This window comes from Heptranchias perlo, chromosome 29 (assembly GCF_035084215.1).
Source record: "Heptranchias perlo isolate sHepPer1 chromosome 29, sHepPer1.hap1, whole genome shotgun sequence".
Classification (NCBI taxonomy): domain Eukaryota; kingdom Metazoa; phylum Chordata; class Chondrichthyes; order Hexanchiformes; family Hexanchidae; genus Heptranchias; species Heptranchias perlo.
Genome location: NC_090353.1, coordinates 4,864,994 through 5,006,081, shown reverse-complemented (window position 1 = coordinate 5,006,081; position 141,088 = coordinate 4,864,994). Strand labels below are relative to the sequence as shown.

General features: G+C 47.0%; 1 protein-coding gene across 4 annotated transcripts; it reads right to left on the bottom strand.

Annotated features, from left to right (window-relative positions):
* Window positions 1–54,815: 54,815 nt before the first annotated feature.
* Window positions 54,816–137,147, bottom strand: LOC137299337 (tropomyosin alpha-1 chain). 4 transcript variants are annotated; one of them, XM_067968001.1, is made up of 9 exons: window positions 136,891–137,145; window positions 114,353–114,478; window positions 86,139–86,272; window positions 84,345–84,462; window positions 82,736–82,806; window positions 80,554–80,629; window positions 79,040–79,102; window positions 78,074–78,143; window positions 54,816–57,055 (listed from the first exon to the last, which is right to left on the bottom strand). In XM_067968001.1, the coding sequence occupies exons 1-9, from the start codon at window positions 137,002–137,004 to the stop codon at window positions 56,973–56,975; spliced, it is 855 nt and encodes a 284-aa protein (XP_067824102.1). In that variant the 5' UTR covers window positions 137,005–137,145; the 3' UTR covers window positions 54,816–56,972. The 4 variants fall into 4 exon arrangements, with proteins under 4 accessions (XP_067824102.1, XP_067824104.1, XP_067824103.1 ...); XM_067968002.1 differs by lacking the exon at window positions 54,816–57,055 and adding an exon at window positions 75,609–75,899 and having other exon boundaries at window positions 136,891–137,147; XM_067968003.1 differs by lacking the exons at window positions 114,353–114,478; window positions 136,891–137,145 and adding an exon at window positions 110,680–110,980.
* Between the last annotated feature and the right edge of the window lie 3,941 nt (window positions 137,148–141,088).

Sequence of the window (141,088 nt, the reverse complement as noted above, 5' to 3'; positions counted from 1 at the left end):
CCGTGGCCTAGAGTGACTCTGATGTGGAGATGCCGGTGATGGACTGGGGTTGACAAATGTAAGGAATCTTAGAACACCAGGTTATAGCCCAATAGTTTTATTTGAAAATCACAAGCTTTCGGAGGCTTTCTCCTTCGTCAGGTGAAGTGTGGGATTCCTTGAAGGTTACTGCATTTATAATCAGAGAACAATGCCTGGTGATTACAGATAATCTTTCCAACTGCCCGTTGTCAAGGCAATCAAAGTGTTCAGACAGAGAGACATTACATACAGGACCACCGAATATACAAACGGCCAGAACAAAAGATAGACAGACAGACAGAGAGAGAGAGAGAAACATCTGAAAGGAAGAGAAAGAGAGAGAATGACCCGTTGTATTAAAAACAGCTAACTTTTTTTTTTGCTGGTGGGGTTACGTGTAGCGTGACATGAACCCAAGATCCCGGTTGAGGCCGTCCTCATGGGTGCGGAACTTGGCTATCAATTTCTGCTCGACGATTTTGCGTTGTGTGTCTCGAAGGCCGCCTTGGAGAACGCTTACCCGAAGATCGGTGGCTGAATGTCCTTGACTGCTGAAGTGTTCCCCGACTGGGAGGGAACCCTCCTGTCTGGCGATTGTTGCGCGGTGTCCGTTCATCCGTTGTCGCAGTGTCTGCATGGTCTCGCCAATGTACCATGCTCTGGGGCATCCTTTCCTGCAACGTATGAGGTAGACAATGTTGGCCGAGTCACAGGAGTAGGAACCATGTACCTGGTGGGTGGTGTCCTCTCGTGTGATGGTGGTATCTGTGTCGATGATCTGGCATGTCTTGCAGAGGTTGACGTGGCAGGGTTGTGTGGTGTCGTGGACGCTGTTCTCCTGAAAGCTGGGTAACTTGCTGCGAACGATGGTCTGTTTGAGGTTGGGTGGCTGTTTGAAGGCGAGTAGTGGAGGTGTGGGGATGGCCTCAGCGAGGTGTTCGTCGTCATCGATGACATGTTGAAGGCTGCGAAGAACATGGCGTAGTTTCTCCGCTCCGGGGAAGTACTGGACGACGAAGGGTACTCTGTTGGTTGCGTCCCGTGTTTGTCTTCTGAGGAGGTCTATGCGATTTTTCGCTGTGACCTGTCGGAACTGTCAATCGACGAGTCGAGCGTCATATCACGTTCTTACGAGGGCGTCTTTCAGCGTCTGTAGGTGTCTATCGCGTTTCTCCTCGTTTGAGCAGATCCTGTGTATTCGCAGGGTCTGACCAGAGGGGATGGCCTCTTTGACGTGGTTAGGGTGGAAGCTGGAAAAGTGGAGCTTTGTGAGGTTGTCCGTGGGCTTGCGGTAGAGTGAGGTGCTGAGGTGCCCGTCTTTGATCGAGATTCGTGTGTCCAAGAAAGAAACCGATTCTGAGGAGTAGTCCATGGTGAGTTTGATGGTGGGATGGAACTTGTTGATGTTATCGTGTAGTCTCTTCAGTGATTCTTCGCCGTGGGTCCATAGGAAGAAAATGTCGTTGCTGTATCTGGTGTATAGCGTTGGTTGGAGGTCCTGTGCAGTGAAGAAGTCGTGCTCGAACTTGTGCATGAAAATGTTGGCGTATTGGGGTGTGAATTTGGTCCCCATGGCTGTTCCGTGTGTTTGGGTAAAGAACTGGTTATCGAAGGTGAAGACATTGTGATCCAGGATGAAGCGGATGAGTTGTAGGATGGCGTCTGGAGATTGGCTGTTGTTGGTGTTGAGTATTGGTGCAGCGATGCCGTCATCGTGGGGGATACTGGTGTCGAGTGCCGAGACGTCCATCGTGGTGACTCATAACCTTTGAAATCTTTGTGAAAAATGCTATTTCGTTATCCCGCTCCCAGGCCTGGGAGCGGGATAACGAAATAGCATTTTTCACAAAGATTTCTGGGTGTCCGTTGTTTCCTGAGTTGACAGCCCCCATTAGCAGGTAATGGGTTTCGATCTCAAACCGATCTTGCTTAACTGGCTTTTCTCCTGGAAGACAATGGCCCGGGCATCTCTTGCCTTCCACCAGTTTCATTTGGGACTGAGTGTCTCTGAGTTACCTCTCGGGGTATTGTTCCCAGTAATTATGTTAAATGGTGATAACATCAATCGGCTTGGGTTCTCTTCCACCCAGCTGTCAGTGTGAAATGTCCGTTTGCATATGAATGCACCTTAGTCAGGTTAGCCTGGCTCGAAACTCCTGCCAGTCAATCCTATTCCTAAGCCACTCCCACAAGCTTGCCAAACAATACAGTTCTTTCTTGGGGGTATTGGATTTAAAATATGATTCATAAAAATGGCCAGAACGCTGGTGCAACATTGATAAACCATGTCAACAACAACTTGCATTTATATAACTTGCTGCTGCAAAGAGTTTGTGTTTTTAAGTACAGTTCTGCTTTTAATTTCTCTCCCACTCTTTGTACTTTTCAATGCCATGCCTAATGTTCCTATTTTTTAGCATTGAGAATCACGATGAATACTTCATCTTATATTAATTGACAAAGTCTAGATCATCATGGGTACAGCTGTAACTCAAGTGTATCACAGCATCTTCTTCCTTGGTAAAGACGGATGCAAAGTATTCATTTAGTACCTTGGCCATGCCCTCTGCCTCCATGAGTAGATCTCCTTTATGGTCCCTAATTGGCCCCACCCCTCCTCTTACTGCCTGTTTACTGTATACATGCCTGTAGAAGACTTTTGGATTCCCTTTTATGTTGGCTGCCAGTCTATTCTCATACTTTCTCTTTGCCCCTCTTATTTCCTTTATCACTTGCCCTCTGAACTTTCTATATTCTGCCTGTGTTGTGTTATCAACCTGACAAGAGTCATACGCCCCTTTTTTCCGTTTCATCTTACTCCCTATCTCTTTTGTCATCCAGGGAACTCTGGCTTTGGTTGCCCTACTTTTCTGCCTCGTGGGAATGATTCTAGACTGTGCCCGAACCATCTTCTCTTTAAAGGCCACCCACTGTTCAATTACAGTTTTGCCTTCCAATCTTTGATTCCAATTTATCCTGGCCATATCTGTTCTCATCCCATTGAAATTGGCCCTCATCCAATTGAGTATTTTTACTTTAGAGTGGTCCGTGTCCTTTTCCATAGCTATTCTAGGTTTTTTGATACTATGATCGCTGCTCCCTAAATGCTCCCCCACTGAAATTTGCTCCACTTGGCCCACCTCATTCCCTAGAACCAAGTCATGCAATACCTCCTTCCTCGTTGAGCCGGAAACGTATTGGTTGAGAAAGTTATCCTGAACACATTTCAAAAATTCCTCCCCCTCTTATTGTTATCCCAGTCTATATTAGGAAAGTTGAAGTTCCCAGTTAACACTACTCTGTGGCTTTTGCACCTCTCTGTAATTTCCCTGCAAATTTGCTCCTCTATATCCTTCCCACTAGTTGGTCCCTATAGAATACACCCAGTAGTGTAATGGCACCTCTTTTATTTCTTAACTTCTTTAGTTAGCCACGGATGGATCATTTTTCCCCTGGAGTTTTTATTTCTCAATAGAATATATATTCATTGACAATTATGAAATATTTCTTTAAATGTTTGCCATTGCTTATCTACTGTCATACCTTTTAATCTAATTTCCCAATCTACCGTAGCCAACTCGCACCTCATACCTATGTAATTGGCTTTATTTAAGTTTAAGACTCTAGTTTCCCCAGAGGATCCCTCACTATGAGATTACTAATTAACCGTTTCATTACACATGACAAGATCTAAAATAGCCTGGTCCCTGGTTGGTTCCACGATGTATTGTTCTAAGAAACTATCTCGAATGCATTCCATTAACTCGTCCTCCAAACTTCCATTGCCAATTTGATTTGTCCAGTCTCTATGAAGGTTAAAGTCTCCCATGGTCATTGCATTACCACTGTTACAAGCTCCTGTTATTTCTTGATTAATACTCTGTCCAACTGTATAGCTACTGTTCGGGGGCCTATAAACTACTTCCACCAGTGTTTTCTGCCTCTTGTTATTTCTCATCTCCACCCATACTGATTCTACTTCCTGATCTTCCGAGCCAAGATCCTTTCTCACTTTTGTCCTTTATATCGTTCTTTATTATCAGAGCAACGCCCCCTCCTTTTCAATTTTGTCTATCTTTTCGAAATGTCAAGTACCCTGGGATATTTAGTTCCCAACCTTGGTTACCTTGCTACCACATATCTGTAATGGCTATTAGATCAAACCCATTTATCTCTATTTGTGCCATTAATTCGTCTAGTTACGAATGCATCGTGCTTTCAGATAAAGCGCCTTTAATTATAACTTTTTACCATTTTTCCCTAATTTGACCTTATTCTCTGATGCATTATTACCGTTACACTCTCTGGCCCTTCCTGTCACGCACCACTTATCTTTACTCAGATCGCTACACTACTCTATTGCCTTGACTTTTCTGTTTAGATTTCTAAATTTCCCCTCGTCTGAACCCTCCCCCCCTGCCTTTTTAGCTTGAAGTCCTGTCCACAGCTCTAGTTAGTCGATTCGCCAGGACACTGGTCCCAGCCTGGTTCAAGTGGAGCCCGTCTCTTCGGAACAGCTCCCTCTTTCTCCAGTACTGGTGCCAGTGCTCCATGAATTGAACCCCCTGTCTCCCACACCATTCTTTGCGCCACGCATTTAACTCTGATCTGTTTGACCCTGTGCCAATTTGTGCACGGCTCAGGCAATAATCCAGAGATTATTACCTTTGAGGTTCTGCTTATTAATTTAGACCCTAGCTCCTCAAACTCTCTCTGCAGAACTTCATACCAAATTCTGCCTATGTGGTTGGTTCCTAGGTGGACCATGACAACTGGATCCTCCCCCTCATGCTCCAGGTTCTTTTCCAGCCATGAGGAGATATCCTTAACCCTGGCACTGGGCAGGTAACACAGCCTTCGGGACTCCCGGCTGCAGAGAACAGTGTCTATCCCCCTGACTAAACTATCCCTCACCACTACCGCATTCCTTTTTACTCCCCCCACTTGAATGGACTGCTGTACCACGGTGCTGTGGTCAGTTTGCCCATCCTCCCTGTTCTCATCCACACAGGTAGCAAGTATCTCGTATCTGTTGGACAAGTTCAAAGGCTGAGGCTCCTCCATCACTGCATCCTGGATCCTCAAACCTGCCTGACTTGCAGCCACATTCTCCTGTCCCTGACCACTGAATGAATCTAAACTACTACCGAACCTAAGGGGTGTGACTGCCTCCTGGATCAAAGTGTCCAGCTAACTCCTCCCCCCCCCCCCCCCCCCCCGACGCATCACAATGTCTGCAGCTCGGACTCCAGCTCAACCATTCTGAGCCGAAGTTCCTTGAGTTGCAGACACTTGCTGCAGATGTGGTTGCCTGGGATCATGCTGCTCTCCACTAATTCCCACATACTGCAGTTACGGCACCACCTGCCGTGCCATCCTAATCTAACCTTGTTTTATTTATTCAATTAGTTAAAGTTTTTATTCACTCAATTATTTTTAGTTTTATTAACTAATTAGTTTATCTAGTTTAAGTTGTTAATTTAATAAAGTAACAGCAAGTTAAAGTTTCGCAGCTCTTAGTTTAAACCCTGCCCTAACTTAGAGAGCAAAAATAACAGTAATACTCACTAACCAATCACCCACCTGTTGTCTGGTAACGTCACTCCTTGATTATTTTTTGTTTTTGATTTACCCGCTCCTCCTCGAGCCTCTGCTCCTCCTCGAGCCTCTGCTCCTCCTCGAGCCTCTGCTCCTCCTCGGGCCTCTGCTCCTCCTCGGGCCTCTGCTCCTCCTCGGGCCTCTGCTCCTCCTCGAGCCTCTGCTCCTTTTACCCTCTCCTCCTCGAGCCTCTGCTCCTTTTACCCGCTCCTCCTCGAGCCTCTGCTCCTTTTACCTGCTCCTCCTCGAGCCTCTGCTCCTTTTTCCCGCTCCTCCTCGAGCCTCTGCTCCTTTTTCCCGCTCCTCCTCGAGCCTCTGCTCCTTTTACCCTCTCCTCCTCGAGCCTCTGCTCCTTTTTCCCGCTCCTCCTCGAGCCTCTGCTCCTTTTACCCGCTCCTCCTCGAGCCTCTGCTCCTTTTTCCCGCTCCTCCTCGAGCCTCTGCTCCTTTTACCCGCTCCTCCTCGAGCCTCTGCTCCTTTTACCCTCTCCTCCTCGAGCCTCTGCTCCTTTTTCCCGCTCCTCCTCGAGCCTCTGCTCCTTTTACCCGCTCCTCCTCGAGCCTCTGCTCCTTTTACCTGCACCTTCTTGGGTCTCCTCCTTGAGCCTCCGCTCCTTTTTCCCGCTCCTCCTCAAGCCTCTGCTCCTTTTACCTGCTCCTCCTCGAGCCTCTGCTCCTTTTACCTGCTCCTCCTCGAGCCTCTGCTCCTTTTACCTGCTCCTCCTCGAGCCTCTGCTCCTTTTTCCCGCTCCTTCTCAAGTACCTGCTCCTCCTCGAGCCTCTGCTCCTTTTACCCGCTCCTCTTCGAGCCTCTGCTCCTTTTACCCGCTCCTCCTCGAGCCTCTGCTCCTTTTACCCTCTCCTCCTCGAGCCTCTGCTCCTTTTACCCGCTCCTCCTCGAGCCTCTGCTCCTTTTACCCGCTCCTCCTCGAGCCTCTGCTCCTTTTACCCGCTCCTCCTCGAGCCTCTGCTCCTTTTACCCGCTCCTCCTCGAGCCTCTGCTCCTTTTACCCGCTCCTCCTCGAGCCTCTGCTCCTTTTACCCTCTCCTCCTCGAGCCTCTGCTCCTTTTACCCGCTCCTCCTCGAGCCTCTGCTCCTTTTTCCCGCTCCTCCTCGAGCCTCTGCTCCTTTTACCCGCTCCTCCTCGAGCCTCTGCTCCTTTTTCCCGCTCCTCCTCGAGCCTCTGCTCCTTTTACCCGCACCTCCTCGAGCCTCTGCTCCTTTTTCCCGCTCCTCCTCGAGCCTCTGCTCCTTTTTCCCGCTCCTCCTCGAGCCTCTGCTCCTTTTACCCGCTCCTCCTCGAGCCTCTGCTCCTTTTTCCCGCTCCTCCTCGAGCCTCTGCTCCTTTTACCCGCTCCTCCTCGAGCCTCTGCTCCTTTTACCCTCTCCTCCTCGAGCCTCTGCTCCTTTTACCCGCTCCTCTTCGAGCCTCTGCTCCTTTTACCTGCTCCTCCTCGAGCCTCTGCTCCTTTTACCTGCTCCTCCTCGAGCCTCTGCTCCTTTTACCCGCACCTCCTCGAGCCTCTGCTCCTTTTTCCCGCTCCTCCTCGGGCCTCTGCTCCTTTTACCCGCTCCTCCTCGAGCCTCTGCTCCTTTTACCTGCTCCTCCTCGAGCCTCTGCTCCTTTTACCCTCTCCTCCTCGAGCCTCTGCTCCTTTTACCCGCTTCTCCTCGGGCCTCTGCTCCTTTTACCCGCTCCTCCTCGAGCCTCTGCTCCTTTTACCCGCTTCTCCTCGGGCCTCTGCTCCTTTTACCCGCTCCTCCTCGAGCCCCTGCTCCTTTTACCCGCTCCTCCTCGAGCCCCTGCTCCTTTTACCCTCTCCTCCTCGGGCCTCTGCTCCTTTTACCCGCTCCTCCTCGAGCCTCTGCTCCTTTTACCCGCTCCTCCTCGAGCCCCTGCTCCTTTTACCCGCTCCTCCTCGAGCCCCTGCTCCTTTTACCCGCTCCTCCTCGAGCCCCTGCTCCTTTTACCCGCTCCTCCTCGGGCCTCTGCTCCTTTTATCTGCTCCTCCTCGGTTCTCCACCTCCGGTCACTGCTCCTTTTACCTGCACCTTCTTGGGTCTCCTCCTTGGGCCTCTGCTCCTTTTACCTGCTCCTTCTCGGGCCTCCGACTACTCCTTTTACCCGCTCCTCCTCGGGCCTCCTCCTCGAGCCTCTGCTCCTTTTACCTGCTCCTCCTCGGGCCTCCTGCTTGGGCCTCTGCTCCTTTTACCCGCTCCTCCTCGGACCTCCGACTGCTCCTTTTACCCGCTTCTCCTCAAGCCTCCGACTGCTCCTTTTACCTGCTCCTCCTCGGGCCTCCGACTGTTCCTTTTACCTGCTCCTCCTCGGGCCTCCGACTGTTCCTTTTACCTGCTTCTCCTCGGGCCTCCGACTGCTCCTTTTACCCACTCCTCCTCGGGCCTCCGACTGCTCCTTTTACCCACTCCTCGGGCCTCTGCTCCTTTTACCTGCTCCTCCTCGGGCCTCTGCTCCTTTTACCTGCTCCTCCTCGGGCCTCTGCTCCTTTTACCTGCTCCTCCTCGGGCCTCCGACTGTTCCTTTTACCCGCTCCTCCTCCTTGAGTGCAGAAGAGATTTACTAGGGATGAGGGACTTCAGTTATGTGGAGAGACTGGAGAAACTGGGGTTGTTCTTCTTAGAACAGAGAAAGTTAAGGGGAGATTTGATAGAGGTGTTCAAAATCGTGAATGGTTTTGATAGAGCAAATAAGGAGAAATTTTTCCAGTGGCAGAAGGATCGGTAACCAGAGGGCACAGATTTAAGGTGATCGGCAAAACAGCCAGAGGCGACATGAGGAAACATTTTTTTATGCAGCGAGTTGTTATGATCTGGAATGCACTGCCTGAAAGGGTGTTGGAATTTTTCAGTAGTAACTTTCAAAAGGGAATTGGATAAATACTTGAAGGGAAAAAATTTACAGGGGAAAGAGCAGGGGAATGCAACTAATTGGATAGCTCTTTCAAAGAGCCGGCACAGGCACGGTGGGCCAAATGGCCTCCTCCTGTGCTGTACCTACTATGATACCTTCACTCACCTATAACCTATTCTTACATGATGACATGGAGCTCGATTTTCGAATCCAAGTGCGGGTGTGTCGAGGGCGGAGGGCTCCGATATCGGGGAAGTCCCGAGCGGGTTCGGAACCCGGCTCCAACCCACAGAATTCCGGGTTCCCCACTGACGCGTCTGGGTGCACGCGCACCTCCCGAATGTGGAAGTCCCACCAGCAATTAAAGCCGCTGGGATGATGGTTAAGAGACTTAGTTAGACACTTGAAGTACTTAATTTTGTGCACATTGAGCCAAGGGTCTGATTTTTAAGCATCTTCAACTTGTTACCCGTGCTGTGGGAAACACTCCATGTTCTACCAGTCGTGTTTCAGCCAGCAGCCAGTTGGACATTCAAATGCATGTTTGACAGATGGAGATAAAAGGTGAGTTATTGCAACAGGGCACTCTGTTCTTTCACACAAACTTTTGGCTGCAAAATTTGTGTTTACACTGAAAATTCTTACTTTCTGCTCACAATTCTTCTGTTCGCACATACGTAACAACATTGCGGACCCCTCAATCTCACACCGTCAGGATGGCGGGGGGGGGGCATGGGGGGCGCCATGGCTGCATTAACCACTACATCCAAGGACGAGCAACATCACCAGCCTTGCCAGGCACGGCGTCCACCTCCGCCACTTGCACCCCCACAACACAGCGCTGCGCGACAGGCACCTGCACAGAGGGCAACAACAGAGAGAGCGACGTCACAGGAAGCACCATCCTCGCCACAGGGTCTACAGACCAAGGCTCAGATTCCTGGACTTCTCTGAGGAGCAGTGCATACAGATGCTCAGAGTGAGTCGCCAGGTGGTCGCAGACCTCTGCAGTTTCCTTCATGCCGAGCTGCTCCCAGCTGGGCTGAGCGGCATCTCATTACCTGTCGCTGTCAAAGTCACCATTGCCCTCAACTTCTTCACCTCCGGATCATTCCAGGTGCATAAGGCAGGTCACCGACGGCTTTTTTCACAGATCCTTGCAGTACGTCAACTTCCCATGGACGACCTTAGCCAGAAAGAGAGGGCAGTGGGATTCCACTCTGTGGCTGACTTCCCATGGGTTCAGGGTGTAATCGATTGCACCCATATAGCAATACAAGCACCTCTACACAAGCCAGGACTGTTCATCAACAGAAAGGGGTATCACTGCATCAACGCTCAGCTCGTTTGCGACCACCGCAAAAGATTCCTTCATGTATGCATCAGATTCTCTGGTAGCTGCCATGATTCCTTCATTCTGAGGGAATCCAACATCCCGCCCCTCTTCCACGCACCGAACGCCCTTAAGGGCTGGCTCCTCGGGGACAAGGGATACCCCCTGCGCAAGTGGCTCTGACACCTCTGAGGAACCCCATCACCGAACAACAGCGTCGATATAACGACAGCCACATCGCCACCAGGTCTACAATTGAGCATGCTATAGGGCTGCTCAAGATGCGATTTAGGTGCCTTGATCGTTCTGATATGCATCAGACAGTGTGGGATGCATTATAGTAATATGTTGTGCCCTGTACAACATGGCACAACAGAGAGGGGTGCCGCTTGAGAAGGCCCCATCCACATTGAGGAGGAGGCGGAGGAGGAGGAACCCATGGGCAGAGCAGCGGCTCACCTGGCTGCTTGTGAGGCCGTGGAGTCACTGATATGTGAACGGTTCTCCTAACATCAGAAAGTGTGAAGAGTCCAGTCCTCAGACCACCTGGAAAGAGCAGCGCCAGCACCAGCCCGCCCATCCCTCCCTGCACAAAACTGCCCTGCAACTACACATACACCCACTGTAAAGTAACCCTCTGGGTGGCATCAAGTGTCACCGTTCATGGTGAAGCTCATGAAAGGGCCCTATCACAAAAGCCAGTCAAGAATGGGCAAGATGTGGCAGTAGTGGTGATAATCATAACATTTAATGTGACTTTAACAAAAAAAAATATAAATGAAAAACATGACCATCTGTCAAACACCCTTGTGCATCCCCTTCGTGCTCACAAAACTTTCGCCTTTCTCTTATGACTACTTCTACATGGTGCATCCCCTGTGGCTACAGCAGAGGTAGTGGCAGGTTGCTCATGTTCATGCCCTGACTGCTTAGGTGCTTTGGGCCTACGCCCTCTGGGTTTTGGTGCCCATGAGGGCTCCTCCAAAGACTGCTCCACCTGTACCTGTGCAGGGGTAGACTCGGCCACCTGGAGAGGAGGCAGCATTGCGGGTACTGGTTGAGAGGGGGGCAACGGGTGAGACGTGGGAGTGCTTTGAGTTGCATCCCCACTTCCATGTCCCCTTTCGCCATCATCCCTCCCCTGGGCCAGGCCCACATCACTCCTGCTGGAGAACTGTGTGGTGGACATGTGTGATGCGTTGGAAGGCCACTTCTAAAGTATCTGTCAGTCTCTTTAAGGCGGCAGAATGTTGTTCACCCTGAGTCCGAATGACCGTTGTTAGGGCCTGAATGGACTCATTTGTGAGCCAGGCTTGAAGCTCAACGGAGGCTAGCCTTCCCTGTATCGCAGACATTCCCTCACTTACCTCCGACACTATCTCAGACATTCCCGCAGTTACCTGCGACACTATCTCAGGCAGTTGCTCACGTCCCTGTGACAGTATCTCAGAGATTCCCTCCTGTACCGGTGCCCCCATTCCACTCATGCAGGAGTTGGACTCCTCCATCCTCTGTGCTATTGTGGAGAATGCACGTGGCACCTGTTCCAGCACCTTGCAAATGTGCTGCTGTCCCTCAATCATTCTCCTTTTAAAGGATGGCCCCTGGGGTTCAGCATCTGTATCCAGCTGAGCAGAGCCTGGAGAGGAGTCCTCCCACTGACGCGGACTCTCCACAGCTGCCCCCGCCACCAGTGTCTGCTCGCGCTCACGTGTGGTGACTCACCAGGTGCCAACCCAACTAACTCACTACTAGGACCCACCAAGGTATGAGTATCTGTGCTGGTGGATGGCTCACTCAGATGTGATGGTGCCCCCTCAGAGGCCAGCAGGTCTTCTGAAGAATCGCCCTCTGCCATCACTGCAGTCACTGAAGGCCCTGTAGGAGAACAGAAGACAATATTAAACATCATCACAGATGTGTCATGTTGCAATGAGCATACTGAGGTGTTGAAGATGACAAGCATTCTTAACATCAATTCATATTGTTCCTGATGAATGTTAAAGTTGTGTTACCAGACGTTTATGGGGTGCCAGTCTCGCCGTCCCCAACAGTCAGGCACTCGAGGGTGCGGCTGATCTCCAGGGCCTCCTGCTCCGTGTCTTGTTGTGGCCTCCCTACAGTCCTCGCCCTCTCGTGTGCATTTTGCACTCTCTTCTAGAAGGGGAGAAAGAACAGACGTGAGTGAGTGAGTGATGGTGACGTGGCCAATTGATGAATGCATTGCTTTGGGTGCAGCTAACCATGAAAGAGATGCATCAAAAGGTGAGTATGAGATGGTGCCATCACATTGGATGAGGATTGGGGTGAGTGGTAGTGGTGGGGTGAGTAATGGGGAGGTGAGGAAGTGCTCAGGAAGTGCAGGTAAGTTGAGGATGAGCCTTGAGTGGGTGTGAGGAGTGATGTGATGTGATGGAGTAGTCTTGGCAGTGCAGAATGAGTTGGGAGGGGGACCAGTGATGTGGAACACGGAATGTAGGAGAATCAGTAAGTGTACTCACTTTTGCTGACCTAGTTGGTCACGGAAGCACTTCCTGCACTGGATCCAGGTGTGGGATATGTTGCTGCTGCTGGTGACCTCCTCTGCCACCTCGAGTCAGGCCTTCTTGGTGGCAGAGGCAGGGCACTTCCTCCTGTCCACTGGGCAAAACACTTCCCTGTTCCTCCTCACCCTGTCCAGTAGCACCTGGAGTGAGACATTGCTGAACCTTGGCGCAGCCTTGCCCCTGTGCTGCTTCACTGTGGTTTCTGGGTCTTTGCTCCAGCAAAAGCCTTTGGAGCAATGGCCCTTTAAATAGACCTCCTCCAGCTGACAGCCTGTGTGATGTGGGTGGGCAGTCCGCCCGCTGCGCAGCTTTCCGGCGGCACCAATTCAATTGTGATTGCGTGGGAAATGGACATATTTTGTTGGTCGGGTTACTCGTGCCCATTCATCTCCCACCCCCCCGCTGCTATCCTGCCTCCATTCTAAAATCGGGGCCATAGTCTCGGCTTTAATTGAAGTAGTGCATTCCACAGCTTCACAACCCTCTGTGTACCAAAATTTTCTCCTGCTCACTATCTGAAATCTCTTGGATATTTAATATTATATCTATGTCCCTTCTTCCTTGACCCCTCGGTCACATCCAACAGTCTATTTCTAGCCACACTATTCCATCCCTTCATAATTTTAAACACCTCTATCAAATTACCCTTTAATCCCCCCTGTTCTAATGGAAATAGTCCCAGTTTTTCAAGTCTTTGTTTGTATTTGTATGTTCTCATACCAGGCAGCATCCCAGGGAATCTACGCTGTCCCCTCTTTATTCCTTTAATGGGAAGAAGAACACTCCCTGCTGGATTTCTCTTACTCGCCCAATCAAACACCATTGGAAACTGGGCGATAAGTGCTCAGAAAATCCAAACCTATAACTCTGATGCAGGAATTTGCTAGTCCAGTAGGGGTCATCATTGCTCAGAGAAAGGTTGGCTTTGTGTAATAAGTATTGACTAAGAAATACCCAGGGCTATAAATTGGGCCATGTAGCACCCGTTGTGTAGGTGCTACGTGGACTCCTAAGGACCCAAAATGGCGTCCGGAATGCGCGTGCACACTTCTGCCGTGACATGCGGCTGATGCCATATTGGTAAAGGCACGCTCAGATAACGAACGCCGGCACCATGTAAAGTAGGGAGAATATGCGATAGATCAGTGTGCAATGCTGAGTTAAAGGGACAGATGCGATTTTGGAACTCAGCACTCCGGCCAGCACACTGTCTTAACCTCGCATAACTGAACAGGTCGTAGACGGCCTGGAGAACCCCCAACCCCGACCAGCGCTATTTAAGGGGATCATGCAGGTGTTGCAGGCTCGTTGCTGGATTATTGCTTCTGGCTGCTGATGCATTTGTATGTGCTTTTGGTGGTCTCCTAGACTTGGTGAAAGTTGCAATATTATATAGAGAGTGGTCTGGCAGTTCCTGCATTACTGTTGGTGGCATTTAAAACAGTGTGCTGAACAAGGTTGCTGCCCACCATGGGTGGCTTGCTAGGGCTCCCAATGGGCATTGAACATGGCTGGGAGCATGCAGAATGGCCACGCACAGCAGGTCAGGCTGTGAGAAGAGGGAGGAGGAGGCGCAGGGCACTGAATAGGAGACCATATCCAATGAGGACCTTCAGGGACCAATTCTCTTACCTCCAACCTGAGCAAGGATCAGTGCATCCGACGGCTGCAGTTCACGAAAGAGGTCGTGACGGAGATCTGTCAACTGCTGCAGCCTCAGAGCAAGGCAATGACAGCATTGCCTGTGGCTGTGAAGATAACCGTGGCGCTGAACTTTTACGGCTCTGGATCTTTTCAGGCTGCTGCTGGCGATGTGTGCAACACCTCGCAGATTGCAGTGCACTGCTGCATAAAGGAGGTCACTGAGGCACTGTACGAGCTGCGCATCAGATTCATCATGTTCCTCCTGATAGAGAAGCAGAATGAGCGAGCACGAGGGTTTCCTCGCATTGCAGGCTTCCCCATGGTGCAGGGTAACATTGACTGCACACGTATCGCCATATGTGCTCCACATCTCAACTCGAGCATTTTCATGAACAGAAAGGGACCACATGCAGCGCATCATGCAGGTCAGTGCCCGCTACCCTGGCAGCAGTCATGATTCCTTCACTATGTGGCAATCCAACGTCCCACCTATCTTTCAACCGGCATGGCAAGTCAAAAGCTGGCTACTGGGCGACAAGGCTATCCCCTCATGAGGTGGCTCATGACTCCAATCAGGAACGCACACACGTATGCAGAGCAGGCTTACAATGAGAGCCATATGGCCTCACGAAACGGCATCAAGCACACCACAGCCATACTAAAGCAACGCTTCACCTGCCAGGACCATTCTGGAGGAGCCCTGCAGTACTCAGCTGAGCAGATGTCAAGATTCGTTGTTGTATGCTGCATGCTGCACAAACTCGCCCTTATAAGAGGACAGCCCTTGCCACCCCCTATCTGGCAAGACCCTGAACCGGAGGCGGAGGAGGAAGTGGAGGAAGAGGCAAGGAGGCAACAAGGTGCACAGGCCCCGTCTGCCAGGGCTCTGCGTGTCCACCTTATCAATGAACGATATCAGTAACCTCAACGACACCTCCCAAGTCACCAACAGTGCTACATTCCTCACCTTTCCTCTCCCACATGACCATCAAATTGTCTTCCTTTTGATGACACATTGCTTCCTCCGCAGCTCATCACAGAAATAAAAACCACCACCAACTGCGACTTCAAATACAAATTTATAAATTAATACATGAAATCATGTATACAACATTACACTATTCGCTCTTGTGCATTCCCTTAGTGCCTGTCGTTCATGTGCCTGTGCCTTTTCCTTTCCTAGTGCTCCTATGAGGTGCATCCCCAGTGGCTGGAGCATGGGTGGTGGGAGGCTGCTGGCCTTCAATGGAGGAGACTGCAGATGGCCTTGGAGGACGACCTCGAGCAGCTCTGGGACGGGAGGGCCCGGCTTCAGACTGCACCATCTCAGCATGGGCTGCAGCAGTCTGGCCTGGCTGGCTGACAGGCTGCAGCAGTCTGGCCTGGCTGGCTGACAGGCAACAGCAGGGGCACTGGCGGAGCGGCAGGGTTGGGAGCAGGAATGCTGTCATCCTGAGAGAGGACAGCAGGTTTGTCTCCCATGGCGCCTCTGCCACTCGCCCGGGCGGCGCCTCAGCAATCCTGGTGATCTGTTGGAGAAGAGATCCTTGGAGTGCAGTGATGCCCTGGAATCCCCTTTCAACAGTGGTACCCAGTGCCATGATAGCAGCAGTCTGAGCTTCCAAGGCAACAGTCTGAGCTCCAAATGCAGCAGTCAGACCTTTGATGGCAGATGTTTGTGCTGCAATGGAAGCTGTGACATCGATCATCAGACGCTGCATCATGGTGGGTTCCACAGGTGTGCTGATGGAGGTGACTATCCCTTCCACATGGGAAAGAATGGGCTCCAAACTCTGCACAAAGCCCAGTGCTAAGTTGGAGCTGGACTCCTCCATGCTTCTTGACGTCGTACGCAGGCTTTCTAACAGGCTTTCCATTGCACCAAGCATTTGGCTGTGTATGCCCATCAGCCTTCTTCTGTAGCCTGGCCCATCAAAGTCATCATCTGACTCCTCTGCAGCAGAACTAGTGAGCGACCTCGCCCTCCGGTGAGCTGACACCTTTGGTATCCGTTCCCCCCACCTCGAGTCCTGCGCACTTGTGCCCGGTGTCTCACCACATGCAGATCCCTCCTCTAACCTAACCTCTACACTAGGCGTAGAGTCAGTATCTGAGCTTTGTGGCTGCGAGTGTCAGATCGAGTGACGGTGTGTCTTTATTATCACTGTCTTCCTCCTCCTCCTCCTCCTCGACGGTGCCGGTTCCAGTTCTTGGGTATCTGCAATGACAAAGGGAGGCGGATTGGGTTGTGGAGCGAGGAGAGGAGAAAGTAAGATGTGCGTGCTGACACCATCTGCAGCACGTGAGTCAGAAAAGATTGTGGGATAAGGGAGATGTGGGAAACGAGAAGGAGGATTAGGTATGCAGTGACCCTCATCATTGATACCTCCAGCACCGCCAATGGCTATGGCCGCAACGACAGTCCGCCAATGATCCCCATCACTGTCTCCTCCAGGAGGGTGAGGAGGTGTAGCCGTGCCTGTCCTCCCCCAGGTCTTTGCTGCTGCTAGCTGTTATGCGCTACCTTCTCCTGCAAGACAGGGAAGTGTGTCAGTGAGTATCTTGCAAGGTGTTTGGGTGATGTGGCTGTCATGGTTGAATAGCTGCCAGTGTCTGTGACCTGTGAGTGGTGGGTGTGTGGCTTGCAAGAGTGATACTAAGTGAGGGTGAGATGTAGCATCCGAAGTGCAGCGTTGCGTACGGATGGAAAGCGTTTGTTGGTGGGTGGGTGACAAGGGATGTCGTGCGTGAAGCAGTTGGTAGGATATGCCACTTGACATTTGAATTCACTCACCTTGACCACTCATGTCAAATCATTGAACTTTTTCCTTTTTCCTGCACTGGATCCACATGCGTAGTGCAATACTCCTGGCATTCACCTCCAGAGCCACTTCCTCCCACTCTGCAGCATGTGTCTGGAGGGCCTCCTGTCACCCTGTGGATACAGGATGGCCCTCCCTGCGTCCACCTCGTCCACCAAGGCCTCTAGTGTGTCATCCGAGAACCTTGGTGCACGCTCTCTTGCAGGTCCAGCCATTACTACTTTTCTTCTTGAATTGATAATGCACCTCCTACAGCCGCAGTGCACCTACCCTTTAAGAGGTGCAGGCTGCCTTTAAGTAGTGCGGGCCATGCCCTATATCGGGTCCCCTGCTGGTGCGTGCAGCCACTCAGCAGCATAGGCAGCGCTGGCTGCCTGCAGAAATCATGGAGATTATCAGGCAGCACGAATCTCACGTGCTGCCTGCATCTCAACGACCGGGCGTGGGTTAATTGGCCATCGCGACCCCTGCGCCCGGATTGGGGTTATCCAGTTTAATCCCCCCCAGTGTCTTGTTTTGGTGGTTTTTTTGGTAAAGAAACAAAGCCTCTTCTTCAGAATTATTATTTACCCGTTTAGTTTAGGTTGGCTCAGTGGTAACACTCATGCTTCTGGGTCAGAAGGCCATGGGTTCTGTTCCCATTCCAGAGACTTGAGCACATAATCCAGGCTGGCACTACAGTACGGTACTGAGGGAGCGATACACTGTCGGAAGTGTCGTCTTTTGGATGAGACGTTTAACCGAGGCCCCGTCTGCCCATTCAGGTGGATGTAAAAGATCCCATGGCACTATCTGAAGACCTGCAGAGTTCTCCTGGTGTCCCGGCCAATATTTATCCCTCAACCAACATCACCAAGCAGATTAACTGCTAATTTATCTCATTGCTGTTTGTGGGACCTTACTGTGTGCAAATTGGCTGCAGTGTTTTCCTACATTACAACAATGACTATACTTCTAAAGTACTTCCTTGACTGTCCTGAGGTTGTGAAAGGAACTATATAAATGCAAGTCCTTTCATTGCAAAACAAAACAAGCTGCTGCTGTTTCCTCACCAATCAGGCTGGAACAGGCAAGCAATTCCCATTAGGGATGTTTTTGCAATGCAGGCTGCTGACCTGATTCCTCCTCCTCCCAACCTGTCACAGAGCCGGAAAGACTTTCAAAACTCTGTTGTAATTACTATGATTCCCTGTTCAACTAGGGGTCACAAATATTAGATAGTAACCAATAAATTTATTAGGCAATTCAGGAGAAACTTCTTTATCCAAAGAGGGGAAAGAATGTGGAACTTTCTACCACAAGGAGTAGTTGAGGCGAATAGCATAGATACATTTAAAGGGGAAGCTAGATAAGCACATGAGGGAGAAAAGAATAGAAGCTTATACTGATAGGGTTAGATGAAGAGGGGTGGGAGGAGGCTCGTGTGGAGCATAAACACCGGCATAGACCTGTTGGGCCGAATGGCCTATCTCTATGTTGTAAGTTCTATGTAAGTACAGTTCTTTTCATGATGAGCCAGTGATCTTGGCTTGGATTTCTGGGAGGGAGCAAGCAGAGGCCAAGTGCTAACCCACTGAGAGGATGAGAAGGCGAGTCACCTCTGGGACCACTGCTGTATCTCCTCCAGGCTGGGATTGACACCTGTCTTGCTTCAGACTGGACAGTCCTGGCATTTGAGTGGACTATTTGGAAATTTTTAAAACATAAAAGGAGCACCAAACGTCTGTGTGTATTTTAAAGAAAAATAGCAGTCCATTCTTGCATCTCCCGATGTTAGTTATTAAGGTTTTCCATCATCAGCAAAAGCAAGCCCGAGAACCCAAACCATAGCCACACTCCATGCTGCCATGTGTCCTTATGTGGACGCGGCTAAAAGTGGCAACCTGAATCCATAGGTAGAGGCCTGTGAAAGGGGTGGGAGCCCTGCTCTCTCCCCTCAGTCTGTCAGAGAATGGTTCCTGGCACTGAATGACACAAGGAAAAGGTAGGAAATAACTACAGCAAACGTTTAAAATAGAGAAACGAATTCCTTAAATTAAACACAGCAACTATATTCTTAACCTCCTGCTCAACAACACTTCAAAAAATATTTTTATGTCCTGAGTATTTTACTCTTCACGTCTCCCCTACATTTTGTTATTTTTTTCACCTTCTCAGGTCCTTTTCGACCATTTCCAGTTCATAGAGGCCTGGAATGCATGAGAACAGTGTGGGTTGATTCTCCCCTCCCTCTGATACTCCCTGATGACAGAAGCTTCTTGTATCTACTCGGGGCCTCCCCGGATGGCTAGAGTGAGATCAGCAGCTCACTGTGGATCGTTCGAAAGGGGGGAGGGCCGAATCTGTGTGTTCCCACTGACTAAAATGCTTCACCACTCTTTAGTTTTAGTGAATTATTTCAGTGGTTGCTGGCACGGAATGTGTCCGGAAGCTTGTAAAGTGTTGGATATTACTATCTGTTTTAAACGTTCAGCCGCTTCTTGGTCAAGTATAGGTATCTGGCAATTGGTCAGTATCCACATCGTGATTTAGACTTTTTTGTTTTAAGAATTTCATTCTTGTTTCTTTGTCCTGAATACTGTGTCACAAACAAGGTCAGGGGCCACTTCACATAAGTTTAAATAAAGGAAAGGAATGTTGCCTTTGTAATGAAAATATTTACAGCTTTTTACTGAAAGTGCACCGCAGGACAATGAGCTCTTTCATTCTCTGCAACACGTGTTTCAGACTGGCAGTTTCCGAAAGCACAGAAGAATGGTCCCAAAATTCTAAAAATAACTTTCCATAAAATAAATGTAAAAAAATCCCACAAGTGAAACACTCTCCATGTATCTGCTGCAAATGGTGGGACGGCAGCCCAGAGTTTAGTTGGTGTATTAGGTTTGCTGTGAGTCACTGAGCCATGTCTAGGGTTTTGGTTTCTTTCTTGCTGCATGTACCTCGTGCTGTGGGACGAATGATACAGAACACTCTGTCCAGTACATATCTTCTCGACATTGTGGAAGGTCCACAGCTAGGGTTGCCATCTCTGGTTGGACATATTCTGGAGGTGTCATCACATGACCTCTTGCTTCCAACCGCCCCGCCCCGTCCCCACACTCCCGCCATTGGTCACCTGACATGTCCATTCTCGTTGCGCACCACCTTCCCACGCCAATGGGAAAGTGAATAGACTCTTTATTACCCAATTGGATGGTTCTTGACTGTCAGCCTATCAGCTTTTTTTCCGATATAACTAATAAACAAAAGTATTCAAAGAAAATTTTTTGAAACTGTTTTTTATTACCCGCATGATTTTTCTCCCTGGTTGCTCGCAGCAGTGTCCTGGAGATTAATCTTTAATTCCTGGAGACTCCAGGGAAATTCCGGAGGGTTGGGAACCCTATCCACGGCCAGACTGGCAAGTGATGAATGTGCCTTTAGTCCCTGAACCTCCCTCCAATAAAACGTCAGAACACAGGCATCTGCATCACACTGCCGCACTGCAAAGGCTCTGGGAAAGCTTGGGTCACTTGTGTATTTTATTGTTCATTTTCTCATCAGTTTTTCTCCTCTCCTGAAGGTGTTGGCTCCTTTATGCCGCAATCCTTGTGTTGAATTGCGAGCTTGCCCTTAAGTAGTGATAATGGTCGGGCCTTTGGTTCGTATCTAGAATTTTTGTATGTGATGCACAATGCTCAAGTCATCCTACAATGATTCCATTGAAAGCATCCATGTAAAGCTCATCAGCAGCAGGAACCAGGCACAGCACTGGTTAAACCCATGCAATGCTAGACTCACCAAAAAGATATCCGAGACTGAACAGGACACGGGCTGATGAACAGCTAGTTTATTACATTATTTCCATGTACTCAAATACAAAATGATTGTCAACTTAATGATCATTAACAGAAAATAACTTGGGTTTCGGAATTGCGTTAACACAGCATTAACTGTATGCAATTTAACATGCCAAAACTCAGTTCTGAATTACAGTATAACAACATTAGCTGTGTTCAACTTAAGACTGCATAGCAGTAATATTCAGCTTTGACAATTGCAGCTGTGCTTAGCAAAGTTAACCCTTCATTTAGTGAAATGATGGGTAACAGTCTCGTGAAAATCTATGCTGTATTTTAGGTGACCTTAATAATAAACCACATGATTTTTTTGATTAAGTAGCAGGTTAACTGTTGTATCAGAATAGTTCTGTCATCCTTTGGGAAGCGCTGGTTCTGGCCTCAGCAAACTCCTATAATCTTATCTTCTGTTTCATTAGCAGTCTTTGTCTTCTAAATTCATGCTAAGCCCTTGTACAGGTACATAGGAGGGTATGGGTACATAGGGGGGTACGGATACATAGGTAGGTATGGATACATAGGAGGGCATAGGTACATAGGTAGGTATGGGTACATAGGAGGGTATAGGTACATAGGAGGATAAAAATAAAATAATTGGTTCTTTCAGTCAACTGACTCAGGGTTTTGTGACCCTGGTCCAGCTGTGATTTCGGTGGGAATCTTCAGAGAAAAGGCATAAACATCTGCCTTCTGCCGATCTCCTGCCAAAGTTATGGTGGGACACCAAGAGAATCACTCATAATTTCAGGGCTATGATCTCTTAACATGAGTTGATGAGCTTCACCGTGACACAACGGGGGTGAATTTCCTCAGGGCTTCTCCTGCACCACCACCATTACTTAAGCACATAAACAGGGTTTCTGCTGAAGTTATGGTGGAGGAACAGGAAAAACCCAGAGGAAATTTCACCCCAGTATATTTCAACAACAACATCAACAACTTGCATTTATATAGTGCCTTTAACATAGTAAAATGTCCCAAGGCGCTTCACAGGAGCATAATCAAACAAAATTTGACACCGAGCCACACAAGGAGATATTAGGAAGCTTGATCAAAGAGGTAGGTTTTAAGAAGAATCTTAAAGGAGGAGAGAGAGGCAGAGAGATTCAGGGAGGGAATCCAGAGCTTAGGGCCTAGGCAGCTGAAGGTGGAGCGATGAAAATCGGGAATGCGCAAGAGGCCAGAATTGAAGGAGCACAGAGATCTCAGAGGGTTGTAGGGCTGGAGGAGGTTACAGAGATAGGGAGGGGTGAGGCTGTGGAAGGATTTGAAAACAAGGATGAGAATTTTAAAATCAAGGCGTTGCCAAACCGGGAGCCGATGTGGGTCAGCGAGCACAGGGGTGATGGGTGAACGGGAGTTAGGGTATGGACAGCAGAGTTTTGGATGAGCTCAAGTTTTCGTCCTCTAACTACAACTTCAATCTAACCTTCAATTCTATTGCTAATTCTCTAACTATGGTCCTGAACTTCTTGTAACATTTTAAGTTTCTGACTATTCACTTCTGGAACCACTCTTTGTTCTCCTCTCCAAAACAAACCACCTCCTTCAACCCCTACCCCTTCCATCCTCACCTCTGGCGCCAAGTACAAAGAATGCAACGGAGTTCCTACCCCATAAATTAGCTCATTTACATATTGATTGGCGTTGGCTGAGTGCACCTCACCCGTAAGAAGGGATTACTATGCGGGGGGGGGGATAGTCATTTGGAGTGTTTAAGAAGCCAGGAGTGACTTAAGATTGCATGAACAGCTGGGGGAGCAGGAGGTAAGTATAAGAGTGCTTGCAAAGTGAGCAGACTGTCAGGTAGCTGTAATAGGTGGTTCATGTGAAATTCTGTGGCACTTTTAATGAATGTTTTCAAGTGGAAGGAGGCAGAAAAGAAGAGCACAAAATTTTAATGAGACCAATCTACAAACTGAATGACATCAAAGGGGAGAAAGACCGCTGGATGCCCATAGAAGGAAACCTCAGAAAAGTGTCTCGAGTGCCATGTGGAGTGAGGCGGCAGTGCCACTGAGTACCATTTCTCTCAGCTGCAGAAGACCAATGCTAGAACAAGTTCAATGACCTGACGAGGGCAGGGAAGGTAACACACCAGCCCCTCTCCCTTTTCCTTGTTGTGCACCATCAAAACACTGTTCACCCTCTAAAGTTAATAGTTGCAGAAGTTACCCCTCACACTTCACTGTGCTTTAAGGGCAGCACTAACTCTGTTTCTTACAAAATATGTCACCATCTCCCCCTAACTGGAATTACTTGCGTATGGAAGCTTTAACCCCTTCCTCCACTTTGATCAGCTGCCTGATACCACTTGGGAGATATGGAAAAGAAGGGTGGTCTTTTTGGGGGCTGAGGACCACCCTGCAGTCAAGAGCAGCCTGGCTAGAGATGGCAGGAATAGTCAATACTGTCGCTTGTGCACCGCGCCTGGAAGCAAAAGAGGAAAAGGCTTGATGGTCTCAGGAGGGTTGAGAAGATAAGTACTGGTCACATTTTACTTCATTTTAAAAACCATCTTACACTTCTGTGAAGCTCCTTGGGACGTTTTATTATATTAAAGGGTCTATATAAATGCAATTTGTAATTAACAGTGCTTCATTGTAATCTTGATGCAGCATCACAGAGGGAGAATACCCAGCACACTGGCAGTGTGTTTTTATTTAATTGTTTTATTTTCGGGTTGTGGACAAGACCACAATTATTGCTCATCCCTAGTTGCCCTCAAAAGGTGCTGGTGGGCCTTTTCAGCAATTGTTTTTATAACTGAATGCTTTGCTAGGCCACTTCAGAGGCTTTTCAGAGTCAACCACATGGTGTGGGACTGGATTCCCATGCAGGCCAGATCAGGTAGGGGTGACAAGTTCACTTCCCTGAAGGACGTTATGTTAGTGAACCAGTTGGGTTTTGAAGGCTTCGGTGCCTCTCACTAAGGACTACTGTACCCAATGCACAGAGGTGCTATGAGTGTCAAACATTACACTTTCGGCCCATGTGAAAGATAACTGTACTATTCAAAGAACAAATGCTGTCCCACAGAGCACAGCAAAATGTATAAACGCTCTCTATTTGTATTGGGAAATTAAAATCCAGCTTCTCGTGCCCACTGTATCACAGTCATGAACTGGTTAAAGGAATTGATGAAATGTCTCACTCAGTGGCTTTTTCTGGAGCGAATCCAGACATATTCTGATTTCCACAAAAGATTAAAACGTGGCTTGATGCTACATTTTTCCCTACCCGCCTCTCAGTTGCAGTCAACATGTCTTTATAAGGTCACTGCTCAGACAGCGAATAGTGCACACTCATCAGATGGGATCGACAAGAGCCTGTGAATAAGCCATTTTATTTAGTTGGCTGTAATTTGACATCTCGGAGCAGCATACTGCAGAGCTTCAGTGAAAAGATAAAAATGGCCACATGCAGCAAAGGAAAGGAATTCTGGAAAACCAAACCATTCAGCATGTGCAGCAATATTCATTCCTGACAGCTGATTAACTCATGTAAAGCACACATCACTTTGGCCCAATGCAATACAACCACACACACACACACGCACACATATATTGACACAAGATACTGACACACAAGCAGCATTTAGACACACACACAAAGAGTTGCACAATCACTGACATTGGCACACTCACACCTCAACACACATAGACACTAGCACAATCATACACACCAGCATGCACACACCAGCACACTTGTATATAACACACACACCAGCACACTCACACCCCAGCACACACTCACATACACACCAGCATGCTCACATACACACCAGCACACTCATACACAACAGCACACAATCATACCCCAGCACCCTCACATACACACCAGCACACTGTCACCCTAGCACATACAAACTCCAGCATATTCACACACACCACCAGCACACTCACGCACAAACCAGCACACTCACGCACAAACCAGCACACTCACGCACAAACCAGCACACTCACACACAAACCAGCACATTCACAAACAAACCAGCACACTCACGCACAAACCAGCACACTCACGCACAAACCAGCACACTCACGCACAAACCAGCACACTCACGCACAAACCAGCACACTCACGCACAAACCAGCACACTCACGCACAAACCAGCACACTCACGCACAAACCAGCACACTCACGCACAAACCAGCACACTCACGCACAAACCAGCACACTCACGCACAAACCAGCACATTCACAAACAAACCAACACACTCATGCACAAACCAGCACACTCCCACACAAACCAGCACACTCATACACAACAGCACAATCACACATAATGGAACATGCACACACAAACCAGCACACTCATACACAACGATATGCAGTCACACCCCAGCATACTCACATTCACCATCACACTGCCACACAGGCACCATTGTATAGATGTGTCCACAAATAGGCACATACACGACACCAGTAGCAAACTAAACTATACATTCAAATAAATGATCATGCAATTGAAATTATGTTTTCCTGCCTTTATTGCAAATACATATAACAAACCTATTATAGAATCATAGAATCATAGAATCATAGAAGTTACAACATGGAAACAGGCCCTTCGGCCCAACATGTCCATGTCGCCCAGTTTATACCACTAAGCTAGTCCCAATTGCCTGCACTTGGCCCATATCCCTCGATACCCATCTTCCCCATGTAACTGTCCAAATGCTTTTTAAAAGACAAAATTGTACCCGCCTCTACTACTGCCTCTGGCAGCTCGTTCCAGACACTCACCACCCTTTGAGTGAAAAAATTGCCCCTCTGGATCCTTTTGTATCTCTCCCCTCTCACCTTAAATCTGTGCCCCCTCGTTATAGACTCCCCTACCTTTGGGAAAAGATTTTGACTATCGACCTTATCTATGCCCCTCATTATTTTATAGACTTCTATAAGATCACCCCTTAACCTCCTACTCTCCAGGGAATAAAGTCCCAGTCTGTCTAACCTCTCCCTGTAAGTCAAACCATCAAGTCCCGGTAGCATCCTAGTAAATCTTTTCTGCACTCTTTCTAGTTTAATAATATCCTTTCTATAATAGGGTGACCAGAACTGTACACAGTACTCCAAGTGTGGCCTCACCAATGCCCTGTACAACTTCAACAAGACATCCCAACTCCTGCATTCAATGTTCTGACCAATGAAACCAAGCATGCTGAATGCCTTCTTCACCACCCTATCCACCTGTGACTCCACTTTCAAGGAGCTATGAACCTGTACTCCTAGATCTCTTTGTTCTATAACTCTCCCCAACGCCCTACCATTAACGGAGTAGGTCCTGGCCCGATTCGATCTACCAAAATGCATCACCTCACATTTATCTAAATTAAACTCCATCTGCCATTCATCGGCCCACTGGCCCAATTTATCAAGATCCCGTTGCAATCCTAGATAACCTTCTTCACTGTCCACAATGCCACCAATCTTGGTGTCATCTGCAAACTTACTAACCATGCCTCCTAAATTCTCATCCAAATCATTAATATAAATAACAAATAACAGCGGACCCAGCACCGATCCCTGAGGCACACCGCTGGACACAGGCATCCAGTTTGAAAAACAACCCTCGACAACCACCCTCTGTCTTCTGTCGTCAAGCCAATTTTGTATCCAATTGGCTACCTCACCTTGGATCCCATGAGATTTAACCTTATGTAACAACCTACCATGCGGTACCTTGTCAAATGCTTTGCTGAAGTCCATGTAGACCACGTCTACTGCACAGCCCTCATCTATCTTCTTGGTTACCCCTTCAAAAAACTCAATCAAATTCGTGAGACATGATTTTCCTCTCACAAAACCATGCTGACTGTTCCTAATTAGTCCCTGCCTCTCCAAATGCCTGTAGATTCTGTCCCTCAGAATACCCTCTAACAACTTACCCACTACAGATGTCAGGCTCACTGGTCTGTAGTTCCCAGGCTTTTCCCTGCCGCCCTTCTTAAACAAAGGCACAACATTTGCTACCCTCCAATCTTCAGGCACCTCACCTGTAGCGGTGGATGATTCAAATATCTCTGCTAGGGGACCCGCAATTTCCTCCCTAACCTCCCATAACGTCCTGGGATACATTTCATCAGGTCCCGGAGATTTATCTACCTTGATGCGCGTTAAGACTTCCAGCACCTCCCTCTCTGTAATATGTACACTCCTCAAGACATCACTATTTATTTCCCCAAGTTCCCTAACATCCATGCCTTTCTCAACCGTAAATACCGATGTGAAATATTCATTCAGGATCTCACCCATCTCTTGTGGTTCCGCACATAGATGACCTTGTTGATCCTTAAGAGGCCCTACTCTCTCCCTTGTTACCCTTTTGCCCTATTACTGTTAGATTATTGAAAATTTACCATAAAACACTTATATTTACTTCAAATAACATAAGACAAGGCACCTTCTACACAGATATATTAATTAAAAGAGGACCTGAGGACAAAGAGTACCACATGTAATAGGAGACCCTAGACAGCTCAGTGAATTTATCAGTGAGAATCAAGGCCATCCAGAGCAGAAGGCCCCAGGTTTTCTTCCACCCTGTGCAGAGTTAGCTGCTCACACTAATGGAAGGGAGGGCACAGGGTATCGAGGTGATTAAAAATAACCCATTAGTTAAATAGTATAAATTTCTTAGGTAAACATTCTGCCTTCATATTGAACACAATGAAAGTGTAGTTATAACCATGACATTACTTCAATAATTTTAATATCTGAGAATTACATGGGTCTCCATACAGTTTGTGAATATTAGCAGTGTTACACCCATTGATGTATAATTACATACAATAATCAATCTATACAATGCAATGGAGTTTTTTTGTGATGGAATACATTTTAACAGCAAAGTAAAAAAAAATGATTTACCTATTTACAGAATTTATGAAGGAATTGTCCCATTAGCTTTAGGAGCACCAGTCACCTGGAAAGTTGTATCACACTTTGGATGAAGTAACTTCACTCAGAATGGAACTGGATGATTCTCCTGATAAACTTCATGGACTAGCATTCATATAATGGTCAAAGTCAGGAGTAAGGAGGCGGTTGGGTGGTTTGTAACCAGTGTAGTCAGCAAGTTAATCACAGAGGCTGCCTGCTTCACCAACTGTGCCCAGCCAGCTTTCATAATGTACTGCAGTATTGTCATGTCATGCTGAATGTCATGTCAGGCTGAATCTTCCCAGGTATTGGGGAAATCCTTGCCTCTTGTCTGCAGTGGGTAAGCTTGGGGGGGTGATGGGAAGTTTGAAGGGACTGTTCCTATCATCACTGGGCTATTGCTATTTCTTATTGCAGATTCTGCACTTTCCCTGGCACTAATCTGATGTACGGCCGCAGAGGATATCTCTGAATGTGCAAAGTCCTTCTGCCACTCAATAGCAAGGTTCAGATTCACCTCTTGATCTTGGTTCTACAGGGGCTGTAGTTTGGTCCCATTTTTTCCTTCATTGTGACTTCCTGCTCATAAAAATGCAATAGGGACTCCAGTGATGTGGATGCGAAAGAATCACACGTGGGGGTATAAAGCAAAGGTACGTTGATGTAATGCAGTGCACTGATCACGTAATGAGGATGAATTTATGCCTAGACATTGAAGCTATGAGCTCTGCATTATTTGCTACATTGCAAACATAACATAATTTGCCATGATCTGCAGCTGTCTCGTACACCACTACTGTGAATTGACTGTGGACAGTGAAATTCCTATGAATGTTTTATTTGTGTGCATATTATAACATTTCACCATTGGTTAAATAATATGTTGCCGGTTATTGCCATCTTTAAAATTTAATTTATCAGAATCTTGAGATTCCGAATACTTGCCTTCACCTTGCCGATGGTTTAATTCACCACCGGTTGTAAATTACATAGAATCATGGAAGGAGGCCATTTACACTGAGACAGCTGATAGCACTTTCTCATGCCAAGGAAATCCTCTGGTAATCACACGGAAACCTTGTTGGAAGTTGTTCAAATCCAGCACGTAATCCCATGTGAATGTTGTGGCAATCCTCTGGTGATTGGGAAGGCTGGAGCATGGGGTTAATGCACATTACAGAGGCAAAGTGAGAGATATAAAAGCAGCTGTGCTACACTCAGCAGGGATCACTGAATGTTTACATGGGTTGGATAAAGTGACTCCAGTCCCCAACACTGATATCTCTCACCTTTGGGAACATCAAATTCACCACTTAGTGAAATGGCGGGGCCCACTCCGTAGAATCATACAGCACAGAAGGAGGCCACTCGGCCCATCGTGCTTGTGTCGGCTCTTAAAAAGAGCTATCCAATTAGTCCCACTCCCCCGCTCTTTCCACATAGCCCTGCAAATTTATCCAATTCCCTTTTGAAAGTTACTATTGAATCTGCTTCCACCACCCTTTCAGGCAGTGCGAACCAAATCATAACAACTCGCTGCATTAAAAAAATTCTCCTCATCTCCGCCCTGGTTCTTATGCCAGTTATCTTAAATCTGTGCCTCTTGTTACCAACCCTCCTGCCAGTGGATACAATTTCTCCCTATATACTCTATCTAAACTCTTCACAATTTTGAACCCTTCTATTAAATCTCCCCTTTACCATCTCTGCTGTAAGGAGGACAATCCTAGCTTCTCTAGTCTCTCCACATAACTGAAGTCTTTCATCCCTGGTACCATTCTAGTAAATCTCCTCTGCACCCTTTCTAAGGTGTGGCCTTCTTAAAGCGTGGTGCCCAGAAATGGACACAATACTCCAGCTGAGACCTAACCAGTGATTTATAAAGGTTAAGAATAACTTCCTTGCTTTTGTACTCTATGCTTCTGTTTGTGAAGCCAAGGATCCAGTATGCTTTTTTAACAGTTTATAGGAACATAGGATCAGGAGTAGGCCATTAGCCCCTTGAGCCTGTTCCGCCATTCAGTGAGATCATAGCTGTGATCTAATTCCATATACCTGCCTTAGCCCCATCCCTTAATACCTTTGGTTAACAAAAATTTATCAATCTCAGATTCAAAATTAACAATTGAGTTTGTGGAACAGGCTCAAGGGGCTAAATGGCCTACTCCTGTTCTTATGTTCCGAGCATCAACCGCCGTTTGAGGAAGAGAGTTCCAAACTTCTGCCACTCTTTGCGTGTAGAAGTGTTTCCTAACTTCATTCCTGAAAGTCCTGACTCTAATTTTTAGGCTATGTCCCCTAGTCCTAGACTCCCCAACCAGCGGAAATAGTTTCTCTCTATCTATCCTATCAGTTCCCCATAATATCTTGAAAACTTTGATCAAATCACCCCTTAATCTTCTAAATTCTAGGGAATACAACCCTAGTTTGTGTAATCTCTCCTCGTAATTTAACCCTTGGAGTCCAGGTATCATTCTAGTAAATCTACACTGCACTCCCCCCTAGACCAATATATCCTTTCTAAGGTACGGTGCCCAGAACTGAACACAGTACTCCAGGTGTGGTCTAACCACTGCTTTGTATAGCTGTAGCATAACTTCTATCCCCTTGTATTCTAGTCCACTAGATATAAAAGCCAGCATTCCATTAGCCTTTTTGATTATTTTCTGAACCTGTCCATGACATTTTAATAATCTATGTACATGGACCCCTGAATCTCTTTGGACCTCCACTGTTTCAAGCTTTTTACCATTTAGAAAGTACTCTGATCTATCCTTTTTGGGTCCAAAGTGGATGACCTCACAATTGCCTACACTGAAATCAATTTGCCACAGTTTTGCCCAATCACTTAATCTTATGCTTCCATCTACACTGCTTACAATGCTGCCTATCTTTGTGTCATCGGCAAACTTGGATATGTGGCTCTCTATCCCGTCATCTAAGTCGTTAATAAATACAATGAATAGTTGAGGCCCCAACACAGATCCCTGTGAGAAACCACTAGTCACATCCCACCAATTTGAGTACCTGCCCATTATCCCTACTCTCTGTTTCCTGCCACTTAGCCAGTTTCCTAACTAGGTCAGTAATTTGCCCTCAATTCCATGAGCTTCAACTTTAGCCAACAGTCTCTTATGAAGGACTTTATTGAATGCCTTCTGGAAGTCCATATAAACAACATCCATAGACATTCCCCTGTCCACTACTTTAGTCACCTCTTCAAAAATTGAATCAGGTTTGTCAGGCACGACATACCCTTTACAAATCCATGCTGGGTCTCTCTGATCAGCTGAAAATTTTCAAGGTGTTCAGTCACTCTATCCCTAATTATAGACTCTAGAAATTTCCCGACAACAGGTGTTAGGCTAACTGGTCTATAATTCCCTGGTTTTCCTCTCTCACCTTTCTTAAATCGCGGAGTGACGTGCAATTTTCCAATCTAAAGGAATGGTTCCTGAATCAAGAGAACTTTGGAAGATTATGGTTTATAGGATCATAGAAAGTTACGGCACAGAAGGAGGCCGTTCAGCTCATTGTGTCCGTGCCAGCTGAAAAAGAGCTATCCAGCTTAATCCAACTTTCCAGCACTTGGTCCGTAGCTCTGTAGGTTATGACATTTCAAGTGCACATCCAAGTACTTTTTAAATGAGTTGAGGGTTTCTGCCTCTACCACCCTTTCAGGCAGTGAGTTCCAGACCCCCACCACCCTCTGGGTGAAAAAAATTCTCCTCAGCTCCCCTCTAATCCTTCTACCAATTACTTTAAATCTATGCCCCCTGGTCACTGACCCCTCTACTAAGGGAAATAGGTCCTCCCTATCCACTCTATCTAGTCCTGTCATAATTTTATGTACCTCAATTAAATCTCCCTTCACCCTCTGTTCCAAAGAAAAGAACCCCAGCCTATCCAATCTTTTCTCTTAGCTAAAATCCTCCAGCCCTGCCGACATCCTCGTAAATCTCATAGAGTCATAGAGTTATACAGCACGGATAGAGGCCCTTCGGCCCATCGTGTCCGCGCCGGCCATCAGCCCTGTCTACTCTAATCCCATATTCTAGCATTTGGTCCGTAGCCTTGTATGCTATGGCATTTCAAGTGCTCATCCAAATGCTTCTTGAATGTTGTGAGGGTTCCTGCCTCCACAACCCTTTCAGGCAGTGAGTTCCAGACTCCAACCACCCTCTGGGTGAAAAAGTTCTTTCTCAAATCCCCTCTAAACCTCCCGCCTTTTACCTTGAATCTATGTCCCCTTGTTATAGAACCCTCAACGAAGGGAAAAAGCTCCTTAGTATCCATCCTATCTGTGCCCCTCATAATTTTGTACACCTCAATCATGTCCCCCCTCAGCCTCCTCTGCTCCAAGGAAAACAAACCCAATCTTCCCAGTCTCTCTTCATAGCTGAAGCGCTCCAGCCCTGGTAACATCCTGGTGAATCTCCTCTGCACCCTCTCCAAAGCGATCACATCCTTCCTGTAGTGTGGCGACCAGAACTGCACACAGTACTCCAGCTGTGGCCTAACTAGTGTTTTATACAGCTCCATCATAACCTCCTTGCTCTTATATTCTATGCCTCGGCTAATAAAGGCAAGTATGCCATATGCCTTCTTTACCACCTTGTCTACCTGTTCCGCCGCCTTCAGGGATCTGTGAACTTGCACACCAAGATCCCTCTGACCCTCTGTCTTGCCTAGGGTCCTCCCATTCATTGTGTATTCCCTTGCCTTGTTAGTCCCTCCAAAGTGCATCACCTCACACTTTTCCGGGTTAAATTCCATTTGCCACTGTTCCGCCCATCTGACCAACCCATCTATATCGTCCTGCAGACTGAGGCTATCCTCCTCGCTATTTACCACCCTACCAATCTTTGTATCATCAGCGAACTTACTGATCATACCTTTTACATTCATATCCAAGTCATTAATGTAGACCACAAACAGCAAGGGACCCAGCACCGATCCCTGTGGTACCCCACTGGCCACAGGCTTCCAGTCACAAAAACAACCTTCGACCATCACCCTCTGCCTTCTGCCACTAAGCCAGTTTTGTATCCAAAGTGCCAAGGCACCCTGGATTCCATGGGCTCGTACCTTCTTGACCAGTCTCCTGTGGGGGACTTTATCGAAGTGCAATCTCCTCTCTAATGCAATCACATCTTTCCTGTAGTGTGGAGACCAGAACTGTACGCAGTACTCAAGCTGTGGCCTAACCAATGTTTATACAGTTCTAGCATAACCTCCCTGCTCTTATATTCTGTGCCTTGGCTAATAAAGGAAAGTATCCCATATGCCTTTTTAACCACCTTATCTACCTGTCCTGCTACCTTCAGGGATCTGTGGACATGCACTCCAAGGTCCCTTTGTTCCTCTACACCTCTCAGTATCCTCCCATTTATTGTGTATTCCCTTGCCTCGTTTGCCCTCCCCAAATGCATTACCTCATCCTTCTCTGGATTGAATTTCGTTTGCCACTTTTCTGCCCACCTGACCAGTCCATTGATATCTTCCTGCAGTCTACAGCTTTCCTCCTCACTATCAACCACACGGCCAATGTTTGTATCATATGCAAAATTCTTGATCAAGCCCCCCACAGTAAAGTCCAAATCATTAGTATATACCACAAAAAGCAAGGGACCTAGTACTGAGCCTTGCGAGATTCCGCTGGAAACAGCCTTCTATTCGCAAAAACACCTGTCAACCATTGCCCTTTGCTTACTGCCACTGAGCCAATTTTGGATCCAACTAGCCACTTTCCTTTGGATCCCATGGGCTTTTACTTTTTTGACTAGTCTGCCATGTGGGACCTTGTCAGAAGCCTTGCTAAAGTCCATGTACACTTCATGAAACACGTTACCCTCTTCGACCCTCCTTGTTACCTGCTCACAAAATTCAATTAAGTTAGTCAGACACGACAAATCCATGCTGACTGTCCTTGATTAACCTGTGCCTTTCTATGCGATGCTTAATGCTGTCCCTCAGAATCGATTCCAATAATTTGCCCACCACCGAGGTTAGACTGATTGGCCTATAATTACTCGGTGTATCTCTTTTTCTCTTTTTAATCAACGGTACAACATTAGTAGTCCTCCAATCCTCCGGCACCACACCTGTAGCCAGGGAGCATTGGAAAATGATGGTCAGAGCCTCCGCTATTTCCTCTCTTGCTTCTCTTAGCAGCCTGGGATACATTTCATCTGGGCCTGGCGATTCATCTACTTTCAAAGATGCTAAGCCCGTTAATACTTCCTCTTTCACTATGTTTATCCCTCCTTAACTAATTATAGTTAGTTGTAAACAATTTTACAACACCAAGTTATAGTCCAGCAATTTTATTTTAAATTCACAAGCTTTCGGAGATTTTCTCCTTCCTCAGGTAAATGTTTCAAGATCTCCTTGAAGCCTACGCATTTATACATATTGAATAATACATGGTGTTTACAGACTGCCCCTGCAACTGCCCGTTGCCAAGGCAATCACCGTGTTCAGACAGAGAGGTGTCATCTGCAGAACCCCCGAATACACATTCAACAAAAAAACAAACAGGGAAAAAAAACAGAGAAAAAAAAACACAGAGAGAGGCAGAAACATCCGGAAGGCAGAGAGAGCCAGCAAATGACCCATTATATTAAAAACAGATAACATTTGTTCGCTGGTGGGGTAACGTGTAGCGTGACATGAACCCAAGATCCCGGTTGAGGCCGTCCTCATGGGTGCGGAACTTGGCTATCAATTTCTGCTCGACGATTTTGCGTTGTCGTGTGTCTCGAAGGCCGCCTTGGAGTACGCTTACCCGAAGGTCGGTGGATGAATGTCCATGACTGCTGAAGTGTTCCCCGACTGGGAGGGAACCCTCCTGTTTGGCGATTGTTGCGCGGTGTCCGTTCATCCGTTGTCGCAGCGTCTGCATGGTCTCGCCAATGTACCATGCTCTGGGGCATCCTTTCCTGCAACGTATGAGGTAGACAACGTTGGCCGAGTCACAGGAGTATGAACCATGCACCTGGTGGGTGGTGTCATCTCGTGTGATGGTGGTATCTGTGTCGATGATCTGGCATGTCTTGCAGAGGTTACCGTGGCAGGGTTGTGTGGCGTCGTGGACGCTGTTCTCTTGAAAGCTGGGTAGTTTGCTGCGAACAATGGTCTGTTTGAGGTTGGGTGGCTGTTTAAAGGCGAGTAGTGGAGGTGTGGGGATGGCCATAGCGAGGTGTTTGTCCTCATTGATGACATGTTGAAGGCTGCGGAGAACATGGCGTAGTTTCTCCGCTCCGGGGAAGTACTGGACGACAAAGGGTACTCTGTTGGTTGCGTCCCGTGTTAGTCTCCTGAGGAGGTCTATGCGATTTTTTGCTGTGGCCCGTCGGAACTGTCGATCGATGAGTCGAGCGTCATATCCCGTTCTTACTAGGGCGTCTTTCAGCGTCTGTAGGTGTCCATCGCGTTCCTCCTCGTCTGAGCAGACCCTGTGTATTCGCAGGGCCTGTCCATAGGGGATGGCCTCTTTGACGTGGTTAGGGTGGAAGCTGGAAAAGTGGAGCATCGTGAGGTTGTCCGTGGGCTTGCGGTAGAGTGAGGTGCTGAGGTGCCCGTCTTTGATGGAGATTCGTGTGTCCAAGAAAGAAACTGATTCTGAGGAGTAGTCCATGGTGAGCTTGATGGTGGGATGGAACTTGTTGATGTTATCGTGTAGTCTCTTTAGTGATTCCTTGCCGTGGGTCCATAGAAAGAAAATGTCGTCGATGTATCTGGTGTATAGTGTTGGTTGGAGGTCTTGTGCAGTGAAGAAGTCCTGCTCGAACTTGTGCATGAAAATGTTGGCGTATTGGGGTGCGAATTTGGTCCCCATGGCTGTTCCGTGTGTTTGGGTAAAGAACTGGTTATCGAAGGTGAAGACATTGTGATCCAGGATGAAGCGGATGAGTTGTAGGATGGCTTCCGGAGATTGGCTGTTGTTGGTGTTGAGTATTGATGCTGTCGCAGCGATGCCGTCATCGTGGGGGATACTGGTGTATAGTGCCGAGACGTCCATCGTGGTGAGAAGTGTTCCTGGTTCAACTGGTCCGTGGGTACTGAGTTTTTGTAGGAAGTCTGTAGTGTCGCGACAGAAGCTGGGGGTTCCCTGTACGATGGGTTTCAGGATGCCCTCGATGTATCCAGAGAGGTTCTCACACAGGGTTCCGTTGCCTGATACGATGGGACGTCCGGGTGTGTTGGCTTTGTGTATCTTTGGGAGGCAGTAGAAGTCTCCCACACGGGGATTACGTGGGATGAGAATGCGTAGGATGCTTTGAAGGTCTGGATCGAAGGTCTTGATCAGTTTGTTGAGCTGGTGGGTGTGTTCTTTGGTCGGATCTGCGGGTAACCGTCTGTAGTGTTCCTGGTTGTCCAGTTGTCGGTATGCTTCTTTGCAATAGTCTGTTCTGTTCTGTATGACTATGGCTCCTCCTTTGTCCGCTGGTTTGATGACGATGTTGCGGTTGGTCTTGAGAGCGTTGATGGCGTTGCGTTGTGCTCGGGTGACATTCTGGACTGTCTTCTGAGTGCGGCTGATGAATCTGGCATTGACGCATTTCCTGACAGCTTGAGCATACATGTCCAGCTGAGGGCAGCGACCCTCCGGAGGAGTCCAGTTTGACTCTTTCCTCTTCGGTTGCTGTACCGCGGATCCCTCTGTCTGCTGTTCCGGATCGTCGATTGTCTCATTGGGTTCGCTGCTGAAATCTTGGGGTTTGTGGTAGAATTCCCGGAGCCTCATTCTCCTGATGAATTCCTCTGTGTCCGCCGCGAGACTAGTGGGGTCCATTTTGGTAGTGGGGCAGAAATTGAGCCCTCGGCTGAGAACTTCGATTTCGTCTGGTTGAAGGGTGTGGTCGGATAAATTGACAATAGACTTCCCTGTGGTTGCAACCGTGGTACCAGGGGAAGCTTGGTCGTTGCTGGTGGTGATGCCGAGTTTCTCAAGCTTCCTGCTCTTGGTTTTCATGTAGGCAGCGTAGTTCCGTTGCCTCGTCTGTTTGGCGGTATAACGTAGCTGGTCTGCTGTGTCCTGAGTACAGGTTGAGAGTATGGACTCTATCTTGGTTTCGAGGTTGTGGCGTCTGCTGTAGAGTTGGTGTATGAGATGGTTGCGGAGTGTGCGAGAGGTACGGCGGCAGAGTCTCTCAGCGTAATCCGAGTTGTATGTGGACTTGAGTGGGTTCGTGATCTGGAGTCCTTTCGGGATCTTGTCTGCTTTCTTGCAGCTCTGTAAAAACTTGATGTCTGTGTCTAAATGCGCGATCTTCTTGGATATCCTTTCCACTGTGAGCCGGCAGTTTGTGGTGTCGATGGTAGTCATGATGTGGAGATGCCGGTGATGGACTGGGGTTGACAATTGTAAACAATTTTACAACACCAAGTTATAGTCCAGCAATTTTATTTTAAATTCACAAGCTTTCGGAGATTTTCTCCTTCCTCAGGTAAATGTTTCAAGATCTCCTTGAAGCCTACGCATTTATACATATTGAATAATACATGGTGTTTACAGACTGCCCCTGCAACTGCCCGTTGCCAAGGCAATCACCGTGTTCAGACAGAGAGGTGTCATCTGCAGAACCCCCGAATACACATTCAACAAAAAAACAAACAGGGAAAAAAAACAGAGAAAAAAAAACACAGAGAGAGGCAGAAACATCCGGAAGGCAGAGAGAGCCAGCAAATGACCCATTATATTAAAAACAGATAACATTTGTTCGCTGGTGGGGTAACGTGTAGCGTGACATGAACCCAAGATCCCGGTTGAGGCCGTCCTCATGGGTGCGGAACTTGGCTATCAATTTCTGCTCGACGATTTTGCGTTGTCGTGTGTCTCGAAGGCCGCCTTGGAGTACGCTTACCCGAAGGTCGGTGGATGAATGTCCATGACTGCTGAAGTGTTCCCCGACTGGGAGGGAACCCTCCTGTTTGGCGATTGTTGCGCGGTGTCCGTTCATCCGTTGTCGCAGCGTCTGCATGGTCTCGCCAATGTACCATGCTCTGGGGCATCCTTTCCTGCAACGTATGAGGTAGACAACGTTGGCCGAGTCACAGGAGTATGAACCATGCACCTGGTGGGTGGTGTCATCTCGTGTGATGGTGGTATCTGTGTCGATGATCTGGCATGTCTTGCAGAGGTTACCGTGGCAGGGTTGTGTGGCGTCGTGGACGCTGTTCTCTTGAAAGCTGGGTAGTTTGCTGCGAACAATGGTCTGTTTGAGGTTGGGTGGCTGTTTAAAGGCGAGTAGTGGAGGTGTGGGGATGGCCATAGCGAGGTGTTTGTCCTCATTGATGACATGTTGAAGGCTGCGGAGAACATGGCGTAGTTTCTCCGCTCCGGGGAAGTACTGGACGACAAAGGGTACTCTGTTGGTTGCGTCCCGTGTTAGTCTCCTGAGGAGGTCTATGCGATTTTTTGCTGTGGCCCGTCGGAACTGTCGATCGATGAGTCGAGCGTCATATCCCGTTCTTACTAGGGCGTCTTTCAGCGTCTGTAGGTGTCCATCGCGTTCCTCCTCGTCTGAGCAGACCCTGTGTATTCGCAGGGCCTGTCCATAGGGGATGGCCTCTTTGACGTGGTTAGGGTGGAAGCTGGAAAAGTGGAGCATCGTGAGGTTGTCCGTGGGCTTCAAACCAGCGGACAAAGGAGGAGCCATAGTCATACAGAACAGAACAGACTATTGCAAAGAAGCATACCGACAACTGGACAACCAGGAACACTACAGACGGTTACCCGCAGATCCGACCAAAGAACACACCCACCAGCTCAACAAACTGATCAAGACCTTCGATCCAGACCTTCAAAGCATCCTACGCATTCTCATCCCACGTAATCCCCGTGTGGGAGACTTCTACTGCCTCCCAAAGATACACAAAGCCAACACACCCGGACGTCCCATCGTATCAGGCAACGGAACCCTGTGTGAGAACCTCTCTGGATACATCGAGGGCATCCTGAAACCCATCGTACAGGGAACCCCCAGCTTCTGTCGCGACACTACAGACTTCCTACAAAAACTCAGTACCCACGGACCAGTTGAACCAGGAACACTTCTCACCACGATGGACGTCTCGGCACTATACACCAGTATCCCCCACGATGACGGCATCGCTGCGACAGCATCAATACTCAACACCAACAACAGCCAATCTCCGGAAGCCATCCTACAACTCATCCGCTTCATCCTGGATCACAATGTCTTCACCTTCGATAACCAGTTCTTTACCCAAACACACGGAACAGCCATGGGGACCAAATTCGCACCCCAATACGCCAACATTTTCATGCACAAGTTCGAGCAGGACTTCTTCACTGCACAAGACCTCCAACCAACACTATACACCAGATACATCGACGACATTTTCTTTCTATGGACCCACGGCAAGGAATCACTAAAGAGACTACACGATAACATCAACAAGTTCCATCCCACCATCAAGCTCACCATGGACTACTCCTCAGAATCAGTTTCTTTCTTGGACACACGAATCTCCATCAAAGACGGGCACCTCAGCACCTCACTCTACCGCAAGCCCACGGACAACCTCACGATGCTCCACTTTTCCAGCTTCCACCCTAACCACGTCAAAGAGGCCATCCCCTATGGACAGGCCCTGCGAATACACAGGGTCTGCTCAGACGAGGAGGAACGCGATGGACACCTACAGACGCTGAAAGACGCCCTAGTAAGAACGGGATATGACGCTCGACTCATCGATCGACAGTTCCGACGGGCCACAGCAAAAAATCGCATAGACCTCCTCAGGAGACTAACACGGGACGCAACCAACAGAGTACCCTTTGTCGTCCAGTACTTCCCCGGAGCGGAGAAACTACGCCATGTTCTCCGCAGCCTTCAACATGTCATCAATGAGGACAAACACCTCGCTATGGCCATCCCCACACCTCCACTACTCGCCTTTAAACAGCCACCCAACCTCAAACAGACCATTGTTCGCAGCAAACTACCCAGCTTTCAAGAGAACAGCGTCCACGACGCCACACAACCCTGCCACGGTAACCTCTGCAAGACATGCCAGATCATCGACACAGATACCACCATCACACGAGATGACACCACCCACCAGGTGCATGGTTCATACTCCTGTGACTCGGCCAACGTTGTCTACCTCATACGTTGCAGGAAAGGATGCCCCAGAGCATGGTACATTGGCGAGACCATGCAGACGCTGCGACAACGGATGAACGGACACCGCGCAACAATCGCCAAACAGGAGGGTTCCCTCCCAGTCGGGGAACACTTCAGCAGTCATGGACATTCATCCACCGACCTTCGGGTAAGCGTACTCCAAGGCGGCCTTCGAGACACACGACAACGCAAAATCGTCGAGCAGAAATTGATAGCCAAGTTCCGCACCCATGAGGACGGCCTCAACCGGGATCTTGGGTTCATGTCACGCTACACGTTACCCCACCAGCGAACAAATGTTATCTGTTTTTAATATAATGGGTCATTTGCTGGCTCTCTCTGCCTTCCGGATGTTTCTGCCTCTCTCTGTGTTTTTTTTTCTCTGTTTTTTTTCCCTGTTTGTTTTTTTGTTGAATGTGTATTCGGGGGTTCTGCAGATGACACCTCTCTGTCTGAACACGGTGATTGCCTTGGCAACGGGCAGTTGCAGGGGCAGTCTGTAAACACCATGTATTATTCAATATGTATAAATGCGTAGGCTTCAAGGAGATCTTGAAACATTTACCTGAGGAAGGAGAAAATCTCCGAAAGCTTGTGAATTTAAAATACAATTATAGTTAGGGTATCTGCAATGTTCTCACCTTTATCAACTTGTCCTGCCACATACCAGACTCGCTGCTGAAACGTTTCTCTCCTAGTGATGCTTCTTATCCCCCTTGTTCATCTTGAACTTGCGTCGTTCCTTCTCTTGCAACCTGTGTCGCTCTTCTTCCTGCTTGGTGTCAGCCATGGCTCAGTAATAGCACTCTCGCCTCTGAGTCAGTAGGTTGTGGGTTCAAGTCCCACTCCAGCGACTTGAGCACATAATCCAGGCTGACACTCCCAGTGCAGCACTGAGGTCAGACATGCCATCTTTCGGTTGAGACCTTAAACTGGGGCCCCGTCTGCCCTCTCAGGTGGATGTAAAAGATCCCATGGCACTATTCGAAGAAAAGCAGGAGAGTTCTCCCCAGTGTGCTGGCCAATATTTATCCCTCAACTAACATAATTAAAACAGATTATCTGGTCATTATCACATTGCTGTTTACGCTGTGCACACATTGGCTGCCGCGATTCCTACATTACAACAGTGGCTACACTTTAAAAGTACTTCACTGGCTGTATAGCGAATCACAACGTCTTACTGCTTCAATCCCTCTGAAATTGGCTGCGTTATCACTAGGTGAGGCGAAGTTTGGTTCAGTTTGTAAGCTGCTTTATTCCACAGTAGTTAAAACATACAGAACATAGAGTACGATGAGAGACACTTGGTACAATCAGTATAATTTCTGTTCACATACTGGTACAAAAATGAGGTGCCAACCTGGTGAAGCTACAACTCAAGACTACATGCATGCTAAACAGCGGAAGCAACATGCTATAGACAGAGCTAAGCGATTCCACAACCAACGAATCAGATTAAAGCTCTGCAGTCCTGCCACATCCAGTCATGAATGCTGGTGGACAATTAAACAACTAACGGGAGGAGGAGGCTCTGTAAACATCCCCATCCTCAATGATGGCGGAGTCCAGCAGGTGAGTGCAAAAGACAAGGCTGAAGCGTTTGCAACCATCTTCATGATCCATCTCGGCCTCCTCCCGATATCCCCACCATCACAGAAGCCAGTCTTCAGCCAATTCGATTCACTCCACATGATATCAAGAAATGGCTGAGTGCACTGGATACAGCAAAGGCTATGGGCCCCGACAACATCCCAGCTGTAGTGCTGAAGACTTGTGCTCCAGAACTAGCTGCGCCTCTAGCCAAGCTGTTCCAGTACAGCTACAACACTGGCATCTACCAGACAATGTGGAAAATTGCCCAGGTATGTCCAGTCCACAAAAGCGGGACAAATCCAATCTGGCCAATTACCGCCCCATCAGTCTACTCTCAATCATCAGCAAAGTGATGGAAGGTGTCGTCGACAGTGCTACTCACCAATAACCTGCTCACCGATGCTCAGTTTGGGTTCCGCCAGGACCACTCAGCTCCAGACCTCATTACAGCCTTGGTCCAAACATGGAGAAAAGACATGAATTCCAGAGGTGAGGTGAGAGTGACTGCCCTTGACATCAAGGCAGCATTTGACTGAGTGTGGCACCAAGGAGCCCTACTAAAATTGAAGTCAATGGGAATCAGGGGGAAAACTCTCCTATGGCTGGAGTCATACCTGGCACAAAGGAAGATGGTAGTGGTTGTTGGAGGCCAATCATCTCAGCCCCAGAACATTGCTGCAGGAGTTCCTCAGGGCAGTGTACTAGGCCCAACCATCTTCAGCTGCTTCATCAATGACCTTCCCTCCATCATAAGGTCAGAAATAGGGATGTTCGCTAATGGTTGCACAGTGTTCAGTTCCATTCGCAACCCCTCAAATAATGAAGCAGTCCGAGCCCGCATGCAGCAAGACCTGGACAACACCCAGGCTTGGGCTCATGAGTGGCAAGTAACATTCGCGCCAGGCAATGACCATCTCCAACAAGAGAGAGTCTAACCTCCTCCTCTTGACATTCAATGGCATTACCATCGCCGAATCCCCCACCATCAACATCCTGGGGGTCATCATTGACCAGAAACTTAACTGGCCCAGCCATATAAATACTGTGGCTACAAGATCAGGTCAGAGGCTGGGTATTCTGCGGCGAGTGACTCACCTCCTGATTCCCCAAAGCCTTTCCATCATCTACAAGGCACAAGTAAGGAGTGTGATGGAATACTCTCCACTTGCCTGCATGAGTGCAGCTCCAACAACACTCAAGAAGCTCGACACCATCCAGGACAAAGCAGCCCACTTGATTGGCACCCCATCCACCACCCTAAACATTCACTCCCTTCACCACTGGCGCACAGTGGCTGCAGTGTGTACCATCTACAGGATGCACTGCAGCAACTCGCCAAGGCTTCTTCGACAGCACCTCCCAAACCCACGACCTCTACCACCTAGAAGGACAAGGGCAGCAGGCACATTGGAACAACACCACCTGCACGTTCCCCTCCAAGTCACACACCATCCCGACTTGGAAATATATCGCTGTTCCTTCATCGTCGCTGAGTCAAAATCCTGGAACTCCCTTCCTAACAGCACTGTGGGAGAACCGTCACCACACGGACTGCAGCGGTTCAAGAAGGCAGCTCACCACCACCTTCTCAAGGGCAATTAGGGATGGGCAATAAATGCTGGCCTCGCCAGCGACGCCCAAATCCCATGAACGAATAAAAAAAAACCACACACATGCTAGCCTGTTTTGATGGATTGTCTAACTCAACATAAAAGCACATTCTCTCCATACGGCCCAGGACAGCAGCTCACTCCCTTCGGAACCATCTCCTGCTTAATTCCCACTCCACGTCATTGTTCTGACTTTTAAAAGCCTGTTTCACAGCCCCCACAGAGATTACAAAAGGTTTCCAACACCAAAGGAGGAAGCGTCCTTCTGAATAACCACAGATGGCCAAAGAATTGTCCATTGTTTGGGGATCTCTGAGAGAACGACCCATCTCACATTGTAATTACTGTTCATCTGCCAACCGTCTTGGGAAACTAACCTATTTTCGGCAAATTTTCATTATAAAACACATCTTAAAATAGGACATGTTATTTTTGATAGAAAAACGGTCAAAGATACTGAAATGCGACAGTAACTCATCTCTATCTAATAAAGACACTATATTAAACTCTCTGTATAACATTGCTCTTTCTGATAGAAACACTGTATTAAACTTTCTGTGTAACATAGGTCTATCTAATAGAGACACTGGGGGTTAAATTTGATAGCCCCCGAGTCCGGGCGCGTGGGTCATGGTGCGAGACGCAGGAAGCATGTGAGATTCGTGCTGCCTGGTCATTTACCTGATATCTGCGAGCAGCCAGGCCCAGCTGCGCTGTTGAGTGGCTGCTCACCAGCAGGGGGACCCCAATATCGCGCGAATGGCTAGCACCACCTAAAGGCAGCCTGCACATCTTATTTGCAAAATATAAGATAGGGGTCTGCATGGAGTCTGAACGGAGATCAGACATCGCACACATAAAATGCAGATGCAGGTCCTGTCCCTATGTTTACAAACTGTTGAGTTATGTTAAAACATTGAATAAAGGTTGTAAGCTACTAAATCCCACATCTTCCAATCTGCACGTCAGACCTCACCCATCTGCCAATCTGAGCTTGTACCAGGCCTGCGAGAGAGCCAAGGTGCAAGAGGTGGACAGACGGAGCGGGATCCTATATCCTCAGGGGGGCAAGAAGCCCTCCAAACATATGCTCAAGAGGCAGTGGGAGACAATAGGGGACAAAGTCAATGTGAGGCACATAACACTACAAACATGGATGCAGTGCAGAAAGAAGTTCAGTGCTCTGACACAAGTGGTCAAGGTGAATGAGGTCAACTGTCAAGTGGCATCTCCTACCAACTGCACCAGTAGCCTCATCCACTGCTGCAAGCACCACACCCCCCATCACCCACCTACCAACAAATTCTTTCAATCAGTACTCAACCCTTCCAATCAGATGCTTCCTCTCACCCTCACACATCACCAATGTTGCAAGCCGCAACAGGCCATATACGCTGGCAGCTATTCAACCATGACAGGCACATCAGCCAAACATCCTGCAGGACACTCACCGCTTTCTTGCTGCTTAACAGGAGGCAGCAAGTGACAGTGGCTCCATGGAACATGAACCTGCTTTCCTCCCTCAGGATGACAGCATTCCTGTCCCACACCTGCCACACTGCCAGTAGCCTTGCAGTTGCCTGTCAGCTAGCCAGCTCATTCCCAGTAGAGTATTGAAACTTTATTATATGAACATAGGAAGATAGGAACAGGAGTAGGCCATTTAGCCCCTCGAGCCTGTTCCACCATTCATTGAGATCATGGTTAATCTGTGACGTAACTCCATATACCTGCTTTGCCCCATATGCCTTAATACCTTTGGTTAACAAAAATTTCAGATTTAAAATTAAAAATTGAGTTAGCATCAACTGCTGATGGCAGAAGTGCGTTTCAAATTTCTACCACCCTTTGCGTGTAGAAGCATTTCCTAATTTCTCTCCTGCGAGTCCTGGCTCTAAGTTTTAGGCTAGGTTCCCTAGCCCCTGTATTCAAGTATAGGAGACCTCCGAAAACAGGTACAAAATCATCAGCAGCCAGAAACAATAATTCAGCAACGAACCTGTAAATCCTGCATGATCCCTTTAAATAGCATTGGTAGGGGGGGATCCTCCATGCTGTTTATGACATGTTCAGCTGTGCGAGGTTGGCTAGAGCGTTGAATTCCAAAATTGTGTCTGTCCCTTTAAATCAGCATTGCACACTGATCTAAGGCATATTCTCCTCACTTTACATGCTGCCGGCATTCGTTATCTGCACGTGCGCAAACGCCTTTACCAACATGGCGTCAGGCACACATGGCGTGCATTTTGGATCCTTAGGAGGCTGTGCAGCGCCTACAAAACGGGTGCTATGCGGCCCAATTTATAGCCTGTATTAAACTCTGTGTAACACAGCTCTGAGAGAGACACTGTATTAAACTCTCTGTGTAACACAGCTCTGTATAATAGAAACACTGTATTAAACTCTCTGTGTAATATCTTTGGGTTACACCGAATGCCTTGGGCATATTCTAGGCCTCAGGCCTCTGCATTGGATTTACTCGGGAACAGAAACTCAATGTGCTCACCATATCCAATCACATTATTGGTCCCCATGTCTATTTGCTCAGTCACAATGCTCCTGACTCACTTCAATGGTAATGCACCTCCTATTAACAGAGCTCAGCTTTGAGTACAGAATGGTTCACTAATTTATTTCCTATGGCTCGTTTCCAAAGGATTAGAATTGCATATACGGAGTAGCCAAAAAGACCAAAGTTTATCCAGCTGAGATATTAAAGCATTTTCAGGCACTGGGTGAACTTACCATTAAGAATGTTTCAGCTGTTTTGTTGCTGGTTTCCATCCAGCACCATAAGCAAAATGCAAGGAGCTTGATGCATTGCCAGGGAGAACCTTTCACTGCTGGGAGTTGCCAGGAAAAACCTAAAGAAGCACTGACAGCTCGTTCAGCCCTCAGTCACCAAAACGAAGCACCGCACAATGCTACTGGACTGCCCTCAGTGTGTAGTGGGGGGAGGGGTTCGCGGCCACAAGACAAAGGCATCCTGTCCCTTGGGCATTAAAGGCCCAATGCCTAAATGCATGCATAGTGTCATGCTGAGTTTTCCAGGCCATTAGCATTGATTCTATGTCTGTATACAGGCCAATCTGGAAAACTAGTAAAAGCTGACCAGCAGCTTCAAAACAAAGAATGATACCATCCCCCAAAAAGCTGATAACTCTGAATCAATCGAGAATATTGGTCTTATGACATGCGAAAACAAAGTGTTGGACTGAAAGTGCAGAGGGACACAGGTCTGTCTTAACTTAAATTGCAGGTGTATCTAACATTCCATTGCTATAACTGCAGGGAAAAGCCTAAAGCAGACAGTTTGTAGTGGTGTTTTCAGAAATTACTAAAGGGGAATCTGAGCACTGAAGTTGTGATGTTTATTCTCTAGTAGGTTTCTGCTTGTAGCCCCAGAAAATATTGATTTTGACATTTTTTATGCGTTTCCCAGCTTTTCACACCATGTTGTAATTGTACCTTTCAAGCCAAAAATAACTTCTCCTGGAGGGGATTACAGATACCTTAAATATGAAAGTAAAAGAATTTCTAAGGAATTTAAATCCAACTTTCCAGGACTCCATTGGAAATCTAACCCCAGAGACATCTCATCATTTTGTGAATTGAAATATTTTATAACATTCTTTGATGAAATAACAGAAATGGTTGATGAAGGTAGTGCAGTAGATATATATATGTGGACTTTCAAAAGACATTTGATAAAGTACCACGTAATAGACTTATTCAGAAAGCACAAGTATTAAAGAGATGGTGGTAACTTGGGTATGTAATTGGCTAAGGGATATGAGGCAGAAAGTAGTGGTGAACGGATGTTTTTCTGACTGGAGAGAAGTACGCAGTACGGTCCCCCAGAGGTCGGTATTAGGACCATTGCTTTTGTTATAGATAAATGACCTGGACTTTGGTATAGGGAGTGCAATTTTGAAGTTTGCAGATGATACAAAAGTTGGCAACGTAGTAAATAGTGAGGAGGATAGTAGCAGACTTCAGGAGGACATAGACAGGCGAAATGGGCAGACACATGACAGATGCAATTTAATGTGGAATAATGTGATGCACTTTGGGAGGGACAACATGGAGAGGCAGTATAATCTAAATGGTACTATTTTGAGGTGGGTGCAAGAGCAGAGGGACCTGGGGGTGCACATTCACCATTCTTTGAAGGTGGCAGGACAAGTTGATAAGGCGGTTAAGAAAGCGTACAGGATACTTGGCTTTGTAAATAGGGGGCATTGAATACAAAAACAAGGAAGCCATGCTAAATCTTTACAGATCACTGGTTAGGCCTCAGCTGGAGTATTGTGTACAATTCCGGGCACCACACTTTAGGAAGAATGTCACGGCCTTGGGAAAAGGTACAGAGATGGTTTACTAGGATGATACCAGGGATGAGGGACTTCAGTTACATGGAGAGATTGGAGAAGCTGGGATTGTTCTCCTTAGAGCAGAGACGGTTAAGGGGAGACCTAATGGAGGTATTCAAAATTATGAAGGGTTTTGATAGGACAGGCTGTTTCCTCTGGCAAGCGGGTCAGTAACCAGAGGTCATAGTTTTAAAATAATTGGTGAAAGAACCAGAGGGGAAATGAGGCGAATTTTTTTCACACACATAAACATATAAATAGTAAAAACGTAGCCAAAGGAACAGTGGGACCAATTAGGGACATAAAAGGAGCTCTTCTTGTGGAGGCAAGAGGGGCATGGCTGAGGTACTAAATGAATATTTTGTATCCGTCTTCACTGGAGAAGAGGATGCTGCCATTGTAGCAGTAAAGGAGGAGGTAGTAGCGATATTGGATAGGATAAAAATAGAGGAGGTACTTAAAAGATTGGCAGTACTCAAAGTAGAAAAGTCACCTGGTCCAGATTACTGAGCGAAGTAAGGATGGAAATTGCAGAGGCTCTGGCCATAATCTTTCAATCCTCCTTAGATATGGGGACGGTGCTGGAGGACTGGAGGATTGCAAATGTTAAAAAAGGGGAGAGGGATAAACCCGGCAATTACAGGCCAGTCAGCCTAACCTTGGTGGTAGAGACAATAATCTGGGACAAAATTAATTGGCACTTGGAAAAATATGGGCTAATTTGTTAAAGGAAAATCATGTTTGACTAACTTGATTGAGTTCTTTGGTGAAATAATGGAGAGGGTTGATGAGGGTAGTGCGGTTGATGTGTATATGGACTTTCAAAAGGCATTTGATAAAGTACCACGTAATAGACTTGTTAGCAAAGTTAAAGCCCATGGGATTAAAGGGACAGTGGCAGTGTGGATACAAATTTGGCTAAGGGACAGAAAGCAGAGAGTAGTGGTAAACGGTTGTTTTTCAGACTGGAGGGAAGTATTCAGTGGTGTTCCCCAGAGGTCTGTATTAGGACCACTGCTCTTTTTGATATATATTAATGACCTGGACATGGGTATAGAGGGTATAATTTCAAAGTTTGCAGATGACATGAAACTCGGAAATGTAGTAAACAATGTGGAGGATAGTAACATACTTCAGGAGGACAAAAACAGACTGGTGAAATGGGCAGACACATAGCAGATGAAATTTAACGCAGTGAAACGTGAAGTGTTGGATTTTGGTAGGAAGAATGAGGAGAGGCAAAATAAACTAGATGGTACAATTTTAAAGGGGATGCAGGAACAGAGAGACCTGGGGGTGCACATACACAAATCTTTGAAGGTGGCAGGACAAGTTGAGAAAGCTGCTAAAAAAGCATATGGGATTCTGGGCTTTATTTAGAGGCATAGAGTACGAAAGCAAGGATGTTATGCCAAAACTTTCTAAAACACTGGTTAGGCCTCACTGGAGTATTGTGTTCAATTCTGGGCACCACACTTTAGGAAGGATGTCAAGGCCTTAGAGAGGGAGCAGAAGAGATTTACGAGAATGGTACCAGGAATGAGGGACTTTAGTTATGTGGAGAGACTGGAGAAGCTGGGGTTGTTCTCCTTAGAACAGAGAAGGTTAAGGGGAGATTTGATAGAGGTATTCAAATTCATGAATGGTTTTGACAGAGTAAATAAGGAGAAACTGTTTCTAATGGCAGAAGAGTTGGTAACCAGAGGTCACAGATTTAAGGTGATCGGCAAAAGAGCCAGAGGCAACATGAGGAAACATTTTTTTTCGCAGCGAGTTGTTATGATCTGGAATGCACTGCCTGAAAGGGTGGTGGAAATAGATTCAATAGTAACTTTCAAAAGGGAATTGGATAAATACTTTAAGGGAAAAAACTTACAGGGCTATGGGGAAAGAGCAGGGGAATGGGACTAATTGGATAGCTCTTTCAAAGAGCCGGCACAGGCACGATGGGTCGAATGGCCTCCTCCTGTGCTGTCAGATTCTATGATTCTGTGAGCACACAAGTACAAGAATCCCAACCAACAGAACATACTACACTCACAAGGCAAAGCTGGCTCATTGTCATATCAATCCTTACCCACACCCCATGGCAGCCCAGAGGCAGGCGAGGGATTATCTGGGTGGAGGGGATATGATTAAAATATTTTAGATAAACAATTTTTTATTTTAGTAAGCAAAACCATTATAATCGAACTTTAGAAATTAGTTCTGATGATGAGTCGAACCCAAACATTCATCGGTCTTTTTCCTTTGTTAAATGCTAATCAACCTGCTGTGTATTTCAAACATTTTGTGTTGCTAAACCCTTAAACAGGTGAAGGAGGGATTGACTGTTGGTGTTAATAGTGGACGAACACTCCATGTGCTCGTGTGCCTGTTATTCCAATGGAGGTGCTGCCGGTCCAAAACATATGGGTTAGTGCCTCCATCAGAATAGCAGACAGAGGAATGTCAAACCAGTGCACTAAGTCCTTGCCCACTATTATCCCCTGCCTTACTCTCTGTCAAAAAGGTTTCTATTTGGACTGGGAATAAAAATCACCATCTTCTTCCCATCTAATCTAGTTTAAACAGTAACTCCTCTTCCTCCTTTGCCCCCTGCCTCTTCTCATCACTTAATGCTCCTCTCCCACAACCCCACCCCAAAGAACCACTCCTGACTTCTTCACTTCTCCTTTTCCTCCCCCAAAGTACTACTCAGAGTTTCTGAATTCTCCTTCCATCCTACTGAAGTATAACTCCGAGCTTCTGCCTCTTCCCCCTGATCTCATGGGCATTTCCACTCATAGTATTCAGCAGCTGGAATAGCTTATAGGAGCAGCAAATACGTATGCAGTATAGAAATAAAGAGCTTGCATTTATATAGTGCCTTTCACAACCCCATGAGTTGCTTTACAGCCAATGAGGTACTTTCTTGGAAAAGAAGTCACTGTTGTAATGTATATTTTTCAATTGCTACATATTTCATGGAGTGCTCACCATTACAATAGAAACTTTGCTTTGTCTTCCTGTTGTGTACATACGAACAAGGATGGACAGAAAAAGACTCTCTGGTCCATGCAGCCTGTCCTACACAACTGCGATGCCGTGTGCATCACAATGAGGCATAGAATATAAGAGCAAGGAGGTTATGATGAAGCTGTATAAAACACTGGTTAGGCCACAGCTGGAGTACTGTGTGCAGTTCTGGTCGCCACACTACAGGAAGGATGTGATCGCTTTGGAGAGGGTGCAGAGGAGATTCACCAGGATGTTACCAGGGCTGGAGCGCTTCAGCTATGAAGAGAGACTGGGAAGATTGGGTTTGTTTTCCTTGGAGCAGAGGAGGCTGAGGGGGGACATGATTGAGGTGTACAAAATTATGAGGGGCACAGATAGGATGGATACTAAGGAGCTTTTTCCCTTCGTTGAGGGTTCTATAACAAGGGGACATAGATTCAAGGTAAAAGGCGGGAGGTTTAGAGGGGATTTTAGAAAGAACTTTTTCACCCAGAGGGTGGTTGGAGTCTGGAACTCACTGTCTGAAAGGGTTGTGGAGGCAGGAACCCTCACAACATTCAAGAAGCATTTGGATGAGCACTTGAAATGCCATAGCATACAAGGCTACGGACCAAATGCTGGAATATGGGATTAGAGTAGACAGGGCTTGATGGCCGGCGCGGACACGATGGGCCGAAGGGCCTCTATCCGTGCTGTATAACTCTATGACTCTAATATATACACTCCCACCTCACATGAAACCATGTGATCTCCTGGGAGAGGCGAAGAAACAGATAAAAACCTAGGCAAATTAGGGGGAAAAAAAAATCAACAAATTCCTCTCTGATCCCCTTAGGCCATCAAAAGTAGTCCAGGAGATTAGTCTTACATTGAGTTATATAGTCTACAACATAGAAACAGGCAATTGGGACCAACTGGTCTATGGCGGCGTTTATGCTCTACACGAGCCTCCTCCTACCCCTCGTCATCCAACCCTATCAGCATATCCTTCTATTCCTTTTTCTTTCATGTGCTTATCTAGCTTCCCTTTCAATGCTATTCGACTCAACTACTCCTTGTGGTAGCATGTTCCACATTCTTACCACCCTTTGGATAAAGAAGTTTCTCCTGAACTGCGCATTGGATTTATTAGTGACTATCTTATATTTATGAGATAGTTTTGGACTCCCCACAAGTGGAAACATTTTCTCTACGTCTACCCTATCAAACTCTTTCAGAACCTTAGAGACCTCTATCAGGTCACCCCTCATCCTTTTCTTTTCTGGAGAAAAGAGTCCCAGCCTGTGCAGCATTTTGTGATCAGTATATCCTCTCAGTTCTGGTATCTGTATCTGAAGAACAGACTAAAGCTTCAGATGTTGACCGTGGGATTTTCACCAGTGGTTATTTATCTCCCTCCCCAGATCAAACAAATAAGGGAAATTCTCTGATAGGGTCACTGTACACTAACTGTTGCAAATGTGGGGCCAGTGCATTTATCATTTTGTAATTTTTCAGTGTATATTCTCCATATTGATCCATCCTGGCTACAGATCTCATGCAGCCGATAGGGTGGGATGGACAACCTAAGGCAAGAAGGGCAGATAATGTGGGGAAATGTGAGGTTATTCACTTTGGTAGGAAGAATAGAAAAACAGAATATTTTTTAAATGGTGAGAGACTATTAAATGTTGTTGTTCAAAGAGACTTGGGTGTCCTCGTATAAGAAACACAAAAAGTTAGTATGCAGGTACAGCAGGCAATTAGGAAAGCAAATGGCATGTTGGCTTTTATTGCAAGGGGTTTGGAGTACAAGAGTAAAGACTACGGTTGTACAAGGCTTTAGTGAGACTTCACCTGGCGTACTGCATACAGTTTTGGTCTCCTTATCTAAGGAAGGATATATTTGCCTTAGAGGCGGTGCAACCAAGGTTCACTAGATTATTTCCTGGGATGAGAGGGTTGTCCTATGAATAGAATGGGCTTATACTCTGGAGTTTAGAAGAATGAGAGGTGATCTCATTGAAACATATAAGATTATGAGGGGGCTTGCCTCGGAGATAAGGTCTTCAGTAGACCCTCTCTCAGCCCTGGCTCAGTGGGGAGCACTCTTGCCTCTGAGTTAGAAGGTCATGAATTTAAACCCCTCTCCAGAGACTTAAGCACAAGATCCAGGCTGACACTTCACTGCAGTACTGAGGGAGTGCTGACATCTTTTAGATGAGATGTTTAACCGAGGCCCCGTCTGCCCTCTCAGGTGGATGTAAAAGATCCCATGGCACTATTTTGAAGAGCAGAGGAGTTCTCCCCAGTATCCTGGCTAATATTTATCCCTCAACCAACATCACTAAAATAGATTATCTGGTTATTATCTCATTGCTGTTTGTGGGACTTTGATGTGAACAAATTGGCTGCCGCGTTTCCTACATTACAACAGTGACTACACTTCAGTAAGTACTTCATGGGTTGTAAAGCGCTTTGGGACATCCTGGGATTGTGAAAGATGCTATATTAATGCAAGTTCTTCCTTTCTTTATGGAATATCATGGTGTTCGTGGTCATGTAGCACAAACCGTCCCATTGTATATTGGGTGTGATCACTTAACAGGGCACTTTCACGCAACCTCGATTATCCAGATCAGCTGCTCTGAAAGCTCGGCTCCAGCCTAAGCTCCCATGTCCACCACAGGGAAAATTCAAGTCGCAACTAAACTAGGCCACGAGGCTTTTAATAAAATATGTTTAAGTAGCAGATTTGATGATTGAGGTCACTGATTTACAGTCTTCACAAAGTGAAATGCATCTTGAAACAGGATCTCAAAACACAAGGATAAACCCTTGAATTCTCATAATAGGAAACTACATTTGATTTATTAAGTCAATGTAAATCAGTGGCTCTGGAGATGCCTTAAGTTCACTGTTCAGCCAACTTGGGGTCTCCTATGCTTGCTAGCCCTTCTACGACCCTAATCTCACCCCATGTCGCCATCGACAGCCCTGAAACATCAGGGTGGAGACACAAATGTGCCACTTATTCAGGATCCATGGAACAACCCTTGGGAAGATCCAAAGATTTACAAAGAACTGGAAACTTGTATTGAGAGATGCAGCAGTTGTACATTTGGGGGTCATAGGCCTGCTTTGTAAGAGATCCTTCCAGTACAAATATTCCTTTAATAAATCAGTGCAGCCATCAGTTGAAGGAAAAATTTGCCTCAGATTTGAATGGTCTTTAGCCGACAGACATTCGAGTGTTTGGTAAGGAATAGTGAGGAACATAGAGAGCTGGAAGTCTAGTTGTCCTGACCTCGCCATCAACCTAACAATGCTTATTGTCTACATAGCCCACACTTGCAGGTTTGACTTTGACACGTTGATTAGATTGAAGGGTGATCTGGTCGAGGTGTTTAAAATGTTAAAAGGATTCAATAGGGTAGATACAGGGAAACTATTTCCTCTGGTAGGAGAATCCAGAGTGAAGGGACCTAATCTTAAAATTAGAGCTAGGCCATTCAGGAGTGAAATTAAGAAGCATGTTTTCACACAAGGGATAGCAGAAATCTGGAATTCTCTGCCCCAAAAGTTGTGGATGCAGGGGGACAATTGCAGCTTTCAAGACTGAGATCGAAAGATTTTGGTTGTGTAGGGGTACCAGTGCAAATGTAGATCAAGTCATAATTCCCCAGGTTTAGGCATCAGCCTTGGCTCAGTTGGTAGCACTCTCACCCACGACTCTGATGGTCATGGGTTCAAGCCCCACTCCAGAGACATCAGCACAGAATCCAGGCCAATATTTCAGTACTGAGGGAGTGCTGCACTGTCAGAGGTGCAGTCTTGCACATGAGATATTAAACCATTAAAGGTGGACGTTAACGATTCCATAGCACTATTTCGGAGTTGTGTCCTGGCCAATATTTATATTTCAACCAACATTGTACAGTGCCTTGGTCAGACCCCATCTGGAGTACCACCATCCTTAGAGGGGATGCAGCGCAGATTCATCAGAATGATACCGGGGCTTAGAGCATTAAATTATGAGGGCAGGTTGCATAAACTTGGTTTGTATTCCCTTGAGTATAGAAAAATGGAGGGGTGACCTAATTGAGGTGTTTAAAATGTTAAAACTATTCGATAGGGCTGATACTGAGAAACTATTTCCTCTGAAATAGGGGGCATAATCTTAAAATTAGAGCCAGGCCATTCAGGAGCGAAATCAGGAAGAACAAAGGGTAGTAAAAATCTGGAACACACTCCCCAAAAGGCTGTGGAGCTTTCAAGAATGAGATCAATAGATTTTTTATTAGGTAAAAGTATCAAGGGAAATGGAGCTAAGTTGGGTAAACGGGGTGAGGTACAGGTCAGCTGTGATTTAATTGAATGGCGGAGCTGGCTCGTGGGGCTGAATAGCCTCTTCCTGTTCCTAGGTAAACAGAACAGCCACCTCAGTGCTGTGGTTGGACATTCTTACTGTGCAGGATATGCATCACCATGTGTTAGCCACATAAATATCGAAACAAATAATTCGCAGCTCCAAAGTTTCTTCAGCAGTGAGTCATTTTATTTGCTAATCGGTCAACATCACCAGTGCAAATGTAGATCAAGTCATAATTCCCCAAGTCAATTGTTTTGGAATGTGCAGAGATCAAAAACATACAATCCCTTTTAATCCAGCACCTGTGCTATTTTGATGCAAATAGTGTCTTAGTTTTAGATTCAACATCCAGCACTATTGCGTGCGACTTGTGTAAAATAGTACAAATCAGTGTAAATTGCAGTTTCCGTGCTGGGTGATGGGGCACTTTTGCACCTTTCTAAAAGGGGAAAAGTAGTTTCTGATTTTTTTTTGGCCGCAGTTGATCACAAACATTTTGATTTGCTTGGAGCAGAAAAAAAACTCAAGATGGTCCAATTAAACAGAGTGGAACCAGAATGGAACCAAGGTACATTAAACAAGGCGATACAACGGTCACTACGGTAACCGTGGGCAGTAATGTGCCAGTGGGATGCTCAGCATGGCCGCAAGCAATGGAGCAACAACTCTCAAACACGGAGAACTGCTTCATCCATTTATAACGTAAAATTCACCAAGACACAAACATTTAGAACAAATATACTTGTGCAATACAACTCCTGGGTGAACAGACTCGAACGGAGACTCTGTGGGCAAGACTTTGGGGTTTCGGCACACTCACTATGCGCTGAAGTGAGATTTCCCTTTTGTAAAGGAGACTTGCCCATGTGAGTAAAGCATTGACCTGCGCACATTTTAAAGTGATTCCCTTATTACGCACTGGATGTTGTACTGGGTATGTACCACAGGTCTCCACCCCTGGTGGTTTCAGCGCCCCCACACCTGCAGCGGATGTGTCTGCACGCAGATCGGAAGTTTAAAAAAAATAGAAACGGGGATTTTTAAAAAATCAATGAATTGTAGCCCAGCCCAGGCCATGGTGATAAGACGTCAGAGCCCTTTTAACTGACCAGCGGGGTTTAGAGAAAGTGTGTTTTTATGGTCCCGTGGGCTAGTTAAGGGAAGTGGAATCACCTACTTGACAGCATGGGGCTCAATCCAAATCAGCTGCCAGCTTCCCCATTCCTGATGGACATATACTTCTACCCACTGAGCACAAGGGCCCAGTGTGTGACAGTATGATAACACACAGAAGGTAAATGGTCGAAAGGGGTGGCACCCACCCACCTATATAATCATGGTGCATCTCAAGGTACAAAGCTTCAAAACTGCCGTAGAGCAGTTCTGCTCACTCAAGTGGAGGTCACACTTGATTGGGGCAGGAATGCAGGACTAAGTGAAAACAAGGGGTTGTGACACTAAGGCATTGCTCCAATCTGCTTAACAGTGCCTCAAAGGAGCTTGGATTTCCCCAGTCGGGTAGTTAGAGCCTAATACCTTTTAAAAGTCCAGGAGTTTTTATAAAGAATCTTATAGAATCACATCACACACCCCCATTAGGGGCTCCCTATCTCAGGACACATGCAATGGGTACATTGTACAAACTGCTCTGTAGAATAGCTCAGACAACAGTAGCTTTGGGACTGGAGGCTTTTCTCTTGTCGCTGGGCTGGGGGCGGGGGAACATTAGTGCCTCGACCTGCACAACAAAACCGGTGCTCGCATTACGAAGGAGCTGAAAAGACAAGATCTGATGGAGTGATCGGCTGAGAGACCAGTATCACCTGTCGCACCCAGGATCTACTAAATGACCACACACTGAATGAAGAACAAAGCTTGCGAGTACAATAGCACAATAAACATATAAAGAGAGCAGTAATTAGCCCAATAATCAGACCACATTTCAACAGGAGCAGGCTCCACTTCAAGAATTTAAAACAAAACAAAAACGGGGCAGCTAGTAGCCTGAAGCTGGCAGCTTGCGATGAAGCTGCTCCCGCCTCTCTCACAGCTTTGGGTTTACATATAGAGCCGTGCTTATTCTAATAGGAGAGAGTGTGCGCGCGTGGGTCAGGGAGGGGGAAGTAAAGAATCGACTATTGCAATGAAAATCCTACAAGGTACAAAATAAAAACTTTGGTCCGCATTCGGTATTGAAAATCGGGCTGAATGAGTCGATGCTCGGTCTGAGAGAGAGAGAATACCACATGGAATGTTCAATCACGAGCAGGCGGTTGGCAATGGATGCTGGGAGTTGTGTTCCTCCAAGGCTCCTTTTGTTTTTATAAGTTGTGCAGTTCCTGTAGAGTTTGGTCGAGGACCTGGTGCATGCCCATGTTCTCTTCTTTCGCACGAGTAACTTGTTCTATGAAAAACAGAGAGGAGAAAAAACACACACACACACGTCAGCAAGGGATGAGGAAGATGTGGCATTTACTCATCAACTCTCTTCAGGGGCGAATGGAGCAGGAGGGGGAGACCAGACAGAACAAGTTGGGGTGAGCAACCTCAGTGCTCCTCCTCACAGGCATTTTAAGACCCCCTCATTCATGGTGGTCTCCACCAATATCTTCAGTTGGAGTGGGGGTAGGGAAGGAAGAGCAGCCACCATCCCAAAATAACTTGGATGTTAATCTAAAGTTTGGAATCATAATTCAGATAGAAGCCGAAAGATTTGGCCGACTCAAATCAATCCAGATTTAGAAAAGGAACTCTCATTAATGAGGTGGCTCCAATGGCCCATAGGAGTTAATATTAAATTTCAGAGAATAATAGGCGATTAGTAAACATGACGACTTGCAGGCTGTCCTGAATCTTCAGCATTATGGATGGAGATGTTGAGGGGCAAGAACATTTGCACAGAGCCTCAGGAATTAGCTGCACCGCACAGCCATCAGCTGAAAGCCCATGGTCACTGCACTGTATCCATCATGTGTGTGCGGTTGTATCAAGTTGGACATCTCTTTGTCTAACAGGTCCTGCCATTCAGACTACCTCAAGCAAATGTGCTCCTATCAACCCAAGGGCCCTCATTTCAAAAGAATTTGATATACAGGGGGAATTGTGTACACATTACAGATAGTGTGTGCATTGGGATCCTAACACCTGGGATGTCATCTGCACCTTGATCCAATTGCAGCCTGGAACTCACTCCTGGTGATTCGTTACTCTAAATGTAAGCTACTCACACCTCAGTTAGATTCACAGTGCTAGTGGGACTCCGCACGTTTTGGGTTTTGAATTTAAGATTACAGTTTCAATGGATGTATAACCATCAGGGCATCGCCTTTCCTCCCCCGCATTTAATTCCAGAAGCCTCTACCATCCATTGAAGTGAATATAACTGAAGTAAGTGGATGTCCAAGCCACTGATGTGTGTACGGTGTCGGCCGAGAGATGGGAGATGGGTTCAGTACTTGCAGCCTGCAGTGTGGAGTCCTGATCTCATCACACCCAAGACCATGACAGCTCTGGAAGCAGCACACAAGAGAGAACTAAAATGCTTCAGTGAATGTCTTTAAAACTCAACAGGCACAAAAATATCTGCCCCCAAGCCAGTGATGTGGGCCTGATCATCCGTTCATTGAAGTGGGCTGTCGATCGCACAAGTGTCTCTAGTTCTGACTTTGAGGTCAAAGGGCAGACACCGTATTTAAAAAGAGGAAGAAAAGTTTGCTTCAGGATCTGTCTGGGCTGGGAGAGGTTAACAGCTTTCTGTTGGCTGCAGGAAGAGCTGGTATCCCGCAGGAAATAGTTTGGGGTTATTACTGAAGTATGTTCACTGGCAATTGTACCCTGCAATTTTCAGCAGGAAAATAAAAAGCTGACGCAGAATCTGTACACATTTCCCCAAGGAGCACAGCGGCAGAGAAATACACTGAAACCCCTCTCCCCAGCACAAAGGGCCCCTTAATTAGACACGATATTGACAATGCCAGTCAGGCTGTAGGGTGGGTGGTATGGAAAGTTTCACATTGGTGCCCATGGGGGTTAGGAACGTTGTTGGAAATGAGGAATTCTCCCAGACTACATAATCCAGTGTCTGCCCTTGCTGTTGTCCCATTATTAACGGACAGGACATTTTAGCTAGAAAACCTCAATATTTTCTCCCAGTATGTTTTAATAATACTTTTTGAATTAGCCCGTTAAATACTAGGCAGCTCTTCCAGTTTTCTACCACTCAGCATCTACAAGCAAAATTTGAACATCTTTATGGGTGCAGATGTGTAGTGGTTATGTTACTGGACTAATAATCCAGAGAACGAGAGTTCAAATCCCACCACGGTAGTTTGAAAATTCAAATTCAGTTAAAAAAAGATCCTGAAATTAAAGGCTGATATCAGTAAAAGTGACTATGAAACTGCTGGATTGCCATAAAAACCCAACTGGTTCATTAATGTCCTTTAGGGAAGCAAACCTGTCACCCTTACCTAGTCTGTCCTATATGTGACTCCAGTCCCACACCAACATGGTTGACTCTTAACTGCCCTCTGAAGTGGCCCAGCAAGCCACTCAGTTGTATCAAACTGCTACCAGCAGTTCAAGGCGGCCCACCACCACCACTTTCTGAGGGCAACTAAGGATGGGCAATAAATGCCGGCCTTGCCAGCGACGCCCATATCCTGAGAATTAATTTTAAAAATCCATTATACATTGGAGGTGGAGGCAATTGAGTTTTGAATGTAGATTAGTGTGCAGTTTTGTAGTGCTCAGCTATGATATATGACTGCCCAACTCCATCAATCTGCAGAAAGTGTGGCTGCTCTTAAGTGAATGTTTTTGCGCTCACTGAGGGGAAGGACATTGGTGCTAAGGAATGGAACACAATCCCACTTCATGCACCGAATATCAAGACTCACTCATTCCCAAGTCAGGTGTAGCATAGGTCAGATGCTGAGTAAACTTCTCCCAACAATATACATCCAGCTCCAATCTCATAACCCCCCAAGCATCAAGCATCAATGTAACCAACCTGCGGCCTGAGTGATAACGTCAACGTAGAGTCCATTTAAGTGACGTTCGTGCTGTGGGTCCATGCCCAATAAGGATTGGGCAGAGGCTGCCTAAACTCATTTCACGTACAACACAACCAACACATGAAAAAGGCTTACCTTCCCTTCACAATTGGCTGGATTTGAACGATGGGCCACTGTCTAACTCACTGTGCTGCCCAGTCCCCCAAACTTTCTGTATATTAAATGGGCGCAAAGGCAGCAGCTAGAAGCTGGGAGTAATCTCACAATTTTAGTCCATGATTGTTGAGAGCACAGCAAGACTAATGGTTTGTACTGGGCACTAGCGAGTTCTCCAACAGCGCCAGTTCAGCGAGGGAGTCTATTCTAGATTGAAATTTAAAAAAAAAAATCAGAACTACAGGCAGTAACATTGTCCCAAGCTAAATTAGATGGGATTTGGAGGGGAGGAGAAGAAATGAAAGCCCAAAGGGTATAAATTCAGAGAATGTCAACCCTTAGGACATGGGTAAAAATTAAAGAAGTTCCAATTAATGAAAGTTTATATTCTTAAATATGAGGCATTTAAAATCTAGTTGGGAGATTGGGCATAGTTATGTCTAGGGAATCTAGAGCACCATTTCCAATGCTGCAACAGTCTCGTCCCTGATCAAGCCAGAAATTCAGACTCCAACCATTTGTCCACAATGCCTTATGTGGTGTTGGAGGTCAGGCCAGGAGCTGAACCCACAGCCCACCGTCTCCTATTACTTGAAATTCTAATTAGACTTGTACATGGACCAGTGCCTCATCTTTAAATGAGAAATCCAGAGATTGTATTAAACACCGACTGTGGCAGGGGAAGAAATCCTGCACAGGATTGCTATGTGTGTTAATGGAATTAACGGCGGGCAAAATAAATGGTGCAAATCACCATTTCTCCACTCCACCAAACGCTGTGCAGAGAGGCAAGCGAGTAGACATTGGGACCGGTCAGATCTAATGGAAAGCGGGACAGTGCTGTGACATACTGACAGGGACCAACCAAAGCCCACTGCCCCTCCTACACTTCCACTCGAGTTCCTCGTCTCGGCCATGCTGCAAAGAGGTCCCCATGGGAGAAAGAGAGCCTGGCCCAGGCTGCCGGTAACCATCAGTACAGCACTAGCAAGGTCTGTGGGGGGAGCAGGTCACCATTATGTTTAAGGAGCAGCTGGAGGGAAAGGACATTAGTTTCCAAACTACAGACAACTTACCCCAAAAACCAAATTTAAAAGAAGAGGCCTAATCCAGTAAGAGCTGACAGAGATCTCTCGCTCCAGCAGAGTGCTGTACTGTTGTTCGACCAGGAACAGAGAGGGGGAGGGTGAAAAAGAGAGAGAAACACGTAGAGTTGTAGAGCAGGAAGAATTCTAGATGGTGGCAGAGAGTTCTAGAGCAGAATTCAGCAGCAGTTCTAGAAAGTGGAGTGTGCTGAGACTATCACTCATGTGATCTGAAACTCCCTTCTTTTCCAATATCTTCACACAAAGTTCATCTGGTAGCAAAAAGAAGGAATGTGAAAGTAGAGTTCAAACACACCCACAGGATCTCAACTTCAAAGCAGCAAATCTATGAAACAGTTAAAATGATGTCAAAATGTCACCACTCGCACATCCACCATTGATCTCAGGCTAGACCTTGATCAGTACCATTTATCGTTAACTTAAGAACACTGGACGAATGGCGCACAAGCAGAGACCAGCAGTCGAGGAGTCTCACCAACTATTCCCTTAATGTCAGCCGTGACTCAGTGGGTTGCACTCTCGCCTCTGAGTCAGTAGGTTGTGGGTTCAAGTCCCACTCCAGAGGTTTGAGCACATAATCCAGGCTGACATTTCAGTGCAGTACAGAGGGAGTGCTGCACTGTTGGAAGTGCTGTCTTTCACATGAGACGTTATAATCGAGGTCCCATCTGCCCTCTCAGGCGGATGGAAAAATCCCACGGCTCTATTTCAAAGAGGAGCAAGGGATTTCTCACCCAGTGTCCTGGCCAATATTTATCCCTCAACTAACATCACAAATGGATTATCTGGTCATTATCTCATTGCTGTTTGTGGAATCTTGCTGCCGTGTTTCCTACATTACAACAGTGACTACACTTCAAAAGGACTTCATTAGCTGTAAAGCACTTTGGGACGTCCTAAGGTGCTATATAAATGCAAGTCTTTCTATCTTTTTTCAGGTGGCTGAAGCAATTTTTTAAAATCAGGTTTACTGTAACTATCTGAAATTGCATAACACAAAGACAAATCTGCCTATTTGTCACAAACTGAAGGTCATGAGTATCATCACTGTGAAAGCTAGTCCACTTTACTGATAGTTGAGTTTACTCATGCAAGTCCCTATGGCTTCCCCATTGATCTTCCACACGTGGCTCAATGCTGCATTCTGATTCTATGGTAGCAGGCAGTGCTATTTGAGCGTGCTGCTTAAGAGGCACTGGAGAAGGTGCAAAAAAAGATTTACTAGGATTATACCTATCAGGAAAGATTGAACAGACTGGGCTCTTTCTCTAGAAAAGAGAAGACTGAGGGATGACCCGATAGAGGTCTTTAAGATTATGAAATGGTTTGACAGGGTAGATGCTGAGAGGCATCCTCTGGCTGGAGTGTGTAGAACTGGGGTCACAGTCTCAAGATAATGGGTCGGCCATTGAGGACCAAGATGAGGAAAAATTTCTTCACTCAAGAGGATTTTGGAATTCACTACCCCAGAGGGCTGTGGATGCTCAGTTGTTAAGTATATTCAAAACTGAGATCAATAGATTTTGGGTCACTAAGGGAATCAAGGGATATGGGGATAGGGCAGGAAAGTGGAGTTGAGGTAGAAGATCAGCCATGATCTTATTGAATGGCAGAGAAGGCTCGGGGGGCATATGGCCTACTCCTGCTCCTATTTCTTATGTTCTTATGTTTGATGGGGTAGATGTAGAGTAGATGTTTCCACTTGCTGGGGAGACCAGAACTAGGGGCCATAAATATAAGATGGTCATAGGAACAGGAGTAGGCCATTCAGCCCCTCGTGCCTGCTCCGCCATTTGATAAGATCATGGCTGATCTGTGATCTAACTCCATATACCTGCCTTTGGCCCATATCTCTTAATACCTTTGGTTGCCAAAAAGCTATCTATCTCACATTTAAATTTAGCAATTGAGCTAGTATCAATTGCCGTTTGCGGAAGAGAGTTCCAAACTTCTACAACCCTTTGTGTGTAGAAATGTTTTCTAATCTCGCTCCTGAAAGGTCTGGCTCTAATTTTTAGACTGTGCCCCCCACTCCTAGAATCCCCAACCAGCGGAAATAGTTTCTCTCTATCCACCCTATCTGTTCCCCTTAATATCTTATAAACTTCGATCAGATCACCCCTTAACCTTCGAAGCTCTAGAGAATACAACCCCAATTTGTGTAATCTCTCCTCGTAACTTAACCCTTGAAGTCCGGGTATCATTCTAGTAAACCTACGCTGCACTCCCTCCAAGGCCAATATGTCCTTCCGAAGGTGCGGTGCCCAGAACTGCTCACAGTACTCCAGGTGCGGTCTAACCAGGGTTTTGTATAGCTGCAGCATAACTTCTGCCCCCTTGTATTCTAGTCCTCTAGATATAAAGGCCAGCATTCCATTAGCCTTCTTGATTATTTTCTGCACCTGTTCATGACACTTCAATGATCTATGTAACTGAACCCCTAAGTCCCTTTGGACAGCCACTGTTTTTAACTTTTTACCATTTAGAAAGATGGTCACTAATAAATCCAATAGGGAATTCAGGAGAAACTTCTTTACCCAAAAAGAGTGGTTAGAATGTGGAACTCGCTACCACAAGGAGTAGTTGAGGTGAACAGCATAGATGAATTTAAGGGGAAGCTAGATAAGTACATGAGGGAGAAAGGAATAGAAGGATATGCTGATAGGGTGAGATGAAGTAGGGAAGAAGGGGCTCGTGAAGTAGGGAAGGAGGGGCTCGTGTAAAGCATAAACACCAGCATGGTCCTGTTGGGCCAAATGCCTGTTTCTGTGCTGTACATTCTATTTAATTCTATGTAAAAACCGAGGCCATGTCTGCATTCAGGTGAACGTAAAAGATCCCATGGCACTATTTTGAAGAAGAGCAGGAGAGTTCACTCCAGTGTCCTGGCCAATATTTATCCCTCAACCAACATCACTAAAAACAGATTATCAGGTCATTATCTCATTGCTGTTTGTGGGACCTTGCTGTGCGCAAATTGGCTGCCATGTTTCCTACATTACAACAGTGATTACATGTCAAAAGTATTTCATTGGTTGTAAAACGCTTTGGGACATCCTGAGGGTGTGAAAGGCGCTATATAAATGCAAGTCTTTCTTTCTGCTTCCTTTATCGCTAATCGTGTGCTACTGATCTCCATTGGGCCCAGGCTCTTTTCTCCCCCCCAACAGTCTCTTGACAACCCACCACTTACGGCAAGGCACAAAACATCAGACGCTGGTTGCAGTTAGATTCTCAGAGCTCGCTCCTTCATACTGCCGAGTGCCATCAGTGGAGCTACCAATACAAACACACCTTTAGGTACCAATCCATTTTACAGGTTGGCAACTCAGTGTGAAACAGTTACTTCAAGTTCCATTTCATTTGTGGTTTCTCTCACTAGACCGAGCTCTCCCAACAAAAGATTGATATCCGCCCAAGAATTCCCTTCTCCGTCTTAAACTTAGGCCCAGTCTCCCATTTCTCTGCCCCCGAGTAAATTTCCAACGAACAGATCAGGGTCCCCCAGCCTCTCCCACAGCTCACTGAATAAGCAGGTTCCCCTATTTAAACTGTTCCCAATGCCATACATGCTGCTGCGACTATAACTGAATTTAATGGTCTGAACACAACACCTTGTAATGACCCTAACTGGCAATGCACAGGACAGATACAAAGCCAGGCTCCCTGTTGTTATGAGCTCCATGTTATAGTCCCAACATGGTCCAAATCTCTACTGTCGAGACTCTCCTCTCCCCCCCACCTTTAATGGGGGAGCAGGAACAGAGAGACCTGGGAGCGTATGTACTAAATCTTTGAAGGTGGCAGGACAAGTTGATAAAGCTGTTAAAAAAGTATACGGGATCCATGGCTTTGTAAATAGAGGCATAGAGTACAAAAGCAAGGAAGTTATGCTAAACCTTTATAAATCACTGGTTAGACCTCAGCTGGAATAGTGTGTTCAATTCTGGGCACCGAAGGCCTTAGAGAGGGTGCAGAAGAGATTTACTAGAATGGTTCCAGGGATGAGGGACTTCAGATATGTGGAGAGACTGGAGAAGCTGGGGTTATTCTCCTTCGAGCAGAGAAGGTTAAGGGGATATTTAATAGAGGTGTTCAAAATTATGAGGATTTTGATAGAGTAGAAAGGGAGAACCTGTTTTCACAGGCAGGAGGGTCGGTAACCAGAGGACACAGATTTAAGATAATTGGCAAAAATCTAGGGAGGTATTGAGGAGAACATTTTTTATGCATCGAGTTATGATGATCTGGAACGTACTGCCTGAAAGGGCGGTGGAAGCAGATTCAACAGTATTTTCAAAAGGGAACAGGATAAATACTTGAAAAGGAGAAATTTGCAGGTCTTTGGGGAAAGAGCAAGGGATTGGGACGAAAGAGCAAGGGATTGGGACTAACTAGCTAGCTCTTTCAAAGAGCCAGCACAGGCACATTGGGCCGAATGGCCTCCTTCTGTGCTGTATCATTCTATGATTCTATCAATTAACGAATAGCTTTCCGTTGGGAACAGAACTGAGCCGCACCCAATCTATTTTGCTTTCAGGACGCTCGTCATCGACAGATGGGCAACAGCCATCTTCACTCAGCCGCCTCTGGGCTGCAGGACGTTTGCTTTCAAACAGCAGCAGCACTTACGGCAAGTCAGTGCAATCACGTGACGCTGCATTTCTCTTGTAATAAAGGAGATAAACATCGTTGCTCTGGATGTGGGAGTTGCACGTTTCCTGGCAAGAGTTTGAACAAACATTAAAGTACATTTCCCCTAATGGCCTGGGCTAGTGTAAATACAAATAACAGCAACCAGCTGGGGAACTGGTGACCATCTCCTTAACCCCTTCACCACAGCAGAGATACCACAGATTTAACGCAGCGCACACGGACCCGCCCTACCGACCCCCCCACACGGACCCGCCCTACCGACCCCCCCACACGGACCCTCCCTACCGACCCCCCCACACGGACCCGCCCTACCGACCCCCCCACACGGACCCTCCCTACCGACCCCCCCACACGGACCCGCGCTACCGACCCCACCCACACGGACCCGCGCTACCGACCCCCCCACACGGACCCGCCCTACCGACCCCACCCACACGGACCCGCGCTACCGACCCCCCCGCACGGACCCGCCCTACCGACCCCCCCGCACGGACCCGCCCTACCGACCCCCCCGCACGGACCCGCCCTACCGACCCCCCCGCACGGACCCGCCCTACCGACCCCCCCGCACGGACCCGCCCTACCGACCCCCCCGCACGGACCCGCCCTACCGACCCCCCCGCACGGACCCGCCCTACCGACCCCCCCGCACGGACCCGCCCTACCGACCCCCCCGCACGGACCCGCCCTACCGACCCCCCCGCACGGACCCGCCCTACCGACCCCCCCACACGGACCCGCCCGACCGACCCCCCCCGCACGGACCCGCCCTACCGACCCCCCCACACGGACCCGCCCTACCGACCCCCCCACACGGACCCGCCCTACCGACCCCCCCACACGGACCCGCCCTACCGACCCCCCCACACGGACCCGCCCTACCGACCCCCCCACACGCACCCGCCCTACCGACCCCCCCACACGCACCCGCCCTACCGACCCCCCCACACGGACCCGCCCTACCGACCCCCCCACACGGACCCGCCCTACCGACCCCCCCACACGGACCCGCCCTACCGACCCCCCCACACGGACCCGCCCTACCGACCCCCCCCACACGGACCCGCCCTACCGACCCCCCCCACACGGACCCGCCCTACCGACCCCCCCACACGGACCCGCCCTACCGACCCCCCCACACGGACCCGCCCTACCGACCCCCCCACACGGACCCGCACTACCGACCCCCCCCACACGGACCCGCACTACCGACCCCCCCACACGGACCCGCACTACCGACCCCCCCACACGGACCCGCACTACCGACCCCCCCACACGGACCCGCACTACCGACCCCCCCACACGGACCCGCACTACCGACCCCCCCACACGGACCCGCACTACCGACCCCCCCTAACGGACCCGCACTACCGACCCCCACGCACGGACCCGCCCACAGACAGACCGACCCCCACGCACGGACCCGCCCACAGACAGACCGACCCACGCAACCGGACCCGACACGGACCCACGCTACCGGCGGCATGTTTGGATCAGCTGTTCTCCGTAACATCGCCCGCCTCCGACCCTCCCTCCGCCCATCTGCTGCTGAAACCCTCATCCATTCTTTCGTTACCTCTGGACTCAACTATTCCAATGTTCTCCTGGCCGGCCTCCTAACCTTGCATCCTCCGTAAACTTGAGCTCATCCAAACCTCTGCTGCCCGTATCCTAACTCGCACCAAGTCCCGTTCACCCGTCACCCCTGTGCTCGCTGACCTACATCGGCTCCCGGTCTGGCAATGCCTTGATTTTAAAATTCTCATCCTTGTTTTCAAATCCCTCCATGGCCTCACCCCTCCAGCTCTACAACCCTCTGAGATCTCTGCACTCCTCCAATTCTGGCCTCTTGCACATCCCCGATTTTAATCGCTCCATCACTGGCGGCCGTGCCTTCAGCTGCCTGGGCCCTAAGCTCTGGAGTTCCCTCCCTAAACCTCTCCGTCTCTCTCCTCCTTAAAACCCACCAGCTTTTAGTCACCTGTCCTAATATCTCCTTCTTTGGCTCTGTCAAATTTTGTTTGATAATGTTCCTGTGAAGCATTTTTCTGTGTTAAAGGAGCTATATATAAATGCAAGTTGTTGATGTTCTGTATAACAGTTTATGTCTCACTGATTGAAGTCAGCATCAGGGAAAGCGGCTGTCTGACGTTACACTGCATGGTCTGGTCAGGTGTATGCGAGTGGAATGAAGCGGTTTCTAGTCCACTCTGTGCTGTTTTAATGCAGCTCAATGTGGAGAATGACCACATCTGCCCTGTAGAATGTGTCTGGAGTTGGTTTGTGTACAGCCTATTTCATCACCGTCTCCTCCCTAGTCGGCCCTGCTGCTCACTGGGTGGAGGATGGCACATATTAACAGGAGTAGGCCATTCAGCCCCTCGAGCCTATTCCTCCATTCAACTAGATCATGGCTGATCTGTATCTTACCTCCATTTACCCGCCTTAGTTCCATATCCCTCGATATCCTCACTAACAAAAATCTATCGATCTCAATCTTGAAAATTTTTAATTGACCCCCAGCCCCAACAGCCTTTTCCACTCCTGAATGGGAGTCAGTGACAAATGCTCTAGGCCCAATCTCACAGCAGCAAGAGGCCTGTGAGCATAATACCCCTTGCAAAGTATTTAATAACAGCTGAATGGAGGCAAATGGTGGTGTGGGGGGTGAGTGGAGAAGGAAGCCCCTTTTATCTTGGCCAAACCAGCAAGGCACCGTTAGCCAAACCAGTGAGATCCCCCTCAGCTCATAGCAACCAACAACTTGCAGTTGTATTTTGCCTGTAAGGCAGCTAAACACGTGGGCCGTTTCCCGAGACGGACTGGACACCAAGTGGGAAGCTGGAAGGGAAGGAGATCGGTCTCGTGACTGATGGTGCACTCAAAGAGCTAGATCTGAAGGAGGCTTTTGAAAGTGCGGAGCGATGTCGGGAGGAGAAAGGGTTTCAGAAGGGACTTCCAGAGTTTGGGTCAAGGTGACTGAAGCTTCTGCCACTGACTGTGAGGGAAAGACACATGAAGGCCGGAGTTGAAAGAGCAGATGGTGCAGGATCTGGAGGAGGACGGGGAGGAGAGAGAGGGTGCAGAGGTGGGGTGGGATTAGGCCAGAGGGAGTTATAAAGAAGGACTTTGAAATCTATGAGTTGGGTACAGGATCCAGTGAAAGTCAACAGGTAGCAATAGGCGAGTGGGGCAGGATGGGGGTAATGCAGCTCTGGATAGCTGGACGTTAGAGTAGGCTGGAGCTTTGGTGGGGTGGGGAGGACGTGGAGAAAGAGACCGGAGAGCCGAGCCTGGAGGTGATGAAGTGGGGGGGAGGGGGGATGAGGGATTCAGCGATGGTTAAAGCCCTGACTTTGGAGACTCTGGCCATTTCACAGCTACCAATCAGAAGAGCTCAAAACTTGGGCAGCAATAGCAAAAAAAAAATCATGAAGAAAGTTTTTCTACAGCCTGTTACCTCCTTCGAGCTGTAATGGACTGTCTATCATCATCAGCACATGCGATGTCCTGGTACACTCGCTCTCTCTCTCGCCACTGAGGGGGGTCTGGGGGTAGTGAGCAGCCGGTGACATTTGGCAAACCCTGACCAGAACTCTCACTAATTTAAGCTGTCAATACGATTACATCTGGTAATTTACAAAAGGTTCGTTCGTCACAAAACTGAGTCAAGAGATTAAATTCTAACCTGGTCAGGAAGATACTGAAAATCCCTCACAGCCAAGGTTTGCATCCAATGTGTTCAGGAATATTTTAATATCGTTCTGCCATTCAATCAGATCATGGCTGATCTGTACCTCAACTCCATTTACCTGCCTTTGATCCACATCCCTCGATACCCCGACCCAACAAAAATCTATCAATCTCAGTCCTGAAAGCTCCAACTGACCCCCACCATCCACAGCCTTTGAGGGAGAGAATTTCAGAAAAGTGCTTCCTGATTTCACTCCGGAACGCCCTAGCTCTAATTTTAAGACTGTAGCCCCTTGTTCAAACTGTCCTACCTCTGGTGGGGGAATCCAGAACATGAAAAGATTGCACCTTAAAAATGAAGAAAACATGCAAAATGGCCTCCAGCCTTTTGCTAGCTCGATAGGAGCAAGCGTTACTTGCTAATAGGTAAAGGGCTCAAATTGTCCTGATGCCATCAGAGGAACAGGAATAGGCCATTCAGCCCCTCGAGCCTGTTCCGCCATTCAATCGGTGGTAATGAGATGCACCAGCATGAATTGGGCAGTGAGAGACAGGAGTGATGGCAAGGGCAGTCCATCAATTGGCCTGCCCCATCTCTTCACACATCACATGGAGGGAATCAGCCCTGCAACCCTCTCAGACACCACTTGCAACAGAGACAGGGCGAGTGTAGTGTGGGGGGACAGGGAGAGGGTGTTTAGGGAGTGCCGCACAGGTCAGGGTTCAATCCCTGGTCTCAGCCGGTCTCGTTGACCTGTACTAAGGTGTGGGTCCTGTAACCTCACTGCCATAGTGCAAGAGAGTGAATAATAACAGAGATTCTACCTGGATTGCTACCTGGGGGATTGGTGATCCCTGATACGCAGCACCCGTCATGTGAGGACAAGATCAGGCTAACTGTGATGCTCCCCAGAGTCAAATAGCCTGTTCACACTCAGCGGGGAGCGGGAGTAACGACTGATATTAGTTGACAGCTTTATCCACCTCCCCCTAATTGGATAGCACCACTGAACAGTCTCTCTGTTCTCTCCAACTCTTCCCACCCCCCCACGATACAACCAATTAAACCAGGCAGACTACAACGTTGGGTTGGTCTGTTTTATGTAAACACCGCTCAGCTCCGCCTTCTGACCTGATGACAGCTTGACCTGCAAACAGGGGGACGAGGGGTTTCCGGGCGAGGTGGAGACCTGTCTTGGCTTGGACCCAGATGTTGGAATCTCGCCCGAACCATCTCGTCAAACTGTACCCCCTCCCCCCCTACAATCTGCTCTTCCCCATTGGTCCTTTTTCCTCAGAGATTTCCCCAGCGCAGATACGGATAGTGAGCAGACGGGAGTGGGGTCATTTCTTGCACCGTGGATTCGCACTGACTGACGTCTGCGTGAAGTGGTTTCGCTTTGTGCCGACAGTGTGTGCGTAAACAGTGTGTTTACAGTGTAAACGCAGCCTGAACATGGAGTCAAGGCCCTCCCGGATACCAGAGTGAAGAGCAGATACTCCCAGGAAGGGACAGTCGCGCCCTGCTCCCCCAGTCAGCTAAGGACCAGACACCCAAATTACTCCACCGTCCGGGGGTCAGCAGCCCGCTGGGTCAAACTGGAGACCACCGGCATTCTGATCGGACGGTCAGTGTCGGAGCCACTCAAAAACACTCGGCACCTGTGGTGTGAACGTGGTACCAGAAACACGGACTGAAGTGGCCCGTGTGTTGAGAGAGAGAGAGGGGGGGAAAGGAGAGAGAGAGAGAGAGAGGGGGGGAAAGGAGAGAGAGAGAGAGAGAGAGAGAGGGGGGGAAAGAGAGAGAGAGAGAGAGAGAGAGAGGGGGGGAAAGGAGAGAGAGAGAGAGAGAGAGGGGGGGAAAGGAGAGAGAGAGAGAGAGAGAGAGGGGGGGAAAGGAGAGAGAGAGAGAGAGAGAGAGGGGGGGGAAAGGAGAGAGAGAGAGAGAGGGGGGGGGAAAGGAGAGAGAGAGAGAGAGAGGGGGGGAAAGGAGAGAGAGAGAGAGAGAGGGGGGGAAAGGAGAGAGAGAGAGAGAGAGGGGGGGGGAAAGGAGAGAGAGAGAGAGAGAGGGGGGGGGAAAGGAGAGAGAGAGAGAGAGAGAGAGAGGGGGGGGGGAAAGGAGAGAGAGAGAGAGAGAGAGAGAGGGGGGGGGGAAAGGAGAGAGAGAGGGGGAAAGGAGAGAGAGAGGGGGAAAGGAGAGAGGGGGAAAGGAGAGAGGGGGAGAACGGATGGGAAGAGAGGAGTAAGGAATGAGACGCAGAGGAAAGAAAGAAAGAGAAAGGAAGGGGAGCAAAAGAGAGCAAGTGTCGAGAAAGGCTTGAGAAAAAGAGGAAAAGGAGGGGGAGTGATAGAGGACAGGGTGAAGAGGAAGAGAAGGAGGAAGGGGAGGAATTTTTAGCTGTCAACTGACATCACTAAAACAGATTATCTGATCATTTATTTAACTGCTATTTGTGGGATCTTGCTGTGCGCTAATTGGCTGCTCCTACATTTCAACACTTCTCAAGTACTTAATTGGCTGTGAAGCGCTGAGGGACGTCTCGAGCTTGTGAAAGGTGCTAGATAAATACAAGTCTTTCTTTACTAAAGCCAAACGCCTTGTCCATGGCTCTATTTCTGAGGCCTTTTCCACATTCCCCAGCCGTCCTTCAACATCAGCATCGTGCCCGCACTTCAGTCACCAGCCTGTAGATAAAAGGGGCTTCAGGAGTCCTGCTCACATCTCCACCCCACAACTGACACATTATTGGTGACGAGTGCGGGAGAATCAGTGAGAGCAAATTCCTGCTAATTTCTGCCCCCCCCGGTCATTGATACAGATCACGAGCTCGAGTGCTGGAGATGTGAGATGGGCCTGCGGGTCAGTCAGTGTAAAATGGACACTTTTAATTCATTTGAAAGTTGCAGACACATCCCACTGACTTCACGTTCAGCGTGAGACGTGTAAGGTGTGTAAATGGGGAGCACAGAACTTCGAAGGAGGGAAGTGACTGACTGACTGAACCACATCAGGCAGTGGGAAATATTGGGCACACGGGTCCAATAAAAAAAAGCTGCTGCTAATGTGGGGACAATCTCGGGCACAGGTTAGTTTTGTGGGTCAGAAAGAGCCAGCACACAGTGAGGGTTTGAAAGTTACAGTTAATCCCAGTGCAAAATGGGAACTTCAGAGTGGGACCTGGAACCAGCTTCGATTCAAATCGAGGCTCCTTTAGAGTCAGGTTTAGGTGTCGGCCGTGGGTCAGTGGGCAGCTCTCTCAACAAGAGCCAGAAAGCCGGGGGTTCGAGCCCCACTCGAGGGACTTGAGCACGTAATCCAGGCTGACACTGCCAGCGCAGTACTGAGGGAGTGCTGCCCTGCCGGAGGTGCCGTCTTTTGGTGGACATAAAAAATCCCATGGCACTATTCGAAAAATCAATCTGGTTTAAACGTTGCAATAAAATGTGAAGTTCGCAAGCTGGCCAATATTTATATCTATCAATCAACCAACATTGTTTAGAGCCCTGGTCAGACGCCATCTGGAGACTGTGTTCAGTTCTGGGCACCGCACCTCAGGAAGGATATTGGCCGTGGAGGGGGTGCAGCACAAATTCACCAGAACGATACCGAGTGTTGGAGTGTTAAATTATGAGGACAGGTTGCATAAGCTTGGCTTGTATTCCCTAGAATACAGAAGATTGAGGGGTGTTTAGGATTTGATAGGGTTGATGCAGAGAAACTATTTCCTCTAGTGGGGAAATCCAGAATGAAGTTAGAGCTAGGCTGACCAGGAGCGAAATCAGGAAGCACTTTTTCCACACAAAGGGTAGTAGAAATCTAGAACTCACTCCCCGATAGGCTGTCGACGCTGGGGGACAATTAGAGCTTTCAAGACTGAGATGGGTGGATTATTGTTAGGTAAGAGGATCATGGGAAATGGATCAATGGCGGGAAAATGGAACTGAGGCCCAGATCAGCCATGATCTAATTGGATGGAGGAGCAGGGCCGAGGGGCTGTTCCTAATGTACCTTATCACTAAAACAAATTATCTGGTCATTATCTCATCACTGTTTGTGGGATCTTGCTGTGTGAAAATTGGCTGCCATGTCTCCCTACATTACAACAGTGACCACACTTCAAAAGTACTTAATTGGCTGTAAAGCGCTTTGTGACGTTCTGAAGTCACGTGCTATGGAAATGTAAGTTCTTTCCTTCCTTAAATCTGGTCCAAGTACCGATTTTTCGCCCCACGTTTTAAAATGTGCAGCACTGTGAGTGAGGAATTCCGTGGAACAGACTCTACCTCCTGCACCAGTGCTCCAGCCTCTCCCATCTCCACAAGACAATGTAGACATGTGACATATAAGCACATCATAAACTGCGGTCAGCTTGGCACACTCAGCACTCCTGTCTCTGGGTCACGAAGATCGGGGGTTCAAGCCCCATTCCTGAATCGGAGCACAATCTGGTTTGACACTACAATGCAGCACAGGAGTGCTGTCATCGACCTGAAACGCTGAACACTGCGTTCCTCTCTCAACAGATACCGCCCGACCTACTGGGCATTAGCTAGCATTTTGTTGTTGATCTCCTGGCCGGCCTCCCATCTTCCACCCTCCGTAAACTTGAGCTCATCCAAAACTCTGCTGCCCGTATCCTAACTCGCACCAAATCCCGTTCACCCATCACCCCCTGTGCTCGCTGACCTACATTGGCTCCCGGTCCAGGAACGCCTCAATTTTAAAATTCTCATCCTCGTATGCGAATCCCTCCATGGCCTTGCCCCTCCCTATCTCTATAACCTCCTACAGCCCTACAACCCTCCAATTCTGGCCTCTTGCACATCCCCGATTTTCATCGCTCCACCATTGCCGGCCGTGCCTTCAGCTGCCTAGGCCCTAAACTCTGGAAATCCTTCCCCCCCCCCCCGCCCCCCCCATAACCTCTCTCCTCCTTTACGACAGTCCTTAAAACCTACCTCTGAGACCAAGTTTTTGGTCACCTGTTCTACTATCTCTATGTGGCTTGGTGTCAAATTTTTCATTTGCAACATTTTTGTATCAAATATATTGGTTTATTGGCTGCGATGAACAATTTTGATGTAAATTTGCAAAGACATATATTTTGAATATACTGTACTCAATGTAATGTACCACTTTGATTTTTTAAAAAATGTTTTAAATATGCTAATGCCTTGGGATGTTTCACTACGTTAAAGACGTGACATAAATGCAAGTTGTTGTTGGTGTTATTACAGAGGGAGTGCTGCATTGTGGGAGGTGTCGCCTTTCGGTTAAACCGCGCCCCCTGGCTGCCCATTTTAGTGGACTTTAAAGACCTGTGGCACTTTTTGAAAAGCAGGGAGTTGCCCTGCACAATATCCCTCCCTGAATCAACACCTTTAAAAAAAAACACAGAATAGTGTGGTTATTCCCATTGCTGTTTGTGGGATCTTGCTGTGCACAACAATGGCCATCACATTTGCCTGCAGTAGACAGTGTCAAAAAGTAATTAATTGTGGAAAATTGTTATAGTGACATTCGCGAGATGTAATAAGGTTCATATAAATGGGAGGTTCTTTCTGTGATGCAGCGGTAGCACTCTCACTTCTGAGTCAGAAGGTCGTGGGCTCAAGACCCACTCCAGAGATTTGAGCCCATAATCTAGGCCAACACTCCCAGTGCAGTACTGAGGGAGTGCTGCACTGTTGGAGGTGCCGTCTTTTGGATGAGACGTTAAACAGAGGACCTGTCTGCCCACTCAGGTAGATGTAAAATATCCCGTGGCACTATTTTGAAAAAGAGCAGTAAAGTTCTCCCATGTGTCCTGGCTAATATTTATCCCTCAGCAAACATCACTAAAGCAGATTATCTGGTCATTATCACATTGCTGTTTGTGGGATCTTGCTGTGCGCAAATTGACTGCTGCATTTCCTACATTACAACAATGACTACACTTCAAAAGTACTTCATTGGCTGTAAAGCGCTTTGGGATTTCCTGAGATTGTGAAAGGCACTATATAAATGCAAGTCTTTTAAATTAATAATGTAAAAATTATTATATTGAACTTTTGAGAGATGTGATGAGGTTTATGTAAATGGGAGGTACTTTTTTCAATCAAGAGAATTAAATGAGCTTCCTGTTTGTATGTATAAATTCCCGGGGTGACGGAGGTCAACCCTAGACAAAGGTTTGCAAGTGATGAACTGGCGATGCTGCTGGAATCCTCAGCCTCCAATCACTAACTCAGTGGGGCCTTAGTGCTCTGTGCTCTTATATTTTTGACAAAAGGAAACAAAACGTACCACAGAGAGAGGGAAAAAAAACAGACGACAGAGGAGAAACAGACAGCAAGAGATTCCCAGTTTTATTTTCACACAAGGAAGTTGAACAGCGAGGGCAACAGAAGAGAAGCACTGATGTAATTAGCCAAATAATTACAAATTAACAGGAACTCGCCAAAGAAAATTATGACGTAAAAAGAGCACCGAGGCAAAGTTGACGGGTTGGTGGGGTGGGGGAGGGGGGGGGGAGGGGAGGGGGAAAGTAAAAGGTCATTTACAAAGAAGTCATGTCATTGAGAGCATGGTCTAACTCCTCGCTGATGGCTTTGTACTTCAGCTTCTGGGCATAGAGTTCATCTGGAGGTTGAAGGGCAGAGGGCGGCCGGGCGGCCATGTTGCAAAGGAGGTGACCGAGTGATTATGATGATGTAAAGAGATTGTGAGAGGATGAGAATGGGATGAACATGATGTTCAGTGGAAAATAAATTAAAAAAAGATGAGGTGAAAAAGTGAAGGAAACAAAAAAAAGGAGAGAGAGAAATTATTGGAGTAAAATCAAAGCAAGAACGAGTTAAGACATCTCAAGACGTTATCGGAATAGTTTTTGACATCGGTTTTATAAAAACAATGTTAGAAATCAATCTCAAACGCGATGCAGTGGTAACCATGGAGATTTGGTGCTTGAACAATGCCACTGTCTATTGGTAGGCCTAAAGAAAAACTCAAGCCAATGTGAGATCTAGTGATTGAAAAAGTCACCCTGTTCCTACAAAAGTCGCCTTTTATCTGTGCAACCAAATATCACAATAGGTCCAGACTTTCACAAGCATGAGAGTAGTTTTGGATGAGGAAAGCCCTTCAGCCTATCTAATCTCATCCTTACACAATCCCAAGCCTCCCGTCTCAGCATCCAGCCGTTTACTAAACATGGTAAGAGTCCGGGCCTCTGCCACACTTCTAGCTCCAGCTGGTAATCCTCCGAACTACCTGCACCTTCCACACTCAACCTGTGGCCTTGTCCAGCTGCCCTGATTTATCGGAATTTACCCTTCTACGCTTGCTTTCTTCATCCTGTTAAATACCCACGGTCCCCTCTGAGGTGTCGCCTTGGGTCACCAAGTCATCTCTCGTTACCCTGACTAGACACTGGGGATCAATCCTGTTGCTTATCTCTGCACACTCTCTTGGACCTGGATGGCCTGCATGTCGCAGTGTGACCAGACCAGACCTGCACGTAATCCTCATGGTGTGGCCTGACCAAGGCATTGTACAGCTTCAGTACGATCTGTGGGATTTGGAACCCACCTGGTTTATGTAACCGAGCCTCCCTGGATAGAGGGGGGCCTCAGAGGCACCATCAGGTGGAACTGAGTGGTTAAGATTCACCAGTGTGGACTCAAATTATATACAATCTGGAACGCGCTGCCTGAAAAGGTGGTGGAAGCAGTAACTTTCAAAAGGGAATTGTATATAAAGTTGAAAAGGAAAAATTTGCAGGGCTATGGGGAAAGAGCAGGGGAGTGGGACTAATTAGATAGCTCTTTCAAAGAGCCAACACAGATACAATGGGCTGAATGGCCTCCTTCTGGTGCTCTATGATTCTATGAATTGGGGCACAGACACAGCAGCTGGAGGGGGAAGGAGTTGAAGGGACCTATAGTTGGTGAGATGCAGATATTTTATGCCTCATTCACTCAGCATACAACCCAGCTTATGAAAACCACCAGCGCTGTAGTGAGCAGGATAAACGACACCGATTAGCATGTGGGAAACGCAAACCATTCAACGCCCACACCTGGCTTTAATACCTAGAGCCATAGCAACACCAGATCTCCTTACAAACACTGCGAGTTACTCGAAAAAACACGACAGAGGCTCAGAATATCAGAGGGAGGGGTTCAGACTGTCGCAATCTTATAACGGTCATCGCAAGATTTTAAAAAATGTTTATGATCGTTGGGGAGGGAACGAGAAGGTATATTTTTGTTTCCCTGGAAAACTGGTTTACAGGAGTTATCGAGCCGAAGGGGTGGGAACGCTCGGGGTGGGGGTGGGGGGTCTAGGGCGGTCGATGGATGGGCCAGCCAGTACGTCAGGCTCAGTAACACCTCGCAGCCGATTCCACCAGCTCTCAGGCTGTGGATCTGTGCCGATGGGAGAGTCACCATGGTTTAAACGACGAGGAAAAATATAAACACGACAGAGTCTAAGAAAGTCGATTACAATCAGTAACCAGAGTACGAAGATGCAAAACTATTTTTAGCTCATGAAGATAAGTGGAAATGTCATCAGGAAAATGGCCCCCTTGTAGCCTCTGCTCCCTACCTGGCTCGACCACACAGATTGGCTCAATCTCAATGCACAGCATTGGAAAATAGTCTGGCCTACTGGTCAAATTAAATTACTCACCGGGGTTGGGGAGTTGGGGGGGGGGGGGGCAGGGGTGCGCGAAGGGAGAAAGCAAGAGAGAGCGGAGAGAGCGACAAACAATTGGCTCGTGGAGTTCTTAAATACAATGAAAAATCTCGTACCTTCCAGGTCATCGATCGTCTTTTCCAGTTTTGCGACCGACCTTTCAGCAAACTCCGCACGAGTTTCTGCCTGTGAATCAGAACCAATATTAACAGCATTATTAAATAGGATTAAAAGACCAAGAGGGAAAGTAAAGAGGAGATCAGCCTTATGGAATTACAACTGCTGATACACTCAAACAGGTTTACTTAAAAACAGAAACACATTTTGGGGATGGGCTGGCAAGAGAAGAAGTGCCATTGAAGCAGGGCTGGACTCAAAACAGCCACAGGACATTCCGCTACATACTTGGGACTAGGAAGGTCAGATAACAGTTTGGAGGTCTGGTATCCAAGGGCCTGACCTGTGCACTGTCGGGTTTAATGTGTCAATTAACAGGCTGTGTTTCTTCATAGGTTTATAAATTACTCCTTGTTCCTAACCTCACAACTGGAGGTTATATTTTGAAACACTATCCCACAGGCCACAGTCCAGTGTGGCCAAACCGATGACTTCACCACTGGAAGATGCTAATTCTAACGACACGCCAAAAAAGGCAATGTACCATTTTATAAAATGGTTTTTTAAAAAGAAATTGCACAGATAACAGAAGGCTCTTGCACCACATTCCCATCTAAACCCATCCAAGGGACAGTAGTGGGCTGGAGTTACCGTCAGAGAGCTGGGCGGGGGATGGGAAACTAAAGAATCTGGATGATAAACATCGTGACAGATAAGAACTGTAAACATTCAGAATAGGGGACCTCCCTGACTCTCCTACAGACAGAAGCACCGGTTACCGATTAACCTAGACTGATGGAAAGCAATTCAAAAAATGTTCATTTAAATGGAGTGCTGCTGCACTGAAGGAAACTAATTCACCAAACCCACATTTATACCATCTAGGACCATTTCAATAATACAAAACACTTGTTCCGTTAAATTCAAACACCAAAGTAATTAGCAGAGTTTCATTAATGACCCACCTCCTTGAGTTTGTCGCTCAGAATCTTGATCTCCTCCTCATACTTGTCCTCCTTCTCTGAATACTGTCAACAGAAATAGGAGTTAGTATCAGAGCTAACTCTTGGGGCATCATTGATTCCAATCACAATCCCGTTAAACACAATCACCAGAAATCAGAGGAATTTTCATAATTTTCTTTCAATTAGGAACATAGGAACAGGAGGAGGCCATTCAGCCCCTCGAGTTGTTCTGCCATTCAGTTAGATCATGACTGATCTGTACCTCAACTCCATTTACCCACCGTTGCTCCATATCCCTGATCCTAACAAAAATCTATTAATCTCAGCCTTGAAAGCTCCAACTGACCCTCAGCATCCACAGCCTTTTGGGGCAGAGAGTTCCAGATTTCCACTCCCCTTTGTGTGAAGAGGTGCTTCCTGATTTCACTTTTGAATGGCCTGGCCTGGCTGGCCAATAAAACAGAAACAATTTTCATTTTACGATGGTGAAAAATTAAACAGCAGCAAGCCATAAAGCAGAAAAATGATTGGGCAGAATCCGATGGACAAGCAACCAATGAAACCATTCTGTGAAGCAGCCAATCCCCTGATGAGAATCATCTCCAGTGGGATCCTGGCACAGAACCCTAGTTTGTTACTCAGGAGCTGTACAACAGAACCTGCCTGTGGGAAGTCACAGAATCAGCACTCACTGAAATGGGCAACCAGGGAATGGTAGCCAATACGCCACTGAGCAGTACTGGCAGGAAGACTAGGAGAAGCAGCCATTAGTGACTGGGTAACTCACATTGGGTCTTCAGCCAATCATTAGGCAGCCCTATGAGACTCGGGCAGGTCTGACATGGCTCGGTGGGTAACGCTCTCGCCTCTGAGTCAGAAGGTTGTGGGTTCAATTCCCACTCCAGAGACTTGAAGCTCGTAATCCAGGCCGACACTTCAGTGCAGTACTGAGGGAGTGCTGCACTGTTGGAGGTGCCGTCTTTGGAATGAGACATTAAACCGAGGCCCAGACTACTCTCTCAAGTGGAGGTAAAACACATGGCACTATTTTGAAGAGCAGGGGGGATCTTCCTGGTGTCCTGGCCAATATTTTTCCCTCAACCAACATCACTAGAAAACAGATTATCTGCTCATCATCACGTTGCTGTTTGTGGGATCTTGCGGTGCACAAATTGGCTGCTGCGTCTCCTACATTACAACAGTGAATACACTCCAAAAGTGTATTGGCTGTGAAGTGCTTTGGGATGTCCGGAGGTGAAAGGCGCTATACAAATGCAAGTCTTTCTTTTGTTTTTTGGACTAGCTCACTGCACCAATATTGTTGCTCAGACTTCATGAGGTGGAAGAAATTCGCTCCTTGGGGAGGAGAGGAAGCTGGGAAGGGTTTAGTAGAGAGAGAGAGAGAGAGAGAGAGAGAGAGGGAAAAGAAAATTGGGAAAACCTCAGCTGTTGTTTCAAATTTGATGAAAACCTAATTTTCCTGAGCGCGCGAGAGCAACAAAGGAGAGTCTCACCTTGTCCGACTGGGCCTCCAGCGATTTGAGATTGTTGGTGACATTTTTCAGTTCTTCTTCCAGGTCACCACATTTCCTGTACGAAGGAGACAAGGCTGGAGTGAGAGAATTCGTCAACTCTGTGTGCAACAGGAGACGACGAGGGTGAACAGTGTGAGCACACACGGTCCAAATAGCCTCAACCTACCACAGCCCTTCAAGAAATACTGTAGAGCCTTCCCACTCTCATCATTGACCTGGTGCAGCCCCACAAACTTTAAGGGAAAGGCTGAGGGCATTTAAGATATGCTAACCCCCTCCCCACACCAAAACCACCACATAAACCCCCTCCCCACACCAAAACCACCACACAAACCCCCTCCCCACACCAAAACCACCACATAAACCCCCTCCCCACACCAAAATCACCACATAAACCCCCTCCCCACACCAGAATCACCACATAAACCCCCTCCCCACACCAAAACCACCACATAAACCCCCTCCCCACACCAAAACCACCACACAAACCCCCTCCCCACACCAGAATCACCACACAAACCCCCTCCCCACACCAAAACCACCACATAAACCCCCTCCCCACACCAGAATCACCACATAAACCCCCTCCCCACACCAGAATCACCACATAAACCCCCTCCCCACACCAGAATCACCACATAAACCCCCTCCCCACACCAAAACCACCACATAAACCCCCTCCCCACACCACAATCACCACATAAACCCCCTCCCCACACCACAATCACCACATAAACCCCCTCCCCACACCACAATCACCACATAAACCCCCTCCCCACACCACAATCACCACATAAACCCCCTCCCCACACCAGAATCACCACATAAACCCCCTCCCCACACCACAATCACCACATAAACCCCCTCCCCACACCACAATCACCACATAAACCCCCTCCCCACACCAGAATCACCACATAAACCCCCTCCCCACACCAAAATCACCACATAAACCCCCTCCCCACACCACAATCACCACATAAACCCCCTCCCCACACCAGAATCACCACATAAACCCCCTCCCCACACCACAATCACCACATAAACCCCTCCCCACACCAAAATCACCACATAAACCCCCTCCCCACACCAAAATCACCACATAAACCCCCTCCCCACACCACAATCACCACATAAACCCCCTCCCCACACCACAATCACCACATAAACCCCCTCCCCACACCAAAATCACCACATAAACCCCCTCCCCACACCACAATCACCACATAAACCCCCTCCCCACACCAAAACCACCACATAAACCCCCTCCCCACACAGAATCACCACATAAACCCCCTCCCCACACAGAATCACCACATAAACCCCCTCCCCACACAGAATCACCACATAAACCCCCTCCCCATACAGAATCACCACATAAACCCCTCCCCACACCAAAATCACCACATAAACCCCCTCCCCACACCAAAATCACCACATAAACCCCCTCCCCACACCAAAATCACCACATAAACCCCCTCCCCACACCACAATCACCACATAAACCCCCTCCCCACACCAGAATCACCACATAAACCCCCTCCCCACACCAAAATCACCACATAAACCCCCTCCCCACACAGAATCACCACATAAACCCCCCCCCACACCAAAATCACCACATAAACCCCCTCCCCACACAGAATCACCACATAAACCCCCTCCCCACACCAAAACCACATAAACCCCCCCCCACACCAAAATCACCACATAAACCCCCCCCCCACACCAAAATCACCACATAAACCCCTCCCCACGCCAAAATCACCACATAAACCCCCCCCCCACACCAAAATCACCACATAAACCCCTCCCCACGCCAAAATCACCGCACATTATCTCAGCTGCTGAATCGTTTTCCATTACACTGATTTGACGGTGTAATCCTCTGGTCCTCGAAGCTTCCTGGAGAGACTCTTATCTCATTGGTACAAAGCCCTGTCCTGGCACTTCATGTTTGGCTAAGAAACCAAATGCGGCAAAACCAAAAGACCCACTAAACGATGGTGCTGGTTCCACACAGCAAAGCTTCAGTTTAAAAAAAATACATAAACCCATTCCAGTGTCCCTGAACCAACGGATAGGATTGAAATAAGTTAGGGAATGGACGTCAGTACAGTCTTACCAGAGAACGTTTCAACCCGTCTACCTAGGGACTTACATCTCAGAGACCTCAGCTCGTTCCTCAGCACGCTCCAGCTCTCCTTCCAGGATGACTAGTTTACGAGCAACCTGTGCAGAGCAAATAAAGTCAGAGTCACAAGGAATCGCACACAAGAAGCTTGCTTGAAACCGCACAGCCCCTAAACAGTGTCTCCCACCGGCATTGGTAGTCCAGCTGCCAACGCCACACACAGAAAACTCCCCCCACACATATGGCACAGTACACCTGCCGAGTTACCAAACTCAGCTGCAACGCTATGGGTCTCAGCAAGTGAAGGCCCTTCCAAATAAAGGCCATCGGAGCAGCATCGGCAGCAGATTGGAAACAGGTCAATCTCCCACCCCTTTAGATTCAGAGAGGGGGGGGGGGGGGGGGGGAAAGACAAGCAGTGGGAGAAACAAATAATTGGGGGCCTCCAGAGTACAACAACAGCAGGAAAACAGCCGATGGATTGCTGACCCAGCAGGGAAAATGGGATGAGGTGATAGGAACGGGAGGAGGCCATTCAGCCCCTCAAGCCTGTTTCATCATTCAATTAGATCATGGCTGATCTGTACCTCAACTCCATTTACTGGCCTTTGCTCCATATCCCTTGATACAAGACTAACCCACTTAAAGGACACAGACACACTGGGATAGACATGCTTGACTCATCAACAACTGAATTCCAGCATTAAGTCAGAGTTCTGATATTACTCTCCAGATTTATGAACTGAGAAAAGCATTATTTTTATTTTCTACTGAAATAATTTTTGGTTCAAAAAGAGAGGTTTTATCGGTTGTTGAAATAAAATTCTGGGGCCAGCTGCACAGTGCAAGTATAACTAGAACTGAGGCTCCATCAATAGGAGGTAGAGGAGCATAGTCATCACACAGAATGTGATGGTGCCAGGAGAAGGCCCACCTCCTTCTCAGGGCAACTAGGGATGGGCAATAATTATGAGCTTTGCCACGTCACCCACATCTAAACCCACGGTGCCCCGTGTGAGGAGTCCGTGTCAACCCACGGTGCCCCGTGTGAGGAGTCCGTGTCAACCCACGGTGCCCCGTGTGAGGAGTCCGTGTCAACCCACGGTGCCCCGTGTGAGGAGTCCGTGTCAACCCACGGTGCCCCGTGTGAGGAGTCCGTGTCAACCCACGGTGCCCCGTGTGAGGAGTCCGTGTCAACCCACGGTGCCCCGTGTGAGGAGTCCGTGTCAACCCACGGTGCCCCGTGTGAGGAGTCCGTGTCAACCCACGGTGCCCCGTGTGAGGAGTCCGTGTCAACCCACGGTGCCCCGTGTGAGGAGTCCGTGTCAACCCACGGTGCCCCGTGTGAGGAGTCCGTGTCAACCCACGGTGCCCCGTGTGAGGAGTCCGTGTCAACCCACGGTGCCCCGTGTGAGGAGTCCGTGTCAACCCACGGTGCCCCGTGTGAGGAGTCCGTGTCAACCCACGGTGCCCCGTGTGAGGAGTTACTCAAACACATTCTGCACTAATCGAACAGCAGGGTCTGTCATTGACCTGGTGTGTGGTGATATCGGTCACTCAGATCCCATGAGTGCTGCTGGTTAACAAAGGGGAGCGTCGCGAAGATTTATTATTAATTGGACGTGTTGATGCTCACCTCCTCATATTTGCGATCAGCCTCTTCTGCAATGTGTTTCGCCTCCTTCAGCTGCAGCTCCTGAAGCTCCATCCTCTCTTCATCTTTCATCGCGCGGTTCTCAATGACTTTCATGCCTCTGTTGAGTAAACACCCCAGCGATTAAACAGGATAAAGCAGCATTGAGTGGAGACATATCGAGCTCTAAAGCTCTGATCTTCCTGTAACTGGATCAATGTGATCTCAACCAATGTAGCGAAGGGTGAAATGGGATCTGTTAAGAGTCACATTAATACAGTCTGCCAACGTAAGGTGGCTACACTGGCCTGGCACTAAGAGTAGTCAATTCCGAGGGGTCGACTACAAGGCATTGCCCTGTCATCGAAGTGCTGAAAACCAATGTCATACCCAATCTAAGTGTACTCAGTGGCCCTGATTTTGTAGAACGGGGCACCTCACAGCCTGCCCTGTTAGTTAGTTTGTGCACATTTAGGTTTTAAAATTTTTGCCCACAAAGTTGCTGGAAGTGCGAGTTGATAACGACGTAGCAAGGGCAACGAGGCATCTGGGACCTTGGTGAACAACTGGACAAACAGTGTACCTCCTTAATCAATGAGATTAAAGGATTGAGAAATAAATAAAAGACTGAAGGAGGGTGAATTCAATGTCAAATCAGGTACAGAAAGAGAAAGAGAGAGAGGGAAAGAAGATTGGGTTAAGAGAGAGAAAAAAGGCAGAAAGGAAAAGTAAGAAAAAAAATTTACAATTTGACATTTTTAAAATCTCTAACAACTCACAACCTGAGGGAAGGTGTCTCCACACTGTTAACTGTTCAATTTCTGGGCAAGAGAGGTTGATTAGCAGCCAATAACAATTATCACATCATTAAAGGGTACTTACACTGTTAATTACTAGACGTAACATTCTGTGGCGAGTTTAATGGGCAATTAATGTACAAATGCAGCAACTTCATGAAAATCACGGGGAGGTTAAGGGCGAGATGTCGTGTTCACGAAGCTAACACGGAGCGGCGCAAATCGTCCAGTAACGTGTGGCGATTCGCAATTCACGGGGTATCCCTTCCTCCTCACAAGCTGCTGGCCGATTTGCATATTAATAACAGCGTGTGTCGTTCATGTTATTTTTTAAGCAAATTCTGGGCCAATATCAACAGATGTCAAGTGGAAGAATGTGCCAGGAGCACTCACTCCCATTAGAAGTTGATGAACTACGTTAGACCCAAAATAAAATGAGTTTCAGCTGCTCCTCTCCCAAACCAATTCACACAGAATTACATCGAATCTACAGCACAGAAACAGGCCATTCGGCCCAACTGGTCCATGCTGGTGTTTATGCTCCACACAAGCCTCTATCCACCCTTCTTCATCTAACCCTATCAGCATATCCTTCTATTCCTTTCTCCCTCATGTACTTAGAGCATCCCCTTCTAAGCACCACTGAACCCTTTTCAAGTCAGGCCGAGTCCAAGTCCACTGCAACAGGCAGGAGATGGCCAAGGTCACTTTGCCATTAGTCTGACTCTTGGGCTTTTAGACAGCTCAGTATAGCAGAGCACACTCAACCCGAGCCATTCAATGGCAGACTTTCCAAAAGCCAAACTACACTCCCTCTTGAACCAGCACACCGATGAATAACTTGGGTTGTAACACAATGACTGATATCCTGGAGTCTTCACTCCATCACCCCGGGGAATTGGGAAGCGTTTCACAGAACGCGCTCTTCTTGGAGCTTTTTCCTGTGGTGACCGACCTCCCTCAGGTTAAGTAAGTTCGGCAGAGTTTTAGCAAAGCTCACCTCTCGCTCTCGTCCGCTGCCTTCTCGGCCTCCTCCAGCTTCTGCAGGGCAGTGGCCAGACGTTCTTGTGCCCGGTCCAGCTCCTCCTCAACCAGCTGGATCCGTCTGTTGAGGGCGGCGACATCTGCTTCAGCCTGAGGAGAAGGCAAAGAGACACATTTTAGATCCAATCTACTTCTGCCACGTGGTATCATCGCAATGTTAGTACTGTAGGTGGCGCAGAATATATAGCAAGACTGATTGGTTAAAGGACCTCGCCTGGGCTCAGAAAGTTGGATAAATTTTCCACGGGTGAAAGCCCAAGGCCAGTGAATAGAAGATACAATTGCAGAACGCAAGGGTTTCAGGCTATAATTGGTCATTTTCTCTCTCTGATCCAGTGTGCCATCTCTAATCACAGGAGTCTCCTTACAGGATATAGGAGGGGAACTTAATAAATCCAATTGAATGCTCAAGACTAGGCTGCTTCCAATGGCTCAGTGAGTTTGTTGAGTAGCTGGGTTATGCAGACCAGATGATCCCAGGTTTGACCCTCCACCTGTAATGAGTTAGCTGCTCTCTCAGGTAGTTTGGTGATGGGACGCTACAACTAGTTTCACCACCTCTTGGTTAGGGGGGGGGGGGGGGGTTTGGGGGAGGAGGGAGGGAGGGAGGAGGGAGGGAGGGGGGGGAGGGGATCATCCAGGATTTCCACTCCTGTCAACTATCCAGCGATCCCTGCTGGAATTTCACGTTTGGACAGGGCGGACCTGGCTTAGCAGTACCAGTGCCCAGGAAATGTACCCTAGTGAGGAGCCCACACCTTCGGGAGAGGAAACAATTAGGTGGAAAAATCATCAGGGCTAATACAGATTTTCAAAGTAAGCAGTTAAAGGGCCAGCCTCTACTGAAATCTCAGACCAACAAAAAAAAGTTTCCCAAATACTGACAAGGTCACACAATTTGTGTTGGTTTTTTATCACTGCAAGACACCAAACTCACTCAAAGAAATAACAGACCCTTCAGCCACATGGGGCACATTACGACCTTCCACCCCTCCCCCCAGTTACATGGAATATGTTAGAGCCCTTCCCTTCCCGTTACACAGAGCACACTAGGACTTTCCCTGTCCCCCATATCACGGTCTCAAACACACGGAGCCACCAGTTCAAGATAATTGGGTTGAATTTGCCTCTGCATTCACGCTGTACGGCCATGCAGAGCTACGGTGAGCCTCCATCAACAATTTCACCACCACACGCACGCAGAGACCACGAGAGGAACATAGGAACAGATAGATGAATAAAGACCAAGGTCCATCTAGATCCCTGTGTCTTGGTAGTCGCTGATAATGGAGTTGTTGACTAATCGTAGCAATCAATCTCTATCAATGGGTCTACAACAGACCCAGACATGAGGTGAGGAAAGCCCCCAATCATGGAGAGCTTTGGGAACCATAGGTCCAAAGTCACCTGTTCCTCCCAATGTCATGTCTCAAATTACTCAGATACTGTATCCTAAAATGTTATTTTATGAAAGAAATCTATCTAATTTGCATCTGAATTAATCAATACTAACTGTTTCCACCGTCTCCCGAGGGTGTCTGTTCCATAGATTGACCGCTCACTCACTGAAATATTGTTCCCACAGATTAGTTTTGAATTGACCCCCTTCAAGTGCAGGCCGTGTCCTCTGGTTCTACTGTTCTGGACAAGGTGAAACAGCTAGTCATGGTCTACATTATCCAGTGCCTTTAGAATCCTAAAAACAATCATATCGCCTTTCAACCTTCTCTTTTCCAGTGACAACATGCCCAATTTACATAATCGCTCCTCATAATCCAATCTCCCCACCCCCCATGGCCCCAAGCATTCTGGTTGCCCTTTTCTGTATCCCACATGACACATCTCCAGCTCTTAGCCTCTTATTGGTTGAGGGAGAACCGGAGATGGAATCTATATGCCAACAAGGAAGGTGATAACTTTACAGAATGAAGTAGAAAGAAAGAACCTGCATTTCTATGGCGCCTTTCACAACCTCTGGACGTCCCAAAGTGCTTTACAGCCAACGAGGTACTAATGAGGTGCAGTCATTGTTGTAATCGAGGGAAATTATGCAGCCAATTTGCGCACAGCAAGATCCCGCACATTAAGGAGATAAACGTCCAGATAATCTGTTTTTTTGGTGGTGTTGGTTGAGGGAGATTAGAAAGGTGAGGAAAAGAAAATTAATTGGAATGGAGGAAAAATTTTCAAGAGGGACACAAAGTCAGCTGAAGTGAATCTGTCTAGCTCTTGGGGGCTCTGAACGCAAACACATTTTTATAAAGAGAAAGTAACTCTGTCATCCGGCCCCAAGGTTTATAAAAGCAGCTCAACTCAAAAAATCACATCCCTTTTCAACTGGAGCTGGCACAAACTAAACCTCAACTTCAACGAGAGACAAGACAAGGCTCAAGAGCAGGCGGCCTCAAATGGTCTCCGCCGAGGTGCAAGAATGTGACGAAGTCAGTCAACAAACTGCTCCCTGAAACACTCTCGCTACTTTAGAACTTCACTGGAACCACTGCTGCAGTAACTTACTGAACAGGGCACAAAATTAGAAATCAGAAGACCAGGGCTAGCCATGGCTCGGTGCTTTTTCCTTAGATTTGTTCTGAGGTTGGGGGTGAAACTGGCAAGGCCACGTCTATTGCCCAGCCCTCGTTGCCCTGGTGACAGTGGGCCTTCTCCTTGACCTGCTGCATCCCTTGTGCTGACAGTACTCCCACAACATCATCAGGTAGGGAATGCCAAGATTTTGACCCAGCAACGTTTAAGGAACAGCCGCATTAGCCCAAGCCAGGATCGTGCGCGACTCGGAGAGCTGGAGTTGGGTGTTCCCACAACGTTGTTGCTTTGTCCTTCTTGATGGGCTGTTGAGGTAACCATGGTAACTTGCTGCAGTGCATCCTGAAGATCGGATGTACTGCAGCCGCAGTGCACCAGGTTCAGTCATTTATAAGTTTGATAGAACTTAAGACAAGGCAGAAATGAAGGTGTTTACAAATGGCCCTTGGGTTGGGGGGGGGGGCCTGCGGGGGGGGAAGGAAGGGTGGGGCAGGGGGTTAAATTAGACAGGATTGCCTGCTGGTTAATGCCAAGATGTGGTGTTAGATGAGGACAGGATCAGGCTGTGATTGTCTACAGTCAAACAACCGGTCACTGTCTGGGCAAACACAAGGAACTGGTGACCGTACTGGCATCCATGAAGCACAAAACTAGACAGACACTCACTAGACCCGCTTCTAATGGCAGGAGAGTGAGTCAGAGACTGGGAATTGAGGGCAAAGTTCAAAAGAATAAAACATCCTGGCTTTAATTACATTTTTAGTGAAAAATCTTTGTTCAAGTTAAGCGATGTCAAGTGTTGGGAAAGAGAACCCCCCCAGTGTCAGCAATAAATGTACCCCTGGGTCGTACGTCGGATCGAGACTTCCCATCAAGCACTCTCAGGTCACCAACATGGGTAAGATGAAGAGCAAAGCTCCCACCACACTTCCCCTCCTTTAACCCTTGGGCCAGGGAATAACCAAATCCGATACTATACCCAACCTGGGAGCAGCATTCGAGTGTTCCATTCACCAATATTGACCGACAAGGGAGACCTCCCTGACTGCAAACGCAAAGTTTATTTTAAACCAAGGGATGAATTTATTGTACAGTATTCTACAAGTCACTGAAAATCCATTTTTGGCCTTTAAAAATAAAAGGACTTTCCTCTTTCAGAAGCAGGAGGTTCAGTGAGAAGAGAAAGATACTTCTAAACACAATCCACTGGACAGTCATTGCACCAAAAACACGTCCATGGGGTACATTACAGACAGACCCCACTGCAGGATAAGGAGCCCCCTGTTTCAGTCCATGTTAACAGATCACTGAGTGTGGGAGTACACTGATCACCTCCCTACTCCCACTGGCAGAGACATTCAATGGATTGTTGCATCGTTAAACAACTACCCATCACAACAGGAGTTTGTGAGACCGAAGAGGACCAGATTCCAGTTTATAACCAGACAGTTTCCGCACTCACTGCTTCCCACAGATCCTTCCTGTATTGGAGCTTATTATTTCATTTGAGAACAGCAACACCCCGACACTGAAAGGACGAGGACCAAAAACTAGGTCTCTGATGATTTTCTAGTTTTTTTGTTTCTTATACAAGCTTTTTCCTTTACTGCTGATTAAAATTCAAATACAGAAACATTCTCAGCCAAACAAACTGTGAAGGGTTTTCAAAACACAACTTGGCAGAACTCAGTAGGATTGGGAGAGGCCCCTTAACCTGATTTAAAAAGGGACACTGGTTTCACTGGCTGAGGGGCAGAGAGACAGGCAGAGAGAGAGAGAGAGAGAGAGGCAGAGAGAGAGAGAGAGAGAGAGAGAGGCAGAGAGAGAGAGAGAGAGAGAGAGAGGCAGAGAGAGAGAGAGAGAGAGAGAGGCAGAGAGAGAGAGAGAGAGAGAGAGGCAGAGAGAGGCAGAGAGAGAGAGAGAGAGGCAGAGAGAGAGAGAGAGAGAGAGAGAGAGAGGCAGAGAGAGAGAGAGAGAGAGAGAGAGGGGCAGAGAGAGAGAGAGAGAGAGGCAGAGAGAGAGAGACAGGCAGACAGGCAGAGAGAGAGAGAGAGAGAGAGGCAGAGAGAGAGAGCACGCAGGCTTTGGTTAAAGCAGTCAGTACAGTGCAAGCTTTGGTTAAAGCAGTCAGTACAGTGCAAGGTCCCAATTACCAAAGTTTAACGCAGTGCCAAGCTCTCTTCCCCCCCCACCGTGCTCTCTCCACCTCCTCCCTGACAATGGGGCTTTACACTCTTCTCGTCACTGATTTGGTGAAAGGGTTCAGAATCTCCCTGCCAGACAATATATATCACAATGATGTCAAGAACACTGCACCCTGCAGAGGCAGTGCTGCTGTAAGAGTCCCACGAATTGCCCATGTGCCATGTGGTGGGTTGAAATGGAGACCTGCTCTTCATTTGCCAGAACCCACAGGAACGTGAAGAGATGTGATTGATGTCACGCAAGAAACGTGGGAGGGAGACACGCCCCTCCCTCTGCCCCTCCCACCGCAGACTCACTGCCTCACACAAATACAGATCGGTTTTCAACTCAACACTCTGCACTGCTTCACCAATCAGGATGAGAGTGCCTGGAACTCAGTGACTGGGCAGAAACATGTTTACTCTCTGGGAGCGTCCCAACTCCTAAACCTTAAATCAACTCCGTTATCGGAGCAGGGCAGCCTGTTATGGAATGACAAGTCAGCGTGTTCCTCAGTACACAGGGCCCGAGTCTAAATAATCCCCAAACCATCAACAAGGCCAAATATCCTCCCTCACCTCTCCATCCCACCCCCTCAACTCTACAGTTCACTCATCACACGTTCTCTGAATAGGACTCAAACAGGGTCACAGAATGAAAATGGACGCATAAGGCCATTCTGCCCATCTTAATTCGTCCAGCATGAAAAACCCTACATGCCTCCTATTGCTGCATCCAATTGTTTAAGTTATTCCTAGGATTTTGCATCCACTGGAATTTCAGTTCAAGGTTCAATGTTTTGACAAGACCCATCTCCCGTCAGTACACGGTCCAATCACCCGCCAGGGACTCAGCGAGGTCCCCGGTACCAGAGGCCAGCTCCCCCGGCAGGAAAAGGGTTGAAAACAGCACAAGAGTTGGGATGGAACAGAGTGGTCGGCAGGTGGGGAGCGACACAAAGGTGCTTTGAATAAACTCGCACCCGCCATTCACTCTGCCTCACCAACGCCCCCCGCCCCACCAAGTCAGCAGTGTGACCCTCCAACCAACCATTGGAATCCCCAACACCCTGAAACAATCACTCCTCTCCCCAGGGACTGGGTTCTACAACTCTGCCGACAGGGAGTTGAGAGGAAGGGGTGTGGGTGGGGAAAATTTGAAGATCTTTTTTGTTTCCACGCGAGCACTGGATACGAGAGAATGCATTTAGTCCAGGGATGGTTATATTCTGCAGTCTGTTTCTCTTTTTAAAAAAAAAATCCCTTCACAAGACCCATTTCTGAATCAGACCTCCCCGAGGTCAGCTCGACCCCAGCTTGTCACAAAAAGAAACACCCTTTTCTTGTCTGGATGGGGCAAGTGCCAAGACGACATGTTTCAGTGCCAGTCACTCCATCTTGTGCGTTAGCAAAAATAGAAAAGGATTTGCTGGCATTTTCAGCTGGATTTATTGGCATCTGGGAGACTGTTTTTGGGAAGGAAGAAAAAAAAAGGGGGAGTGACATGAAGAATTACAGCCAGGAATGTTTAAATATAAACAGAAGGAGACAGTAAATCAAACACACAGATGCACAATTCCACTTTCTCTGTAAGTTAGTCTCCCATTCTCTGGCTCTTTGGGGTATAGGGAACCATGAACTGTATACTTGTGGTGACACCATTCTGTAACCACACACCATACAGACATAGAAGCCCCTCAGTCCTGCTCGGGAGATGGATGGGACTGGGCCCCACTACTTCGCTCTCCTGGCATGTATCACCACTCAATCTGGAAACCATGCAGGGAGCACAAACCCACACTGTAAACTCTCAATCCTTCACCCACCCACCCCCCCGCCCCCAAAAACACCCTCGCTTCTCCCACCCACCGCCTGCTTTGTGTTACAGGGAGATCTGGATACAGCGTCTCTCCAGCGCTATCTGCACGCGGGACTCTCATCAAAGGGAGGATGTTGGGTCCTTGGGGATGACCTCCTCACACAGCTGGGCTGTCGTCAGCTGATGCAGAGAAAGAGCCCACATGCAAGGTGGGTAATGATATTATGGTTCCTTCTCTCACGAGGAGGACTGTGGCCATCTTTAAACATCAACTTTGCTTTTAATTGGAGGGTAAAGTGGTTTGAACGTCCCCCGAGGCTCCAGGAGTCACTCCATCTTATTGGATGCAGCAACAGGAGCCTCGGGGGACGTTCAAACCACTTTACCCTCCAATTAAAAGCAAGGTCGATGTTTAAAGATGGCCACAGTCCTCCTCGTGAGAGAAGGAACCATAATATCATTACCCAGAGAGCCAAGGGGCACGGCACGAGCAAGGAGACAATAGCCACAGGCAGGTCATCACTCAACGCAGCTCCCGGGGTCCGGGGGATAGCTCCCGGGGTCCGGGGGATAGCTCCCGGGGTGGGTCTTGGTCAGAAAGGCCATCAATTCCTGCATTTTAAAAAAATTTTAAACGCTGCACGAGCGCCAAGGAGGAAGTGAGCCTGTGTCAACACGAGAAAAAACTTCTGACTTTAGCCCCCTGCTCATACGCCCTGCAGAGGCAGCATCAAGATGAACCCTGGAGAGACAGGGAAGGAAGGAGGGAGAGAAGGAATCGCACAGAATCTACAGCACAGAAACAGGCCATTCGGCCCAACTATGCCAATGTTTATGCTCCACACAAGTCTCCTCCCTCCCTACTTCATCTCACCCTATCGGCATATCCTTTTATTCCTTTCTCCCCCATGTGTTTATCCAGCTTCCCCCAAAATGTATCGATGCTATTCGCCTCAGTGATTGTGTTTGGTGTGGATGGGAGTGGGTTATTTTCCTGGCTCTCCTTTTCATGTGTGTCCCCGAGTGATGTGTTTGCATTTTTCACGGCCTTGTTAACTTACACTCCAAGGTCCAGGAGTACGTACTGCGGGACGCACTGAAGTGAGGTGCGGCCTACGCAAAGGCTCTATGGGGAAAGGCCACCGTGTAAGGCCACCCCACCTTGTATTGTACAGAATATATTATAAAAAAATGTACTGTGCTTGAATTGTAATATTGGGATCGCATTGTGTACAATCTGTATTGTATTTGTTTGAATTGTATTGTTGGAAGTGTACTGTGTGTATCTTTAAATTCTATGAAATAAAGTATATTTTGAAATTTTTAAAAATGGCCTTGTTAACTTGCATCGTTACTTTGTGATTTGTGTATCTGTACCCTGCGATCCCTCTGCTCCTCTATCCCATTTGGACTCTTACTTTCCCAGCAGTATGTGGCCTCCATATTCTTCCTATCAAAATGCACCACCTCACACTTATCTATATTGAAATTCATTTGCCAGTTGCTAGCCCATTCTGCAAGTTTATTAATGTCTTCTTACATTTTGACGCATTCTTCCTCAGTATTAACTATACCCCCAGTTTGGTGTCAACTGCAAATTTTGAATTTGTACTTCCAATTCCCGAGTCCAAATCGTTTATGTAAACAGTGAACAACAGTGGGGGAGTCCAGAGTATGATCCTAAAATTAGAACTAGGCCGTTCAAGAACATAAGAAATAGGAGCAGGAGTAGGCCAATCGGCCCCTCGAGCCTGCTCCGCAAGGGTGAAAGAAAGAACTTGAAATTATTTCGCACCGATCCCCGTGGACACCACTTCCCACCTTTCCCAGTTTGAGTAACTATCTTTAACCACTACTCTCCGTTTTCTGTTTTGTAGCCGGTTTGCTATCCATTCTGCTGCTTGTACCCTGACTTCACATGTTCTGTGGCCTTAGTCATGAGTCTACCTTATCGAAGGCCTTTCGAAAATCCAAATCTAAAGCCAGAGTTGGAAACATAAAATGTAAAGGCAGTGGGGGAGTCCAGAGCATAATCTTAACATTAGATCGAGGCCATTCAGGGGTGAAAGAACTTGCATTTATATAGCGCCTTTCACAACCTTGATGTCAAAGTGCTTTACAGCCAATGAAGTACTTTTGAAGTGTAGTCACTGTTGTAATGTAGGAAACATGGCAGCCAATTTGCTCACAGCAAGGTCCCACAAACAGCAATGTGTTAATGACCAGATAATCTGTTTTAGTGATGTTGGTTGAGGGATAAATATTGGCCAGGACACTGGGGAGAGCTCTGCTGTTCTTCTTCGAATATGCCACAGGATTTTTACATCCACCTGAATGCAGACATGGCCTCGGTTTAACGTCTCATTCGAAAGGTGGCGCCTCCGACAGTGCAGCACTCCCTCAGTTAAGTGTCAGCCTGGATTTAGTGCGCAAGTCTCTGGAGTGGGACTTGAACAAGCGACCTCCTGACTCAAGAGGCAAGAGTGAAACCAAGAAGCACTTCTTCACACAAAGGGTGGTGGAATCTGGAACACACTCCCCCAAAAAGCTGTGGAGGCTGAGGGTTAATTGAAAATTTTAAAACTGATTTTTGTTAGGCAAGGGTATTAAGGGATATGAAACCAAGGTGAGTAAATGGAGTTAAGGTACAGATCAGCCATGATCTGATTGAGTGGCAGAACAGGCTCGAGGGGCTGAATGGCTTCCTCCTGTTCCTAATAGAGGGATCTGCAGGAGAATGTGGAGAAACGAGAGCTCAGAAACTCAAATTATAACCAGAACTCCCGCAGATTGACCGGCAATCTGTTTTGTGCGTTTAGGCTCACATTGTTGCACTGGGTACAAACTGGCAATGACTAGACGTAGTCTCCATCCCCTCACCCAGGTACTTCGAGAACTGGACTGCAGCTCACAAAGGAGGGTCACACTGCGCTGCAGAGCACCAGCCTGCAACTCCAACAAGGCAGGAAGTCGCTCCCTGTGAGAACTACTCTCTGTTACACACATGAAAACGGGAGCCAGGAAATGACCCACTCCCATCCACACCAAACACAAATTGCATTAAAGTGACATTCCCTTCAAAACGGTCACTGCCAATTAGCTACTGTGCTTTGGCGGAAGGGTATTATTACCTTAACAGGATTAGTCAACGTTCCCAGTTTAAGAGCAACCGGCAGAATTCCTGAGAGATTGGGGTCAGTTCTTGACACCAAAACCCCACCCCTTCCTCCCTCTGACAGGACTTTACTTATTCCTTATATAGTAAAACTCTGCTCAAGAAGGGCGATTCATCGCTCAGGGCTGTGAGAATCAGATATACGGGCTCACACTAATCTGGCACCCACAGGGTAAGGGAGGAAAGAGAGGGGGAAAGAAGCCATACAATCCTCTGATGCCAACGTTCCTACACACTCGCAGACTTCCTAAATTTCAGATCCTTTGAGATCCGTCAAGTATTTCCACTCCCTGAACAAAACACAAATCAAAACTTGACATTTCTCCCCACCCCCCCTCACACAACCCTATAAATAGCACAGTGCAGAGATTAATGGGGTTTCTCCTCCCCAGGAAAGGCCTCTTTCGTTTCCCAGGCAACAGAGCACGTTCACTTTTGATTCTGTCGCCCTCAGGTTTTTTTTTAAAAAATGATTTAAGATGGAGCTGGTCAGAACGTAGAACTCGAACAGCCCTGAGAAGGGCTGAACTGCACATTTGTTAGGTCAAATTTCTGTTTTACATTAAATGGTCTTCATATTAAGAGCATTTCCCTAGGAATTTAACGCTCTGTAACACTGCAATTTAGAGTTTTGATACAAAGGGTATTTTGACAGTACAACATCCGATATGTTCCAGACTCCGAACCCTGGAATGCAAATGGATGTCGTGTCAGCTGGGTTCTCAGAACATTCAACTCCCAGGATGGCCCAATTTAAACCCCCTGTCACGACTGGAATTTGCATTCAAACGTCTGGCCCATAAGATCAGCAGAATCAGCATTATGAGGTTCTTTTTTTTTTGAGAGGAGGGGGACGAAAAGAGAAAAAGAAAGGGAAATCTTCGCTGTGGGCCTGTTGTTGGCAACGGGCAGCAGCATTTGGCTTGAAATTCGGGCATGTCGTGAAAGCAAAGCCCAGGCCCCTAGGCCTCTGCACGAGACAACTCAGGGTAATAGAACGTCTACATGTGGCGGTCAGGAACCCAAGGTTCTCCATGTGAGGGAATGTGTGGACATAGCCAGAGTTTGAGGAGTTCAAATTGGCATCACCGTTGTTATAGTGTCTCGGTTATGAAAATACTCCCACACCCACCCTATTTGTCAGCCTGATATCAAGATCAAACATTATTACTGAATTACAGAGGCTTGACTGGAGAGCTAACGAACACCTCATTAACTTCACAAGATCTGGATTGAGCTAAATGATTAACTTCTTACATGCTCTTTGGCACCAACTGGCTGACTCCCGGAGTCAACGATGGACACTGGGCCTAGAGGCTTTGGTCAGATTAGTCATCTTAAGCTTTGAAGTATTCACCTAGTTCACTCATTGAATGAACAAACCCATATCACTGGTCGATTGACTGGTCTCATTTAGATCTTCAGGAAATCGAGTGCTGTAGCAAACTTTTTCAAAAAATATTTCATTTAACATGGACTTTTCCAAAGTGTGGTGGCAATTCACCGAAAGGCTGGAAGTCTGTTCAAAGACTTAATTTGTAAAAACATCTGCTCTTCCCAGTTTGTATTTCAACCTGGCTTCGAGGAGCTCGACCGTCACAAGTGAATTCAGCCAACGGCTCTGCAGACACTTTCTCCCTAAATACTTTTTAAAAAAATAAAGATAAAGGCCTTTCTGAAATAAAAAAAGTGATTCATAGAACTTGGGCCAAAAAGTCAACTAGAAACCCAGATGTATTATGACCTTTCACACCAAGGAATTTGGAAAACAAAATCAGCCTATTTTTCCTCCCATTTCAGAGGGATTTTAAAACCCTCTTCCAAGAATCAGCAGAAAAATATCACCACAGCAGCAACTTCACCACAAAGGCTGTGGTGCAAAGCCCGTTAATGCCTACGAGCTTCCATTTGACTTGAATCAGGAGGAGGGGACGTTCAACCAACAAACTGTGTAAATCCCTCAGACTGGAAGACAGTTCAATCTCCTTACTCACTGTTGTAGAAACATGGGAATCGCTAGACGAGGAAAGACCAAGGTCCATCTAGTCCGCCTTCTACCATCCTGGTAGTCGCTGATACAACGATAGTGGAGTGTTGACTAGTCATTGCAATCAGTCTCTATGTGAGGGAGTCCAAAACTACTGGCCATAAATATAAGATAGTCACCAAAAAATCCAATAAGGAATTCAGGAGAAACTTCTTTAACCAGAGTGTGGTTACAATGTGGAACTCGCTACCACAAGGAGTAGTTGAGGCAAATAGCATAGAGGCATTTAAGGGGAAGCTAGATAAACATATGAGGGAGAAAGGAATTGAAGGATATGCTGATAGAGTTAGATGAAGAGGTGGGAGGAGGCTCGTGTGGACCATTATCACCGGCATTGACCAGTTGGGCCGAATGGCCTGTTTCTGCACTGTAAATTCTATATAATTCTATCAATGAGCCTACAACAGACCCAGACATGAGGTGAGGAAACCCCCAGTGGTGGAGAGCTCTGGGAACCAGAGATCTAAAGTCACCTGTTCCTCCCAAGCCTCATACACTCACCACAGGTCACGTCTTAAATTATCCCAAAATGTTATTTTCTGAAAGATATCTATGTAATTTGCATTTTAATGAATCAATATTATCAGCTTCCCCATCTCCCCAGGGAGTCTGTTCACTATCTGCTCACTCACTGAAACAACATTCCCACAGATTGGTTTTGAATTTACCCCCTCCAAGCGCAGGCCGTGTCCTCTGGTTCTACTGTTCTGGACAAGGTGAATCAGCTCGTCATGGTCTACATTATCCAGTGCCTTTAGAATCCTAAAAGCAGCAATCACATCATCTCTCAACCTTTTCTTTCCCAGTGAGAACCTGCCCAATTTACATGTACACAGTCGGCTTCTCACAGCGAGAGCCTTGTGAAAAAGGAAGAGGGCTAACACACTTTAAGGCTTACGTGTCTTCTCAACTTTTCTTAGTTTGGACGTATGAAATATTTCATTAAAGATGGAAGCCAGATAATTGACACGCTGTTCCAACAATTTGAGGTTTGAAACATTTTGGTCGAATCAAGTGAGATGCTCTGATCATTGCTAATGTCAAATGGCACATTGGTGCCGAGACTGATGGGAGATGGTTCGCTTGCAAATACGTAGCAGAGATTTGACGATGGGATATTATGGGTTAAAATCATTGGCTGTTCGTATTTGGCTCAGGCACACTGCAGGCCAATTCCTTTCAGGCTGCCTTACAGGCCATAGATCAAGGTCAATCCCCTACAACACAGTGACAGAAGGGCCAAAACAGGATGTCCTCTATTAGTTGGATCCTCTGCAAAACGGATGGCTGAGTCACCACCGTGGGCTGCTCCACTGCACAGAATAATCTAGCTGATAAACTGGGCTTCACGTAAAGGCAGGAGTGCTGCACTGTCGGAGGTGCCGTCTTTCGGATGAGGCATTAAGTCGAGGCTTTGTCTGCCCTCTCAGTTGGATGTAAAAGATCCCGTGGCACTATTTGAAGAGGAGCAGGGGAGTTCTCCCCGGTGTCCTGGACAATATTTATCCCTCAACCAACATCACCTAAACAGATTATCTGGTCATTATCACATTATCAATCCCTCCCTCACAGGTTCATTAAAGGTGGGCCAAATTGTAGTTAAAAACTAAATGTAGATATAAGGAACAGGACCTGGCCCTACCCGAGAGAGGAGCTCCTTCCTCGTCCACCTCAACACCTGTTTGTTAGTAGTTTCTACTACAGACCCGAGAGGCCTCTTTTATAGCTGAGCATTCATATGAACAGATCAAACTCTGCAGGTTCCTCTGTACAGAATGTTTGGAAGCTGACCCATTTTCATTAACTTTTTTAGGGGGGGAGGGGGGGTGGAGAAAGGGGTGTGGACTTGTTCGATTGTTTTCAGCTTTCACTCAATTTGGAGGCTACAATTTGTCAGTGCTATCGCTTAAGGTCACCCCCCCACCCCCGGACCATTCCCGCACTGCTCAGGTCTGTGGGCTAGGAAGGAAGTCCTATTGTATAAGACAGGAAAGTCCCCACTGGGTGTGTAAAGTTTGGGAACAGGCCAGTCAAACACTGATTGAACCACAATGTGAAAAAATACTCAGGAATTAGATTAACAAGTACAGTGTTGAGTAACTGAAGTCACCTCATGAGGGAACTCCCTTCAGTCACTTGCCATTAGGTCTGGTGCATTGGAACAGAACTGTTAAATCTGGGTCCTCAGTGACTGGGATAAAGGAACAGGATTACTAAGACCAGCAAGTTTCCCTCCGGCAGTTGGAATGGGACCAAGATAGAAAACAGGTGGACTCCAATAACTGGAGTCTAGGTAAACGTCGAGAAGTGACTGAACAGATTCATTAGTCTTGTAGCAGCCATGGCTCAGTTGGTATTACTCACGCCCAGGAGGCAGAAGGTCATTGGTTCAAGTCTCGTTCCTAAGACTTGAGCCCATAATCCAGTACTGAGGGAGGGCTGCACTGTCAGGGGTGCCGTCTTTTGGATGAGACATTAAACCAAGGCCGTCTGCCTTCTCAGGTGTAAAAGATCCCACGGCACTATTTTGAAGACGAGCCGAGGAGTTCTCCCCAGTGCCCTGGCCAATATTTATCTAACTAACATCACTAAAAACAGATGAGATGGTCAATTATTTCATTGCTGTTTGTGGGATCTTGCTGTGCGTGAATCGGCTGCCGTGTTTCCTACATTACAACAGTGCAAAACTACTTCATTGGCTGTAAAGCACTTTGGGTCATCCTGAGGTCATGAAAGGCGCTGTATCTTTGAGTCAGTAAAAGACAAAATAATCGAGTCCGCTATCTGGAGTGACTGTGAGCAGTCCACTGGGGAACTGTTCACACCCTGGAGATGGTCAAGAGAAGATTCACAAGGCTCATCCTGAGCACCAGCAAACTGCTTTACAAGCAAAGACCAGAAAGGTTTGGGCTCTTCAGCCATGAAAGGAAGCAACTAAAAGGAGGGGAGAACAGAAGCTCAGAGACACGATAAGGAGCCAGCTCCCATCCTCCATAAATTTGAGCTCATCTCTGTTACCCGTATCCTAACTCGCACCAAGTCCCGTTCTCCTATCACCTCCTGTGCTCACTGACCTACATTGGCTCCCCGTCCAGGAACACCTCGATTTTAAAATTCTCATCCTTGTTTTCAAATCCCTCCATGGCCTCGCCCCTCCCTATCTCTGTAACCTCCTCCAGCCCTACAATCCTCCGAGATCTCTGCACATCCCCCATTTTAATCGTTCCACCATTGGCGGCCAAGCCTTCAGCTGCCTAGGCCCTAAGCTCTAGTATTCCCTCCCTAAACCTCTTCCCTTCTCTACCTCTCTCTCCTCCTTTAAGACGTTCCTTAAAACCTACCTCTTTGACCAAGCTTTTGGTCACCTGTTCTAATATCTCCTTATGTGGTTTGATAATCGCTCCTGTGAAACGCCTTAAACACATTAAAGGTGCTTTATAAATGCAAGTTGTTATGGTCGGAAAGTTAAGTCCCTAACCGTATTTCAAGTGATACCATGGCAAGCGGACAAGGGGGCACCAGGGTCAAATTGGCTAAAGGCAAGTTCAGGAATGAAACCAGGAGGTTCTTCAATTTAAACTTGGACTGGATTTCCAGCTGGGGAGGTCAAGGCAAAAACCTCAACTGTTGAACAGTTGGATGGTGTGGTGGGGAGGGGATTGTAGAAGTGTGCTCCCTCCCTCGAACGGATGGGCTGAATTGCTTTCCTCATCCCTGTCTATCTTGCGATCTGCACACACAGCCAATCGAGCACAACTCTTCCCAATTTAAAGTCAAAAGCAGTGAATCTGTATGGACTGGGGTAGGAGGGGCAAGATGCAGGAGGCATCAACAGTTGGTGCCATTCTGTAGGGCCCAGAAATTGGTACAAATTACAAGTGTGGTCTTCAATAGAAGGCAGCGGCAGTGATCGAGCAGTAGGCTTACAGGGAGCACTATAGGACTCCCATTACGTACCAATAACAGGACACCCTACAGCTACATACTGGAGCTCGTGCGCAGTGGGTCACCATGCTTAAACACTGGATAATCTAAAAGCTTCGCCAGATGGGCCAAAATCCCTCCGGATACTGGAAGGCTCCAGGGTTATTGAGTGAGAGGTGGGCCAGTGATGACTTCATCCCATCTGCCTGGACTGAATTCAAACGCAGATCCCAGCGGTAGAAAGGCAATGTCTAACACACCTCCTCCCACACACTGCAATTAAAGTACACCCACTTCTCTATGGGTTCACAAGCCGGAGTTTAATGATGAACTGTACAATTAAGACAGCACTGTGAAGAAAGAAGAGAGAACTTGCATTTATATAGCACCTTTCACAACCTCAGGGCGCCCTAAAACTCTTCCCAGCCAATGAAGAATTTTTAAGGTGAAGCCACTGTTTTAGTGGAAGGATTCGCAGCAGCCAATTTGTGCACAGTGAGGTCCCACAAACAACAGTGAGATAAATGTCCAGATCATGTGTTTTTGGTGGTATGATTAATGGATAAATGTTGGTCAGGACACTGGGCGAACTCCCCTGCTCTTCTTCGAATAGTGCCACGGGATCTTTTACGTCACCCGAGGGGGCAGAAGGGGCCTCGGTTTAACGTCTCATCTGAAAGACGGCACCTCCGACAGTGCAGCACTCCCTCAGTACTGCGCTGGGAGCGTCAGCCTGGATTACGGGCTCGAGTCTCTGGAGTGGGACTTGAACCAATGACCTTCTGACTCCGAGGCGAGAGTGCTACCCACTGAGCCACGGCTGACACCAGCAACACCACCAGGTATTAAAATTCTTCACCCATCAGGGCAGGCGGCGAAGGGACAGGCCTAATCTAATGCAAAATATAGATTCAGTCTATCTGAGCTCAGAATCTGCTGGAATCAGCCAGTGCTCATCTCTACAACATCTGTGCCACAGTTCTGTAGTTATAGAATCACAGGCTGACCACTTGAAGACCAGCAGACGACCAGCTTGACTTCAAAACATCCAGACTGGAAAGTATTTTACCCTCCTTGTTTTTCCGAAGACATTTTAAACAAAAATGATAGGGTTTGTCTGACTGGTGACACACGGGCAATTGTACAACAGACACAGCATTGCCCCCCTGGGTGACTGAACATGGTGAAGTTTTCTTTTTAACTCTGGAGTTGCTGCCCCTTTAAATGACATCGATAGTTAGTCTACCCCCCCCCCCCCCCGTCCCCGACTCATGTGCCTCCAATCAAAAAGGTGCAGGGCTGCAGAGACTAGAAGGTTATTGTCTGGATCCAATCAACGGGCATCATCAGTCACACCATCCATGTATTGGTGCAGCAGCTCCCCTGTTGAACGAGGCTGAAACCAAGCACTAAGCTATCCTGCTTTTCTTTCCTTCTAAGATGAGGCATTTTGCCTTTCCAGGGAGTTTTTGGGATAGCTGAGGAATCCATGTTGGCTGTAGTGAGGCAGGTGTGCTCTGACTGAGGTATCTAGCTGTGCCTCTTACTGAGTAAAGCCACCGACGGCTCCAGTGACCACACTGCACATTTCTACAATGATAGACCAAGTGTCCAGTAACACACTGCAACACACACCAGCTCCTTCAAAATTAATACAACTTACATTTATATAGCGCCTTTAAAATAGAAAACCATCCCAAAGCGTCACAGAAGCGTAACGAGACAAATATTGACACCGAGCCAAAGAAGGAAATATTAGGAGTTGGGTTTTTAGAAGGGTTTTAAAGGAGGAAAGAGAGAGACTGAGAGGTTCAGGGAGGGAATTCCAGAGCTTGGGGCCTTGGTAGCTGAAGGCACGGCCGCCAATGCTGGGGAGTGGGAGATGCACAAGAGGCCTGAGTCGGAGGAACGCAGAGATCTCGGAGGGTTGTAGGAGGTTACTGAGATAGGGAGGGGCGAGGCCATGGAGGGATTTAAACACAAGGATGAGAATTTTAAATCTGAGGCATGTGTGGACTGGGAGCCAGTGTAGGTCAGTGAGCACAGAGGGTGATGGGTGAGTGGGACTTGGTGCGAGCAGCAGAGCTTTGAATGCTCAAAAATCACTCAAAGTCCACCAATCCTGAAAGGATTACAAAGCCATCACCATGAAACCGAGACGTGGGCAAGTCAAGACACAAGGAGAAAAAACAGTCAAGCAGGAAGGGCCATATTAAACATTGGGCATGATCTGCAGATCACTGTGACAGTGTTTGTTCACACTCAAAGAAACTATGGGCAAAAGAGAGAGAAACAGTTAGACAAAGCAGGCATTCTTCATCAATGGGAGGTAGGACTGACCTTTGACCTGCCAGAGATCTGTACATCGAGGAGCTTATTGTCAGAAGATAATTAAATGCAGAAGCCTTCTGGTCTCACCAGTGGTTTATGAGGACCTGTTGTGAGTGGAACCATTAAAGCTTTTTCACACTGCCACCCGTCTCAAAGCACATGCAACGGTCGGACCTCACCGACTCCGTCCCTCTCCCTGGCCATTGTCTGAGGCTGAACCAGGAGGTTCGCACCCTTGGCGTCCTATTTGACCGAGCTGAGCTTCCGACCACATATCCTCTCCATCACCAAGATCGCCCGTCTCCACCCCTGCCTCTGCTGCTAAAACTCTCATCCATGCCTTTGTTACCTCCAGATTCAACTATTCCAATGCCCTCCTGGCCAGCCTCCCCTTTTCCACGCTCCATAAACTCATGCTCATCCAAAACTCTGCTGCCCGCACCATGTCCCGTTCACCCATCACCCATCGCTGACCTACATTGGCTCCCGGTCCAGCAACACCTCAAATTTAAAATTCTCAACCTAGTGTTCAAATCACTCCACGGCCTCACCCCCTCCCTATCTCTACAACCTCCTCCAGCCCTACAACCCTCAGAGATCTCTGCGCTCCTCCAATTCTGGCATCTTGCGCATCCCCGATTTTAATCGCTGCACCATTGGCGGCCGTGACTTCAGTTGTCTGGGCTCCAAGCTCTGTAAACCCCCGCCCCAAACCTCTCACTCCTCCTTTAAGACACTCTTAAAACCCACCTCTGACTCAGCTTTTGGTCACGTGTTCTAATATCTCACGTGGCTCGCTGTCAATTTTTGTTTGATAATCGTTCCTGTGAAGCACTTTGGGATGTTTTACTATGTTAAAGACGCAATATAAATGCAAGTTGTTCACCGGGCAACAATTGCATCAAAGTCGTCAGCTTGAATGGTGGTCAGGAATAGCACGTCTCTCTATGGGTCACTCCACTGCTGGTTTGGATGTGACAGGTGAAGGGACAAAAAAAACTACTCAAACGTTCAGCAGTGCAGAGATGAGCGAACGCTCACTTCAAGCACCTAATAAGACGACCAAGGTCATTGAAGCTTTTTGACATCCTAGAGGCTGTAGATGGCCAGATTTCAGCAGGGAGTTTCCTGCACCCCTTAGCGCTGCAGAGGGAGCAGCATCAATCACAGGGGTTGGCAAACTGCAACCCAGAACCACTGCAACTGGACGCATCGCAACCACAGAAACTCAGAACAGGACAAACGAAGGGCCTGGACCACGAGGAACTGTCACCAGGGGAATGGTGATGCAAGTGGGACACCCTCTCATCTTCCTTCTCCCCACCACTTTCATTCCTAAACTGGTTTCAAACATGGAAGGCAAAAAAAAAGTCACTCCCCTTTAATGGGGGGAGGGGGGAGTTTGAACAGGAAGTCAGACGGGATGATGCATCTTGCTCCTCACAGACTCATCATATTTCTGCTTTACTTTCAAAAATGAGAAAATAAAACCCGATTGAGAAATTATCACAAATTTATACTGATCAGTTAAAAAAAACCCTAAACCTCCTTAAAGGGGAGTGACAAATCTGAGTTTTCCACCATCCTTATTCAACTGCCTCACTTCAGAATAAGAAGTGCACAAGACTGGGATAAAGCGGAGAGACTAGAGGAGCTGGGATTGGGTGGGGAAAACCTGATTCCACTGGCAGGAGGGGCAGTAACCAGAGGACACAGATTGAAGATAATTGGGAAAAGAACCGGGGGGGGATTTGAGATTTTTTTTTACGCAGTGAGTTGTTATGATCTGGAATGCACTGCCTGAAAGGGCGGTGGAAGCAGATTCAACAGTAACTTTCATAAGGGAATTGGGTAAATATTGTAAAGGAAAAACTTGCAGGGCTTTGGGGAGAGTGGGACTAATTGGATAGCTCTTTCAAAGAGTTGGCACAGGTACAATGGGCCGAATGGCCTCCTTCTGTGCTGTATCATTCTGTGATTCTAAGTGATCCAACCTCAAGCAAGACAACATTTTCTCAATTTTTAAAAAAAAATCCTCTTAAAACAGAACAGATCTGCTTTCTGTGATTCTACTACAGTCAGGAGAAAGTGAGTCACAGACACTTCTACTGCAAGCATCACAGATCGACCTGCTGGAAGGCTGATCTATGGGGAGAGGGAATAGATCTCTCTGATGATTCCCTCACCCGTCCTGATGCAAGGTTCCATATCGCACAGGCCAGTCACTAACACCCCCTCCAAAAGAGGGTTAAGCAAACCCAAATGACAATCAACACAGATTCAAATTGGAGACACTCAGAATGACAGATTGAGCAGTCATTGGTTAAAAACATTGATAAATTGGTTTGGAGATAAATGCATGTACATCTCATTAATTCCATCTAATAACGCAGGACAGTCATAAGGAAAACCGCAATCCTATAGCACACAAACCACAGAACAGACAACTGCAACAAGAATATTTCAAATCTTCACACTTTGTGTAGATACAAGATATTGACATATAAAGTGGGGTATAGATTCCAACAGTCAGCATTAAATGAGATGCATTAAATGCTCCGTGACAGTCACTCCTTTACCAGTCTCTCAGTCTGGAGTTTACTCAGGCACCCTCACTTGCTGAGAATTATTTTACCTTTTCGAAGTTCTGATGTAGGAAAATTATATGAAAAGATTTAAACTAAATGCAGACATTAGAATCACAGAAAGGTTACAGCAAGGAAGGAGGCCATTCGGCCCATTGAGTCCGTGCTGGCTCTATGCAAGAGCAATCCAGCTAGTCCCACTCCCCCGCCCTATCCCCGTAGCCCTGCAATTTTTTTCCTTTCAAGTACTTATCCAGTTCCCTTTTGAAGGCCATGATTGAATCTGCCTCCTCCACCCCCTCAGGCAGTGCATTCCAGATCCTAATCACTCAGTGTAAAAAAGTTTTTCCGCATGTCACCTTTGGTTCTTTTGCCAATCACCTTAAATCTATGTCCTCTGGTTCTTGACCCTTCCGCCAATGGGAACAGTTTCTCTCTATCTACTCCGTCTAGACCCTTCGTGATTTTGAATACCTCAATCAAATCTCCTCTCAACCGTCTCTGTTCCGAGGAGAACCCCAGCTTCTCCAGTCTATCCACTTAACTAAAGTCCCTCATCCCTGGAATCATCCAAGCAAATCTCTTCTGCACCCTCTCTAAGGCCTTCACATCTTTCCTGAAGTGCGGTGCCCAGAACTGGACACAATACTCCAGTTGTGGCTGAACCAGTGTTTTATAAACGTTCATTATGACTTCCATACTTTTGTACTCTATGCCTCTATTTATAAAGCCCAGGATCCCGTATGCTTTTTTAACCACTTTCTCAACCTGCCCTGCCACCTTCAACGATTTGTGCACATAAACCCCCAGATCTCTCTGTTCCTGTACCCCTTTTAGAGTTGTGCCCTCTAGTTTGTATTGCCTCTCCTCGTTCATCCTACTGAAATTTTTCTGCATTAAATTTCATCTGGCACGTGTCCACCCATGCCACCATTATGTCTACATCCTCTTGAAGTCTATCACTATCCTCCTCACTGTTTACTACCCTTCCAAGTTTTGTGTCATCTGCAAATTTTGAAATTTGCCCTGTACACCCAAGTCCAGGTCATTAATATATATCAAGAAAAGCAGTGGTCCCAGCACTGACCCCCGGGGAACACCACTGTACACCTCCCTCCAGTCCGAAAAACAACCGGTCACCACTACTCTCTGTTTCCTGTCCCTTAGCCAATTCTGTATCCATGTTGCTACTGTCCTCTTTATTCCATGGGCCGCAATCTTGATGATAAGCCTACCGTGCGGCACTTTATCAAACGCCTTTTGAAAGTCCATATACACATCATCAACTGCATTGCCCTAATCTACCCTCTCTGTTACCTCACCAAAAAACTCTTATCAGGTTGGTTAAACACAATTTGCCTTTAACAAATCCGTGCTGGCTTTCCCTAATCAATCCACACTCGTCCAAGTGACTTAATTCTGTCTCGGATTATCGTTTCTAGAAGTTTCCTCACCACCGAGGTTAAACTGACTGGCCTGTAGTTGCTGGGTTTATCCTTACACCCTTTTTTGATCAAGGGTGTAACATTTGCAATTCTCCAGTCCTCTGGCACCACCCCCGTATCTACGAATGCTTGCAAGATTATGGCCAGTACCTCCTCAATTTCCACCCTTACTTCCCTCAGCAACCTAGGATGCAAACCATCCGGACCGGGTGACATCTATTTTAATACAGCCAGCCTTTCTGGTACCTCTTCTTTATCAATTTTTAGCCCATCCAGTATCTCAACTATATCTTCCTTTACTGAGACTCTGGCAGCATCTTCTTCCTTGGTAAAGACAGATGCAAAGTACTCATTTAGTACCTCGGCCATCCCCTCTGCCTCCATGAGTCGATCTCCTTTTTGGTCCCTAATCGGCCCCAACCCTCCTCTTACTACCCGTTTACTGTATACATGCCTGTAGAAGACTTTTAGATTCCTTTTATGTTGGCCGCCAGTCTATTCTCATACTCTCTCTTTGCCCCTCTTATTTCCTTTTTCACTTCCCCTCTGAACTTTCTATATTCTGCTTGTGTTGTATTATCAACCTGATATCTGTCATACGCCCCTTTTTTCCATTTCATCTTGCTCACTATCTCTTTTGTCGTCCAGGGAGCTCTGGCTTTAGTTGTCCTACCTTTCTGCCTCGTGGGAATGATTCTAGACTGTGCCCGAACCATCTCCTCTTTAAAAGCCGCCCATTGTTCAATTACAGTTTTACCTTCCAATCTTTGATTCCAATTTACCCGGGCCAGATCCAATCTCATCCCATTGAAATTGGCCCTCCTCCAATTGAATATTTTTACTTGAGAGTGGTCCACATTTCTCATTGAACAGAAGTCATTGAAGCCTTTACTTTCAAGCAAAATTGACACTTTTTTACACTTTCCAAATAAATTAGATTCTCTCTCTTCCCCAGTATGATATATGTTGGATTTTCCCTTCTCCTCCAGTTAGACAATTTCTCTCTCCCTTAGTATAGTTAGAGATTCTCTCTCTTCCCCCCCCCCCCCCGAGTCTATAGTTAGATTCTCTCTCTCCCCAAAGTCTAAAGTTAGATTCTTTCTCCCCCCCCCCACCCACCCAAGTCTAAAGTTAGATTCTTTCCCCCCCCCACCCAAGTCTAAAGTTAGATTCTTTCTCCCCCCCCCCACCCAAGTCTAAAGTTAGATTCTTTCTCCCCCCCCAAGTCTAAAGTTAGATTATTTCTCCCCCCCCCAGTCTAAAGTTAGATTCTTTCTCCCCCCCACAAGTCTAAAGTTAGATTCTTTCTCCCCCCCCCAGTCTAAAGTTAGATTCTTTCTCCCTCCCCCCCCCAGTCTAAAGTTAGATTCTTTCTCCCCCCCCCCCAGTCTAAAGTTAGATTCTTTCTCCCCCCCCCCAGTCTAAAGTTAGATTCTTTCTTCCCCCCACAAGTCTAAAGTTAGATTCTTTCTCCCCCCCCCCCAGTCTAAAGTTAGATTCTTTCTTCCCCCCACAAGTCTAAAGTTAGATTCTTTCTCCCCCCCCCAGTCTAAAGTTAGATTCTTTCTCCCTCCCCCCCCCCAGTCTAAAGTTAGATTCTTTCTCCCCCCCCCCCCAGTCTAAAGTTAGATTCTTTCTCCCCCCCCCCCAGTCTAAAGTTAGATTCTTTCTCCCCCCCCCCAGTCTAAAGTTAGATTCTTTCTTCCCCCCACAAGTCTAAAGTTAGATTCTTTCCCCCCCCCACCCAAGTCTAAAGTTAGATTCTTTCTCCCCCCCCCACCCAAGTCTAAAGTTAGATTCTTTCTCCCCCCCCAAGTCTAAAGTTAGATTATTTCTCCCCCCCCCAGTCTAAAGTTAGATTCTTTCTCCCCCCCACAAGTCTAAAGTTAGATTCTTTCTCCCCCCCCCAGTCTAAAGTTAGATTCTTTCTCCCCCCCCCCAGTCTAAAGTTAGATTCTTTCTCCCCCCCCCCAGTCTAAAGTTAGATTCTTTCTCCCCCCCCCACAAGTCTAAAGTTAGATTCTTTCTCCCCCCCCCCAGTCTAAAGTTAGATTCTTTCTTCCCCCCACAAGTCTAAAGTTAGATTCTTTCTCCCCCCCCCCCAGTCTAAAGTTAGATTCTTTCTCCCCCCCCCCCCCAGTCTAAAGTTAGATTCTTTCCCCCCCCCCCCCAGTCTAAAGTTAGATTCTTTCTCCCCCCCCCAGTCTAAAGTTAGATTCTTTCTCCCCCCCACAAGTAAAAAGTTACACTTTCTTTCACTGTTCCGCTGGTAGTTGATTCCGCCGCCGGGGCACTAGGACCCTGGGCACCCACCCCTGTCGACTCGGTGACCACCGCCCTGCTTTGTGAATGCAGCGTGAGAGCCGGAGTCTCTGCCCGCTCTGCACCCCCGGGTCCCGCTGCCCACCCCCCCCCCCCGGCCCGGCCCCGCCGCTCTCACTGACTTTCTCCCGGAGTTGGCGCTCCGTGTCCAGCTCCCGCTGCAGCCCCTCGGCTCGCCCCTCTGCCTGGTCCGCCTGCTGCTGCAGACTCTGGATCTTCCGCCGCACTGACTCCAGCGAAGTGGCTCCGGCCATGCTCCGAACTCTCAGCGGGGTCTGGGTCTGGGACCACTGGCTCTGGCTCGGGTCTGGGGTCTGGGGGCTCGGGGCTCGGCTCAGGCTCCTCACTCTGGTCCCCGCGGCGCTGCTTCAGAAAAGGGAGGGTCCGCCAGCACCAACTTCCCATCCCATAGAGAGAGGTAGGGATTCACTGGGAGACTCGCACCAATGGGAGGGGAGGGGGGCAGCCCCCGAAACGTCATGGGGGAAGGGGAGGGGGGTCCTAGCTTACAATATGGAACTTTTGTCCTTATTTGGGAATGAGTTGGGAAAAAAGGGGGCAAAGTGTCAGAAAAACTTAAAGAACTCAGCCCAGCAGAAAGTTTCACCTCTTTCAAAAAGTTTTTAAAAAGGAGCATTAAATCTCCAGATTCTAAAATGCAGGTTAATTATTTTGTGCCTCTTGCTGGCTAAAGATACTTAAAGAACTTTCAATCCAGTTTTTCTGGCCGATTAAAAAATTCTGGGGTTTTTTTGTGAAAAATTAAAGGTGATAATCTCTAAGTTGCTTGTTTCTTCAGTTTTCATAATGTACAAAATGTATTAATAATTTTTTTTCCTAATTACCTCTGGATTTACCTGTTTTTTTTAAGAGGACCAAATTTCCCCCCCAAAGAAAGAAAGAACGACAGCGCCTTTCACAGTCTCAGGATGTCCCAAAGCGTTTTACAACCAATTAATTACTTTTGAAGTGTAATCACTGTTGTAATGTAGGGAAACATGGCAGCCAATTTGCGCACAGCAAGCTCCCACAAACAGCATTTTTTACACAAACAGCGTAACGGTGATGGCACTGGATTAATCCCACCATGGCAATTTGTGACCGTGAATTCATTAAATCCGGTAATTTGAAGATTGGCACCATCTCAGGTCCTCACGAGAGTGGTTGACTCTTAATGCCCTCTGAATTGGCCTAAGATGAGTGATCCAATCAGGGAGTGCAGGCAAGCGATTTGACGAGACGGGCGGCCACAGCTGAAACCAGTCCTGTCCTTGTGCATTTTCTAGCAGGAAGTGGGGACCCTGGTTGATTTTTTTTTTCCCCCTCCCAAACCAAGGGGCACTAAAGCCAATTATTGTGCCCCCACTATCATTGAGGTAGAACTATCATTCTATCTGAGTTCAATTGTACTGTACCCAACCCTTTTACTCCTCCCAGCTGCCTCGTTTTAGACTACGCAGTCCGCGCCTGCAATCTGCAGATGTACGGAGTGTAGTGACACTGATATCATTCTGAGGTAGAGTCTGAATTCTTCCCTTGTAATGTGGTGACCTCCCAGTGGGGTGATGTCGTTCCCAACTGTACCTGGAGCTTGAGCGAGGGTTGCCCTGAACTCTCTCAGTTACACTCTTCTGTCCGCTCATCCCTATAACCCTCCGAGAACTCTGTGTTCCTTCAATCCTGGCCTCTCACGCAACCACCCCTCCCTTTGGCCCACCATGGGCGGCCGTGCCTTCAGCCATTTAGGGACTAAGCTCTGGAATTCCCTCTCCACATCTCTCTCCTCCTTTAAGACCCTCCTTAAAACTTATCTCTCTGACCAAGGTTTTAGTTCCCCCCCCACCCCTGCCCCCCAATATCTCCTTATTTGGCTTGGTGTCAATTATTGTCTGATTATGTTCCTGTGAAGCACCTTGGGACATTTCCCTATGTTAAAGGTGCTATGGAAATGTAAGTTGTTGTTGACCCGTTCTGGTGCATCTTTTTGTTTTTCAAAATCATTTTTTGCTGAAAAGTTCTTGTAACTCTCTTTCATGGGGTTCCCTGAGCCACTCACTGTCCCTGGCCAAGAGGGCAGGTGACTAGCTTGCGTGCAAGCCTTTACCAATACCACTCTGAAGCCAGCTGTTGGAAGAAGCGTGCAATGGGCTTTGACTCATGTGTCAGGAAGCATCTCTCACACAGTAGATCATTTGAGAATAGACTCTCGGTATGAATGGGATAGAGAGTGTGTGCTCAGTCCCTAACTCTTTCGTACCCTATGTTGGCCTCATTCAGGTTTCCAACTTTGCTACAGCACTGAAATGACTACTAACCAAAGTCACTGTGACTGTGACCGGTTGCACTCTCCCTCCTCATCCTTCTCGACCTCTCTGCAGCCTTTGACACAGTCAATCACACCATCCTCCTCCAATGCCTTTCCTCCATTGTCCAGCTCAATGGAAAAGCCCTCATTTAGTTCCATTCTTATTCATCCGATCATAGCCAGAGCATATCCAGCAGCGGCTTCTTCCCCCCGCCCCGACACCGATATCCCCAAGGATCTATCCTCGGCCTCCTCTTCTTCCCCATCTACATGCTGCTCGTTGGTGACATCATTCACAAACACGGGGTCAGCTTCCACATGTGCATTGACAACACCCAGCTCTGTACCTATACCACCTCTCTCGACCCGTCCACTGCCTCTGTGCTGTCAGACCCCTTGGACAACATCCAGTCATGGATGAGACGCAGTTTCCTGCAGTTAAACATTGGTAAGACCAAAGTTATCATCTTCAGTCCCTGTCACAAACTCCGTAACCTTGCCACCGATTCCATCCCTCCCCCCCCCCCCGGCCATCATCTCAAGCTGAACCAGACTGTTTACAATCTCAGCATTCTATTTGACCCCAAGCTGAGATTCTGACCCCATATCCGCTCCATCACAAAGACTGCCTACTTCCATCTCTGTAACATCATCCGCCTCAGCCCACCTGCTGCTCAAGCCCTGATCCATGCCTTTGTCATCTTCAGACTAGACTATTCCAATGCCCTCCTGGTCAGATTTACATCTTCCACTCTCTGTAAACTTCAGCGGGTCCAAAACTCTGCAGTCCGTATCCTATTCCAAACCCAGCCTGTTCACCCATCACCCCTGTGTTCACTGACCTACATTGGCTCCCAGTCCATCATCGCCTTGATTTTAAAGTTTGAAAGATTCTATTGAACTTGCTACCAGCACCCTTTTAGGTAGTGCATTCGAAAACATAACAACTCGCTGCATTACAGCCTCTGGTTCTTTTGCCAATTATCTTAAATCTGTGTCCTCTGGTTATCAACCCTCCTGTGAGAGGCAACAGGTTCTCCCCATCCTGCTCTATCAATACCCTTTGAACACCGCTATTAAATCTCCCCTTAACCTCCTCTGCTCCAAGGGGACCAATCCCAGCTCCTCTGTTCACTCCACTGAAGTCCCTCATTCCGGATGCCATTCTAGTAAATCTCCTCTGCACCCTCTCCTAGGCTTTTGCATCCTTCCTAAAGTGCGGTGCCCAGAATTGGACACAATACTCCAGCTGAGGCTGAACCAGTGATTTATAAAGGCTTAGCATAAATTCCATGTGTAAAGCTCACTTCTGATCTGTTTTATTTCAAACCCATCCGGTGATAAGGGCAGCTCCTTCAAAGCACTTTTCCCAGGAGACTCTGTACCCTTTAATCAACATGCCCCAATGTCACTTCTATCAATAACACCACCCCTTCCCTTCTCAGACTGAGTCATTAGGGAGGGGGTCAGCGATATCTCTAAATACTCACGTCCGACGCTGTCTTCTCAGACTGATCCAGTTTTTCCTGGGCTTCTTTGAGTCCCTCTGATAATTTGTCCAGTTCATCCTCCGTGCCTTTCAGTTTCTTCTGTTGACCCATCAGTTCTTCTTCAACCTATCCAGGAGAAAGGGAGGGAAACACTGGGGTCACATCTCATCCAGAGAACACCACCACTCCACATGACACCAATTTCCAATTCTATTTTCTCAATAGATCAATTAAATGTATGTACATTGATTGAACGGTGACCACAATAAGAATAATCTTTCATTTTATTTTCTATTTTTAAATTGTATTATCATTCTGTAAGAGAACACAACTTACTTCAATGCTCTCCATTACAATATACACTGTGTATCACACTATCCCATTACAATATACACTGTGTATCACACTACCCCATTACAATATACACTGTGTATCACACTACCCCATTACAATATACACTGTGTATCACACTATCCCATTATAATATACACTGTGTATCACACAACCCCATTATAATATACACTGTGTATCACACTACCCCATTATAATATACACTGTGTATCACACTACCCCATTATAATATACACTGTGTATCACACAACCCCATTATAATATACACTGTGTATCACACAACCCCATTATAATATACACTGTGTATCACACTACCCCATTACAATATACACTGTGTATCACACAACCCCATTATAATATACACTGTGTATCACACTACCCCATTATAATATACACTGTGTATCACACTACCCCATTACAATATACACTGTGTATCACACTATCCCATTATAATATACACTGTGTATCACACTACCCCATTACAATATACACTGTGTATCACACTACCCCATTATAATATACACTGTGTATCACACTAGCCCATTATAATATACACTGTGTATCACACTACCCCATTATAATATACACTGTGTATCACACTACCCCATTATAATATACACTGTGTATCACACTACCCCATTATAATATACACTGTGTATCACACTACCCCATTATAATATACACTGTGTATCACACTACCCCATTATAATATACACTGTGTATCACACAACCCCATTATAATATACACTGTGTATCACACTACCCCATTATAATATACACTGTGCATCACACTACCCCATTATAATATACACTGTGTATCACACTACCCCATTACAATATACACTGTGTATCACACTATCCCATTATAATATACACTGTGTATCACACTACCCCATTATAATATACACTGTGTATCACACTACCCCATTATAATATACACTGTGTATCACACAACCCCATTATAATATACACTGTGTATCACACTATCCCATTTAATATACACTGTGTATCACACTACCCCATTATAATATACACTGTGTATCACACTACCCCATTACAATATACACTGTGTATCACACTACCCCATTATAATATACACTGTGTATCACACAACCCCATTATAATATACACTGTGTATCACACTACCCCATTATAATATACATTGTGTATCACACTACCCCATTATAATATACACTGTGTATCCCACTACCCCATTACAATATACACTGTGTATCACACTACCCCATTATAATATACACTGTGTATCCCACTACCCCATTATAATATACACTGTGTATCACACTACCCCATTATAATATACACTGTGCATCCCACTAGCCCATTATAGTATACACTGTGTATCACACTAGCCCATTATAGTATACACTGTGTATCACACTAGCCCATTATAATATACACTGTGTATCACACTACCCCATTATAATATACACTGTGTATCACACTAGCCCATTATAATATACACTGTGTATCACACTACCCCATTATAATATACACTGTGTATCACACTACCCCATTATAATATACACTGTGTATCACACTACCCCATTATAATATACACTGTGTATCACACAACCCCATTATAATATACACTGTGTATCACACTACCCCATTATAATATACACTGTGCATCACACTACCCCATTATAATATACACTGTGTATCACACTAGCCCATTATAATATACACTGTGTATCACACTACCCCATTACAATATACACTGTGTATTACACTACCCCATTATAGTATACACTGTGTATCACACTACGCTATTTTAATATGCACTGTGTATCATAATACCCCATTATAACATGAAGTCTGTATCACAAAACCTAATTATAATATACACTGTATTATGCTACTTCATTATAATATACACTGTGTATCACACTACCCCATTATAATATATACTGTGTATCACACTATCCCATTATAATATACACTGTGTATTACGCTACTTCATTATAATATGCACTGAGTATCACAATAACCCATTATAATATACGCAGTGTATCACAATACTCCATTATAATGTACACCACATACCTCAATACCCCATTATAATGTACACTGTATATCACACTATCCCATTGTTATATACACTGTGTAGCACACTACCACATTATAATATACGCTGTGTATTACATTATCCCATTGTAATATACATCGCGTATGACACTACCTTATAATAATATACACTGAGTATCATACGAGCTCATTATAATATGCACTGTGTATCACACTACCCCATTATAATATACACTGTGCATCCCACTATCCCATTATAATATACACTGTGCATCCCACTATCCCATTATAATATACACTGTGCATCCCACTATCCCATTATAATATACACTGTGCATCCCACTATCCCATTATAATATGCACTGTGCATCCCATTATCCCATTATAATATGCACTGTGTATCCCACTATCCCATTATAATATACACTGTGTATCCCACTAGCCCATTATAATATACACTGTGTATCCCACTAGCCCATTATAATATACACTGTGTATCCCACTAGCCCATTATAATATACACTGTGTATCCCACTATCCCATTATAATATACACTGTGCATCCCACTATCCCATTATAATATACACTGTGTGTCACACTATGTGGTGTTTATGCTCCACGTGAGCCTCCTCCCGTCTTACTTCATCTCACCCTATCAGCACATCCTTCTGTCCCCTTCTTCCTGATGTACTTATTTAGCTTCCCCCTAAATACATCTATGCTACACCTCAACTTCTCCATGTGGTATCAAGTTCCACATTCTAACCACTCTCTGGGTAAAGATGTTTCTCCTGAATTGCTTATTGGGTTTATTATTCACTTTCTTATATTGATATGCCACAAGCGGAAATATCTTCTCTACATCTACCCTATCAAAATTCTTCATAATTATAAAGACCTCTATTAGGTTACCCCTCAGCCTTCTCTCTTCTAGAGTAAAGAGCTCTAGCCTGTTCAGTCTTTCCTGATCATTATAACCGATCAGTTCTGGTCTATGATATCATTGTAAATCTTTTTGCGTCTTCTCCAGTGCCTCTATATCCTTTATATAATATGGAGACCAGAACTGTGCACAGTACTGCAAGTGTGATCTAACCAAGGTTCCACACTAGTTTAACATAACGTCTCTGCTTTTCAATTCTATCCCTCTAGAAATGAACCCCAGTGTTTGGCCTTGTTAACCTGTGTTGCTACTTTTAGTGATTTGTGTATCTGTACCCCTAAATCCCTTTGCTCCTCTACCTCATTTACACTCTTATTTCCCAAGGAGTACGTGGCCTCCTTATTCTTCCTACCAAAATGCACCACCTCACAATGATCTATATTGAAATTCATTTGACAATTACACGCCCATTCTGCAAGTTTGTTAACATAGTCTTGTATTTTGTCACAGTCTTCCGCAGTATTAACTATACCCCACAATCTAGTGTCATCCGCAAATTTTGAAATTGTACTTCCGATTCCCGAGTCCAAATTGGTTATGTAAATGGTGAACAACAGTGGTCCCAGCACCGATCCCTATGGAATACCATTCCCACCTTCCTCCAGGCTGAGTAAATACCTTTAACCCTACTCTCTTTTCTGTTTTGTAGCCAGCCTGCTATCCATTCTGCTACTTGTCCCCTGACTCCACCTGCTCTGACCTTAGTCATGAGTCTACTATGCTGTACCTTATCAAAGACCTTTTGAAAATCCAAGTCTATTTCATCTACTGTACTACATTACCCTTGTCTACTCTATCTGTTACTTCTTCAAAGAATTCAATAAGGTTGATCAAGCATGACCTTCCCTTTGTGCTGACTATTCTTTATTATATTTCCAGTATCTAGATGTGCCTCTATTACATTTTTGAGTAAAAATTCCATTATCTTTCCTACATTAAGCTAACTGGTCTATAAATCCCTGGATTTGTTCTATGTCCCCTTTTAAAATAGGAATAACATTATCTGTCCTCCAGTCCTCTGGCACTATTCTCTTTTCTAATGAATTTTTATAAATATATAATAGTGCCTCTGCTATCTCTTCCCTAACTTTTTTTTAGTATGCATGGATGCAATCCATCTAGACCAGGGGTCTTATCCTCTCTAAGTTTGACTGGTTTATCAATTATCTCCTCCCTTTTTATCTTAAATGCTATGATATCTTTTTTGATCCCTTCTTCTAATGTCATGCCCACCTTGTTAGTCTCCCTGGTAAATAATGAGGCAAAGTTTTCTGCCATTTCACTGTCATTACCTGTGAGTTTATCTTGTGCATCCCTTACTGGCCCTATCCCTATCCTGATTTTTCTTTTGTTATTTATGTGTCTAGAATACTTTACTATTTCTTTTTATGTTCCTTGATAATTTAATTTTGTAGTTCCTCTTTGCTTTCCTAATTGTTTTTTGACATCCTTCCTAACCTCTTCATATTCCCTTTGTCATCATCTCTTTTATTGTCTATGTACTTGGAATATGACTTTCTCTTTAGTTTCAATTTTACCTGTATCTCTTTATTCATCGATTCATTGTTGGCTAGTTTGTTCTTGATTTTTAGAGGAATATATTTCTCCTGAAGTCTATTGATCACCATTTTAAATATCTCCCACTGCTGTTCTATCTCTTTGTCAACATTGTTTTCTGATTTACCTTCCATTCTCATCCCCTCAAAATTATCTTTTTTTCCAATCTATTACTTTGGTCATTATTGCGATCATTATTTTAAACATTATTATGTTTTGATTGCTATTGCCTAGATGCTCCCCTATGCTTACTTCTCTTATCTGTTCTGGTTCATTTCCCATTACTATATCCAGCAGTGATTCCTCTCTTGTTGGCCTTCTTACATACTGGGTAACAAAGGAGTTCTGACCACACGGTAAAAACTCCATTCTCCTTTCCCCTTTCCCTACCTCTTCGTGCCTATTTATTTGGGGTAGTTGAAAACTCCCATGATTATTATTCAATGTTTTTTAGTCATTTTATAGATTAGCCTACATATCTCTTCCTCCACTTCTCTTCCACTATTAGGTGGTCTGTAAAATATACCTATTAACATGTTTGATCTCTGCTCATCCTTTGTCTCAATTCATATGGATTCTGTTTCTATCTTAATATTACCTGGGTCCCTTTTTTCTATTGCCATTATGTTGTCTCTAATTAGCACAGTTACCCCACCCACTACTTCCACAGGACAGTTGTGCACACTGGCAAATACTGAGGCAAAGTTACTATTCAATATTTCTGCCATATGGCAGTCATTACCTGTCAGTTTATCTTGTAAGAATCCCTTAGTGGTCCTATCCCTATCCTGATTTCCCTTTTGTTATTTAGGTGTCTGTAGAATACTAATGTGTCTGATAGTACCACAATTATTGATATTAGTAGTACTATAATAAATTATATTCATAATACTACAATATTGATGTTCATGATAAAACAATAGTTGATATTAATGATGAAATAATTGGTATTCATGATACCCCAATAATTGATAAACATAATAATACAATAATTGATGTTCATGTTACAACAATAATTGATATTTATCATGCTACAATAATTGATATTCACAATACCTCAATAATTGATTTAGATAGTATTACAATAATTAATAGTCCTGGTACTACAATAATTGATATTGATAATACTACACTAATTGACATTCATGAAACTACAATAATTGATATTCATGCTACTACAATAACTACTATTGATAATACTAGAATAAATTGTATTGACAGTACTACAATAATTGATATTCACGAAACTAGAATAATTTATATTGATATTACTACAATAATTGATATTCATGATGTGGTAATAATTGATATTCAAAGTACTGCAATATTACTGGTACCACAATAACTGATATTGTTTGTATTACAATAATTGATATTGGTAATACTACAATAATTGATATTGATGGTAGTACAATAATTCATATTGATACTACTGCAATAATTGAAAGTATTACAATAATTGATATCGATACTACTGCAACAATTGGTAGTGATGGTATTACAATAATTGATATTGACTTTACTAAAATAATTGAGATTGATAATACCACAATAATTGATATTGATTGTACTACAATAATTGACACTGATACTACTGCAATATTTGATATTGTTACTATTACAATAATTGATATTCAGAGTACAAAGTAATTGATAGTGATATTACTGCAATAATTGATATTGAAAGTATTACAATAATTGATATTCATGGTAGATAATAATTGGTATTGATATAACATGCAATATTGACAGTAGAGTGAGAATGAATGGAGAGAATATTTAGACCAATGGCAGATATGACGGGGGATCACTGAAAGGTTTAACGCCGCCTCCCAAATCTACAGCTCCTGACAGGACGCTGAGAGAAAATGCCAGATCTGAAGAAATCTGCGAAGGTAACTAATGAACTACACGCCAGGCACCTGCTATAAGGTGACATAGAAGAAAGTCAATCATATCCCTCTCTCCTGCTAACCAGTATGAGGATGTTAACCAGTCTAATCGTACAATGGAAAGACCAGGGCAACTACTGCTCAGCTGCAATAGGGTATTTATGTCTGGGAAAGTCACAATTATGAAGTGGAGATGTCAACTTGTGTACAAAGCAACAATTTCAGAAGGAATTCACATAATGAATAATTTGCAAGGCAACCTGCCCGATGAGTTTGAAGCTTTCAATATTCCACTCAAGCTGCTGCCGCCTGACATTGGCCATATTTTAAAACAAGTCTTCGGTTTGAATGGGCTTTTGAAACAGTACAAAGAAATAACTACAGTTGAAGAGGCCACCTTGTAGTTTATTGGGAGGGAGAGCACTGAGCGAGAGAGGGACAACAAGGTAGAAGTGCCCAGAACGCAGCAGCAGATGTTACTGATTCAGACGCAGCGGGCATGATTTTAGCACAGAGCCAGCAACTGAGCGGGTGGGTAGATTATCGCCTGGGAAACCAGGAGGTCAAGTGAGTCGCTGGAATCTGCAATCGCAGCTCAATCGAAGGCAATTGATTTCACTTCAGGGTTTCCCGCATGAAAGCTAGCCAGAGTGGCAGGCTGACTGGTTGTCGGGAGAGAAAGTAGCCGGGAATTGGAGAGAAGGGAGGGAGGGAGAGATTGTGGGCCGTGGAAGACATTGGAGGGGGGGAGGTCTGATGCCGGAAGCGGCCATCAGAGGGGGCCTCGACTAGTTGGGGTGGGGGTCTCGACCATGGGCGGGGGGTCTCGACCATGGGGGGGATCTCGGCCATGGGGTGGTGTTTCGACCATGGAGGGGGTTGCGACCATAGGAGGGGTCTCGACCTTGTGGGCGTCTCGATCATGATGGGCGTCTTGACTATGGGGGAGGTCCTTGACCATGCGAGTGGGTCTCAATTATCAGGTGGGGGGATCTTGACTATGGGGGTGGTCTCGACTGTGGGCAGGGGGCAGGGTCTCGGTGTTGGTGCTGGTTTAATATCTGAACCAGCAATTTCTGAGCTGGGGGTGGTTGGGGGTGAATGAGAGTTTGTGATCCTGGGCCGTAATTGCTGCTCAGTGGTGGGGAGGAGAAGGTCTGTTGTCCTAACCTGGTATTCTCTATGTGTTTGTGGTCCTGCTGTGGGGGTGCATTTGGCCTCATGGTCATTTTTTGGGGGTTGTTTCCGGATGTATATTCATTGGCTTGGTTCCCAATCTTTGCTCAGTGAGTGGGGGAAACATTTATTGTTGTACCGGGGAATGTAGAAAGTGATGCGCGGGAGAGATTTTGTTTCATTGGTTGCAGTTTTCCCTCGTTGATCTCCCGTGGCATTGCTCACGGGGAGTCAAACCCAGTGAAACTTTTCACCTCAAACAAGGGAGATAATCAAACCAAGACAGGGAGGGGAGGGGTGAGAGAACGGGAGAGGATGAGGACAGTGAAGGCAGACTGAGTGAGGGGGAGAGAAAGGGTAGGGGAGAGAGAGGGTGCGAGGGGGGAGGAACGTGGAGGGGAGAGAGGGCGGATAGAGGGTGAGGACAGGGGAGGGATGGGGTGAGGGAGAGATGAGGGGAGAGGAGGATGGTAAGGGAGAGGAGAGAGGGAAAATGAAAGGGGAGGGGAGGAATCGAGATGGAGCAGGAGGAGGGGAGAGGGAGAGAAGGAGGTGGGGTGGAGAAGGAGAGAAGTGATGATCAGTGCAATATAAGTAACATCCATTTTTTGAATTTCCTAACAGCACCAGCATTAACATTAAAAGATAAAAACCAGAACGGATGGCCCTGGCAGTAATTTTCCGCTGCCTGTGGGAAATGTGGTGGATTCAATCAAAGGGGCTGTGAACCTGTGCTGGGGGAAGACTGGGCTGAGGAAAAAGAAGGGCCTTTAGGAACTCTGATGTGGAAAATAGATGTAATAGAGCAGATATGAGAGAGAAGGAGAAAATTAGAGAGCGGGATGAAGTATTTACTGGACGTGGGATGGGAGGAAACACAATCGAAATAGTTGTGGGAATCCGAGCTTGTAACAGATATCTCTGGGAAGCCTATTGCCAAAGATGGAGAGAGAGAAAGCCAGAAAAAGAAGGGACGAGATGGACCACACAAAGATAAATAATGGATGAGAACGGGAAACACATTTGGAGTTCTGTAAATTTTATTAGCAAAATAGCAAAGTTCTCATAAAATGTTATGATTCTTTCAAGTAACTTGACTGCAGAATCTTCCAATATGTTGTCGTCATTCTTAAAAATATTAGTTTGTGCACTCACTCAACACTGATTCAGGATGTTAACGATCGGTTATTATCAGTTTATTTAATTTAATTGAGTGATGGCTGGAAGAGTGAATGGAGACCCAACACAAACAACTCTCAGCCAAACGTTTGCCTCAGAGAGCTGGGAGACCAGCTGCAATCCCTGAGCTTTCCTTGAGATGCCTCAATCACGGGTTTAAAGGACCAAATCAACTTCTGCATGAATCTCGCCTCCGTCTCACTGCCGAGTTTGAGAAGCCGTGGGAAACCCGTGCAGGTGAGGGGAAACTCGTTTCAGGTTTAGAATCCACAAAAAATAGAATCTGTAAGTATTTGAAGTAGGTAAATTGCCCCTTTAACAATCTGCCCGCCGGCACCAACAGGGGACGTGGCTTCTGCGTTTCAGTTGTGCACGGGCATCCGAACGCACCTGGATTAAACCCGGAAGTGGGCAGGTTGGAGCTGGAGTGCTGATGAAATCAACAAGTTTTACCACCCACCCCTCCGTGGCCCACCCGTTCTTGGGGGTTAAAATTACCCACGTCGTCGGTCAAGGGTGCACTTCACGGAGGTCTAGTGCCGGTAGAATGGTTATGGGCGGGCGCTAAGACCCTGCAGCCATCACACTCGTCCCTTCCAGCACAGAATCACCGAGGACAAGTACTAATTTAAGGTCTCACATGTCACAAACAAACCACAAGGACAATGGGGAATCACCATAGCAAATCACCCTGACGACATTCACAGGTCACACAATGGGTGGAATAAATGAGCGGCACTTAATTAGTGTTTATTGTTTAGAATAAAGAAGCAGTCCAGCGAAAGATGGGAATAGATGGTATTTGAGGGACTGGCAGGACCATGGGGGAGAAGGTGGTTTGGGGAATGTTACTCTGCCTGTGTGGAATGCAGGTTTAAGAACTGGGCGCCTCAGGTGCTTGTTTAGGTGTTAGCTGTGACTCAGTGGGTAGCTCCCTGAGTCAGAAGGTTGTGGGTTCAAGTCCCACTCCAGAGACTTAAGCACAAAATCTAAGCTGACACTCGAGTGCAGTACTGAAGGAGTGTTGCACTGTTGGAGGTGCCGTCTTTTGGATGAGTAACTGCCCTCTCAGGTGGACGTAAAAGATCCCAGGGCATTATTCGAAGAAGAGCAGGGGAGTTCTCCCCAGTGTCCTGGGCCAATATTTATCCCTCAACAAAACATCACTAAAAACAGATTATCTGGTCATTTATCTCATTGCTGTTTGTTACAATACCACTACAATCAGCTTATTTGAGACCCTCCTATTGAGACCTTGCTGTGTGCAGATTGGCTGCTGCGTTTCCTACATTACAACAGTGACTACACTTCAAACGTGTTTCATTGACAGTAAAGCCCTTTGGGACGTCCAGAAATTGTGAAAGGTGCTATAAAAATGCAAATCTTTCTTTTTTTTCTCATTTGAAGGCACCTTTGGTTAGTGTAGGTTGAAGCAGTCTTCTTTGCTGTATTGGTAAGTTTGGCAGTTAATCCCTTACTGTCACTTTTAGTCTACCATGCTTCTGGTATTTGATTCTTTCTCAATGTGAGGCCTCTTTCAGGGTGAAGTTATGCAACATAAGATGATTATCCGTGTAACTCTGGGAGCTGGGGGAGTGGCAGCGAACTCCTTTCCAGGGTGTGGTTCCATTAGTACTGGGAGCCCTCTGGTACCTTGCCCAAGAGGCCATTAGCAATGCATGGCGTCTTGACAGTGAGTGTGGGGGACTATTCCACAGTGTTTGGCAGCACAGCCAAACTTAATCCTGTCCTTACCCGTTGCCCACACAGACACAGGCCTCTAGATAGCGATCAGAAGTGGGAATGCTGGCTTCCCGAAATTTGGGACTCTGAGGCCATTTCTCGCACCCTACAGATGCGCTGGCTGGGATCAGCACACTCATCACATAGCAAGGATCAGACCTGACCTTTCGTGCTCTGTATGATCCAGCCAGGTGAATGGCCTCCGATGAGACTAGATGAACATCAGCTGCATGGGAAAGTGGGGCTAAATTTCACCCACGGGTCTAAATTGGTTCCAGATGGTTTAGAACTGGCGCTAATCTCTGACGGGTGATGACACCTTCCTCCTTAATGAAGCCTCCCCGGCGATACCTTCCACCACTTGCCCCGCCCAGACTGCTGCGGTGGCAGTGTGGCCCTTATCACCAAATCACACCTTGGTCTGTTCCCCTACTCCTCTGGCACCTTCTCCTCCTTTGAGCATCTCACCTTGTTCCATCCTTCTCACCTCTCTAAAATCCCCATTCTCTATCACCCACCCAAGAACCACGCCAAGTTTCTCACCGAGATACCTTCACTGCCTCTGCAGCGAGCGACTTCTCATCCTCGGTGATTTCAACCTCCATCTCAGCTCATCATGCTCTCTCTCCTCTGAGTTCACTTTCCTCCTATCCTCCCTTAATCTCTCCCTCCATATAAACTCCCCCACCCATATTCACGGCCACCCCCTTTACCTTGCCACCTCACGTGGCCTCTCTACTCTGTCGTGTCAATCACGGATAAGGCCATCTCAGATCATTGCCTTTATCCCTCTCCACCCACATCCCTCTTCCCCCTCCCCACTTCTTTCTGCGTCTGCCCCGGGAAAAAACTCTCCCCCAAGTCATTTACAACGGCACTTTCAAATCTCCAACTGTCTAACCTTTGGCCCTCCATTCACCACGACATTTCTGCTCAATCTTTGATGCCCTTGTCCCCCATTCAAACCATTACTCTCTTTCACCCTGGTTGTTCCCCCTGGTACGGCCCTCATCTCCGCTCCCTTAAGTCCAAGGGACATAAGGACATAAGAAAATAAGAAATAGGAGCAGGAGTAGGCCATACGAGGCCCCTCGAGCCTGCTCCGCCATTCAGTAAGATCATGGCCGATCTTCGACCTCAACTCCACTTTCCCGCCTGATCCCCATATCCCTTGGTTCTTCTAGAGTTCAAAAATCCATCCATCTTATTCTTGAATATATTCAACGACTGAGTATCCGCAGCACTCTGGGTAGAGAATTCCAAAGATTCGCAACCCACTGAGTGAAGAAATTCCTCCTCATCTCAGTCCTAAATGGCTGACCTCTTATCCTGAGACTATGCCCCCCTAGTTCTAGACTCTCCAGCCAGGGGAAACAGCCTCTCAGCATCTACCCTGTCAAGCCCTCTCAGATTCTCATATGTTTCAATGAGATCACCTCTCATTCTTCTAAACTCCAGAGAGTATAGGCCCATTCTACTCAATCTCTCCTCCAAGGGACGCAAACTTGAATATTTATGGCAGACAACTGGTTTAGCCATTCATCGCCAGATCTGGCTGGACCACATAAAGCACTGTCGGGTCGTGCTCTCCTCTGTCAAAACTGCTCACTCTTCCAGGATCATCCTGGAATGCAAAGATAACCCCCCGGCTTCTTTTCTCCACTACAAACCGCCTTCTTAAACCCCTCTCCTCTGCCTCTTCTACCCTCACCCCCAACAACAAGTGTGAGGAGTTCATGGACTACTTTGTCACTAAGATTGAGACCATCCGTTCAGCTGCCTCTGCCGCTTCCCTCCATTCCCCTAGCCCACTGAGCCAAACTTCCCCTAAGGATCCCCCCCTGCCCTAGCCCTGAACTCACATCTTTCTCTAGTTTCTCGCCTATCTCCCCTCATGCCCTCTCTAAGCTCATCTTGACCATGAGACCCACCTCCTGCTCCTTCGACTCTATTCCCACACAACTGCTGATCCCCTCCTGGTTTCCTCTCCTCAGGTACTGTACCCCTCCCCTTCAAATCTGCCGTCATCACCTCCCTCCTTAAAAAACCCACCCTTGACCCCCTTTGTTCTGGCAAACTACCACCCCATCTCCTACCTCCCATTCCTCTCCAAAGTCCTTGAACGTGTTGTCGCCTCACAAATCCGTGCCCATCTTTCCTGCAACTCCATGTTTGAATCCCTCCAATTAGGTTTCCGCCCCTGCCGCAGTACTGAAACGACCTTCATCAAAGTCACAAATGACATTGATCCTATATGACTGTGACCATGGTAAACTATCCCTCCTCATCCTTCTCGACCTATCTGCAGCCTTTGACATGATTGACCACACCATCCTCCTCCAATGCCTCTCGTCCGTTGTCCAGCTGGGTGGGACTGCGCTCGCCTGGTTCCATTCTTATTCTATCCAATCATAGCCAGAGAATCACCTGTAATGGTTTTTCTTCCCGCTCCCACACCATTACCTCTGGAGTTCCCCAAGTCCCCCTGACGTCAGATTCCACATGTACGCTGATGACACCCAGCTCTACCTCACCACCACCTCCCTCGACCCCTCCGCTGTCTCTGATTTGTCACACTGCTTGTCCAACATCCAGTATTGGATGAGCAAAAATTTCCTCCAATTAAATACTGGGAAGACTGAAGCCATTGTCTTCGGTCCCCACCACAAACTCCGTTCCCCAGTCACCGACTCCATCCCTCTCCCTGGCCACTGACTGAGGCTGAACCAGGCCGTTCACACTCAGACTGCAGAGGATAGAAAAGACCATAAGTAAATCTATAATAATTTAAAAACTGTCTTTACAGAAAATAAGGGTGATATGTGTATATAATCCGTCTCTGTGTTTTATCTTCCTCTGTTGAAAGGGATCCAACACAATTGGATGGGGTTCTTCGATCACTGAGACAGGCTGATAAATTGTTTATTATTTTAATTCTACAGGGAAATACTATCAAAGCTAGCTCATTAGCATCTTAATTACCTATCGGCTGTCTGTTGTACAACCCGTGTGATTTTCCTTTTGATTTGGATCTGCTATCGCCCGTCATACACCCCCACGTCCCGTCCATCCCTCACTGCCTTTTTTCTAACTTGTACGAATACCCTCTACTTTAAAACATAACATTTAATGGAAACTCTTTTTTTTTGTTGCCTTCAAACCTTTCTGTGTAAAAAAATGCTGAAATAAATGCTGAATTGTGCCAATCCTATATATAAATCCTTCGAATGGTTCGACTGGAGTTCAGCCTGCAATCACTCCCAGAGAGCCAATATCCTATTTATAGTTGAGGTACTTTTAATACTGAACACTTGGTCCATTACTGCTCTCTGTACTGAACACATCCCAAGTCCCTCTGAAACCCCAGCTAATGCCTTAGCTCACCGATGATGCCCTTTTAAGTGAGTGGATTAGTGGGATCTCTGGCTAATGCATTGCTAATGACTGAGGAACCTCTTGGGCCAGACTAATGGCATCAGATGCCTTTAATGCCATCTCTAGTCGCAAGGCAGCAGCTGCCCAGGTCTGTCTGAGATTACTTGGTGCAGCTATGGACTGCAGCCAGGAGAAAGAACTATTAGAATCGATAGTGTCAGACTTCCCCTGCCCATTACATAGAATTACATAGAATGTACAGCATAGAAACAGGCCATTCGGCCCAACTGCTCTGTGCCAGTGTTTATGCTCCACATGAGCCTCCTCTCTCCCCTCTTCATCTCACCCTATCAGCATAACCTTCTAATCCTTTCACCCTCATATGTTTATCTAGCTTCCCTTTAAATGCATCTATGCTATTCACCTCAACTACTCCATGTGGTAGTGAGTTCCACATTAAAATCATTCTCTGGGTAAAGAAGTTTCTCTTGAATCCTCTATTGGATTTATTGGTGACTATTTTATATTTATGGCCCCTAGTTCTGGTCTCCCCCACAAGTGGAAACATTTTCTCTATGTCTACCCTATCAAACCCTTTCATAATGATGGGCCGAATGAGGTGGACCGGGAACGTTTTCACTGTTTGAGGTATTTTATGTAATGTTAGCACCACTAGAACTAACTGAGGGTCTCAATCAGCCGGCAGCTGATTCTAAAGTGTCCCCTTTGGTCTTCTAAGAGTGTTGACAGTGACCTGTCAGGTTTTGGTGGGTCTCCTGCTGGAATTCATGGCTAAGTGTGAACACGTGGATTTATGGCGTTCCTGATCTGTCAGATAATTCAGGTAGAAATCGGAAAGGCCGCAGGAGAGGTTATGAGGGACCTTGATAATGTAGATGGGGAGAAACTGTTTCCACTGGCAGGTAACCAGAGGACACTGATTCAAGATAATTGGCAATGAATCCAGAGTGGAGATGAGCAGAAATGTTTTTACGCAGCGAGTTGTTATGATCTGGAATGCACTGCCTGAAAGGGTGGTGGAAGCAGATTCAATAATAACTTTCAAAAGGGAATTGGATAAATATTTCAAATGGAAAAATGGGGAAAGAGTGGGGGAGTGCGACTAATTGGATAGCTCTTTTAAAGAACCGGCATGGGCATGATGGGCTGAATGGCCTCTCACACTGTAAGGTTCTATGATTCTATGGGAGCAGCCCCTTTAGATTGCTCTCCCGCGATCAGGACTAGAATGTAAACCACTATAAATGCAATCTGCACAAACACCCAGTGCGTGCAGGGGTACACAGACATGTACCCACGTACAGATACACGCATACATGCAGACAGCTGAGGAGAGGCCTTTTACTGAATTTACAAGTGTACTTTTTTCGACAGGCTGGAATTATTGGGTGACTGATGTGTTTTTGCAAAGTATTTAGTCACTGACCTGGAAAACCCCGGCACGCAGGAATTCACAGTGGAACGCTGAGAATGATTTTCCATTGTGTGCCTCCTTGTTATTTTTACCATCGGGACAATTGCCCAGCTCTTTGTGTGACTCCTTCAGACACTGCTATTCACCTGTCATTCACTCAGTGCGGAGAAAGTCCCACAGGAGGTGACCGTGTGTAATTTGACCAGGTAGCCTGCCCGAAATAAGAGCCCAGCGGACCAGCTATATAATACGGGTAAATGGCAGGGACTATCTCAAGGGAACGTTAAGTAAATGCTAAATGAGTTAATAGAGTCAGTCTTGGCTCAGTTGTTAGCATTCCCGCCTCTGAGTCAGAAGGTTAGGTGTTCGAGCTCCAGTCCCATCGAGCAGGAGATGAGAACTCCGGCGTCTGAATGCTGGGTAGACGTTCAGTGGGCTCCTCGTGTCCGTGGAATGACGACCTCCACCCCATCACATCTAGCTGGCCCCTCAGATAAGGAGTATGAGTCAGACAGACTGAAGTCCGTGGAAATCAAAATCAAGCAGGGTGTATAACAGGAGGCTGACTGGATACCACCTGTTTCATGCTATTACTCTAAGTCGAAATTACCCCCAGTGTATTAATCCCTCTCCCTCACACTGTCACTCAGTAACCCCTCTCCTCCCAGTGCCCTGTGTTACTGACTGTATCTCTACTGATGTTAATCCCTCTCCCTCACACTGTCTCTCAGTAACCCCTCTCCCCCCAGCGCCCTGTGTTACTGACTGTATCTCTACTGATGTTAATCCCTCTCCCTCACACTGTCACTCAGTAACCCCTCTCCCCCCAGCGCCCTGTGTTACTGACTGTATCTCTATTGATGTTAATCCCTCTCCCTCACACTGTCACTCAGTAACCCCTCTCCCCCAGCGCCCTGTGTTACTGACTGTATCTCTACTGATGTTAATCCCTCTCCCTCACACTGTCACTCAGTAACCCCTCTCCCCCAGCGCCCTGTGTTACTGACTGTATCTCTACTGACGTTAATCCCTCTCCCTCACACTGTCTCTCAGTAACCCCTCTCCCCCAGCGCCCTGTGTCACTGACTGTATCTCTATTGATGTTAATCCCTCTCCCTCACACTGTCACTCAGTAACCCCTCTCCCCCCAGCGCCCTGTGTTACTGACTGTATCTCTATTGATGTTAATCCCTCTCCCTCACACTGTCACTCAGTAACCCCTCTCCCCCAGCACCCTGTGTTACTGACTGTATCTCTACTGATGTTAATCCCTCTCCCTCACACTGTCACTCAGTAACCCCTCTCCCCCAGCGCCCTGTGTTACTGACTGTATCTCTACTGACGTTAATCCCTCTCCCTCACACTGTCTCTCAGTAACCCCTCTCCCCCAGCGCCCTGTGTCACTGACTGTATCTCTATTGATGTTAATCCCTCTCCCTCACACTGTCACTCAGTAACTCCTCTCCCCCAGCGCCCTGTGTTACTGACTGTATCTCTACTGACGTTAATCCCTCTCCCTCACACTGTCACTCAGTAACCCCTCTCCCCCCAGCGCCCTGTGTTACTGACTGTATCTCTACTGATGTTAATCCCTCTCCCTCACACTGTCACTCAGTAACCCCTCTCCCCCCAGCGCCCTGTGTTACTGACTGTATCTCTACTGACGTTAATCCCTCTCCCTCACACTGTCACTCAGTAACCCCTCTCCCCCCAGCGCCCTGTGTTACTGACTGTATCCCTACTGATGTTAATCCCTCTCCCTCACACTGTCTCTCAGTAACCCCTCTCCCCCCAGCGCCCTGTGTTACTGACTGTATCCCTACTGATGTTAATCCCTCTCCCTCACACTGTCACTCAGTAACCCCTCTCCCCCAGCGCCCTGTGTTACTGACTGTATCTCTACTGATGTTAATCCCTCTCCCTCACACTGTCACTCAGTAACCCCTCTCCCCCCAGCGCCCTGTGTTACTGACTGTATCTCCACTGATGTTAATCCCTCTCCCTCACACTGTCACTCAGTAACCCCTCTCCCCCCAGCGCCCTGTGTTACTGACTGTATCTCCACTGATGTTAATCCCTCTCCCTCACACTGTCACTCAGTAACCCCTCTCCCCCAGCGCCCTGTGTTACTGACTGTATCTCCACTGATGTTAATCCCTCTCCCTCACACTGTCACTCAGTAACCCCTCTCCCCCAGCGCCCTGTGTTACTGACTGTATCTCTACTGATGTTAATCCAGCTCCCTGTGCTGAGCACCTTCTTCCAGCCAGAACCCTGTACTAATGACCATAGCCTAGAATTGACTGATTGAGAAATCCTCCGTCCCCTGTTTTAACAGAGACATTGGGGATAATTTTAACTTTGGGCGATATCAGATGGGCCCCAGTCATACACCTCGATTAATCCTTTTCACTGAGAGGTGTATCGTGGGAACCAATCTGATATCGCCCGTTTAAACTATCGCCAAGAGTTAAAATTACCCTCATTAACTGATTATTTTTGAGAAAAATAGACAGAAGTAAATAAAATAAAATGATTTTTAACCTAATCTTAATTTTTTTTGTAGCTGTTTAATAATTAAAAGATGTTCTGGTCGCCACATTACAGGAAGGATGTGATTGCACTAGAGAGGGTACAGAGGAGATTTACGAGGATGTTGCCAGGGCTGGAGAATTTTATCTATGAGAAAAGATTGGATAGGCTGGGGTTGTTTTCCTTTGGAACAGAGGAGGCTGAGGAAAGATTTAATTGAAGTGTATAAAATTATGATGGGACTAGATAGAGTGGATAGGCAGGACCTATTTCCCTTAGCGGAGGGGTCAGTGACCAGGGGGCATAGATTTAAAGTAATTGGTAGAAGGATTAGAGGGGAGCTGAGGAGAAACTTTTTCACCCAGAGGGTGATGGAAGTCTGGAACTCACTGCCTGAAAGGGGTAGAGGCAGAAACCCTCAACTTATTTAAAAAGTACATGGAAGTGCCATAACCTACAGGGCTACGGACCAAGTGCTTGAAAGTGGGATTAAGCTGGATAGCTCTTTGTTGGCCGGCAATGATGGGCCGAATGGCCTCCTTCTGTGCTGTAACTTTCTATGATTCTATGATTCTATGTCAAGATGCTTTCTTTATAGGAGGTTATTTATTGTACAAGGTGTCTTAATATCAACATCCGTGCCAGTGTAGCTGTGAACTGTTCCTGTAAAAATAAATTATCCAATGACCCAGGGGCTGATAGTTTATAGCCACACCAGCTGTGCTGGTAATGAAAGATCCTGTGTTTATTTATCCGGTATCAGAAATAGGGCGAGCAGACACCTAAACAATCCTTGTGTGTAAACTGAGAACTGGGTTTGTTCTGTACGATATGTGTCTCCTATATGTCTGATGTTTCTCTCCTATATGTCTGGTGTCTCTCTCCTATATGACTGGTGTCTCTCTCCTATATGACTGGTGTCTCTCTCCTATATGTCTGATGTCTCTCTCCTATATGACTGGTGTCTCTCTCCTATATGTCTGGTGTCTCTCTCCTATATGTCTGATGTCTCTCTCCTATATGACTGGTGTCTCTCTCCTATATGACTGGTGTCTCTCTCCTATATGACTGGTGTCTCTCTCCTATATGACTGGTGTCTCTCTCCTATATGTCTGGTGTCTCTCTCCTATATGTCTGATGTCTCTCTCCTATATGACTGGTGTCTCTCTCCTATATGACTGGTGTCTCTCTCCTATATGACTGGTGTCTCTCTCCTATATGACTGGTGTCTCTCTCCTATATGTCTGGTGTCTCTCTCCTATATGTCTGATGTCTCTCTCCTATATGTCTGATGTCTCTCTCCTATATGTCTGATGTCTCTCTCCTATATGTCTGATGTCTCTCTCCTATATGTCTGATGTCTCTCTCCTATATGACTGGTGTCTCTCTCCTATATGACTGATATGCATTTTCTATATGTCCAGTGCATGTTTCCTGGCTGGCTTATGTGTCATGTGATTGGTGTGAGTCCCCTCTATGACTAACATATGTCACCTCTATGATGCAGGTGTCCCCTCTATGACTAGCATGTATCTCCCATATGATGGGTGCGTGTCTCCTATGTAAGTGGCATGCTCCCCACGATGTGCGTGATATATATTACAATAGTGCCCTTTCAGAGCTAGGGAGATTTAATTTAGAACAGGGCACCCTAACTAATAGCCTTCCTTTGAACTGTCCAGATGTTCAGACATCGATTCCAATCGGAATTTCAATCCAGGGAATTCCAATCGGATGAACGGCCAATAACGGTTACATGGAGCCAAATGGCAGTTTCTTTTTGACGTTAGTCCCCAGGTATAAACTCTGTTCCCATGTTCCGCTGGGCACTCTGTGAGGACTCCAGGAATAGTGCATCAAAATCACATCACACACCAATGACAGTATCCTGATGCAACAACGTACACTACAGTGTGCCTAAAGGAATGAGAAGCAATATAATGAAGCAGCATTTGGGATTCATCCCTCTTAGCCTTCAGCTGCCTCGGCCCTAAGCTCTGAAATTCCCTCACTAAACCTCTCCGCATCTCTATGTTCTCTCCACCTTTAAGTTACTTCTTAAAACCTACCTCTTCACCTGTCCTAATATCACCTTATGTGGCTCTGGATCATGTTTTGTTTGTCTTGTGAAGCACCTTGGGATGTTTTCAACACATTAAAGGCGCTACATAAATACAAGTTATTGTTGAGAATCAGTGTAGTTGTCAAATAATCCAGTCACTCTCCGCACTCCCCTGCTCCGAGGATTTGCGACTTTGAGTCCAAAAGTTGCAGCTCGCAGCATAAGAGTTTGGTGAACCTCAGCCCAGAGATGAAAGTGCAAGAGCTCACACTCCCGTCTAGTGCTCGAGTGAAATTGAGTGAATAATGAGCCATCACTTATTTGGTGCTGACTATAATAACCGAGTCTTTTGGATGCAAACGCTCTCCTCCCATAATAGCATTGCCATAAAAGGAAGGGAGTGAGTTGCAAGCAGCCGCAGTTGCTTACCCAAGTCACCATTACTCACTTATAGCTCGGGTATCCTTAATGGAGATTAATGAGCTCACTCCCCCTCAGGCACCTGGACCCATCTATCCCTGAATTTCCCCTCAGTTACTCCTGAGTTCCTGCAATCTTTTCCAGCATCTTCGATTCTTGTGGCATTTTCTTTTATTTATAATGTGGAGGAGGGAGAGGAAGGATTCAGTCTTGTATTCCTGATTGCATTCTCTCTGTCTCCCTCTTGCTATCTCTCTTTTATTCTCTCTCCCTCTATCTCTTTCTCTCTCTCATGCTCTCTTTCTCTCTCTCCCTTTCTCTCTCTTAATCTCTCTCTCTTGCTCTCTTTCTCGCTCTCTCTCTCTGCCTCGCTCTCTAATTTTCTGCTCCTCTTTATCTTTCTCTCTCTTCTCTCTATCAGTGTCTTGACTTGTTGAAGGGACTTTCATTCCTGTGTTGGAAACAAGTGCAGGCACCTGCTGCTCAAAATATAGCCTCTGCGTTCGGTTGCTTCCTTATCGATCTCCTCTCATTTGTTAACTTCTTTATCTCTTTCAAACGTCTATTTCTTTCACTATGTGATAAATTCACTTCCTCCTTCCTTGTTTTCCTCTCTCTCTCGCTCTCTTTATTACGTGAGAATGGTTGTTAATATATTGTGCTTTCATTTTAGCCTAAATTTCTACAATTGTTGGATTACTCCCTCCTCAACCTAAAGTTCCTGGTCTTCCTTTTCTTTTTCCCTGTATCTATTGGATGTTTTTATTTCTTCCGGTTTTCACTCCTTACCCGTCCCTCTGGAAGGCGGTGACACACGATGGGTGTCGATGGTGGTCACTAGTGGCCTCCAGCACATTGCCCAGGTGCCTATTCATCATGTGTGAGCCCAGCGGGTGAAAGGCTATTAGAACATGGGGGGAATCACAATTGAGCCCGATCCTGTCCTTACTTGCACCCACTGGAAGAGGTCACTGGTGACAATCTGGAGCAGGATACTCTCCTCTCGCTAGGTGAAGGACGCAAGAGTCTCACTGTGACCAACACCAGCTCACCAAGTACAGATGAGGAAGGTCATTCTGCCCATCTCCAGAGTCCTACAATCCCCCCAGTCGCAACCTCTGTCTCTTTAATGATTCCACAATTTTCCCCCACTCCCCTACCTAGACCCCACTCCAGCTATAAATCACACTGGGGGTCATTTTGGTTTTGGGTGATGGTCTAAAAGGGGAGATATTAGATCAGCTGTCCCTTATACATCTCTCCCAATTTTTATTTCGTTGATCTCAATGGAAATAAAAACCAGGAGAGAAATATAATGAGGGGCTGATCCGATGTCGCTCGTTTTACACTATCGCCCAAAGTCAAAACAACCCCCAGTGTGGTTCTCCACATCAGTCCTGAACCTGCTGTGACCTCATGTCCCCTTGTTCTCCACTAGTTTAAAATAGTGCTCAGGATTAACCTTTTCTCCTTCATTTACGACCTGATGCACTTTAACAAGGTTCTCTCTCATTCACCTCTTGAAGAGTCTAAGTTTTTCTAACCCTTCCTCGTAACCCAGTCCCTCTGAAACTAAGGACCAGCCTTGCGGCCCCTTCTCCACATCACTTCCAGAATTTGGACCTTTCCCTCACGGACCAGAACTGAATGCAATATTCAAGGTGTGACCTGACCTGGGCATTATACGGCTTCAGCACACGCCAGGGATCAAGTCTGGAACCTAGTATTCAGATTGCTTCACCAAGCATTAATTCTTTCCACTTTTCTCTCGGTGCCCTCACTATCTTGTATCCGTGCTGGCTGCTCTAAACCTTTATTTAAACCAACCTGCTTGAACTTGTCCTCTGCCGCTTTCTTGTCCGCCTCTGCCTGCTCCGCCCTGTCGATGGCGTTCTCCTTGTCCAGCTTCAGCATTTGCATCTTCTTCTTGATAGCGTCCATGGCTGCTGGAGGAGCTGAGAGCCGCACGTAGAAGAACTTTCGAAAAGAGGCGAAGGCTTTGCTGAGGCAGGCTGTGCGGAGGTAAAGCCTGGGCAAAGCGGGGCTCGGAGCGAGAGAGTCAGAGGAACTGAGCTACGCTGGCTCAACTCGCCCTGCTTTAAATTCCTTAAAGGAAAGGAATTACATTTTTGGAACGGTTCCCTTTTCTCCCTGATGGCCTCGGACCCTTGGATTTGTCGACTCTCTTTGGAATGAGCTGGTGTAATCAGCTGTACTTGGCCGATGCCCGTATTTGGGGCTGTGTTTACACTGAAGAAGATCATGTTGCCATATTTAAAACCCATCGACAGGTTCTGAGAGAGGAGAAGGTGTTGACATCTGCACGGCCTCCCCCTGACAAACTTCATTAGCACCTCTCAAGTATTTTGAAGTGATCTCCTCCCAGCTTCTTAAGAAGCATTGACGGTGCTGTGCCAGTGAGATTATGTGGGCTGTGTTTTAAATACTTTCCTTCCATTAACCCTTTGAGGGACCCAAGTCGTGTTTTCACCCGAGTGAAGATGATCAAAGTTTGAAAAGCATCTGGAAATAAAAATTCTGGTATCAGAAAATGTGACCATGAAGCTGTTGGATTGTCGTGAAAACCTAACTGGTTCATTAATGTCCTTTGAGGAAGGAAACCTGCCGCCCTTACCCAGTCTGGCCTTTTGGGACTCCAGTCCCCACACCAACATTAGTTGATTCCTAACTGCTGTCTGAAGTCGCCCAGAAAGCCACTCAGTTGTATCAAACTGCTGCAAAGAATAAGAGTATTGTGGGAGTACCTTCACCACATGGACTGCAGAGGTTCAGGGAGAAAGTTCACCACCACCTTCGGGCTACTAGGGATGGGCAATAAATGCTGGCCTTGACAGTGAGGCCCACATCCCGAGATCACAGCCATTGACCCAACTGATAACCGGGAGATCAGAACCATCGATGGGTCTCATCCTAGTAAATCTTTTTTGCATCGTTTCCGGTGCCTCTATGTCCTTTTTATAATATGGAGACCAGAACTGTTCACAATACTCCGAGTGTGGTCTAACCAAGGTTCTATATAAGTTTAACATAACTTCTTTGCTTTTCAATTCTATCCCTCTAGGAATGAATGCCAGTGCTTGGTTTGCTTTTTTTATGGCCTTATTAATCTAAATCACTACTTTTAGTGATTTGTGTATCTGTACCCCCTATCCCTCTGCCCCTCTACCCCATTTAGACTCTTATTGTCCAAGCAGTATGTGCCCTCTTTATACTTCCTACCAAAATGCACCACCTCACACTTACCTATATTGAAATCCATTTGCCAATTACACACTCATTCTGCCAGTTTATTAATGTCTTTTCTTGTACTTTGTCGCAGCCTTCCTCAGTATTAACTAAACCCCCCAATTTGGAGTCACATACCCCCTGATTTGGGGTGCTAAATTGGGCCGTGTAGGGTCCGTTGTTTCGACGCTACACGGCCTCTCTGACATCCAAGATGGCGTCTTGGATGTGCACGCACGTTTCCTGCGTGACGTGCGCCGGACGCCATCTTGGTACAGGAGTTAGCGCAGGCGCAAATACCGGACGCTGGAAGCATGTAAAGTAGGGAGAAAATGGCTGCAATCAGTGTGCAACGCTGTTTTAAATTGATAGATGCCATTTTCGACCTTAACGCTCAACTCAATGCACAGTCTTAACCTCGACCATCTAAACGTTTCTTACAGTGCCTGAAGGACCCCCCCACCAGCGCTATTTAAAGGGGCCATGCAGGTGTTACAGGTTAGTTGCTGGATTATTGCTTCTGGCTGCTGGAGGAGCAGGAAGTGTTTTTTGAAGCTCCCTATTCTTACTGAGAGTTCTTGGACTACTTTTGAGAGCGGTTTGGCAGGTACTGTCTTACGGATCAGAAAGTTACAACCCCTGTTGAACAACATCCCTGCCAACCAGGGGCGGTCTGCTCGGGCTCTCACTGGGCATTGAGTATGTCTGGGAGTATGCAGAGAGGCTATGCATAGCAGGTCAAGCTGCGAGGAGAGGGAGGACGAGGAAGCGCAGGGCACTGAGCAGGAGGCCCTACCCAATGAGGGCCTTCCGGGATCAATTCTCTTACCTCAACATGACCGAGGAGGATTGCATCCGATGCCTGAGGTTCACCAAGGAAGCCGTGACCGAGATCTGTCAACTGCTGCAGCCACAACTGCAGCCTCAGAGCAGGGCGAGGACAGCATTGCCTGTGGCTGTGAAGGTCACTGTGGTGCTGAATTTCTACGGCTCAGGATCATTTCAGGCCTCTGCTGGCGACATGTGCAACATCTCGCAGTACGCAGTGCACTGCTGCATAAGGGAGGTCACAGACGCACTGTACCACATGAGGAACAGGTTCATCACCTTCCCTCTCCACAGAGACAATCAGAACGAGCGAGCACGAGGGTTCGCCCGCATTGCTGACTTCCCCATGGTGCAGGGTGCCATTGACTGCACACATATTGCCCTGCGTGCCCCACACATCAACTCAGCCGTCTTCATCGAAAGGGCTTCCACTCCCTCAACGTGCGGCTGGTGTGTGACCACACGCATCGGATCTTGGAGGTCGATGCCCGCTACCCTGGGAGCAGTCACGACACCTTCGTCATGCGGCAGTCCAACGTGTCAGCTATCTTTCACCCGGTTCAGCATGTCAAAGGCTGGCTACTGGGTGACAAGGGCTATCCCCTCACGCCGTGGATCATGACACCGGTCACGTGCACAGCAGGCCTATAATGAGAGTCATGCTGCCACACGCAACATCATGCTAATGTGTACAAAATTATGAGGGGCACAGATAGGATGGATACTAAGGAGCTTTTTCCCTTCGTTGAGGGTTCTATAACAAGGGGACATAGATTCAAGGTAAAAGGCGGGAGGTTTAGAGGGGATTTGAGAAAGAACTTTTTCACCCAGAGGGTGGTTGGAGTCTGGAACTCACTGCCTGAAAGGGTTGTGGAGGCAGGAACCCTCACAACATTCAAGAAGCATTTGGATGAGCACTTGAAATGCCATAGCATACAAGGCTACGGACCAAATGCTGGAATATGGGATTAGAGTAGACAGGGCTGATGGCCGGCGCGGACACGATGGGCCGAAGGGCCTCTATCCGTGCTGTATGACTCTATGACTCTATGACTCTATGACACCATAGGCCTCCTCAAACAAAGCTTTCACTGCCTGGACCGGTCTGGAGGAGCCCTGCAGGACTCCCCTGAGCGGGTGGGCAGATTTGTGGTGGTCTGCTGCATGCTGCACAACCTCGCCATCATGAGGGATCAGCCTTTGCCACCAATGATTGGATAAGACCCTGAGCCAGAGGTGGAGGAGGAGGAGGCTGAGAAGGAAGAGGCTGAGGAGGAGGAGGAGGAAGAGGCTGAGGAGGAGGAGGGGGAGGGGGCGGAGCCGGTAGAGGAGGTGGAGGAAGATACAAGGGTGCAACAGGAACCACACGCCTTGTCTGCAAGGGCTGTGCGTGCTCGCCTGATCCGTGCCCGCTATCAATAATTGGAACTACATCCCCCAACTCACCAACACTCCACACTCCCCACCTTTCCCCTCTCACAAGACAATCAAATCGCCCTCCAACTGATTGCACATTGGTGTCCCTCTCAGCTCATTGCATGAATAAAAACCACCACCAAATGCAAAATCAAAGTCTATTTATCAATGAATAAATGAAAATATGCAAACAGAACAGAACTATTCCCCCTTGTGCATTCCCTCAGTGCCCGTTGTCCGTGTGCCTTTACCTTTCCTAGTGTTCCTATGAGGTGCATCCCCAGTGGCTGGAGCATGGGTGGTGGGAGGCTGCTGGCCTTCAATGGAGGAGACTGCAGATGGCCTCAGAGGACGACCTCGAGCAGCTCTGGGCCGGGAGGTCCCGGCTTCAGACTGCACCATCTCAGCATGGGCTGCAGCAGTCTGGCCTGGCTGGCCGATAGGCAACAACAAGGGCACTGGCAGAGTGGCAGTGGTGGGAGCAGGAATGCTGTCATCCTGAGAGAGGACAGCAGGTCCGACTGCCATGGCGCCA

What these genes read in the sequence shown, in the direction of transcription:
- LOC137299337 (XM_067968002.1), bottom strand. Translation starts at nt 137,004, where the DNA reads ATGGACGCTATCAAGAAGAAGATGCAAATGCTGAAGCTGGACAAGGAG. An exon ending in CTGAGAAGACAGCGTCGGAC is followed by an intron (nt 86,273 to 114,352) that starts GTGAGTATTTAG and finishes CCTTCTCCTCAG; the next exon opens with GCTGAAGCAGATGTCGCCGC. An exon ending in CGAGCTGAGGTCTCTGAGAT is followed by an intron (nt 80,630 to 82,735) that starts GTAAGTCCCTAG and finishes TCCTTCGTACAG; the next exon opens with GAAATGTGGTGACCTGGAAG.